Below are 144,179 nucleotides of genomic sequence, written 5' to 3'. Positions count from 1 at the left end.
GAGTTCAGGGGAAGGGGCCTCACAACAGACCGCGCGGGGCAGGCAGGAGGAGCAGTTGCAGCACAACAGACCAGGGAGGGCAGAAGGGTGTGGCAGTAAAATGGACCATGGAGGACAGGAGGAAGGGGATAGGGGCATGGCATGTGGACAGGCAGGGTGGAGGTGGCAGGGACAGGTTATAGTCATCTGACAATGCTAGGCAGTTGGGAGGGGAGTGGCAGCTCAACAGAACACTCAGAGTAGATAGGAGTGGCAGGTCCATGGAACATTGTGGGCAAAAAGGATGGAGCAGGGGCATGCACAAAGACATCGGAGGGCAGGGGGAAGGAGAATAGGGGCAGTAAGCTAAGCACAGAGGCTAAGCAGGAGGTCAATGATGGGCCATAGAATTGGGCAATGGAGGGCAGGAGGAGTGGACTGGTACATCATGCTAAATGGAGGGCAGTGGCAGCACATCAGACCATGCATGGCAGGAGGGAGGAGGCTAGTCCATGGATTCAGACACCAGAGGATAGGGAGGAGGTGGATGGGGCAGCAAGCTAACTGTTCAGAGAAGGTGGGTATTAGGAACTTTATTGTTTTCAAAATGTGTTTCTGTGCGAACTACTTAAAATATGAACAAGTATGCAGCATAATCTCACTTTTATTCAGGAAGAAGAGGACGTTTGTGACTGTGACTCCGGGATCACTTGGCAGAAACTCCCCCTGACCCTCCACCCCCATCGCAAAATGTAATGCCGTGAAAAGGGTAGGTGGACGCAGTGTTATATAGAACATAGTCCTGAGATCACAATTTAAAATGAAAACTAGATATAGTATATGGTATAAACTATGCACCAAAAAGAGTGATATAAGATGAACCGGGGCGTGAAATATAATATGCAATAAATTGTGCGCAATGACAGATTCATTAGAGAGCGCGAGATAGCACAGGCACTAGGGCGTGCTTTGCGATATGCGCCTTGGAGTGTAATATGCACAGGGCAGTGTTGTGTAACTTAACTAGTCTCTAAAGTTGTAATATAAAATATGTGCTGGGGAGTGTAATGTTGCATATGCACTGTGACAAAGATATGGATCCCAGATTGTAATATGTATGGCATAGCGCTGTGCGTTAAAACATAGGCATCGAGGAAGGCACGTTAGATGGGGCAATATAACCCGTGCGAAGGCAAGTGTGGCATGACATATTCACGGGGTGGTGTTACAGTGCACATGGGCTAGAGAGTGTCATATCATATGCACTAGCTGGTGCAATACAACACAGAGGTGTGTGGCACTCGGCGGGCACTGGTGGGTGTAACACAGCATTGGGCTCAGCCAGGAGCATGCTGTGACTCTCAAGTGAGATTTGTCTCCTTTCCAGAGAGTAAAATAAAAAGTATTGCACATCCGGCGGTGGATGTGTGTTTTATTAACCGTGAGGGGGGTTTCTTACATAGTTTGGTCGAATTTGTGTTGAATCCCCTTTGAATGGCTTGGTGTGCGTGTGTATTAAATGTGCCCGTTAATAGCTACCCATGTTTGTATAAATAAACAACAAGGGTGTCTATTTGGAGAGTACCCACCGGCGGGGGCGCCGGGATTAGGCACGGTAGGGCGTCAGACACGTCAGAGCTTCACTAGCGGTGTAAATACATTCCAAGTGGATACATTGTATGCATAGTCACCTTTTAATGAATATCACGCAAATCGTCATGGTGATAGGTACATACGGTTTGTCCAGCATGTCCTGGGTGTTTCTATCAATATATATATTTTTTAAATAATAAAAAACAAAGGCCGGCCCCGGGGGATGGGGTCCCCGGGGCCATAAGTGGCCTGAGGAGGGGGGCAATGCAGCCCCCTCCTAAAGAATTTTTTTTAAAAGGCCATGACCCAAGGGTTGGGGTCCCCGGGGCCGATTAAGGCCTTGGGAGGCGGGCCACGCAGCCCCCTTCCAAATTTATTTTTTTCAACAAAAAAAATTAGGGTGCAGGCCCTGGGGGATGGGGTCCCCAGGGCCAATAAATTAGAAAAAGAAGGGGGGCCACACAGCCTTCCTTCTTAAAAAAATTAAATAAATAAAAGACCGACATCGTGCCGGAGGCCATGCCCCCTCCTTGCAGCACTCTGCAAACGCGCCCCCTGGCCAGTTGTAAGTTGGGGAATTAATTCCCCTTCAATACTGAGGGTCCCTGAGGGCCAACTAGCCCAACAGGTATCTCCAGTATGCGCCAGGGTGCTGCATTGCAGACAGGTGTTCTGAGGCCACGCCCCTTTTTACACCTCTATGCAACGCAGCTCTGCGGCGCTTACTGGAGGTACCTAGTGGGCTAGTTTGACCCTAGGGACCCTTAGGATTCAAGGGGACTTAATCTCTCAACTTAGAACGGCCACAGGGCGCGTTTACACAGTGGTGAAGGGAGGGGACGGGGCCTGAGGTGATGTGTGCAAACACGCCCTGTGGCGCGTTTTAAGTTGGGGAAATAATTCCCTTTCAATCCTGAGGGACCCTGGGGGCCAACTAGCCCACCAGGTGCTTCCAGTAAGCGCCACTGCTCTGCGTTGCAGAGAGGGGGTGCAGGCCGTGCCCCTTTTTACACCTCTCTGCAATGGCGCTTACTGGACGTACCTAGTGGGCTATTTTGCCCCTAGGGACCCTCAGGATTCAAGGGGACTTAATCTCCCAACTTAAAACTGCCACAGGGCATGTTTACACAGTGGGGAAGGAAGGGGACGGGGCCTGAGGTGACGTGTGCAAACACGCCCTATGGCGCGTTTTAAGTTGGGGAAATAATTCCCCTTCAATCCTGAGGGCCCCTGGGGGCTAACTCGCCCACCAGGTGCTTCCAGTAAGCGCCACTGATCTGCGTTGCAGAGAGGTTGTCCAGGCCGTGCCACTTTTTACATCTCTCTGCAACGCAGCTCTGTGGCGCTTACTGGAGGTACCTAGTGGGCTAGTTGGACCCTAGGGACCCTCAGGATTCAAATGAACTTAATCTCCCAACTACAAACAGCCACAGGCCGTGTTACACAGTGGTGAACGGAGGGGACGGGGCCTGAGTTAACGTGTGCAAATACGCCCTGTGGCGCGTGTTAAGTTGGGGAAATAATTCCCCTTCAATCCTGAGGGACCCTGGGGGCCAACTAGCCCACCAGGTGCTTCCAGTAAACGCCACTGCTCTGCGTTGCAGAGAGGTGGTGCAGGCCGTGCCCCTTTTTACACCTCTCTGCAATGGCGCTTACTGGACGTACCTAGTGGGCTATTTTACCCCTAGGGACCCTCAGGATTCAAGGGGACTTAATCTCCCAACTTAAAACGACCACAGGCCGTGTTTACACAGTGGGGAAGGGAGGGGACGGGGCCTGAGGTGACGTGTGCAAACATGCCCTGTGGCACGTTTTAAGAGGTAGTTTTAATCCCCTGCCCTATTATATACTAGGGGCTTACAGCGGAGGTCATGCTAATCACAATGGGACCCCAAAGCATAGTGTTCCCTAGTGTATGTAGGTGTTTTCACTGTATTTTGAGTGTCTTTTAACATAGCACTGGCTCTAGGACTGGTTAGTCAGACTCAGTTACCACCAGTATCCGTCTGAAAAAGTTGAGGGTACAGGATGATTTTGCAACAAGGCTTCTTTCTGCTCTTCTGTTTGTTGTTTCTGCACGTTATCCTTCTTCCTGCACTTTTCTTCGTCTTTGAGGACTTCTGTTGCTTCTTTCTGCATTTCTTTTTTTCTTTGTGTGCGTTTTTTCTTCTTTCTTCACATGTCCTATCTCTGTAGGCATAGTTAGAAATTAGCATTTAAAAAACCTTTGAAATTTACTGAAAAAACCACATGTTTCAGGCATGTTATAGTTAGGAATTAGCATTTAAAAAACCTTAGAAATTCACTGAAGAAACCATAGGTTTCACGGGCGTTATAGTTAGCTGGACTTTTCACTCGTACAAAACCATTGAAATTCCCCCGTTATAGTCAGTTCAGCTAACTATAACTAGCGCGCCCGCAATGCACTGCTGATGTTGTCACATATTACATCACTCATGACATGGTCAGTGACATCACTCATGACATCACTGATGACATCTCAAATGACATCACTGATGACATCACTGATTACATCATCCTTGTGATAGAGTGGCAGACCTCCTCTCCCCCTAATATAACCTTTGATACACACATTCAAAAATAGAAACTAAAATTTTCAAAACAATGGACATACCAATACCAGTTACAACAACCTATTCGGTAATTATAAGATCCACATACACATCCACTCATTCACCAACAGTCCTATACAGTCACTCATACATGTACTCAATCATCATATGTACTCATACACCTATACATCCTGTTACACAAATCCACTCATCCATAGGGTTACTCACACACATAGTCACTTATGCTAATAAAGAATCAAACATCCATTTACTTGCATATACAGTTATACACACACCACCACACTTACTTCTACAGAAACTTACACATACTTAGTCTTTTAAACAATCACTTATAGAAACACATACTTATTCATACAGGAACTCTTCCAATCTCTCACTCTCACATATACTCACTTGTATACACCAATAGGCACATATACTAGTTTAAAACATATGTAGTTGCTCATAAAGACACTATTGAGACAGTCATTCACTCACTAACACACCCATGCACACACTCATCCACCCATACAGTCCTTAACAAATGCTGTCTTCGACACATACAAACAGTGAGTCACTCATTCATGCACCTATGCACTACGTAATATCCCCGACCAAACCATACAGACACTCAGACACTCATACTGATACTCAAAAAACCAACTAATAACCTACATAGACACTCATGTAGCTACTCACCAACCCATGCAGCCACTTATACACAAAGTGAGAGACTGACACAGATATTTACATATTTAAACATTACTCACTAAGCCATGTATTCACTAAGATACACTTAATCAGTCATTTATACAATCAATTTTTCAAAAACAAATCATCCATTTAGACACTTATGTACCCATTTATTCTTCCATCGACCTTGAGATATACATATATAAAACATATGTAATTTTCAGAAAAACACACATCCACTGGATGATGTCATCAGTGATGTCCTCAGTGATGTCATTTGAGATGTCATCAGTGATGTCATCAGTGATGTCACTGACCATGTCATGAGTGATGTAATATGTGACTTCATCAGCAGTGCATTGCAGGCGCGCAAGTTATAGTTAGCTGAACTAACTATAACGGGGGAATTTCAATGGTTTTATACTAGTGAAAAGTCCAGCTAACTATAAAGCCCCTGAAACCTATGGTTTCTTCAGTGAATTTTTAAGGTTTTTTAAATGCTAATTCCTAACTATAACGTGCCTGAAACCTTTGGTTTTTTCAGTGAATATATATATATACATATTATAGATCTATCTATCTATATAGATAGATATATTCACTGAAAACAGCAGAGGTTGCATAGTCATTATAGTTAGGATTTGGCATTTAAAAAACCTTAGAAGTTCACTAAAAAACAAAGATTACAGGGACGTTATAGTTAGGCTCAGATTTCACTTGTACAAAGCCAGTGAAATTCAGCAGTTATAGTTAGCTGAGATAACTATAAATCCCACCCCCACAATGCACTGCTTATGACTTCACATATTACATCACTCATGACATGGTAAGTGACATCACTGATTTTATTTATTTATTTATTTATCAAAGGTTTTATAAAGCGCTGGCCAGACCCAAGGGTATCAGAGCCCTTTACAGGTGTCTGAGGGGGAACTGAGATAAAAACATTTGCTCAGAGATATCATATTCAGAACCATGAGGACAAAAGGAACAAATTGAAATAACAAGGAGTAAATACATAGGGCTTTCACGGGTAATGCGTCATACGGGGTGGGGAAAAGACAGAGGAGGGGGAAAAGAGAAGGTAGAGGGAGACTGTGAAAGGGGATGGGTAAGAGTAGACTAGGGAAGAATATACATGGGCAGGGAGGGGAACTAAGAGGGAAGGGGAGTAGAAGCTTAAGGGAGCTAGTAGGTGGAGGAAGACTATGAGAGGGGAAGGGTAAGAGTAGGCCAGGGAAGAATAGGCAGAGGCAGGGGAGGGAAACAGAAGGGGAAGGGGGAGAGGCTTAAGGGAGCTAGGTAAAGAGGAGGATAGGTGAGGTGAGATGCAGGATGGTTTTGGAAGGGGACCTGACAGGGGTCAGCAGATTTGGGGTCAGCCTCCAAGGCAAGGATTATGGGCCCCAATAGTTAATAAGAAGGAGAAGTTTTAGATCTTTTTTGAAGCTGGAGTAGGAGGGGTTACAACGCAGGTCTTTGGGGAGGGTATTCCAGATGGTCGGAGCGGTTCCGGAGAAGGAGCGAGATTGCGTGGATTTTTTATTAAGCAGAGGAGGGACTAGAACGAGAGCGTTGGTGCTCCTCATCGGTCGAGAGCAGCTCACTTTGTGGAGTTTGTTTGAGAGGTAGGACGGGGTGTTTAGATGGAGGGCTTTGTGAGTGATGCACGCAATTTTGTAGGAGGATCTGCCTTCGACGGGCAGCCATTTGAGGGCTTTACGGGTGGGGGAGATGTGGTCAAAAAGTTTGCAGTCGGTGATGAGCCTAGCCGCTAGGTTGAGCACAGATTTGAGTGGAGCTAGGTGTACTTTAGGTGTTCCAGTGAGGATGACGTTACCGTAGTTGATTCTTGAGAGGACCAATGATTGGGCCACATATTTAAAGTCATCAGCGGGAATGAAGGGCTTAATTTTCTTGAGATGTGAAGAGTGCTCCTTAAGCTGAATTTTTTTATGTGGGGGATAGGAGTTTAGGCGAATGTCAATGGTGATACCGAGAGATTTTACTGAGTTGGATACAGTGAGCGAACTGCTGAGGGCATTGAGGCCGGAGATCCAGTATAGGATGGGGAGCGGGTTATTTTTAGGTGAGAATGGAATGATTTCATTTTTTTTAGGATTGAGTTTGAGATGATTGTGGTGGAACCAGGATTGGATCTTAGTCAGGGTGTCATTGAGGTGCAAAACATCGGAGCGGTATTTAATCTTATAGTAAAGTTGAGTGTCATCTGCATAGAGGTGGTAATTGATACCAGCTTGTTTTAGAATGAGGGTAAGGGGTTCCATGAAGAGGTTGAAGAGGGAGGGGGTGAGAGAATAGATCCTTGGGAGGCACCCAGGGAGATAGGTGTAGGATTAGAAAGGCAGTCGTAGATTTTGATTTGTTGGGTTCTATGTTAGAGAAAGGAGGTGAAACATTTGAGGACAGGACCGTTGAGGCCAAAGTGATTTTTAAGAGTGTTAAGTAAGGCAGAGCGGTTAACCAAATCAAATGCAGCTGAACGGTCTAGGAGAATGAGTAGGCAAGATTCACCTTTGTCGAGTGGGGTGGTGAATGTCATCAACTATGTTAAGCATGGCAGTTTCTGTACTGCAGCATCTTCTGAAGCCAGATTGCAAGGAGTCCAGAAAGTGGAAAGTGTTGATGTGTTTATCCAATTGGAGTAGAGCACATTTTTCAAGGGCTTTGGAGAGAAGGGGGAGGTTAGAGATAGGGCGGAGATTATTAGGGCTGTTAGGATCGGCATTGGGATTTTTGAGAATGGAGGTGATTTGTCCAAGTTAGAAGGAGACCGGGACACACCCCATGGCCAGGGAGGAATTGATGATGGTAGTCCAGTATGGAGCAATGATGTGCTTTTGGTCTTGGGCCTGTTTAGAAGGGAGCGGGTCATTGGTATGAGAAGATGGTTTCAGTTTAGCAATGATGTTAAAGACTTCATGTTCGGAAACGGGGTGGAAATTAAGCCAGGAGGCATTGTTTCTTTGCTGGGGGTTGGTGAGGTTGGATTCAGGAGGGAGTGTCACGTGAGGGTGGAGTGAAGAGTCAGTAGGAAGAATCGATTGGAGGGGAGAATTAGAGGGGATGACTCTCCAAAACGGGGGTTGGGTGGGAGCAGAGTTAAGAGGAAGGTTTGTTCAATTTTGGCGATCTCTCTGAGAAGAAGTTCGCTATTTCTTCGCATCTCTCAATTGAGGCCGTCAATTTTGGGGGGGGGGGCAGAGGATGATTGACTTTTTACAATGCTGAACAGTTCTCTGGGTCTATTTTTGGCCTGATCAAGTTGTGTACGGAAGAAGGAAGCCTTTTCATTTAGAATGTGTTTCTTGTAGTTGGATCTAGCAGATCTGAGGAGGGCTAGATGGGAGGGGGAAGGCTGTTGCCTCCAAGTTCTTTCGGCCAGTCTAAGAGAGTGTCTTTCTTTGTTGAGCTCTGCATTGAACCAAGATTTAGAAGGGATGTTTCTTTGGGTGGGGCAGTTTGGTCTAAGACATCATTGACAGACTTATTAAAATGTTCAGTGAGGTCGTTTGCGTTGCGTTTAGGTAAAGAGGGGTGCGCATAAGTTGAGCTTGGAGTTTAGATTCCAGTTCACAAGTGGGGATAAGTGTGAGGTTTCTGGTAAATTTCCTGTGTATGATGCTTTTAGTGGAAGGGTGTGGGACAGTGATCGCTCTCGTGAAGAGAATGAGGTGATGGTCGGACCAGTCAATGGGGATGATGTTGGAAAGGGAGGCCAAGTCATTGCTAGTGATGATAGCATCAAATGACATCATTGAGCGACATCATCCAGTGACTGTGAGCGCTTTTAAAAAGCTTAATAGTGTTAAATAATTAAATATATACCAAGGTGTATTGGTGAATCAGTGGGTGTATAAATGCCTGTTTGGATGATTCAGTGGGTGCATGACTGACTATATAGGTGAATTTGTATATAGGTGATTAGGTGTCCCAGTGAATGTATGGGTGAGTGACTGGTTGTGTGAATGTCTGTGTCTGTCTGTCAGTTGGTGTCAAAGTGGCACTATGGGTGTGTGAGTGGGTATGTGAGTTTCTGTATGGGTGAGTGATTGGTTGTCTGAGTACCTCTATAGGTTTCTGAGCATCTGTGTGGGTGGGTGAGAGTGTGTGGGACTGCCTGTATGGATGAGTGAGTGGGGGAGTCAGTGGCTGTATAGGTTAGTGAGTACATGTGTGAGGGGCTGTATGGGTGAGTGAGTGTGTGTATGGCTGTGTCGGTGAGAGAGTGCATGTGTCAGTGGCATATGGGAGAGTAACTGGGTATGTGAAAAGCAGCATAAGTGACTGATGGAGCTTGTGAGTGACTGTATGGGTGAGGAGTGAATGTGAGAGTGGCTGCATGGGTGAGTATGTGCCTGTGTCAGTGACTGTATAGGTCAGTGGTTCTCAAATGTTTTGGACCTGCGGCTCCCTTCTCCTTTTGGCAATAGTCCGTGGCTCCCCACTGTTACTTTTTTTGGTGGGTGGGGGGATGTAAGCCTGGCCTCTGGAGTACTGTATTTTTCTCCCTGAAAATAATTGGGATGAAGCTGATGAAGGTATTATAAACATATATGCAGGGTGTTTCGTATTACTAGGGTGGTGCCTCCAATAAAATATTCCTAGCTACACCTCTTTGCCCAGCCTTTTTTTAAAGTACCCTCTCAAACGTTTTATCCCACTTACAGCGCTAGATAGCACCCATCTGCATGTAGGCCCCATTTCCAAAGTGTCTCTGCGCTTGAAGAATATTTGCATGCACTTCCATTTCTACCCATGTCACACGTAACAACACACCTGTCTCAGCAGGGTGACTCACGATTTTTAAACTACATAAAGCTTTATTTTTGCTGTTTCCTCCCTAAAATTGCCTCCAAATCAATGCAAGTAAAATGAATTCATCAGATTTTTTGGAGGGGATTTTTTTTTTAAACGTCCCTCTTTCTTGCTTCCAAATGTTGACATTATGCCGTATATGGTGTTTTACTTCCTTGTGCTCAAGGAGAGAGCAGGCCTGTCTGGAAATGTGGGTGTGCTGAAAGAAATGTATACTGGAAGTACCTATGATTCAGGTACAAATGTCAATACCTAATAATACTTAGTGTGTTTAATAGACAGGACAACTGTACTTTCCTGGTAACTTGCATTGCTGTAAAATGCATTTGGAAAAAAACTAAATTGTTAACAAGTCTGACAAAGTGAATTAGGCATCTTCCACTTACTTTTGGAGTGTTGGAATGTGGGGATCCAGTAAAATATGGAGGTCATCTCCCATGCCATGCTATTAATTAAGCACAACATTTCCAGCTTTAGGCATGTCACTTACAAATCATCAACATCATGCATTTAAGTCTAATTAGTTTAACTGAAGCCAACAGACCCTTCAACATTAAACGCATTAAAGTGCTTGGTGTGTGGCTCCCCTGGCTAGCTTTGATAGCTCCCCAGGGAGCCACGGCGCACAGTTTGGGAACCACTGGTATAGGTGTTAGTATCTGTATAAGTAAGTGAATGAGTGTGTGTATGAGTAAGTGGCTGTGTGATTGACCGTATGGGTAAGTGAGTAGGTGTATGAGTAGCTCTATGGGTAAATGACTCAGTGTGTGAGTGGATGTATGAGTGGATATGTCAGTGACTGAATTAGTGAGTGGGTATATGAGTGTCTGTATGGGTGAGTGAGTGGAGGTGTGTGTTGATCTCTGAATCAGTGAGTGGCTGTGTAAGTACTAGTATGGGTATGTGAATGGGTTTGAGAATGGTAGAGGGGAAGTTGGAGTGGGTGTCTCCACCATTCATCAAACGTACCTCCTGGTGCACTACTAGTTGGGGGATGAAGTCCTCTTGACTCTTGAGGGTCCTTGGAGGCCAACTTCCCCTCCTGTTACCTCCAGTATGTCCCACACAGCTGGATTGTTAAGAGGTTATTAGAGACCAGGCACCCTTTCTCCACCACTCTGCAAATGTTTTTCCTCAGGAGTAAAGTGGAATTAATTCCCCAACCAGCAGCGAGCCGGGAGGTGAGTTTGCAGAGTGGTGGAGAAAGGGGCCATGGCTCCAAGTCCTCTCAGCAATCCTGCTGTCTTGGACTTATTGGAAGTAACAGAAGGGGTTCCTGAACCCCAAGGACCCTTAGAATCTAAGCGGACTTCATCCCCAACCACCACTGCACGGTGGTGAAGGGGGCATGGCGTCCGGTGACCTGCCTGAGGTTTTTTTATTTTTTACAAAATCTTAAAGGAGGGAGCCTGCATGGCCCCCTTCACAAGGCCATTTTCAGCCCTGTGGACCCCATTGGCCACGGCCAGGCCTTTTTCCAATGGTTGAGGGAGGCCACACTGTCTCCCTCCCAGGCCATTTTCAGCCCAGGGACCTCTTCCACCGGGGCCCAGCCTTTCTTTTTTTAATATTTATTTTTTATTAAAGCTAGACCGATTTCGGCCCTGGGGACCCCATCCCAAGGGGCCTGACTATTTCCTTATTTTATTTTTTCTATTTGTTAAAGAGGGGGAGGGCCCACCTCCCTGAGCCGAATTGGGCCCTGGGTCCCCCATCCCCCAGGGCCTGCCCATTTAAAGTGGGTGCCTCCAGGGCACCCTCTCAGCAATGGGTCTGTGGGGGGCACCTGAAGGCCCCCGCGATCTCTGACTGCTCCCCATGTTCTGCGGGGCCCAGCATTGATTTTGGACAGAGGGAGCAGCTCCACTGCAAACCATTTTCTGCTCTCGCTTACTAGAAGTGGAGCAGTGGTTGTAATGACTTGGTGGGAGTGGTGCACCCGCCAAGCTATAGCAAAGAGCAATGTCCCAGTCCCGTGTGTTGGCACCCTAGGACAGTGCAAGAGCCAGCCCTGGGGGGGGTGTTGTCCTCAGGGCCATCTATGGCTCTATGAGGGGGCTAATGCAGTTCCCCTTCTTTCTTAGAAGCTACCCTGGGGAGGTGGTGGTCCCTCAGGGCTAGAGGGGTCAGTGCGGCCTCCCCACTAATAATGGTTAAAGCCCCGGGGAGGTGACGGCCTATCCAGCATTTTTTTCATTTAATAGCCCGAAGGAGGTGGCAGCCCAGGGGCTGAGAGGGGGTCCAGGAGCCCTCCATTTTTTTAAAGAACCAAGCCCTGGAGATGTGATGGTCTACTGGGGCATGGGGGTGTCGTGCAGACGTAAAACAATAGGAAAACCCCGGGTGGTCCCCGGGGAGATGGTGGTCTCAGTGTATAATTAACCCCTAAGAGAGGAGCCCCATACGCCCGCCTTTATTTTTAGCATGCCCCCGGGATTTGGCCCACCCATGGGCTTTTTTTTAAAAGACACACAGGAGCCTGCACATCTTTTTTGTTTTATTTTTCTGCTGACTCTTGGATTCACCCGCGAGTCCACAGTGAAATACATTTAAAAAAAATCTTTTAAGTCCCTGTGGGACCCCCCCACCAAATCTGGGGACTCAGGGTACTCTTCCCCTTTTCTTTTTTTTTTACATTTATTTCTGGGACTCAAGTTCAGGCTGAGTCCCAAGAAGGCTGCCAACAATTCCTGGTCCCCACGTCCACAGAGATCTATATTTTTTAAAATAAATATCTCTAAAACTACTGAACAGATTTACACTAAATCACAAAAAGCACGCTTTCTGGACAAATATCTAGCTTTCTGACAAATTTGGTGTCATTCCGTTCAGCAGTTAGGGCTGTAGTTAATCTCAAAAAATAAAAATCCTGATAGATATATCATGGGGAAAACACGTTTTGAGACTCCCACTTTTTTCTCTGTCTCCACTTGACGGATGACCATGAAACTTTCTACACGCAGCTGGACTAACAAGGAGAGGTTTCGTCAAAATCTTGTGAATATCCGTCAAGTGGCGCCAAAGTTATTGGCAAAAGAAACCGCTTTTCCTATGGAAACTTTGGTCCTAACTAGAACTACCTATACATATATACATGTATATATATACATGTGTGTATATATATATATATATATATATATATTCACTGAAAAAACTATAGGTTTCAGGCACGTAATAGTTAGGAATTAGCATTTAAAAAATGTTAGAAATTCAATGAAAAAACCATGGGTTTCAGGGGCGTTATAGTTAGCTGGACTTTTCACTCGTACAAAACCATTGAAATTCCCCCGTTATAGTTAGTTCAGCTAACTATAACTCGCGCGCCCCCAATGCACTGCTGATGACGTTACATATTACATCACTCATGACATGGTCAGTGACATCACTCATGACATCGCTGATGACATCTCAAATGACATCACTGAGGACATCACTGAGGACATCATCCAGTAAATGTGTGTTTTTCTGAAAATTACATAAGTTTTATATATGTATATCTCAAGGTTGATGGAAGAATAAATGGGTATATAAGTGTCTAAATGGATAATTTGTTTTTGAAAAATTGATTGTATAACTGACTGATTAAGTGTATCTTAGCGAATACATGGCTTAGTGAGTAATGTTTAAATATGTAAATATCTGTATCAGTCTCTCACTTTGTATATAAGTGGCTGCATGGGTTGGTGAGTAGCTACATGAGTGTCTATATAGGTTATTAGTTGGTTTTTTGAGTATCAGTATGAGTGTCTGAGTGTCTGTACGGTTCGGAGGGGGGTATTACGTAGTGCATAGGTGCATGAATGAGTGACTCACTGTTTGTATGTGTTGAAGACAGCATGTATGCAGGACTGTATGGGTGGATGAGTGTGTGCATGGGTGTGTTAGTGAGTGAATGACTGTCTCAATAGTGTCTTTTTTAGTAACTACATATGTTTTAAACTAGTATATGTGACTATTGGTGTATATAAGTGAGTATATGTGAGAGTGAGAGATTGAAAGAGTTCCTGTATGAATAAATATGTGTTTCTATAAGTGATTGTTTAAAAGACTAAGTATGTGTAAGTTTCTGTAGAAGTAAGTGTGGTGGTGTGTGTATAACTGTATATGCAAGTAAATGGATGTTTGATTCTTTATTAGCATGAGTGACTATGTGTGTGAGTAACTCTACGGATGAGTGGCGTTGTGTAACAGGATGTATATGTGTATGAGTACATGATGAGTGAGTACATGTATGAGTGACTGTATAGGACTGTTCGTGAATGAGTGGATGTGTATGTGGATCTCAGAATTACTGAATAGGTTGTTGTAACTGGTATTGGTATGTCCATTGTTTTGAAAATTTTAGTTTCTATTTTTGAATGTGTGTATCAAAGGTTATATTAGGGGGAGAGGAGGTCTGCCACTCTATCACATGGATGATGTCACGAGTGATGTCATCAGTGATGTCATTTAAGATGTCATCAGTAATGTCATGAGTGATGTCACTGACCATGTCATGAGTGATGTAATATGTGACGTCATCAGCAGTGCATTGCGGTCACGCGAGTTATGGTTAGCTGAACTAACTATAACGGGGGAATTTCAATGTTTTTGTACGAGTGAAATGTCCAGCTAACTATAACGTCCCTGAAACCTATGGTTTCTTCAGTGTATTTCTAAGGTTTTTTAAATGCTAATTCCTAACTATAACGTGCCTGAAACCTATGGTTTTTTCAGTGAATTTCAAAGGTTTTTTAAATGCTAGATTCTAACTATGCCTACAGAGATAGGACATGTGCAGAAAGAAGAAAAAACGCACAGAAAGAAAAAAAAAATGCAGAAAGAAGCAACAGAAGTCCTCAAAGACGAAGAAAAGTGCAGGAAGAAGGATAATGTGCAGAAAGAACAAACAGAAGAGCAGAAAGAAGCCTTGTTGCAAAATCATCCTGTACCCTCAACTTTTTCAGACAGATACTGGTGGTAACTGAGTCTGACTAACCAGTCCTAGAGCCAGTGCTATGTTGAAAGACACTGAGAATACACCTACATACTCTAGGGAACACTATGCGTTGGGGTCCCCCTGTGATTAGCATGACCTCCTCTGTAAGCCCCTAGTATATAATAGGGCAGGGGATTAAAACTACCTCTTAACGCGCCACAGGGCGTGTTTGCACACGTCACCTCAGGCCCTGTCCCCTCCCTTCCCCACTGTGTACACACGCCCTGTGGCCATTTTAAGTTGGGAGATTAAGTCCCCTTGAATCCTGAGGGTCCCTAGGGTCCAACTAGACCACTAGTTAGCGCCACAGAGCTGCGTTGCAGAGAGATGTAAAAAGGGGCACAGCCTGCACCACCTCTCTGCAACGCAGAGCAGTGGCGCATACTGGAAGCACCTGGTGGGCTAGTTGGCCCCCAGGGTCCCTCAGGATTGAAACGGAATTATTTCCCCAACTTAAAACGCGCCACAGGGCGTGTTTGCACACGTCACCTCAGGCCCCGTCCCCTCTCTTCACCACTGTGTAAACGTGCCCTGTGGCCGTTCTAAGTTGAGAGATTAAGTCCCCTTGAATCCTAAGGTTCCCTAGTGTCAAACTAGCCCACTAGGTACCTCCAGTAAGCACCACAGAGCTGCGTTGTATTGAGTTGTAAAAAGGGGCATGGCTTCAGAACACCTGTCTGCAACGCAGCTCCCTGGCACATACTGGAGATACCTGTCGGGCTAGTTGGCCCTCAGGTCATGGCCTTTTTTGTTTTTTATTCTTTAGGAGGGGGGCTGCGTTGCCCCCCTCCTCAAGCCACTTATGGCCCCGGGGACCCCATCCCCCGGGGCCGGCCTTTGTATTTATTATTTAAAAAAAATATATATTTATAGAAACACCTAGGACATGCTGAACAAACCATATGTATACCTGACGTGTCTGACGGCCTACCGTGCCTAATCCCGGCGCCCCCGCCGGTGGGTACTCTCCAAGTAGACACCCTTGTCGTTTATTTATACAAACATGGGTAACTATTGACGGGCACATTTAATACACACGCACACCAAGCCATTCAAAGGGGATTGGACAATATTCGACCAAACTATGCAAGAAACCCCCCTCACGGTTAATAAAACACACATCCACCACCGGATGTGTAATACTTTTTATTTTACTCTCTGGAAAGGAGACGAACCTCACGTGAGAGTCATAGCGTGCTCCTGACTGAGCCCAATGCTGTGTTACACCCACCAGTGCATGCCGAGTGCCACACACCTCTGTGTTGTATTCCACCAGCTAGTGCATATGCTATGACACTCTCTAGCCCATGTGCACTGTAACACCACCCCGTGAATATGTCATGCCACACTTGCCTTCGCACGGGTTATATTGCCCCATCTAACATGCCTTCCTCGATGCCTATGTTATAACGCACAGCGCTATGCCATACATATTACAATCTGGTATCCATATCTTTGTCACAGTGCATATGCAACGTTACACTCCCCAGCACATATTTTATATTACAACTTTAGAGACTAGTTAGGTTACACAACACTGCCCTGTGCATATTACACTCCAAGGCACATATCGCATAGCACGCGCTAGTGCCTGTGCTATCTCGCGCTCTCCAATGAATCTGTCATTGCGCACAATGTATTGCATATTATATTTCATGCCCCGGTTCATCTTATATCACACTTTTTGGTGCATAGTTTATACCATATACTATATCTAGTTTTCATTTTCAATCGTGCTCTCAGGACTATGTTCTATATAACACTGAGTCCACCTACCCTTTTCACAGGCATTACATTTTGCGATGGGGTGTGGAGGGTCAGGGGGTGTTTCTGCTAAGTGAGCCCGGAGTCACAGTCACAAACATCCTATTCTTCCTGAATAAAAGTGAGATTATGCTGCATACTTGTTCATATTTTAAGTAGTTCACACAGACACACATTTTAAAAACAATAAAGTTCCTAATGCCCACCTTCTCTGAACAGTCAGCTTGCTGCCCCATCCACCTCCTCCCTATCCTCTGTTGTCTGAATCCACGGACTAGCCTCCTCCCTCCTGCCATGCATGGTCTGATGTGCTGCCACTGCCCTCCATTTAGCATGATGTACTAGTCCACTCCTCCTGCCCTCCATTGCCCAGGCAGCAAGTTTAAAGAATGTGGACTAATGAGCCCAGAGACCATAAGCATTTGACAAAGGCACACTAGCTGAAACGCGTCATGCTGCTCTTAAATAAATGAAGTCTTGGAAACCCCACTGTGTCCCCCAATCGGTTTCTTGAACAGAGAGACTTTAAGTGTGATGTAAAAAAAAAAAAATATATATATATATATATTCACTGAAAAAAACAAAGGTTTCAGGGGCGTTATAGTTAGGAATTGGCATTTAAAAAACCTTAGAAATTCACTGAAAAAAAATGACATCACTGATGACATCATCCAGTGACTGTGTGTTTCTGTAAAGTTTAAATATGTTTTATATATTTATAGTGAAAGACCTGTGGAAGAATAAGTGGGTGTACAATTGTGTGAATGGATGATTTTCTAGGTGCGTAACTGACTCTATAAGTGAGTCATTAAATGTATCTTACTGCACACTAGTGACTAAACTGTGTGAATGTCTGTATGTGTCTGTGTGTTGGTGTATAAGTGGCTGCATGGTTTTGTGAATAGCTATATGAGTGTCTATATGGGTTATTGATTGGTTGTCTGAGTATCTGTATGGGTGCCTGAGTGTTTGTGTGGGTAGGGTGTGTGTGACTCTGTGCATAGATGTGTGAGTGAGTGTTTCTATGGGTGCATGGTTTTAAGAGTGCAACTGTGATGGACTGTATGGTTGGGTGAGTGTATGTATGGATGTCTTAGTGATTGAATATATATCTCAGTTGTACATGTGTCAGTAACTATATATGTGAAACGCAGTGTATATGTGTGTAAGAGTATATAACTGTCTATATGTGAGAGTGTGTGATTGCGGGAGTGGCTGTATGGATGAGTGTGTGCTTGTATCAATAATTGTATAAGAGCGTCAGAATTTGTTAGTATTTTTATGAGTAAGTGAACTTGAGTGTGTTTAACTGTATAGGTGAGTAAATTGGACTGTGAATAATTATTAACAAGACTGACTAGGTGTGTCAGTACCTCAATGGATGATTGGCGGTGTGTGAGTGTCTATATAGGTGTATAAAGGCATATGATAGTCCTGTACGGAGTGACTTTAAATATAAGTGACTGTACAGGTGAGTGAGTGGAGATGTATGTAGACCTAAGAGTCAATGAGTGGGTATGTAGTTATTGGAGTATCTATGGTTTTCAAAATGGCCGTCTGAAATTTTGAGTCGGTGTATCAAAGGTTATATTAGGGTGTGAGAAGATGCACTAATTAATCACATGGATGACATCATCAGTGATGTCATCAGTGATGTCATTTGAGATGTCATCAGTGATGTCACTGACCATGTCATGAGTGATGTAATATGTGACGTCATCAGCAGTGCATTGCGGGGGCGCGAGTTATAGTTAGCTGAACTAACTATAACGGGGGAATTTCTAGGGTTTTGTACGAGGGAAATGTCCAGCTAACTATAACACCCCTGAAACCTATGGTTTTTTCAGTGAATTTCTAAGGGTTTTAAATGCCATTTCCTAACTATAACGCCCCTGAAACCTTTGGTTTTTTCAGTGACTTTCAAAGGTTTTTTAAATGCCAATTCCTAACTATAACGTGCATGAAACCTATGTTTTTTTCTGTCAATTTCAAAGGATTTTTAAATGCTAATTCCTATCTATACCTTATCTCTGAAGATATCATGTTTAATGATTTTGATTGGATTTGTATATTTTTCAAATTCAGTGTGTCAATTTTATTAATTATATTTTTTTTAAATACTTTTTTATCACCATTTTTTAAACTTATTTTTTCAATTAATTCTTTTAAAAATTAAAAAATATTATTTGAACTTAATGGGTTTTTCAAACATATTTTTTTATATTTTTCAAAATATTTTTTTAACTATATGTGCAAAACTTTATTTTATATATTTTGTTCAATGTTTTTGGATCCGCGCACCCTATGCGCACCATTCTCGATCCCTACGCATTAGCATCCGCGCATGGTAAGCGTTGGGTATGTGTTTAGTGCGCGATCGCAATGCGACCGGAACGCGACTTCCAGCCTATACGCGACACGTTCGATGTACGTAATGCGACGTTTACGCGCTTCCGCGATGCGTCATCTGCGTCTATGACGCGGTAGGTGCACGGATCCCGCAAAATATTTAACATTTAAAAAAACATATATATATGTATTTCATGTGAATAATAATTGAAGACAAACTCTAAACTAGTCTTAAAAGTAATATATTTTTACATCTAATCCTATAATTTTTTTTAATTCAATTTCGCGAATGCGCGCTGGGTGCCTGCTGCGTAAGCGCAGGGTGCGCGGATCCCATGTGACCTGCAAAAAAAGAGATTTTATTGGTTCATTACACTTCCTGTTCTAACTATTGAAAGACCCCACCCATTTCAATCATTCTTCTTTAAGCTTCTTTGGAGAACCATCTCTTTGGAGAGAAGAAGATTTTTTAGACTAAGTTTACACTTTTTTCAACCAAAAATGGCTTCAGGGCAGCAGGCATCACCTGCATCTCCTCAAATTTCTGAGGATGAATTTTTGGGGGAGGCACCACCCAAAGAACGTTTTTCTTCAGTGGTGTGGAAATTTTTTACTTTTCCCGAGGGGCAGAATAAGACCAATGCCACCTTGATCACGTGCAAGATTTGCAAAAGAGTCCTGTCGCGAGGGGATCCTAACAAGAAATACTCGTGCGGCACGGCAAGTATGATGAAGCACATGAGGACCCTTCATCCGAACAATCTTGCACGAGAAGAGTGCCGACGGATGAGAAACACTCCTGCTCCTGCGCCTTCCACCTCAATGCAGCCGAGCACATCAAGAGTGCATCCATCAGCCCAAACATTGGACATCCATCCTCAATTTCAATTTTTAAATGTGCTCTGCACTAGGTGCAATAAGATTTTGTGCTATGGTGAGCAGTCGATCGATCTGATCTGCCGCCGGCAAGAAAGTCACATTTGCTAGTTTTTTTTTGTTTTTTTTTTATTATTCCCTGAAGTTCATTGTTTGGTTTCTCCTGTTTTGCTTTTTGTTTTGTTTTTGCAGAAAAACCAAAAAAAATTAAAAATTGTTCAGAAAACCCCCAAAAAATTATAAAAGAAGAAAGAAGAATTCTTGTAAGAACTAACTTTCCTGGTATAAAAAAGAGCTAAATTTCTTTGTTAGTGTTACTTTAGATGAATGTATGTGTAGTACATCACACAGTAACCTCTTTAACTGCAGTGTGCTGTAGTACTTCCGAAGCACAGGGATGCAACATATGTACATAAATATGTTGCAAATCTATGCTTCTGTCTGCACGGCTGCTTAAACTGCAGCCATATGGTGATACAGGCACCCTTGCACAATAGTGCAAGGATATCTGCGTCATGTGCTGTTTGTTTTTCTACAGGAAGACACCTTCCCGCACAAAACAATGAGAACATGCATTTTTCTCCTTCAATGTATGCGGAACATTTCAGCATGCATTGAAGATATGAAAATGTGGAGAAATTAAAACAATTCTCCCTGTTGTGCTTTCCTACACCAATTTTAGAATGGTGCACCATTCACACACATATCGAGATTCATGATTTATGATAAATCTAGACATGTGTCTTGTTCTATGAGTATTCAGTGCAATCATGCACAACAACACTTATAGAACACCCTTTCAACACAAAGTGGTCTGCATGATGAGGTTGTATTTACATGGAGTATAAAAAGTGCACAGAGTGCCTTTTCCTCTCTTTGTAAATATGAAAGAGTATCTTACACAATAACTATGTTACAAAAAGTGACATATTTCCGTTTTTAAAATTCCTTGCGAATGATAAAAGGTAAGCACAGAGTTTTGTCTGTAAAGATGTTCAAAGAAGAAAGATTAAAATAATTGCGGTCCTTCAATAGCTAAAATAGCAAATATTATGAACCCCTCAAATCTCTTTTTTTGCAGGTCACATGATATCTGATTATGATCAGATTTCAAAACTACATAGGTATAAACAGATTGTTTTTTAGAAACATGTTTCAGCTTTGTAGCTTCTTGCAGACCTCCTCATTCTGCATATTGAGACTTAGTTAAACTTACCTTCACAGTAATAGGAATAAAAAATGGTACACATTTTTTTCACATTTTCATTCCAATGTAAATTCATAAAAATTGTTTATTTTAAAATTTAGATCTGTGAAAAAAAGGAAAAAAAAGTATAACATATAATAATACATTTTTTACAACACAGCAAAATTTCCACAAAGTAATTTTTTTGCCTTTTTTGCTGTTCTCAGAATATATTAAATTTCACTAAAAATAGCGATTTCAATCGTACTCATCACTTAACAGCGGGCAAAAAAAAAACTATCTCAAAGATTGTTGAAAAAAAACCAACATGCTATTCTCAAAAAAAAAAACAAGATACAAATCAAAGATATATAAAATGCATACAGCTAACAAAATTGTATACGTTTAACTTACAAAAACTGTAAATGTTGTCGCTTTAAAATATTCACCAAATCTAAAGATAAATTTTTGGAGGATGCACCATGGCCACAACATTTTCCTTCAGTGGTGTGGAAATTTTCTACTTTTCTCGAGGGGCAAACAAAGACCAATGCCACCTTCGTCACACGCAAGATTTGCAAAAGAGTTCTGTTACGAGGGGATCCTAACAAAAAATACTCGTGCGGCACAGCAAGTATGATGAAACACCTAAGGACCCTTCATCCAAACAATCTTGCACAAGAAGAGTGCAAACAGATGAGAAACACTCCAGTTCTGTATCTGTAAAAAAGAATCACAAATAAATGTATATTAATAACTTTCAAATTTATACTATACCATTACTGTACAAACACATTTTATATAAAAACTAAGAAACTATAGCCCTGAACCACAAGTGTGACGATCATTAAAACACTACATGCATAGTGCATACTACTTTGAAGCAGTTCATGCCCTAAAGCCTACCTCACTAAAACACTACATGCTAACTGACTAAATGATTACAGTACTATAAGGAGACACACTGGGTGAGTGACAGGGTTTTTGCTAGAAGTGTATGAATACTAACTAGGGAATTGAAGGTGTGAAAGACAACTGTGTAGGTGATTAGAGGACTGCATCCATACTGCATATGCATTTAAAGCAGTCCATGTGCTAAGGCCTGGCTCACTGAATGACTACTTGGGTTCTGACTGAATGATTAGAGTACAGCAAGGAGAGTGTCTAGGTGAATTCATAAGTGGTAGGCTTTTCGCACAGGGAATGGATTAGTACTTGGTACTGAATGGGTCACTAGAGGAGTGCAAAGGGAGTGACAGGATGTTTGCTGGACTGTATGGATACTGACTAGGGAATTGAAAGTGTGAAAGACAAGTGTCTAGGTGGTTAGAAGACTGCATACATAGTGGATAGGGGTTTGAAGCAGTCCATGTGCTAAGGCCTGGCTCAGTGCATGAATACTTAGGCACTGACTGAATGATTAGAGTACTGCAAAGATAGTATCTTGGTGAATTTATAAGTGTTTGAGTTTTGGCACAGTGAATGGATTAGTACATGATGCGGAATGGGTCACAAGTGTGACGATCGTTAAAACACTACATGCATAGTGCATACTACTTTGAAGCAGTTCATGCCCTAAAGCCTACCTCACTAAAACACTACATGCTAACTGACTAAATGATTACAGTACTATAAGGAGACACACTGGGTGAGTGACAGGGTTTTTACTAGAAGTGTATGAATACTAACTAGGGAATTGAAGGTGTGAAAGACAACTGTGTAGGTGATTAGAGGACTGCATCCATACTGCATAGGCATTTAAAGCAGTCCATGTGCTAAGGCCTGGCTCACTGCATGACTACTTGGGTTCTGACTGAATGATTAGAGTACAGCAAGGAGAGTGCCTAGGTGAATTTATAAGTGGTAGGCTTTTCGCACAGGGAATGGATTAGTACTTGGTACTGAATGGGTCACTAGAGGACTGCAAAGGGAGTTACAGGGTGTTTCCTGGAAGTGTATGGATACTGACTAGCGAATTGAAAATGTGAAAGACAAGTGTATAGTATGTTAGAAGACTGCATGCATACTGCATAGACATTTGAAACAATATATGTGGTAATATATGGTTCACAACATGAGTACTTGGAAACTGACTAAATCATCAGACTACTGCTAGGTTAGTCATCAACAATAAGGAGCTAAGGGGGTACATGGGCAGGTCGCCCCCACTCATTAACTTATTACAAAATAGGACCTGCACAAGAATGTATCAAGTGAAAACCTTTCATCAGTAGCCCTTACACATTCAAAACATCTTTGTTTCAAATAATCATAGGCGGCCAACCTTTATGCCGTCCATATGTAGGGTCTGGTGTCACTCAAATCATTAAAAAAATCCTCTTCAGGTCTGTGTGTAGTGCCTCCCCCACTTCCCCTCTACCTGGAATGTGTAAGAAGGAAAGAAAGAACCATGTGCAAACAATATCTACTGAAAAAGAATGGCAGTGCCTCACGGAAGTAACACCATGGAGGATACGCAGACAGGTACTCGCCTGCTACCTCACGTTCTCATCATTAGCAACTGCCACCCAGAAAATAATATCAAAAACCTATTGTAAATAAAAACACCATATAGTGCGGTGTGTAGGCACTGAGCTGTAGTATGTGTATCCGAGCTCAAAACAATGTCAACCCTTAAAGGAGAAATGGGGTCTGATCAGAACCCTCGTCAATCCAAGTTAAAACCGAGCCAAACAACACTAGCTATCTAATATTTATTCCGTGCTGTGTGTTTGCTCACTTAAAAACCAACATGTTTCATTGTCTCAGAAAGCTTGCGGCAATTTCATCAGGGCTAGGGTCGACTGGCCTCACTTCACCTCTTGTTTAGACCAATATACTTTTTGTCTGCACCTGAGGGAGACACAATTAACAACACACAATCAGCCATTTCCACCGCATTAACCCATATGTCGTTTAAAGAAATATTTCTTTTAAAAGAATGTGCTATTGAACTCTGGTGCCTGTAACAAAACAAGAATATTTACCACGTGGTCGCTCGCCTTTTGCATACCTGTACCCCTCTAACAGGTGGGTGTATGTTGTATGAGAGTGTACTCGTCCACTCTATTCCTGGTCGCCCAATGGCTGTGGGTATATAACTCTGAGGGGCGAAAACGTCCAAATATCACAACGTATACATCAATGTCACTGAGCACACAGTTTAACCAAAACCATCTCTGCTGCTTGTTGGGTATTACTGTGAGTATCCCGTCATACCCCACCCTAGGGTTTGCTACCGTTACTTCTGTCTTTAAGCAACCGGGAATAGCACGTATAAACATAGCGCTGTTCCCCTTCTCAGTCCATCTTGTTCAAGGAAAGTACAAGAAAGAGCCAACTTTCTCTTCTTCTCAATCATACACTCACCTTGTCAGCCTGCAACCACGGGTAGCGTTCAGCTTCGCAATGCGGCTGAATACCTTCGTTTTTTATGTACGCTGCGCGACGCCTTCGCGCATGCGCAGATGCTTATTGGCTTGTTGTGCTTTCGACTGAAGGACTCGGCGGCCATATTGTGTAAGTTATTATGTACGCACTGGGCTGGATACCTATTCTCCCATTAACTGATAATTACCAGAGTGATTTAAATTGAATCATTCAAATCGGTGTTTAAAAACAATCTGAATCACATTATTGTTATGAAAAAATTGCCAAATGACGTTTATAGGAAAATACCTATATTCAGGGCAAAGGTATGTATACCTCTATCTACCGATTGTTCCATAGGCTATTAAGGGACTGTATCTTTTCATATTCCCTATTTTCTTTAATTAAAACGGTCTATTGTCGTAAATACTAATGTACTAGAGACATTTGTTGTAGATTAGTGATGCATCCTGTCTCTTTCCTATTCACCTTTGTCACAATCGGGGATAGGCGTTGGGGCTCTACGCTGATATCTAAAAACTAACGGGCCACTACCTTATGCCATTCAATATAATCGTTCAACCCCTGTTGGTCCACCTTCTCCTGGTAGATCCAACGTGCTTCTTTCATGGTCAGTCTTGTCTCCATATTGTATTGGTCACCCATCAATCTTGCCAACACAACCTGCGGTGGGTTGTGTTGGAAAGATTGAGGATGTTTTACACACTTATTCCCCTTGCTTCTTCAGCCTCGCTTCTACCGAGGCAGAAAATGGCCGCCAACAGTTCCTGGTTTCGAATGTAGACAGACACTCGACAGTCAACTAGCATTCAGTTCACGATTGGTAGGGTGCGCGCTCGGTTCGGGGAGGGTGCGCTTACTGTGCGGGTAGGGTCCGCGGATCCTCCCCAGCCATAGATATTTATGTACTTTTAACTCTAATATTCTCAGGAACTACTGAACAGATTCACACCATTTAAGCAAAAGGCACGAGCCTGAACTAAGGACTACCTCTTTGCCAAATTTGGTGTCATTCCGTTCAGCGGTTCGGGCTGTAGCTGCAACAACATATCCTATGGGAAATTGCATGGGGAAAACGCGTTTTGGGACACCCTTTTTTCTTGGCCCTCGCTTGACGAATCACCACGAAACTTTCAGGGTAGGAGCGGAGCGGAGCTGGCCAAAAGTTTGGAAAATGTCGCGAGCATTCGTCAACCGGCGCCAGACTTATTGGGAATAGAATGTTGCGGATTTCCTATGGAAAATAGGTCCTAACTATAAGTATATATATATATATATATATATATATATATATATATATATATATATTCACTGAACCATAGGTTTTACAGACATTATAGTTAGGAAGTAGCATTCAAAAAACCTCAGAAATTCACTGAAAAAAACATAGGTTTCAGGGACGTTATAGTTAGTTGGACATTTGACTCATATAAAACCAGAGAAATTTGCCTGTTATATTTAGATAAGCTAACTATAGCTAGCGCGCCCGCAATGCACTGGTGATGACGTCACATATTACATCACTCATGACATGGTCAGTGACATCACTGATTACATCTCAAATGACATCACTGATGACATTACTGATGACATCATCCAGTGAATGTGTGTTTCTGTAAAGTTTAAATATTTTTCATAGATATCTATGCCAAGGTGTATTAAAGAAAGAGTGGATTTACAAGTGTCTGAATGGATTATTTAGTAGGTGCGTGACTGACTGAATAAGTGAGTGATTGAACATGTGTTACTGAATGTATGGGTTAGTGACTAAACTGTGTGAAAGTCTGTATTAGTGTCTCAGTTGGTGTATAATCAACTGCATGTGTTGGTGAGTAGCTATATGAGTGTCTATATGGGTTATTAATGGCTGCCCATATTGTGTTTGCTGTGGCCAAATTTCTGGGGGCTTTCTGGCATACAAGGAGACGGTACCTGAAAACGCTCACCTGATTCAATTTGTACTGGTTTAAACTGTATATGACTGTTGTAACGAGCGGCCTTATAGATGTCCTGGTGTTCTAAATGTTTTAAATATTTTAAACCACTTTTTAACTAATTCTATGCATGTTTTTAAATATTTTTATAATAGTATAATTCTATGCATCTTTTATGGAGATATTCTCCGAAATAAAGTTTATTTGACTTGACTTGGTTATTAATTTGTTGTCTGAGTATCTGTATGGGTGCCTGAGTGTCTGTATGGGTGGGTGCAGGGGGTGTGTGACTCTGTGCATACATGTGTGAGTGGGTGATTCACTGGTTGTATGGATTAAAAAGTGCATCTGGGAAGGGCTGTATGGGTGAGTTAGTGTGTGTATGGGTGAGTTGCTGAGTGAATGAATGTCTCACTGGTATATGTGTGAGTAACTACATATGTTTTAAGGCAGGAATTCAGTGCTGGAAGCGCATAGTAGCCACCAAAAATCTTTAAAAAATAGCATTCCCTACGGTGAACTATTACGCTTAAAAAGAAATTGTTCCCGTGAAATTGACTTCCAATATGAAGCATCTATTGCTATTGAAAGATTCAGAGTACGTGGGTATTGCCCTAACCTACTCACTAAAACTTTAAGTAAGGTTAATAAAATTTCCAGGCAATCTCTATTGGCTACTAATCGTGCAAGTGCTAAAGCAGAACTCGATACCTGTAGATTCATCACAACCTTTTCTAATGAGACGAACAGTTTGAGAAAGATTTTATGTCGGAATTGGCATATTTTGAAAACAGATGCAGTAATTGGTGACTCTTTACCATCTTACCCACAAATAACTTTCAGGAGGTGTAGATCTTTAAAAGACAAATTGGTACAAAGTCACTATGAACCCATTCCCTTTGTCCAACGTATCAGTAAAGTTACTGGCTTCTTTCCTTGTCTGAAATGCAAGGCGTGTAGGCATAGTAAAAAGGTATCATCGTACAACGTTCCTGGAACGAAGAAACCTAGACTTATTAACAAATTGTTAACTTGTAATACGCCATTTTGCGTTTATTGCCTTACATGTCCCTGCCCCAAGCAATATATCGGTAGCACGATCCACCCTACAAAAAAACGTATCCTAGAGCATGCAAGAGCTATCGAAAAACAAGATCCCTCATATCCGGTGGCGAGACATTTCGCCGAATACCACAATAGTGACAGAAACTTATTGTCATTCTTCTGTTTGGACCATGTCCCAGTTAGTGACCGTATGGGAAACCGGGAACTTAGACTGAGAAGATTAGAATCTCATTTCATCATTGACCTCCAAACCACTACTCCCTTTGGTCTAAATACAGAGGAAGAATTGTCATGTCATCTAGGACAGCGTTGAGATATTCTGGGTATCTTGGGACCTAGGTACAACCATGATTTTTGCCATACTGTGATGAATAGGCTAACTTTTATTGCTGCTAATATTATCATTTATTTCTATTATGATGCTAATGCTTAAAACTGCTCATATAGGGCTCTAACGGAATGTAGTTCCTAATATTTATTAGAGATAATCTTTAATCAAGTTAATGTTGCCTGCCCATACAGGGCTCAATTTTGTTTTAATTTAATCAGAAATCATTGTTGGGTGACTTGGCACATATAGAGTAAGAATTTCTCTGATAATGCCGGCCTGTCGATAAATTAATTCATTATTTATTATTATGTTTTCATTTCTAATTTTATTGATGAACTTTATAAAACAGAGTAAAAAACAAATGGACTACATTAAATATAAAATGTGTTATAAATATATCTTTTTCTCAATGTAAGTACAGATCGAGAACTAATGTGAGGTCTCTTTACTCTGTTTATGATTAAGTGAACCAGAACTAGAATTCATGAACCGGATATAGTACTGCTCGAACAAGCTGCACTTTGTAACTCAGTCGAAAAAGGCGCGAACGCCGAAACGCGTCCTGGTGTTACTGCTGTTTTTCTCGAATCATGGAATAAATTATATGCATCGAGAAACCTTGCTGTGTGCGGTCCCCTTCATTCACAGAGTGGAGTTTTCTGGAGCTGAATATATATATATATTCACTGAACCATAGGTTTTACAGACATTATAGTTAGGAAGTAGTATTAAAAAAACCTCAGAAATTCACTGAAAAAAACATAGGTTTCAGGGACGTTATAGTTAGTTGGACATTTGACTCATATAAAACCAGAGAAATTTGCCTGTTATATTTAGATAAGCTAACTATAGCTAGCGCGCCCGCAATGCACTGGTGATGACGTCACATATTACATCACTCATGACATGGTCAGTGACATCACTGATTACATCTCAAATGACATCAGTGTTGGCGTCTCTACAAGGGCAACCTTCTTGTGTACAGAATTAATTAGCGGCGCGCCTCGTCACGGAGATGCCCCGCTGCTGTATCCTAGCGGACCTTCGGCACTCGGACTTGGGGTGCCGGCAAGGTGATGGTAAATCCGGCTTATCTTGTGTTAAATATGCAGGTACTTTGGACATTTCTCCTCGTAACCCACTTGGGGAGTTCAGACTTTATTTTCAAGCACTCTGAGCGGCAATCACTGTGAAATATGAATGGACTTCCATACCCAGAAATCATTGCAAATTACGTAGTCCCACATGGACGGGGCGTATGGTTTTTAGTCCACATGGCCGCTGTGAATGCTGTGAAAATGCCAGTGAACAAGGGCATGGAGCTCGAAATGCATATGGCAGCCTTGGGGGAGAGTACTATGTGCCTGCAACCATGAATAAAGCAACGGAGTTACTTACCATCAGTGTTGGCGTCTCTACAAGGGCAACCTTCTTGTGTACAGAATACATATATATATATATATACATATACATTTTTTAGTTTTATATAGCGCGAACTAGACCCGAGACATCAGAGCACTTTACATGAGCACCAGTTTCATTACATGAGGACACATTCATTTTTGTTAGGCTCGGGGAGATTAAGTGATTTGCCCAGAATCACAGGATGTTGAGCGTCATTGCCGAGACTCGAACCCGGCTCCCCAGCTTCGAGGTCGACCGCTCTATATTCACACACACACATATCACTAAAACATCCCTAAAGTGTGCTTTGAAAGCTCATAGGGCAGGGTACCTAATATATATCTAATATATAAAATTTTATATGCTATATATATTTGACAACATGTGGCCACACAGTAACCAAATACCAAAAAACATTTTCCAGTATGTAGGTCCAACTATATTTTCCATTAGACAGGCCTAGGTGCCAATAAACTATTTATTACACACAGGGAACATACTGAACATCGACCCCGGTACGACGAGATCCAGAGTCGCGCAAGCCAAACAACGACTTGCCAGAATAACGACTTAGCCTGAACCACACTTGCGTGGTTCAGGCTGTCAGTCTGGTATTCGGGATGGGCGGAGTGTAGAGGAGCATTGGAGGAACAAGATAGGTAAGAGGGTTTCAGGGGTGAGGAGGGGGGTTGGTGTTGGTTTTTAGGGGGTGGCAGGGGTTCGGGGTAGATTTTAAGGGGTGAGTGTTTGTATACGTTTTTAGGGCGTGGTGGTCTTCATGTTAGTTTTTAGGGGTTGGGGGTTTGTGATCGTTTTTAGGGATGGGAGGGGTTTGTGTTAGTTTTTAGGGGGTGGGGGTTGGTATACATTTTTAGGGGTTGGGGTGGTTTGTGATCATTTTTAGGGGTGGGAGGGGTTCAAGTTAGTTTTAAGGGGGTGGGGGGATCGCAATAGTTTTTAGGTAGTAGGAGGGGGTTGTGTTAGTTTTTAGGAGGTCAGGGGTTTGTGTAAGTTTTTAGGGGGTGGGAGGGGGGATACAGGGTTGTTTTTAGGGAGTGGGATGGGTTCAGTTTAGTTTTTAGTGGGTGGGTTTACCATGCATTCCTTTACCATGGAAATGTGTGGTATAAGAATGCGTGGTAAACAAAATTGATGTTGAGACATTGTCGTACTGCTGAGGAACTCGTTGTTCCAACATACAACCATTACACACCTTTATGAACATGCAAGGGAAATCATTCAAAGCTATGTAGGTTTAAACATCTAATTTAATGGTCAAATCAGTTTATTGATAACTTTATAAAAAATTGACATAGTGCTGCCTGAGCCATATTGACCTACAACCATTTCTGCCACTCACCTAATATCTTGGCTGGAATTAACAACCTTGATCAACAGCTGACAATGGCTTGGCCTCTGAGCAGAGGAAGAAAGGGATGTTGGCAAGACCACGATAGGCTGGGAATTGACTGCCAATCTTTTACTGCAAGCATGTTTATGGTTAGTGAGAAATGGAATGAATAACTCACTGAATATACAAGAAAAGCTTGTTAGCGAGGGCCTTTGTTTGTTTTAAGACTATGTAGTTTGCAATGTGAAAATATTCAGCGAAAACATACAAGTAAGCATTTCTTTTTAAAAAGCATAAGAACAAGAAATTTAAAGAAGGGATTCAAGAAAAGCAGTGAAGGATTCCTTCTAATATAATCATTTGGAAGGCACACCCCTTAAATCTCAAACTTTGAAGTTGTGTACCACTTAAGGACTCTGTCAAAATGTTAACAATAATTACTAACATAATCAGACTAAGGCAAAGTTGGGAATGTTTCTCTTTAAATAATTGGGGGAGTTAAAGTTCAAAGGAAAAAATTCCTAAACTATTATGGAGCAGTCATATTTAATGTACTTATCCCCACTACCGTGACAGGAGGTTTGGATTCTATTAAAGACACGGAGGTGAAGATTATGACTGAACTTCTTTACTTATAGCTCCAGCAGAAAAGTGAAACATAACATGATATAGAAGAAAAAGCATAAGCAAAAATGTAAAGGAGGTCAGCTGTCTAGATCAGCTGTGACCTAATGTGCACTCGTCCAATCAGTGAACAGTCTCTGGTATAACTATCCATGTTGTGCAGCAACTGCCCTCTTCTTTACCATACCAGCAGAGCAATCCAAACAGTCCATTTTAGACATGCCCTGACTTGTAACATAAACGATAAACTTGAAACATTCTAAGCAGAAAGGTGTCCATCTGAAAAGGTCACCATCTATCACAACGTGGGAGCCGCATAGTGCATTCAGGCTGGAAGATCAAAGTCACGTTCACTATTCTGGAGGGTGGGGTGGGATAATCTTCTCCTTGATGTCTCTAATAGAATTCAAACCTTCCGCCACATTACAAGACCAGAGCCTCAATTAAGACAAGTTTAAAGCTGTGCAATAACATTAGAAGAAACACGATCAATTGGTTTAAAATAGAATGTTTGGAAAGTGGATTCTCGACCAATCTGCTGCTCTAAGGATATCTTGCAGACAGCCTGCTGAAATAAAGGCTTAAGAGGCCTTTGCTCCTCTGATTGAAAGGGCGCTGAACAAGGTAATGTCTATGCCCACCACTGCCATGATCCATCTAACCTACCTGGCCAAAGATGAAGGAGACACGGGGCATCAGGGTTTATTGAAATATGTCAGCAGTTGGGGTACTGCTGAAGGGCAAAAGCAGCAGTTTGGGATTCATAACAACAAAGGCAAGAGACCACACATAACTTCTTACATTAATGGAAAGCAGAGTAAACAAGCATTTTCAATGCAATAGGTCTCACCAATTGCGAGATTTTAAACTATTAGCATTATAAATGTTAAAGCCTTTTATTTATGTGTTTTTTTAAGCATTTCATATAAAAGGCATTGTCATTTCTAATGCTAAGAGCTTAAACTCACCCAAATGTGAGACTACTTCAATGGTGGTGGCGCTCTGTTCTTTAGAGGCTGTTTGCTGTATTCAGGTTACAGTGAGCGGTGTCTAAAGAAAAGGGTGTGGCCAACATTAAAGTGAAAGTGCCAATGGGCGCTTTTACACTAAGTGTAAAAATAAATAAATAAACAATGCTTTTGTAGCGCTGCCGCAAAAGTGAAAGAGGTTGAGCTGTAAATTAAATAAATAAGCGCGGACGCTATAGTTAAAGTGGACTGTGCTGGAAATTTAAAAATACACGACTAATAACAACATAAAAGGTGTCGGTGATCTGCAAAGTCGTGGGTGGAATAGGGAAGATCATTAAAGAAAATAGTGCTAACCGACTAGATAAAGCACACCGTGTAACACCTGATCAGAAGTATGAGGACAGTTCACGGTCAGTATTCGTGAGAGGCTATTGATCAGTAGTAAAGAGATGTCCCTCGATAAACAGGAATGGAAAAACTCTGCTAAATACCTCCCATATTTGGTATGAATGCCATTTGCTCCCTCCTAATGTGTGGTAGTCTTGATGTAGCTAGTAGACGACAGCAGTATGGAAGAAGGGTGCTACACCAAGGTGGCACAACACACTTGTGCTGTTCTCTTGACAGATCTAAGCCAGCCCTGGGGCAACGGAGTACCTCTTAAATATGTCAGTCCCGCTTCAGTTTGATGGCCAGGCACTGCAGGAACTTCTGACGTGTCTGCATGTAGGACCAGGCACATTTTGCAATTGCGCTGCATTCTCTACTTAACTGTAGTTGCTGCCTTTGCCACATTCCTCCATCTAATGAGCAACTTTCATATTTCAACAAAATGTGTTTTTAGTGTTGATTATATGGAGCAAAAGGTAGTACAACAAATTGGCACTAGGAGTAAAATGCAAGTCCCGGCTGTCTGCTTTAGCTAACAGCTTACCTTTCACCTCTTAACTAGTGACTGTATTGAGGTCATGTTCCTGCCCTGATTATATTGATAATATAACCGCTGGACTGGAAGAACCAGGTTTTGTATGCACCAGAAGCCAAGTCTCCACCGGCCTTATTTATGAGGCCTTGCGACAGTTTTGCGCTTCCGTTGCGTCACTTTTTGTGACGCCTCTGCGGCAAAAAACATGCCTCCTGTTGCGCCCTATTTACAAAGTGACGCATCTAAGCAGATCTACGAGATTTCACTGCGCCACTTCTAGGGTGCAAATGCAATAATATCTTACGCCTGCCTCACAGCAGGCGTAAGACTGACGCAGGCCCTTTCACATGGGGTAAGCCCCATGTGAAAGGACATATTGCTGGAGTTGCGTCACTTTTGTGACACACTCCAGCAATGCATCACTTTTGCGCCTACAGATACATCAGAAATACTGACGTATCTGAAACTCCTTGCGACATGATGTGCCATACAGTAAATATGACACATCCATCATGTCGCAAGGAGGGTGCAATGGAAAGTGACGCATCGCTGCTTTCACGCAGCGCTGCGTCACTTCTCATAAATGAGGCCAACATATTCAAATAGAATTCAAACTGCGCACAAAGGATGATTCTGCGTTTCTCACAAACACAGTGTGTTCATGGTCATCTCGGTCTTCAAGGCAGGATTTCTGAAGAGTTTCAAATGTTTTATATCTATTTTGAGGTTTGATGCCCTGAAATTTAAAGAGCTACTTACTTAGTAGAGTCCAATACTATAATTTTGGGTTAGCTTTTATTGAAAAAATAACCGGCAGGAATGCCATTAACACGCCCACAAAGTACACCCAAAAGAAATAGTTTTTAAACAAACAGTAAGATATGTGCCTTTTCACTGTACGAAGTGCTTAGAGGCAGACTTCCTTTCTGCATCCTGCCATGCAGTGTATGTTTTACACAATCCTTTACTGTGGAAGGTCCTTGAAATGGTCTCCCAGTGCTCCAGTGAAAGGCTGGTGAACAACATTCTGAAAAGGATTTACGGAAACTGTGTAGGTTTCTTCCTTATAAACCTATGTATTCACACAGCATCCGAATCCCTTTTGTATTAAGATTTCAAAGTAGCTGATTGGGTCATATAATTTGCCAAGATGTTTGTTTAAAGCATGGAGGCCACAGTCCTGATCTGTGTCCTTTCCTCTCGTGCACCGGTTTGTAAAGGAGACAGTAAGCAGTACTAACAAGCTATAAGGTATAGTAGGAGCTTGTCAATCAGCGTTACGAGGCAGCACCGGTATGGTACGGCTACCAAGGGGACGTCCTCGATCAGTAGTATTGATCAGAGGCTTGCAGACATTTTTGATCCCTATAGATGGCCCGCAAACCGGAGTCTAAGTGGTCTCTGTGAATCACCGGCACAGATTCACAGGGTCACTGTGAATCACCGGCACAGATTCACAGGGTCTCTGCAAATCACCGGCACAGATTGACAGAGTCACTGTGAATCACAGGCACAGATTCACAGGGTCTCTGCGAATCACCGGCACAGATTCACAGAGTCACTGTGAATCACATGCACAGATTCACAGGGTCACTGTGAATCACCGGCACAGATTCACAGGGTCACTGTGAATCACCGGCACAGATTCACAGGGTCTCTGTGAATCACCAGCACAGATTCACAGGGTCACTGTGAATCACCGGCACAGATTCACAGGGTCACTGTGAATCACTGGCACAGATTCACAGAGTCACTGTGAATCACAGGCACAGATTCACAGGGTCTCTGCGAATCACCGGCACAGATTCACAGTCACTGTGAATCACCGGCACAGATTCACAGGGTCACTGTGAATCACCAGCACAGATTCACAGGGTCTCTGTGAATCACCGGCACAGATTCACAGAGTCACTGTGAATCACCGGCACAGATTCACAGGGTCACACCGGCACATAAAGGGTTAGGATACATCTTCTAGTTATCATTTTCTAACCCAAACTGCCACATTTCCATGATCCTTGCGTGACTAGCTACTGCAGTCACAAGTCTTTTGACGTTCTTCCACTTGTAGTCACAGGTTTCTAATGTGATAAATAAGACTACAAGTTCCAGAATGCAAAGGAAAAGAAACAGTAGAGCAGCTAATCAGGCAGAAGCCTGGGAAACTTGGAAAGACTGGCTAGAGCAGTTACAGGTAACCTTAAGGGCCCTGGATGAGCACTGGGCGTGGCAAAACACCATTTACCTAACAAACTGTCAACTACTTTACTTGTCCTTTCAAAATATAAACCCAGCACAAGTTCAGACAGAAGTAGGATGTCAGAGTCTGGAGCCTCCTCAACAGAGGGTGCTCACCCAGTGGTAGGAATGAGTGCAGAGCATAGCTGCCAAGCTTTCAAATTGCCATGTGTGACATTTTCATAATTTCAGTGTAGTTATGAGTGACATTCAACGACTATAACTGATACTTTTACTGAGCAAAGTCAAGCAATGAAGACGAGGGAAATATATAAATATCAGAAACTACACCCATTTAAGCAGCGGGAAACTCATAGCTGCTGAGTCATCAGATTGAAATTCCCATACTATCACAGTACATATGATTGACTTTCTACGACCAAACGTGTGACACTTTTCGTCCTGCTAACTTAGGGCCTCATTTATGAGACTCCATGCGCCTCCGGAACGTCACTCTTTTTCCTGTTCCATGGCGCAGAAGCCTGCGTGATATTTATCAGGCAGCACTAAGCCCCTTCTTTGGGCTTAATACTGCCTGATAAATGTCAGTCCCTTTAACGCAGCATTCTGGGGCGTGCAATGGGTGTTGCTGGGGGCGTTCGAAGCAACATCCATGGCATTCTGACACTGCCCAAGATTTACGAGAAATCGCAAATCTTAGGCAGCGCCTAAAGCTTACGTTTCCCCAGGGGAGCCGTAAGGGAGGCACAATGAGGAGAAATATCTTTATTTCTCCTCATTTTTCCTCTTTCTATGCGTTCTGCATTTTGCAGCACTCATAGAAAGAGGAAGAACCTCTTGTGATTATGTTTCTTCAGAAAGGTTTCCCTTACTTTACAAAAATAATCATCTCCGCAACGCAGGCACCCTTGCACCATGGAGCAAAGGTGTCTGCGTTGGCGCACAGCAGCCCATTGTGTGCCAGGGCAGGGGAAAAGGACAGGAATGCACCGTATCTTATAGATATGGCGCGTATCTTATAGATACAGCACATATCTTATAGATACGGCGCATTTGTGCCCTTTTCTTTTGCCGTAGGGAAGCGCAGGAAGAAGGCCTGCGGCGCTGCCCCACGGCAAAACCTCGTAAACGAGGCCCTTAAGGTTCCCAGTGGACTGACCTGTGCCACTGTCTGGTGACCATCCAACAAAATAAAATGAAACTACGACGGAAAGGCTCCATCATCCAGGTGTAGCCAACTATCTATGCCAGGGTGTTTGCACATTCTTAAACCCCATGGCAAGCGTCCTAGTGCTAATAGTGCAGTAATTCAGCACAACGATGGCGCTAGAGGGATCCATGCCTGGATGTGTAATGGACTCCTTATAGCATAAATGACGCCTGGGTGGGGAATGTGATACTTGGGCAGGTGGGTGGGTAGCTGAATAGGTAGATGCATGTGAGAAGTGTTGGAAAAGTTAGGCATGTCTGCGTGTGTGTATGAGTAGATGAATGAATGGAGACATGGGGAGTTGGATAGATAGGTGTAGGGGCGAATGAATGGATAGACTGAAAAACGAATGGCTGCACATGTCAGCTTATAATTAAACATTGGGATGGAAGGATAGCTCGGTCAGGTGATGTGTCAATGGAACTGTGGTGGATTAAGGAATGGATGCGTGAAAGCAATCAATGAGTTGGTAAATGGATGGAGTGCATGGGTTTGGAGATGGTTTGAAAGATGATTCTGCTGAGGGACCCATGAGAAGACACAGAAGATGCTGGGTTGGCGCTGGGGGCATCCTTGAGTCGATGGATGCATGGGTGGAGGGCCCTCTAGTTAAAAGTGACAGAATATTTTAAATGGCTGGAGTGGCGGTTGGTGATTGTATGCCTGGTGGGTGAAAAGGTGGTTGTGTAGATGAAAGTATGAGAAGATGAGTGGAGTGGTGGTGGATGAATGGGGGAATGTCAGTCTGGGTTGATAACTGGGAGCTTCTGAATGGAAAGATGGAGAGGCAGGCGGTGGAGGGGTGGGTTGCAGAGATCTGGTGTTCAGGATGTTTAAATATCATTACCATCATTAACCTATAGCGTGAAATCAAATCCAGTGAAGAAGTAACTGCACTTTCAGGGGAGACACTGGCCCTCGCTTGTAGCACTCCCACATCTCATGGGAAAAGAACTAGATCATCGTGCCCAGGGAGGGAGACCTTATAGTCCTAGGTCACAGGGACATGAGGATTTAATTTGTAAGCATTACTTTCAACAGCAAATGCATTCTGAGGGCGAGAGTCTGGGTTTACTGCCAATTAGCTGACTATTAAAATGTAAGGGCATCATTTTTTGTAAATAGAAAAGCCAGATACAGAAAGTACGACCCCTTAGGTGGTATCAGGTCGCCCTGTTGCAGACACACAGAGCACACAAGCCCGCGCGAATGCCGAAGCTGCTCTGCGGGCCTTGGGGGCCCTTAGGCGCATGAACTCACAGCTTCCCATCCAGCAATGCCTGCCCACAAATCCATCCATCAATCCGTGCTCCAACCACTCCCAGTCAACTATCCATACATGCATTCATCCACCCACCCCTCCCCATCCATCTCCAACCCAGCATCCATCAATCCCCAATAACAGGTACAGTTGCTGCCGTGGGTCATTCCTTGGTGATATTCTGTCTGAGCAAGAAAGTATTTCACTTCCGCATGATCTTGCAGGGAGCTGATGAAAGTATCACGGTCCCTGTGATCAGCATGCTCCTAGTGCATGCACGATATAGAGCTGATGTCAGCAATCCTAGTCTCAGAAACTGCAATTTTCTTGGGGCCCGCTCTCTCAGGGTGTGAATGGAGCTACAGCATGTGTGTGTGAACTGCATGGCACTGACACCCACAAACAGAGGTCATGCTCTCTCAGGCCCGCAGGCCGTGTATGGAGCCCCAGCATGTGGGTGTGCAATGCAGGGCACTGACACCCACAAACAGAGGTCATGCTCTCTCAGGCCCGCAGGCCGTGTATGGAGCCCCAACATGCGGGTGTACAATGCAGGGCACTGACACACCATAAGCACAGACACCAGAGAAGAGAATGTGCTCTCTCACACCGAGAATGGAGCACAGCATGGGGCTGTGCAGTGCATGATACTCACGCACCACGATGAACACAGACACAAGGACAGTGGGCGTGCTCTCTCAGGTCCGCAGGCCGTGTATGGAGCCCCAACATGCGGGTGTGCAATGCAGAGCACTGACAACCACAAACAGAGGTCATGCTCTCTCAGTCCCACAGGCCTTGTATGGAGCCCCAACATGCGGGTGTGCAATGCAGAGCACTGACACCCATAAACAGAGGTCCTGCTCTCTCAGGTCCACAGGCCGTGTATGGAGCTCCAACATGCAGGTGTGCAATGCAGAGCACTGACACCCATAAACAGAGGTCCTGCTCTCTCAGGTCCGCAGGCCTTGTATGGAGCCCCAACATGCGGGTGTGCAATGCAGGGCACTGACACACCACAAGCACAGACACCAGGGAAGAGGATGTGCTCTCTCACACCGAGAATGGAGCACAGCGTGGGGCTGTGCAGTGCATGATACTTATGCACCACGATGAACACAGACACGAGGACAGTGGGCGTGCTCTCTCAGGTCCTGAATGGAACCTCAGAATGGGAGAGAGGGTACCGTGCACATCACCCCACACCACGAGCACTTGGTGAGACACGCGGACAGCCTGTATAGGGACGCTATGTTGTGGGGTGATGATTAATGTCGATGTTTATTCAGACACACACTAACCTCAGTGGCCAGTTCGAGTCTGCACCCGAGGCTGAGAGAGTGACTGAAACCCACAGCCACAACGAGGAATCTAAAGCAGCCTGGTCCAGTCACATGGCATCATGATGAGAGGCACAGGCAGGGGTGCGAGCAGCAACTGTTGTGTTTTACCTTGTGTGTCCCTGCGCGGACACCGTAATGTGTGCGCACACGTGTGTACTCTCCTGGCACCCGTACCGGCTGTGAGGTCACCAGCTGTCAACTGCCCGTTGACAGTTGACAGCTGATCACCCTGCCACCTGCACCTTGTTCCTCATCTAGGCTTTCCCCTGGAATCCGTGTTGGCATTTATTCAATAAAGTACTTCAGCACTTCACTCCGACTCGTGAGTTCTTTACAAAAGTGGCGACGAGGGCCAACACGGAAAACCCACGCGAATGACACAGTGATTTTGGAATAAAAGGATAAAAAAGCAATTTGAGAAAGAACTTACAAGCAAATCTACAGACTTTTTTAAGCATATATTCAACTGTGACATTTAGTAAGGAATGAAGATTCTGGGAAAAAAGATCGGTGCATCTCTTCGTGGCAAATTATAATATTTAAAAAGAGAAAAATATAAGAACAAAGGAATATATTGACATTCAAAAAAAATAAAGACGATCTACTCTACACATCATACGTGATGAAATGAAGACGGTGCAAATCTATGATAAACAACTGATAGAGCGCGTTTTCAGAAGACTATCACAGTAAAAAAACAAGGTAATCGTCGAATTATTCACGAGTGTCAAATTGAAGATATATGTGTAAAAAAATGTAAATGGATGTTTGAGTACAGTTGCACAACATAAACCTTGGTAAACGCATAAGATTTTCACTAAAGAACTTCACCTCAGACTTTTCAACGGAAAAAAAGAACTGTCAACTGCCGCGACGATCAGCTGAACAGCGCGTCATCTTGTCATACTACTGATGTATGCAACGTAATACTACACAGCGTAAGCGGCCATTTTAACTTAACATTTAGCGTTCCAGCCAGCGTGCATTTAAGGTGAGCGCCATTTTAAAACATGTAAACATAGTACGCGATCGCAGCAACGACGCGTTCATCTTAAACTCGAGTATCTCTTGCAATGATCTAATTCTAGTCACGGAGTGAATACAAGGTAAAAGAAAAATAATAAATAAACAATACTGTACTAAACGAATCTATTTCTAAATGTGCACATTGTATATATTGGGAAAAAATCAGTATGATCTGCAAGTTTCAAAAATACAGTTATTCCCTGTGGTTAAACATAACTCTTGCGCATTGGCTGCATCTAACACTACGCTCTGCTCAAACCTTACCAAGGTATATAGAAAAACTTTGGCTTATTAAAAATAAAGGAACCAATTTGTAAGTAAAAAAAACATACAAAGAAGGTTATTCAAATATTTACCTATTCCCTCTTGTTATTAAACATGCTGCACAGAAAATAAAATTAAACATAACCCCATAACTAAATAAAATATGGCTTCAGGATGCATTTGGAATCTTTCTCCTCCAGAAACCTTCCTACGCGGTAGGGGAGAACCAATTTTAAAATGGGAAGAATGGAGAGAGTATTTTTTGAACTATATCTCAACCTTAGAGGAGGATGAAGAAGTGAAACCAGAAAAAAAATACAAAATGCTAATGCATTGTCTTGGTGCAGGAGGGATAAAAGTATATAATTCAATTAACAAAAAAGTGAGAGCAGAAAATGAAGGTGATATATTTATGAATGCAATTGATGATTTAAACACATTCTACAAACCTACAGTTTGTGAGGGAGTGGATCGCTACAAATTTTTTCATCACAAACAGTGTAAAGAAGAATCTATTGACGACTATGTCTCTGCATTAAAAAACCTAGCAATAAATTGTAGATTCGGAGCACTCCACAATGAATTTATAAGGGACCAAATTGTAATGCAAGGGTCAAATGAAAATATCCAAGACAATTTATGGGCGAAAGGAGAGTACCCCCTACAGAATATAATTGACATAGCGCGCAAGGCGGAACTAACAGGACGGTGCGCAAAAGCAGTACTTACAGAGAATAAAGAAAAGAAAGAGAGTGAAAATATAAGCAAAGTATGTGACCGAAAATGTAATTCTAAACAAAATTGGAGACAGAAAGGATTCAAGCCACAGAACAGAAAATATGAAACACAAAAATGGGGACAGTGTTACAGATGTGGTAGTACTTCACATCTAGTCAACGATTTAAAATGCCCTGCTCGCGACGCAAGATGTACTAATTGCGGCATCAAGGGACATTTCTACAAGGCACGCAATAAAAGGAAGACTAAACAAATAAAGATAGTAGACGAAACCGAGTACGAACCTACAGAATAAGATGAAGAAAATATGAACATGTTTATCCTAAACATAGATGATGAACAAAACGTTAAAACTAAAGAAGTAAATGCAACAAAAACAAAAAAAACTATTTGTAACATGACTATCGGTGGAATTAAAATTAGTATTGTGGCAGACTCAGGTTCACCATATACGATATTAAATGAAAGAGTATGGTCGGATAAATTTAAAGACAGAATTGGTGGTCATTTAAAAAAAACAGATATAATCATAAAATCATTCACGGGCGAACCAATAGATGTCTGTGGATACAGAGATCTAAAATTTGAATTCAAAGGCAGAGAAACCGCTGGAAAATTATATGTTTCTAAGGTTGGTCCATCAGTCTTGGGGTGGATGGACCAAGCAAACTTAGGTATAGTTTTAGATCCTACAAAAAGTGACCCTGTAATGAGTATAACGGAACACGAAGACCAGGCAAGGTCCTTGCAAAAAAAGATTCATGAAGTATTTAGCGGTAAAGTAGGTGCATTGGTAGGAAACCAACACAGAATAAGACTCAAGCCAATACCTATCCCTGTAGTACACAAAGTGAGAAACATACCCTTCACTGTAAGAAAAGAAGTCAAAGACCAATTGGACAAACTCCTTGAGGAGGGTATAATCAAGAAAGTAGATGCATCAGAGTGGGTTGCACTCTTGGTGATTGCTAAACGGTCCAATGGCAAATTGAGACTTTGTGTGGACCTTCGAGATCTAAACAAAAGTATAGTGGTTGAGCAATACCCACTTCCAAAAATTAATGAAATGTTGGCAACCACTAAGGGAATACAGTGGTTTTCCACGATAGATTTGAAGTCGGCCTATCACCAAGTGCCACTTCATCGTGATAGCAAGAGACTGACGACTTTTATAACACAATTTGGATGCTACAGATTCACTTGTGTCCCTTTCGGTCTCGCATCAGCAGCTGCAATGTTCCAGAGACTCATGCACAATATATTTGAAGGCGTACCTGACATCCTAATATTTCAAGATGACATCCTAGTCATGGGGAGATCTAAGGAGGAACATGACAGAAGAGTACAACAAGTGCTCTGTATTCTGGAGGACAAGGGCTTGACAGCTGAGTACCAAAAGTGCAAGTTTGCATGTACATCAGTCAATTATCTTGGTCACTGCATTACAAGTGAAGGTGTCAGCCCAAAAAAGGAGCTTTTACAAGCAATAAAAGAATCACCCGTCCCCACCAACAAGGATGAACTAAGGTCACTCTTAGGAATGGTGGAGTTTTACTCAAAGTTTATCAAAAAATGTTCACAAAAGACACATGAACTAAGACAACTCATAAAATTGAGAAACAAATTTGAGTGGACAGTGGAATGTGAAGAAAAATTCAACAGTGTTAAGAAAGATTTGTGGACGGCTCTTCCCCTCCAAGGATTTGACACAACCTTAAACAATTTCATCACGACAGACGCAAGCAACAAGGGTTTGGGTGCAGTGCTCACCCAAAAGGACTCAAGAGGTAAGGAGTATGCTGTAGCCTTTGCTTCACGCTCGCTCACTCCTGCAGAGGAAAACTTTTCTGTCATAGAGCGAGAAGCCCTGGCTTGTGTTTGGGCTTTGGAACATTTCAGACATTTTATATGGGGAAGGAAGGTAACATTATGCACTGATCATAAACCCTTGACAAAAGTTTTAACGACGAAGGTTTTATACACAGCGTCTCCTAGATTGGCTAGACTATCTGTGCGTCTATTCGATTTTATGTATAAAATCGAATATGTCCCAGGAGTGAAAAATGTCGTAGCCGATTTTCTAAGCAGAATGCCAGTAGGAAAGACATGCGAAGAAGAAGAATCTAAAATGGAGGAGAATGCTGTTGCTATTGTTTTAGAGCAAACATGCGGAATAACCAAGGAGGAGTGGTTCAAAGAACAGGAGAGTGACAGTACAATAAACAAGGTTATACAAATGTTAAAGAATGGTTGGGCAGAAAAACAAAAACTGACAGATAATTACAAAGCATTTTGGGAAGTAAGGAATGAATTATCTAATGAAGATGGGTTTCTCCTAAGAAGCAGAAAATATGTCCCACCTTGCACAATAAGAAGCAGAATACTGAAACTATGTCATGAAGGACATTTAGGAATAGTAAAAACAAAAGGAAGAATAAAGAACATGTACTGGTGGCCAGGTATAAATCTGGAAATTGAAAGAACGGGTAGGGAATGTACCTTGTGCATGAACTCTGACAAAGCACAGGTGACGTACAGACCACCGCTACAGCCCTAACCTATCCCAGGCATGCCATGGAAAGAATAGGAATAGACATTATGGGTCCCATTCAAGATGGTCATGAAAAGTGGTATGTGATGGTCATGATCGATCATCTGACAAAATGGCCTGAGGTAAAATACACCAACGACCCTGTATCTAGGAACATCGTGAAGTTCATGGATGAGATTTTCACCCGCGAGGGTCTACCTAAACAGATCGTGAGCGATAATGGCACTCAGTTCACTTCCGAGTTATTCAAAAGTTACATAAAGAAAAATAGTATTGACCATAAAACTACATCAGTTTATCATCCTGCCGGTAATGGGGCAGTGGAAAGATTTAACAGAGTCATTAAAGGGGTTATTCAGATAGCCAACAGCAACAATCTTAATTGGAAACAAGAAACTCTAAAGACTGTTTGGGCGTACAGAATAACCCCGAGCGAATCTACCGGACTCAGTCCTTTTGTTATGATGCGGGGAAGGACCCCATTATCCAGAGACAATGTGGTTTGGATCAGAGCAGGAAAAAGAATTGACTGGTCGACTCCGCATGTTCTGGAAAAACTTAGGCAGTCTCAGTCAACGGCAAAAGAAAATTACGTCAGGAAACACGGAAGTAAGCCAGTAATTCTAAAGGAAGGAGACATGGTCAAAGTTAAGAGGAGTGGCCACATCGCCAAAGGACAGAATAAGTTTACATCTCCCTTAATAGTGCGAGAGGTTTACTGCAACTCTGCTCTCCTCAGTGATGGAAGGGTGTGGCATTTCTCCAATCTTGCGCCATTTAAGCACCAGAGTAATGACTCTACCACCGGCTCATCCCAGGTTGTCAACAGTGACAAAACAAATGTCAACAGACAGAAACGTCTTTGTTTTTCCGATGAGGATTCCGAATGTGAGTACAACACAGAGGACAGACAAATAGTAGTCAAGAAGTAGGAGATAACACCGGGATTGTTGACAGACAGTCTTTGCCCACTACCAAGAAAAGGGTCAGACGGAGGCTGCCACACTACCGGATCGAAGCAATGTTGAACCAGTTACAACCAGTAGGTCTGGTAGACTTTTAGGGCCACCTACTAGGTTTAGAGATTTCATTTGTGAGTAACATCTGCCTCCTTCCCTTTTCTTTCCATTTTCTTTTCCCCGCACCCCTTCCTTTCCCATAGGAGGAGGATGTGTTGTGTTTTACCTTGAGTGTTTGATTGGTTCTGATGCTCCGTCCATCACCACCCCCTTTTGTGCCGCTTTGTCCGCCATAAGTTGGCAGGGTATGCTCAGACGTGAGTCCCTTGCTCACTTTGCCACTGGATTCAAGCAAGCCTGGCTGAAGACGGCTGAAATGCCAGAAACCGGTCCTAGGAAGCTTGTTTTCGGTCCAGGGAAGGCATGGCTTGGCAGTTCGGGCTGGACTGTTCCCATGAGGCACAGGGTCAGACTGATTTGCATATGGCCATGTCTGAACTGGGGTGGCAGAGTGGGCTAAAGAAAGGTGATGGATCAAACCCAGATCTGTTGACTGGGTGTGAGTGTTTGATTGGTTCTGATGCTCCGTCCATCACCAGCCCCTTTTGTACTGATAATAAGAGGAGCAGGAAAACATTCTTTAATGGGTGCCGAAAGATGGCCCACAATTCTTGTCAATCTGTGTAGAGAATGTTTGTTTAGTTTTAGAACAGAACAAACCTCTGTTTTGATTATTTTGATCTTCTTCAAAGGAAGAAAGAGAGCTGATTTCCTAGAATCTATTAACAAACCTAAGAACTAAATTGTCTGAGATGGAATTAGAATTGATTTCTTTTGATTTATTACAAACACTAGATTGTGGAGAAGAGATACTGCCCACACTGTCTGTACTTGTAGTAATTTCCTAGAGTTGGCCAATATTAACATATCGTCCAGATATATAATCGTACTCCATGAAAAGTAACAAGGCTACCACTGGCATCAGGAGTTCGGAGATACAGTAGAGGGCTGAAGACAGGCCGTAAGGTAATGAGAGGAATTGGAACTTGTGGCCTTGCCAAATGAATTGTAGGAACGAGAATGTAAATGATGAATGAGAACTGATAGATGAGCATCCTTGAGATCTATTTTGATCATCCAATCATTATTCTGAAGAGAGGCAATGTATCCCCCCATCTTGAAAGGTCTGTACAAAAACAAAACCGTTCAGGGATCTGAGGTTTATTTCTGGTCAAAACCCTTTGTCTGCATTCTTTAATAGGAAGAGATTGCTGAGGAACCCCTGGTAGTGAGATGGGACGTCTTGTATTGCTCCCTTGGATAACAAATCTAGAACCTCCAGAGATATTAGATCGGTTTCTTGGGAAATGAACTTTATTGGAAGAGGAGGGACCAGTTGTATTGGAGTAGAATACAATTCTATCTGAAACCCCTTAATTGTTTGTAAAACCCACTGGTCTGAAGTAATGTGTTTCCAGTTGTTGAGAAAGAGAGTGAGTCTGCCACCCAGCTTTCTTGGTGAAAAAAAAAAGATTTAAAACAACATGACCTACCTGTGTTGGCATGGGATCTTCCTCTACCCCGTTGGAAACGGCCTCTGTAGTTGTTTCCTCTTTGCGGATAGTACGGAGCATTTACTGGTTTTTCACTAACTCGAGGTGTGTGCCCACATCTTGGCCGCAGAAAAGGACGGTCTGTATGAGCTCTTTTGAAAATTACCAGAGGAGCGAGATTTTGTTGTGTCTTGTCCACAGAGGTGAAGGTTTGTACATAGGCAGCTATGTCCTTGATGAAGTGATCACCAAAGAGATCACCTTAAGCTTCAAAGTCAAGTTCCTTCTGTGACATGTCTGCCAGCTTAGGGTCTATTCTCATGAGGATAGTTTTCCTCCTCTCTGCTGACAGAGCTGCATTGGCATTGCCCAAGAGGCAGATAGCCTGTTTGTTAAGTGCAGCATCTTCTGATATTTCTCAAATTTGAGCCAAAGCACCCAGGATATCTAATACTTTATCCTGGCAATGTCTAAGCACAGGAATTCCTTTTTTGGGATCTTTACCTTTTTTAGAAAGGAAGGCAACCATAGCTGGGTCAATGTCTGGAGTAGATGTCAATTTATGAAGAAGAGTAGATCTGGAATTCTCTGCAGGCAGTTTATTGGAATTACATTTTTCTCGAATCCAGTGAGCAAGGAATGCAGTGATAGGAGCAGAAGAGGTCCATTCACCTGACCTGGGATGAGCAATTATATCTGGTTCAAAATATGGGTCACCGCCGAATCCCGGAGGGCCTCAGATGGAGGTGAGGGAACATTGTCTGGGACCCGTGGCGGGGTTAGATCCCCTGCATTATCATCATCTGTATCATTTGGATTGGCAGAGTAAGAATCTGAGTGGTCATCTGTGGTGTGTATGGGGTCAGATAAAGACACCTTTCTCTTTTTTTTGAGGGAGTACAATCATAGAAAGACAAGCAAAGGGTATAGAAGATCCCTGCACTGAGGCGCCTCAGCCACTCGCTCTTTAGAAGGGGGATTTAGCTGTTTTGAAGATTGGGACACGCGTCCCTGAGGCTTTTGAGAGTCTTGTATTGGATAAGGTGGCAAATATTTTATTAGCTTTTGAAAGGAGGTGACAATTAACCGACTTAATACCTCCTTTTTTGACAGCATCGATGCCAAAACAGTGGACTGAATTACATTCAGCACCATAGAAAAAAATAAAACTGATAATTAACTAAATATGATCAATATTTAAAATTATTGGTGTAGAAAGGCTGAAATATATAGGGAAGAAATAATACATTCTTTGTGTTCTAAGGTGAAAGAATACAAAGAGAAAATGTGCTCTGAGGCAGGCTCACTGCCCACTTGCAAGAGAGGGTTAAATTCCTGTCACAGGTCCCAGACAATGTTCCCTCACCTCCATCTGAGGCCCCCCCTGGATTTGGGGGGCTCCCTATATTTTGGTCCAGTTCAGAAATGCAGATATCCCCAGGAAGAGAGAGTTCAAATGCAGGTCAGCACTTTCTTCCAGGCCTATGAGGCAGGCATTCACCAGAGCTGCCAGAAATACCTTATTTGTTTAACGGCAGCTGATTAATGTGTGTTTTCAGCACAACTGAAAACTAAGGAAGTAAAAGTCTGAATAAAACAGGCTGAATGAGGCAGACTGTCCCGAGCTGAAGACAGCTGAGAGAACCAGCTGAGGCACATGACACCTGCAGAGGGGCAAAGAGGGCACCTGAGGGCCCATGCTCGCACGCCAAGGATATTTATTCAAGAAGGAAAAAGCACACTTCAATCAGTGACAATTAAATTCAAGGTACATAACAATACAGTGTATTTCGACAGTAAATGGTCACATGTAATAAAATAGAAGTATACTTAGCTCTGCTAGAGCAGCAAATAAGAGGATAGTTGTTGCTCAGCAGGGATAATTATTCAGGAGACTGTTCACTGATTGGTGGATCGCACTTGAGGTAATGGATAATCTAGACAGCTGACCTCCTGCACACTTCTGCTTATAATCTTTCTTCCATCTTATGTTTTACTTTACTGCTAGCAGTGCTAGAGCTATACGCAAAGACGTTCAGTCATAATTGAGCCTCTGGGTTGTAATAGAATCAGCTAAGTAGGTAAATGTGCTCTAGTGGCAGTCATCTTTTCAGCGCTATTTAATATATCGAAATGACTCTAATGAAGCCTCTTAACAGGACATAGTTGATGTCCCCTGTGTGGTTTTGCGTTTGTTGGCCCTTGGTGTCCATTCACTATGGCGCCCAGTGAAGCACCTGCTGCTCTAGTAAAGAAGGGCACCAAGTTGGCTGCCCATGCTGCCCAATGCTATAGTAAAGATGGGCAGCAAGTTGGCTGCCCATGCTGCCCAATCCTATAGTAAAGAAGGGCAGCAAGTTGGTTGCCCATGCTGCCCAATGCTATAGTAAAGAAGGGCAGCAAGTTGGCTGCCCATGCTGCCCAATGCTATAGTAAAGAAGGGCAGCAAGTTGGTTGCCCATGCTGCCCATGCTGCCCATGCTGCCCAAGTAAAGTACTCGCTCTACCGCCAGCCACACCCCCATTTGAATATAGAAAAGTGTAATAAATGGTATGATTTAGCGAATGTAGATATTGGTGTAATAAGACGGTATCACCCTATCCAAACAGGTTATTCGTATGTCATAGCCAATCAAAACATTAGGTTTAAAGGTAGTTGTTGTTACAGGGAAGCAATTTTCCAGGCCACAAACGTGTCCCCAAAAATGATGCTTCACATTAGTGTGACAGTGTACTGTTCTCTTCTGTACACACAACAGATTGACAGCCTGCAGCGCCCACAAGAAAGGAAGCTAAGCGACTAAGAGGCTCTTTGAACCCTTTTTAGGTCTCGCCTGAGCTAGAGCTTTAGCGCTGCTCTCGCGAGAGCTTTTGTAAATGGGGGATCTGGAAGTGCAAACGAGCGCTTCCAGGCCTCCAAGTACAGTGCATGTGCGCCGGGCGAGCGCACCATTTGGCAGCCTGCACACCATTTGCTTTCACTTTTGCGGCCGCTTTGATGTTTGATCGCGATCGTGCGATCACTTTCACTTTCACGGCCGCTTGTTCTCATCTAACCCAGATTGCTTTCCGATTAAAAAACAAGCATTGGCATAGCCAATAGGTCTCGCTTTTGGGACCTCATAAGTGTTTAACTATGCAACAGTTGCATAACTAAATACTTATAAGGTCCCAAAAGCGAGACCTATTGGCTTTGCCAATGCTTTTTTTTACAGCCTCGCACATCTGTCTCGCCGCAGCAGACCGTGTGAGGTGAAAAGGGACAGTGAAAGAGCCTTACACAACGCATTCCTCGCAGCTGCATAGAAGAGCGAGAAAAGAGCCTCGCAGACTCCTTCCCTCACCAGGGACGTAGCTTGGCCAGTAAGATTAGAGGAGGGGTGAACTTCAGATTTCCCACCAATCAAGCAGGGCATGAGGGGGGACTTAAGGGACACTGAGTATTGTTAGACACAATGGGGCAGAGTTACAAGAAAGTGACACATCTGTAGAGATGCGTCACTTTCCCTGCGCCACCCTGACAAGCCCTTGCGCCACCATGGATGCGTCGTATTTACAATATGTTGCACCATTTCGCAAGGATTGACAGATGCATCAGAAATTCTGACTCATCTGTTGGGGCAAAAGTCATGCATTGATGGAGTTGTGACGCAAGCACAACGCAACTTCCTTACACCTGCTTCAAGCAACCGTAAGGTTTTGACGCAGTGGCGTCCTAGAAGTGACGCAGTGAAATCTTGTACATTTCACCGTCACTTTTGCAAGGCTTTCCTGCGTGAGAACGCCTACCCTGCATACATTATAACTGACACAGGTATAATGTGACACAGGGCTTTACAACGTGATGCATCTACCTAGATGCGTCATGTTGTAAATCGGCCGCATTTTTAACGCCACCGCTGCGTCACAAAAGTGACGCAACGGCGGAGCAAAAGTGTTCCAAGGGGCTTGTAAATCTGCCCCAATATTTTTCAAACTAATCAAAAAATGTAAGACCTTCAAAACAGATGGTGTGTTTTTTTTATATGTGTATTTAAATCCAGTAGACACCTCCCATACCGGAATTAAAGCACATATTCCCAACTATTATCAACAGACTACATTTTTTAGGGATGGGTGTAACACCCCAAACCCCCCTTCTGAAGCTACACTAGTCCATGTGTATGATGGTGGAGTTAGTGCAGCCGCACCTGGCGCTGACTTTGTGGGGGAGGAGGGGAGGGTGTTCACTGTATTTAAAAATAACGTATGGGTTTGAAAGCATCTGCTGCATAATTCCTTGTGTGTCCAGAAGTTTTATGGCAACAATAAAAATGTCAAGATAACTCTGGGAAATAAGGTTTCTGCTGGAAAGAGATTAGGGTTATGCCTCAGGCCAGTTTAACTCATCATAAAGTAGAGCAGAGAGTTAATGTGCCTGCTGCAAAGAATGTGTATTAAGAAGATCACAGAACTAAGTTTGAGTGAACTATGAGTAGCTTGATAAAACAAGCATTGGAAATACAATAGGTCTCGCATTTTTTAAGTTATAGTTATTGGCATTGTAAATGGTAATGTCTTTTATCTACCAAGGGAGGATGGAGGGAGCAGTAGAGAGACACTAAGGTAAGTGGTGTGTGCCTGGAAGGCAAGCAAGAAGAGTAGAGAAGATAGAGAGGAGTTGGGAGCAAGACAGTGGTAGAGAAAGAAGTGGGCGAAGCGCACCTACACAGAGCTCTAGCTTGTTGCACAAGATGGTCATTTCCTGCACTACTCAAGAGGGAATGTCGCTCATAGTTGCACACAGCTGATGAGAGGTGCTGTTGGAGGGTGGTAGAGAGGAAATATTTTGAAAAAGAGGTTGTTGGATGGGGGACATAAAAAAGATTGTTGCACCAGGCGCCACCAGTACTAAAGCCGGGCCTGCTCCTCACAGCAGTCCACATGAGAGGAAGAAGAGGGGGGAAGAGCTTCGTAGTGTCCTCTCTCCATACCACCAATACAAGCAAGTGCAGTGAGCTGGAAGCAGCACCAGCATTGCGTGAGGAGTGGTGTACATCTCCAGCATTCTGAAGCCACAAGCCAATATACAAGCCTCAGAAAAGGCTCCACTTCCTGCAACCATGATGTGAATGTGCCTCATATGCCACTCTGGAGCCAAGCAACAAGCTCTCTGGCCTGCAGTGAGAGTGCAAAAGACACACAATTGAAGGACGGCATGTAGAACAAATCAAAACATTCACCCCCAGTCAAAAGATCTTGGTTAAATCTTTTGCTTACCATGCCACTCGAGCTTTGAGCTGGCCATATGCAAATCAGTCTTGGCCTGGTGCCTCATGGGAACATTCCAGCCCAAACTGCGAAGCCTGGTCTTCCCTGGACCGGAAACAATCATCCTATGATCGATTTCAGGTTTTCACCCCTCATCAGCCAGGATAGCTTGAATCCAGTGGCACAGTGAACCCGGGACCCACGTCTGGGCATACCCGGTGCACTTAGGGTGAGGAAGCAAAAGACACACAATTGATGGACGGAATGCAGAACAAATCAAAACATTCACCCCCGTCCAGGGATCTGGGTTAAATCTATCATTCTTTTGCTCTCCATGCCACCCTAGCTAAGACCTGGCCATATGAAAATCAGTATTGACCTGTGCCTCATGGGAACAGTCCAGCCCGAGCTGCCAAGCATGGTCTTCCCTTGACTGGAAACAAGCCTCCTAGGACCGGTTTCAGGGTTTCATCCCTCATCAGCCAGGATAGCTTGAATCCAGTGGCACAGTGAGCCCAGGACCTTCGTCTGGGCATACCCAGTGCACTTAGGGCGAGGAAACAAAAGACACATAATTAATGGACAGAATGCAGAACAAATCAATACATTCACCCCCAGTCAAGAGATCTGGGTTACGCCCATCATTCTTTTGCTCTCCATGCCACCCCAGTTTAGGCCTGGCCTTATGCAAATCAGTCTTGACCCTGTGCCTCATGGGAACAGTCCAGCCCGAACTGCAAAGCCTTGTCTTCCCTAGAGCGGAAACAAGCATCCTAGGACCAATTTTGGGGGTTCACTTCTCATCAGCCAGAATAGTTTGAATCCAGTGGCACAGTGAGCCCGGGACCCATGTCTGTGCATACCTAGTACACTTAGGGCAGGGAAGCAAAAGACACACAATTGATAGACGGAATGCAGAACAAATTAGGGTAACATAGTGATCAGCTGGCAGCCAATAGTATGACGGCACCAGCACTGAAAAGGAGAGTGAAGAGGTTATAAATTGATGCTCACCTTTTTACCTGTCAGCATCAACACTTTTAGATGTCTGTAATAGGAGACTACCCTACCATCTCTGGCACTGATGTGAGCTACTTTTAACTTCGATGTGCGCATGTTCAAGAGAAGGATGCTGTCACTCACAGTTCAGTAAGCCAATGCCTTAAGCAGGCTGTTCCATTGCCCTATGTTGTAGTCTGTGGTTACAGTAAAATGTGAATGACACAACAGCACACTAATGGAGGATGAGAGATGGCTGAAGTCCATGTAAGTATATTATATATAATTTCACTAAGGCCAAAAACGTCTTGGCTAAAGTCATACATAATAAAGGTTGCCCTCAATATGAATGGCATAGGGTTCAGTGATGGTGCCCGTAGTGTCTGTGTCTCTTACTTAGCCTGGCCTGGCCCCTGCTGTAAGAACTTCATACCCCTGCAGTGATAGACACACTCCTTTCTGCACCGCACTTCCGCAAAGCAGCAAGAACAGCCAGCAATACCACAATGAAATCACGATTGCCACCTCTTATCGGCGCCTGGAGTTTCCTACAATACCTGGAAATCTTACACTGGAGAAGTGGAAGGATTGAGTTTAGCAATATCTGCCACCAAATCACTGGTCTGTACAAGAGCCTTACTGCTGCTGGAACAAGGGTACACGCCCACTCCAACCAATATCTGTTTTCAAAGCATGTCTGATTTTTTCCAAATAATACAATTCAATACAACTTAAAGAAACTCCTCTGAGATGCAATGTAAATGTTAAATCTAAAATCTCTAAAACACACAAACTCATAACCCTTATATAAACCTTAAAATTATGCTAGCATCCTAAAAACTACTAAATGCAACATTATCATCTTTCATGGCAGTCTATTAACTACTATAATCACATTTAAAAAATTGAAATAAAAAAATTGAAATGTGAGTTTTTTGTGTATGTAAAACAATCCTAATTTATCAAACCCTTCACCCTAAGCAAATATCCAGTTGTGTGAGCCTGCATTGCCCTCTTGTAGCCTAGAACAATCTACAAAGAAAAACGCCCAGAATCCTCTAGAATCTTTGAGAAAGATTGGAGGCCCCCCGTGAGCCAACGTCATTTTGTGTCCATTCACCATACACTGAATATGACATGGAGGACCCTCAAAATCAATCAATCAAATCTCACAAAAGGATCTGGTGAGACCTGCAAACAAACACAAAATACATTTTCAGCTAGCCCTAGTGCTAAAAATTGTCTTCAGTTTTGGACCCAGTGGGAATTCACAGTGAAGGCAGGCACCAATTCTTTTACTCTTTATTTCCTGGAGAGGCGAATATTGAGAAGAGCGAAGAGGGGGTTTACTACTCAGCTGTAAATTTGTTGACTTTGATATACTTAGACTCTCTCTAAGCTGCAATATAAGTGTTGATGGAGTCTCTGGTGTTTGGAATCCAGAGGTATTGGTGAGAAGCGCAGACCAGCACTGGGGGCCAAGATGGAGTAAGGAGTGACACATGAAATGCTTATGGGGAGAGGTGAGGGGTCCAGAAAGACTTTCAGGTAGATCACATGTTTGAGCAAATAGGACCCTTATGTCAACCACTGTCTTTTATCGATGGCTAGGTAAAGGTCGACTTTACGTAGAAGTTCTGCTTCGCCGTCAATCACTATTTCCTGGATGTTACTCTCACACATGCCAGGGTCTAACTTTGTTAATAGATGGTTTGAAAAGCTTAAATTAATTGGCCAGCATAAGAAAAAATGTGGTTGCCAAGACGGGATTTGGTGTGTGACTCACCAGTTTTCTCTAATAGTATGCAGGAATTTTTAGGATACAGAATGATTTATTTTTAAAGATCCGTAGAAGATCACCTCCACCATATGCGTGATTTCAAATGAAGAGGAACTGCTCCATGGAGCGGGTGCATGCTTGTCTCTATGTGAGGAAGATCTGCTGTGTTCCTCAATTTGTTTCCTAGTTTTTTCCTTGAAAGGTAGTGTGATCCTTTGTCATTGGTTGGAGCAGGAAGGTGTGAGAAGTTGGCCTGGTATATGCTGTCCACTACTTATAGTGGGCACCATGTACGAATCCAAACAACCCCTTATTGATTATAGGTTAAAGACAACCTTTATTGAAAGCTATCCTAGTGGTAGCTATGGAGAGCAGCCTTCAGGCTAAGTCTTGAAGGAATATAAAGCAGCTTGTTTTACCAGTCTATAATCTCTTGAATGACCAAATGAAAGGCAACCACACCAGGTATATATATATATAAAATATATGTATTTATTTCTAAACACACCCTACTAGTCTCTTTATGAGGCTATAGGTCTAAACACATAAGTTACACTTCAAATATAACAGTAAAATAGCACAAATACACGTCAGGCCCTAGGGGCGAGCCAAACCATATAGTGGTATAAGAACCACGACTTAACTAGACACAAGGCCTAGAGCCTGTAGAATCGCTGGGACCCCAAGGAACCACCCAAGGTAATGACACAGGGGACCCACGGGGGCCGTGTGCAGGTTGAGAACACAGCCGCGAGCTCCCGTTAGCTTCAATGGGGAAAGTCGCGGTTAGATTTTTAACGATTAGGGACACTTAGAAATGAGTCAGGACCAAACCCTTTGGGACTTAGGAAGTTCTAGGGTCAGCACCCACGGGAGCACCGGAGTACTCATGTTAACTCACACAGGGAAGCCGGGTGCATAGGTGTCAAAGGGTGTCGGGTTGCGTCGTCGATTTCAATGGGTGCTGGCAAAGAAGTGCTGCTGCCAGGAAGATGCGAAGTGTCCGAAGAGATCCGAGCCTGGATTGAAGTCGAGAAGATCCTGAAAGCAGAGGGGACAGAGTCTGGGTCACTAGCCAGTGACCAGGAGGATGATAGGCGAATGCCCACCGATGTCGGGTGATTTCAGGTGAAGAAGGTGAAGCTTGACTCTTCAGCCACGAGGACCAGGAGGCTTTGAGGATGACCAGGAGCTGGATTCGAGCTGTCCCACGAAGGATGTCAGGTGCTGCAGCGTTGGTGCCCGGATTGGACACAACACGCCTTGGCAACACTTGGTAGGGAGTCAGGGCACGTCTGGTGCAACCAGGGAAGCCCAAAGAAAATCAAAGTTACCTTCACAGGGACCCGCCAGTCGATGGACCAGGGATCGCGAAGGGACCCCAAGAGGAAACACAAAATGGCGGCCCACGGGTCACTCGGGAAGACTAGGGAAACAATCTTCAGTGGATTCTCTGCTCGAGGTGTGGGCTATAAGTAACCCCAAGTACAACTTCAAGAGACATTGAGAAGTCAATGCACTTGCAAAAGTGCACGGTGACCAGGAGTTCCGGTTCCACTCTACTCACGAGGGCTGTAGGTCTCAGCTTTGCTGGGCACTCGGGTCGGCCTCTGAGATGTCTGGAAATCCTCTTCCTGGGCTGAAAATACTTCAGAGTCCAGCGGGAGCTTCGGAGATGCAGACCGGCAAAATGCTTTGTTGGATGAGTAGGTTGGGACTGCAAAGGGTATGGGCTGACCCGCTGATTATTTGCAAATCTGACCTTAATGTCCTGAAATCCTGCTATTGTTCATACTTCCAGGGGGGTTACGCTAACAACAAGTCAACTGGTTCCTTGACTATTTGCTTTTTAGATATGAAGCCCTTTCTATGTCTTGAGGAATTTTTAGATTCTGTTTCTCCATCTTTAGCGAAAAGCTTGTATATTCGTTTTCACTTTGGCATTCTCCCTTTGAGATCTTTTACTATTAAATGAAATAAAGACCCAGTCTCTAGCATTTACCTGGCCTGTGTCTTGGAAAGTGAAGAGGAGATACCTATGTTTTTTTGTTCAGGGTATCTTGGGTCTCGGAGGAAATGGATTGGCCCATTAAGTCAGAACTTGGGTTTGACTAGATATCTAATGGCATATAGAACTTTAGTGATACCTCGGCTGTAATTGCCTTTGCTATTAGTAAACTTTTACAGGCGGTTTGATACAAGTGTAACAAAATTGCAGTAAGGGTAGCCTAGCGAACAAGATATATTTTGAATATCAATTAATTTTAATTCATACATATTTTCAGTTTTTAAATTCCTATGAGATTTGTGATAAAAATCTGTGGTTCTCTTTTTTGCTTCTGTGTATATAGCTCAAGTATATCTTTGCACCACTTGTATATAGGAATGGGTTTGAAGTAGTATTGATTTTATTGTATGAATGCAATACCTTTCGTTTTGAACTGTATTCTTAATATTATATATGTGTTATTATATTGTGCATGCAAACTTCGATGGTGCATGGATACCGAATAAAATATTACTACTGCTACTGCATTGCACTGCGAGTATAATATTGAACCCATCTCCTGAACAAATAATTAAGACCATTACAATTACTCATCAAGGTTTCCCTGGCTGCGGACCTCCAAGCTGCCTGCATGGATTATTAGAGCTGTACTACATCCCCAACCAATACTTACACAACCAGACAATGTCAGAGGTGTCGCCCAGAATTCATCAGCATTTGTGGTAACTTCAGAATGTGAAATATATGATCAGAACATAAGATAAATACAGAAAGAGTGTGAGAAATTATCCAATCACAGAACATAGGAAATATTCATTGTTTTTCCATGTTTTTCTAGGAAGCGCCCTGTCCTGTCTGCAGTGCATCAACATCAATGGTTCTTCTTGCACAGGGTCTAAGAAGGCCTGCCCCTCCGCAGCAGATCATTGCATTTCTACACTCTCCCAGACCACCGTACCTGGTAAGTTAAAGTCAAAAGTGCCCAAAGAGTAAGCTGCTTGGCTAGTAAACACCCCCCTCTCTAAGGATTCACTTCTCTTTGATTACACTGCAGTCCCTTGAAACTCTTAAAGAAAGATCTTTCAAAGATGAAATGGCACTACACAAGCCCCTGCACCTCTCAGCATGGAGGCCAGACCCTACCACCTTTCTTCCTTTCCTACATTCAGGATGCCCCTCGCAAACCTCCTCAATTCGCTCTATATGTTGGCACCAGAGGGCAATACTTTAAGAGAGGCATGGATCTGCAGACTTCTAACATAGAGGACCAAACTTGCTGCTAAGTGTTAGTGATATCAGAGCGATCTAACAACTGCACCAGGAACAGTCGCTTTAATCTTCAGGTAGAGCACCTTGGACCCTTTGGAAGAGGACGAGCCACAGGTGCCCATGGTTATAAAGTTTGAACATCTCAGACTAATTAATTTACAGGGCTCTTAAGCTGATTATGTGGCTCCTGAAAGGGGCTAATACTGAAGCATAGGTTACTAGAGAAATTGGTTCAGAAGATTTGCCCCATCATTATCCGAGAAGCTGATTCCATATCACCTTAAAAAGGGGACTTCTAGGTCACATAAAAGAAACAAATCATGAATTTCGCTAACCATGGTATTTGGAACCCAGCTAGAAAGAGTGAATTAAGTAGAGAAAGTCGGATTGAATAAAGACAAAATGCAATCGGGGACAGCTAGAGAGATTATAGATTGACAGCAAGCAGACATTCATTCTTGCACCCTCCTAAAGTGAATCTGGTGCCATTCTGGAACAGAAAGGATTCCCTTCTGCTCCACAAGGCTCTAAGAAGGACTACTGGGCGATACTGGGTGGCTACGTAGCAGCGGGATCCATCGTCCAGTCACACCCTGGGCCTTGTATTGGTTGTCTGGAGGAAATGCCCGTTCCTCTGTCCCCTCTTCTATCTCCATTAATAGATATTGGGGGCCCGATTCACAGAACAAACTTAAGACTAAATCCTAAACTTAGTACCATTCTGGTATTCACAGAATGCACCTAGTACTTCTGGTATTCACAGAATGAACTTACTACTTTTGCGATTCACAAAATGAACTTAGGACTTTTGCTATTCACAGAATCCATTTACGACCACTAAACTTACGTCCGCACCCGGGCCGGATTTTCCGCAACCGGAGCGGAGTTTCCGGGCCCGGAGCGGGAAGCCCGCATGCGGGCCGGAAACTCCGCTTTAAGGGCGGATTAGCCGCCCTCGGGCCGGAAACTCTGCTCTCGGGCCGGAAACTCCGCTCTCGGGCCGGAAATTCCGCTCTCGGGCCGGAAATTCCGCTCTCGGGCCGGAACATCAGAATTGGGACCAGACTACATCACTGTTGCCATTGATCATTTGAGCCAAGGGGAAACACCTGTTCAAGTCCCTACCATCCCCCACCATGCATCAGCTGACGCACTCCAGCCAATCCTAGCTCGGCACCACGTATAACTGCAGAGCAGACACACACAAACCCTTTCAACATGTCACTGAATGTGTTTGTTGCACTGCCCCTTGCCATGCACCAAAACCACTTGAGGAGGAGGAGGAGGATGAGAGCCAGAGCAGAGAGGATCTTCAGACAGAGGATCAACTTATTTGGAATGTCCAGTCAAGATATAAGGGCCAGGTACCGTTTCCCTCCAGAAATCATCTTGGAAATGGTATGTGAGTGGGAGCAGGAACTTGACTCCGTGACCTGCTGCTCACATGCAATACCAGCATACCTCAAGATCCTATCAGCGCTCCATTTCTTCGCCACTGGCTCATTCCAAAGGGTCTCCAGTGACCATGTGGGCATATCCCAGGCAAGCCAGTCGCGGTGCCTGCATCAGGTACTGCGATGCATCACTGCAAGATCCCACCTCCACATACATATGCCACCGACACTGGCCCTGAGACAAAGGGCAGTACGAGATTTCTTTCGCATTGCACAATTTCCACGTGTGCTGGGTGCAATTGACTGTACCCATGTGGCCCTGCAGCCACCCCGCCACATTGCACACATCTTCTGCAATAGACACAGATGGCATTCCATCAACGTGCAAGCTGTCTGTGATTCCAGAGGGAGGTTCATTGATGTGCATGCGGTGTTCCCCGGCAGTACCCATGACAGCTTCATATTCCGCATGTCACCTCTTGCCCGGCGGATAGCTGCGGGAGAATTTGGCAACATGTGGCTACTGGGTAAGTACCAAGCGTTAGAAAGGAGGTTTATGTGTTTTTGAAATGTCTGAATGCCCCCCACAATTAACCATAGTACTTTAAGATTCATAAAGCTAGATACACGGCCCACCTGACAATGCATGTAATACAGTATAGATCATGTCCTGTGCAAGTCAAAGAGGGAAATCTAACCAACTGCCCTTTCCCCTCTACTTAGGTGACGCTGGGTATGCACTTACCCCACATCTCCTCACCCCTTACAGGCGTGCAGACACTGTACCACAGCGTAGGTACAATAGGGCACACATACGGACTCGAGCCATCATAGAGCGCACTTTTGGTCTGTTGAAGTCGCGATTCAGATGTCTCGACCGTACAGGGGGGGTGCTGCAGTACTCCCCAGAAGTAGTGTGCAAGATCATACTAGCCTGTTGTGTCTTGCACAACATTGCCTTAACGCATGGCTTACAGATACCACTGGAACCTCGGCTACCTATGAATCTGGGAAACCGGGCCATGGCACATAACCGAGGTCAGGGCATGCAAGTCCGTGAGCAGCTTGTTGCCACGTTCTTCACATGAGCAACCTGTAGTGGAATGGACCAAATGTGGATTGCTGTCTGTTGCCAATGATGAAACTTGGATATACACGACTGTGTCAATAAATTCCTTCCTGAGGCTACTTTGCAAGCCACACTAACTGCATGTTAATCACAGCTCTTGACAGTAGTCAAAACGTTGAGCCTGCATCAGCACATGTGCCCATGTCAGCGATCAGTGTAGTGGATGTCCCGAAAGAATCTATAGCCACAGATGCATGACACAGCCGGACCTCATGAGGATGGGTCTCTTAATCAGAAAAGGCCATAACCATAGCATTGTCGGCCCTGTGCCATCAACAGATGTTACTCCCCCACAAATGATGCGCCCACGACGTGAGTGATGCAATGGGTCAATCAGACGCCATGGGGCAGATTAATGTGGGCTTTGCGGCCCTTTCACGCTGCCGTTGCGTCACTTTTGTGACGCTGCGGTGGTGCAAAGCCAGCCCCATGCTGCGGGGAATGTACTATATGAAGCATCTGGGAGATGCGTCACGTTGTAAAGGCCTGCGCCACATGTAGGCGTTCTGGTGCAGGGGGGGGGGGCCTTCCGTGCGCAGAAACGCCTCCTAAAAATCTAGAATATTTCACTCAGTCACTTTTAAGGCCATGCTGCGTCAAAACCCTGCGCCTGCTTGAAGCAGGCGTAAGGATTGACGCAGCATCATAGGGATAGGGCACCCCCGAGCCTTGCTGGAGCTGCGTTGTGCATGCGACGCAACTCCAGCAATGCGCCGCCTTTCCAACGGGGGATGCGTACGCATCTGCACATCCGAGCTGCACGGTGCACCGAAATTTCAATGCCGCGCATCTGTGTTGGCGCACGGGTGGGCAGATGCATCGCAACTCTTCTGACGCATCTCTGCTGATTAGCAGAGATGCGTCCGTAGCCGTAACTCTGCCCCCCTGTGTTAGTGATATATCCACACTTCTCAAACACAATGTTCTGGAACACATCACACAACTCTGCAAATGAGCACCTAATATGGACTACATGTACCATAATGCAAAGCATGAGAAACTGAAACAGAAACTGCAGACATGTCTTGAAATGGTCACTTCACCCTCTTGTCACATTTAATTAATTCTCACATGCACTGTCTTTACTTTTTTATCCAGAACAGAACAGCAGGATGGCAGTAGATGTGATCCCAGATTGTGGATGGATCTGGATGACTACAAAATGGCAGGCAACTACTTCCTGTGATGTATTTGCTGCCTCCCACTCCCTGTAAAACATTTCCTGTATGGAAAAATATGTTTCGGGTCATTTTCGGAATTTGCGGCCAAAAAGCGGAAGCTCCGATTACGGAGCGTACGGCCCGTGTGCGGAAACGCCGATCACGCGGCGTACGGCCCGTGTGCGGACCTCCCGCTCCGGAACCGGAAACTGCGTTTACGGGCCGTAAACTCCGAAAATGACCCGGAACACATAATTTCATTCAGGAAATGTTTTACAGGAAGTGGGAGGCAGGAAATACATCACAGGAAATAGTTTGCTGCCATTTTGTGTTCATTCTGAGTCATCCTCTATCACAGACAGATCCTCTGACATCCTGCTGCTCTCATCCTTCTTATTATCCCCATAATGGCTGAGGGTTACGAAGAGAAGGCACCCCCTTTCACTGAAAGTGAGTTGGACATCTTGGCTGAGGGGGTGCTGGCCAAATTTTCTCAGCTATATGGGGACCCTGAACACCAGCTGAGCAATGCAGCCCGGGCCAGGCTGTGGGCCAACATCGCCGAACGCTGCAGTGCAGTGGGAGTCCACACCAGGCGTGCGAGGGCATGCCGCAAGCGCTGGGAGGACCTAAAACGGTGGGCCCGGCACAAGGCTGAGGAGCTGGTGGGCCAGTCTTCCCAGCACCATGTGCATCGTCCTCGCCTATCCCCACTGTACAGGAGGGTCCTGCGATCAGCTTGGCCGACCCTCCATGCTCAGCTGGAGGAGCAGGAGCAGCAGGGACATGGTAAGTGCATCATATGCTAAATGTGTCTGGGAGTATGATGTGAGTGAAACAGTGCTGTACCATTGTGTGTCCGATGCCTCCATTCACAGATTCCGTGTCCATGCAGCAGTAACCAAGCTTAAAAAGGCACACTGTGGCATATGGACTGTACAGGGCAGAGTGCATTTTGGGAGTTGGAGTCTCGCCATGACAACTGGCTAAATGAGCCATATTTGTGCATTTGGACTGAAATCAGCTCTTCCCGCACCACTACAATTGGCACTAGGAAATCATGTGTGCATTGGATGAGCAATGGTACAGACACTGTCCTGTGTGCGCATGGCAGGCCAAAGGGTATTGGATGCTATGACTTGCATAGCATTTTTAGAGTGTGGGTTCCAATTGTGACAAAACATCATGTGGCATGGAGTCAAGACAGACTTTGACATCCTTTCATCACTCTTAAGCGCTTCTAAATTTACAAGGGGTGTTCACTGACAGACGTCTCAGCCTCAGTGGCCTGTTTCACATGTACAGGTAGCTATCACTAAATTCCCCCAGTGTTCAGCGGTGTACAGCATTACCATATCAGTCACCAAAGCCAATATGTGCCACTGGATTGTCAGTACATGTGTGGGGACAGCCAAAGGCTAGACTCACAATTTAGCTACAGAAATAGGCCAGAGCCTCAGTGCATGTGTGACCCACATTCGCCACTTGTTGTGTCCCATACAATGCTACAAAGCAGATGACACTTGTCCAGACCTTAAATAGCTGCGACTCCCTATGAATGGCCATAATCTGAGATTCTGGACTTCATGTTCTCCATTGGTGGACTGCTTTTGGAACCTACACATGTAGCTGTGGCAGGACACACAGATCCCTAGAATGCCAGGTTGAGGGTTGGCCAATACAGTCGTGTAAGCCACACACATCCACGTGAGATGGCCATGTCAGACTCAATCCAGGACCTGACGGTGAACATACACGTAATGTCAGCTCATAGACACTGACAACTATTGAGTGTGATCAGAGGAAAATAAGTCTGACCTTGGATCCTATGAATGTGTCTCGTCCTGCATGACACAAACATAACATTCGGATTTTGCTTACATTTCAGCAGGCACAGCTGGCGGAACAGAAGGGCAGCAGGACCTGGTCCGGAGCAAGAGGCCACCAGTTCGGCGGCGGCTACACCCACTTTCCACCAGCGAGGAAGAGGAGGATGAGGAGGGACCCTCAACATCAAGAGGCAAGGGGATTGCGCCCACCCAGACTGACAAGGGACACCCTGATGCTGGTGCCACATCCCAGGTGGAGGCTGCAGACATTGATTGGGGGGGGGGTGAACACGACACCTCGGACCATGAGGTGTTGGAGAGCAACTCTCCTCAGGATTCTTCACCTGTGGTCCCTGAAAAGGTGTCCTCGGGGCAGGCCAACAAACAATCTGGGCCTGCCATCAGCCCCTCCCTACCTCTAGAGTTCCCCATTCCATCGGGGGACCCAGCTGCATCCCCTGCAACCAGTCCCCCTCATCGTAGCCGCCAGCTCCCCAACATCATTGGCTCCGGACCTCAGGCACCACATCCCTCCTCTTCCCCCCAGGCCCCTCCCGGTGTTGTTCCTCCTGTGGCTGTGCCAGTGGACCTGATGTGGATGTGTGAGGGTCAGCCAGACATGTCCGCTCGCATCGCGCTACAAGTGTGTATGGAGGTACGCATGATGCGAGAGGACATGCTCCGATGTATGGCCACCCTCACCACCGCCATCAATTCACTGCCCGCAGCCATGTCGTCTGTTGTCTCCCCAATCCCTTCCCATACCACTGTCAATGTCTCCCCCTGTCCATTGCCCCACACTGTTTCCCCCCGTACTCCTCGTGTGGCACGAACCCAAGTGGTGCCTGTTCCTGCACCCGCCAGACGTGTGCCTGCATCGGACTCTGAGGATCTGGACATTGTGGTCCTAGAGGATGACCAGAAGGACACTTGACTTTAGACGTGAACAACTATTTCATTTTCCCCTTGTAAATAGACTGTTTTCCCTGACGCTCCCTGACGTGTTATATTTTTTTTGCCCCACCCCAATCCAGGTTCACATCTCCCTCTGCTTTAAGATCTTCATTTGTTTTCCTTTCTCCCTTCCAAACGGACGGTTGTTCTTATGTACCTTCTCAAAATACAATTTGGAATACTCATAACTTCCACTTGTTTAACTTCATTCTGAATGTCTGGTTCTGAATATGGACACATATTTGATGGGTCATCTGCTATGCACATAATGGCTGGTTGCAACGATGGGTCACACTTGTAACTGTGTCACACACACACATACCTTCTCACATCTCCAGGCCACCTGCAACGTTACACAGGACATGATACACAACAGATGATTAGTTTTGGTAGGTGTTTATTTGGTGCACACACAAACACGTGATCACATTGTCCCGGGTTCCTGTCACTGGTGAGTGCGACGCCGCAATTTGGGGGGGGATGACCGCTCCGAGTGCTCAGGTCTGGCTCGCCGCCTACGTGGAGGTGGGTACTGTCCAAGGGACTGTCCAGGGTCATCCACATGTGCTGTGGCAGATGGTGTTTGCACACTTGATGGCTGTACAGGTGGTGGTGGTGGTTGTGCAGGTGGCGGGTGTGACAGTACAGGTGGTGGTGGTGGTGGTTGTGCAGGTGGCGGGTGTGACTGTACAGGTGGTGGTGGTGGTGGTTGTGCAGGTGGCGGGTGTGACAGTACAGGTGGTGTTGGTGGTGGTTGTGCAGGTGGCGGGTGTGACTGTACAGGGGGTGGTGGTGGTGGTTGTGCAGGTGGCGGGTGTGACAGTACAGGTGGTGGTGGTGGTGGTTGTGCAGGTGGCGGGTGTGACTGTACAGGTGGTGGTGTTGGTGGTGGTTGTGCAGGTGGCGGGAGTGACTGTACAGGTGGGGATGGTTGTGCAGGTGGCGGGAGTGACTGTACAGGGGGTGGTGTTGGGAGTGCCAGTTCAGCCCGCTGGTGTGGATGTCTCCCTTCGCTGTGTTGGTGTGCAGTTGGTACAGGTGTGGGGATGTGCTGTCCTGTGGGCAGATATGATGGCTCCCCTCCCTGCGTTGACCGTGAAGGGAAAGGTTGGCTCACTCTCAAAATGCCCTCCATCATCTTCATGGCCAAGGCATGGTGTCTTGCACTCTCGTCCCTCTGGATGGATAGCATGTCTCGCATATTTCTGGACATGTCCTGCCAAGTCCTATCCATCCTATCCAACACTTGGCTCAGCCTCTCCACCGCCTGAGGGAAGTGGACCATGTCCTGCAGGGAGTCCGACATGGTGGACAGGGTAGCCCCTATGGCACTAATGTCCTGCCTCACATCGCTCTGCTGTTGGAAGAAGTCCTGCTCCCACTGGTCATCACAGCCAGGTGCAGGCCCTCTCTGCAGCTGTCTGCCATGGATGGGATGTGCAGGTCCTACGGCAGGGGGTGGGGTGGGAGGTGTCAGCCTGTGGGCAGGTGAATGGTGCCCAGGGGATTCCAGCAGCACAACAGGGCTGGTACTACCCCCAGATGGTGGAGAGGCTGGCAGGGATACACTGTCTAGGGAAGAGTGGGTAGGGGAACCACCATGTTGGTCCTGGACGTGAGGACTGTGAGGGAGTGATGTCTGTGTTGTGATGCGTGTGTGCTGTGGCTGGTTTGCTCGAGTCTGGGGACAGGCCATGGTATGCCTGGGAGGAGGCGGAGGGACGTTGCTTGGCAGAGGAGTTGATGCCCTGACCGATTTAGCCAGTCTGGCACGATATCGCGCATTGCCATCTTCATCGTCAGACATGTAGTCCTCATCATCCACCAAGCAGAGGTCCTCAGGATATTCTTCCTCCTCCTCCTGAGCAGTGCTTGCAGCCGACATGACAGCTTGGAGGATCAGGGGATTCTCCCCTCTGATTCCACGTCGGCCCGCACTGGTCATAGGCCTGTCATCCTCGTCATCAGCATCCCCTGGAACAGAGGTTGCAACCGTATTAGGGATTGACCTTGTATGACATGTGGTGCAAAACAAGGGTTTGTATCAACTGTACTTTGCATCAACAGATGAGGATCATGTGACCTGTGTAGGGTACCACCACAAATGACAGCTCACACCATAGCACTGAGGGGTTACACAGATACAGGCAAACTCACCAGCTCCAGCCACAACTCTCTGTCCCTTGGTGTTCCCCCCTAGTGTCACCTGCTGGACCTGTCTCCTCACGGGCCTAGCTGTCCCTGAACCAGCAGCTGTAGAGGGAAGTGACAACATTCTCAATTATCTGCATCACCAATTGTCAGACAGGCACATGACACTCCTGATTTGTATTTCACTTTGTACACAACTGCTGATTACATGCAGAGGGGAATCAGGATCTCTGTCATGGCTTTGGAGTCGAAGCCAGTGACACACCTCATGCTAGAATTACCTGGAGGACGGCTGCGCGAGGGTTGGATGTCATACAGTCCCCGGGATGGTGCACGCTGCTGGGGTGTAATCCGGTCAGCATCTGTGATAAGACATACAGGTCTATATTTTGCAAGAAGAGATGGTAGCTCTGAGCCAACATGTCATTCTCAATGACCATTTGTGGGTAATCCAGAACGATGTGCAGCATGTTTAGCTCCTGAACTTTACATTTAGGCACCTGCTCACATGCAGCAGTTGCCAGCCGTTCCCTCCACACAGCAGTGACATCAATCAGATGACACATCAACAGACACCTCATGCTAGAATTACCTGAGGGACGGCTGCGCGAGGGGTGAACAGCTGCAGCCAGGATGTCATTGAGTGCCCGGGATGGTGCACGCTGCTGGGGTGTAATCCGGTCAGCATCTGTGATAAGACATACAGGTCTATATTTTTCAAGAAGAGATGGTAGCTCTGAGCCAACATGTCATTCTCAATGACCATTTGTGGGTAATCCAGAACGATGTGCAGCATGTTTAGCTCCTGAACTTTACATTTGGGCACCTGCTCACATGCAGCAGTTGCCAGCCGTTCCCTCCACACAGCAGTGACATCAATCAGATGACACATCAACAGACACCTCATGCTAGAATTACCTGGAGGACGGCTGCGCGAGGGTTGGATGTCATACAGTCCCCGGGATGGTGCATGCTGCTGGGGTGGAATCCGGTCAGCAGCTGTGATAAGACATACAGGTCTATATTTTGCAACAAGAGATGGTAGCTCTGAGCCAACATGTCATTCTCAATGACCATTTGTGGGTAATCCAGAACGATGTGCAGCATGTTTAGCTCCTGAACTTTACATTTAGGCACCTGCTCACATGCAGCAGTTGCCAGCCGTTCCCTCCACACAGCAGTGACATCAATCAGATGACACATCAACAGACACACATGTATGAGAAGATGACTGATAGGAAGGGATAAATGACCCGGATTCCTCCCCATTACACTGCTATCACCTTTGCCATTCAGACTTACATATTTCCAGAGTCTCATGTTGTTTGTTGTCAAGTCAGAAAGGGTTTCATGTGTGAGATTTACAATTGTCAGGGACATGATGTTGCTCATTTGTGCTTCCCCACGCATGAAGTCACACATATTTGTATGAGAGAACACAGATGTCTTATGTCCATCCTTTGAGTGTCCTCTCATTGCGTACTCTATTTCCCAGATCATGGTACTACTTAGCTGACGACGATTGGTGTCTTGTACAGCAGACATCCAAACCTCTTTTGTCAAACACTCACCTATACATGTGAATACAGTAGGAGAGGAGGCAAGCAGAATGCAACATTGCGGATAGGCTGAGAGGCTTTGATGCCTTCTGCCTGCACTGGATTAGCGTGTTGCTCTTCAGCCTAGTCATTTAGCAGGTGTAACTACATGAAGATTCACCTTAGCAGCCCCTACATTCATCTCAAAGGTACACTACTGGCATCAGTGTTGGCCTCAGCCATGCTATTTTCATCATGGTGTTTCCTATCATTGAATTGCAAGCCGGTTGTGTTTTGGTCACTTCATATGACTCATGGTACTATTGAATGTCCATTCTGCACTCACTTGGCATACATTTTGTGTCATCCTTTCATTAGCCACCAGGGTCTGATCTTGCATGGGTTCAAATGCCATATGTGAGCATATTGTGATGCAGGACAACAGTGTTGTAATACACATGCAACATACGGCGGACGTGAAAGGCACATTTCTTGAGCAGTCAGCCTGATATATTCTTGGGTTCCCCTCCCTTGGCCCAGCACCGGAACAGTGTGTGGGCCCTGAACAGATGTCACAGCCAACCTTGTAGCAGAAGTCAGTGTGTGTCTTTGATTCTGGGAGGACCTCGTTGTACCTACAATGATAAGTGTGTTTTGCTACTTAACATTCCGGCAGCCACATGTGATGCACTAGATTTCTGGCACAAAGGATGAGCACAAGCAGTTGTGGGCACCAGCGTAGCATTAGTGTGTTATACGTAATATCATGATTGCTCCCACATTACTTCGAATGGGCCCACTACCTGGATGCAACCAATATCACAATGACATGTCTACGGATCATGATGTGAGGTCCACTATCGTGTTTTGTTGATGGCCAACACAGAAGCCAGACAATGTAAGTGGTACATGACCAGCTGTGTGGACTGGGCATTTGATCTATATTGGAAACATTCAAAGTTGGACAGTGTATGCATTGTCAATACTGATGACCCTGGGATCTCACTTGCTCATCATTGCCATATTTCAGTCAATTACTTTGATTGATTACGTCTACAGACACCATTACAACATAGTGGGAACACCCTTTTGAGTAGTTGTGGCACTCGATGACAGGATTGGATTCCCAGGTCTGGGCCTGTTGCTGTAAAACATGTCATGTTCAGCAATTACGAAGGTTTGATGAGCCAAGACATGTAATATATTGTCTTCAGCTGTTCACAATTATAATTATCTAAAGGTGGATGTCCATTGACAACTCCAATAGTAATGCAGCGATTTGTACTTCTCTGGTTGACTTTCATATGTGGGCACTACATGTCCCTCTGTCACTCCTGGCAATGCATGCATTTTGACCATCTCCTGGCCACTTTGACTTACCAGTCGGTGAGGGTGTACGGTGGCGATGCCTCCCAGTAGATGCAGGGACCTCCGCTACGGCAGTTGTCTGTGCTCTGGCTGAATGTGTCAATGGGTGAGAAGAGAGAAAACTAAACATCTGGAATATGTGCTGGTGGAACATTTCTGTGATTTCCCCATTTCTTCTGCATGCTAACAGTGTTTTGCAGTACTGCTGCTGACTGGGCAGGTAGGAGCAGTGGTGCATTGGGGTCGTAGTGGCGTGGCAGGGTGGGAAATTTACAACAGAATAGGTGTCTGACTTTTGGACCAGATGGTTCTCTCACCTTCTGCTTTGTGCTTTCAGCTTGCACGGGGTGATTTACTTCATAGAGATTTAGTGGCATGTTTCCACGCCCCTTGTAATACATTAACACCGCAGTTGCGTCACTTCTGTGTCACAGCGGTGGGGTAATACAGGTGACACATTTGGACGTATTCCCAATTTTTTTTAATTTTTTTTTATTTATTTATTTTTTTTAAATTTTTATTGAGGATTCATGTTACACTATAGCAATACAATATGAATACATTTTGACTAAATAAGAAAGCTGAATGAGGTATAAGCAAATTACAAAAATAGCCAAAACAAAATAAATAAAAAAACAAATATGGATGAAGCAAGAACAAGGCATGTAGAAGTCGGTTGACGAATTACATTTCTAGTGTCTAATTGAGATTGGAGGTTGTAAATCATAGAATGATGTGGCGTCGATGTTGATCTAGAAGTTAAGATACATATAGTAAAACAAAGAGCCATCTGCCACAATCAGAGGAAGAAAGAGAGCGAGAAGGAACGTATAGCTAATGAAGATATAAATATTAGAAGCCAGACGTAGCTATATTCTGAAAATCAGTAAGATTATGACAATCTACTAGTGCGCCAGGCAGCCACTGGTGCCCAAATCTTCAACCCCAATTCTCTTGATTTTTTCCCCTTAAGTTGATACAGAGCCGCCTCCACATTATGTATACCTAGAAATCTGGATAACCACATTTGAAATGTTGGGGCCTGTGTATCTTTCCAAGCTGCTGAGATTAAGGTTCTGAGTACAGCAGTAGAGATGAAAATTAGGGCTTCAGACTTATTCCCAATGTTATGCATCTATGTTGATGCCTCACGGTGTGCGGGCCTGCGCAACATTAAACATGCATCAGCTGTGATTTTGCAGGGTGTGTGTTTATTTGGTGATGCCTCGTACAAGTGATGCATTGTAATTGACGGCATTTCACGTAGTCACTTTTCATAGGGTGTTGCCATGCAAACTTAAACCAGCTTGACGCACCTGTAATGAGTTGCCCTGAGCGTTAGGTGTAGGCGGTCCATGGACATAGTTGGAGTTGCGTCACACTTGCGACACTACTCCAGCAGAGCATCCCCCTGATGCCATCAGTTGCGACACCCATCTGACTATCCCAGCGCCACAGTGCACCGCATTGTCAATGTGACGCATCCGCGGTTGCACAAGAGTTGGATTGGGTGTGGCATTGTTACTGGGGCATCTCTGCTGTAATTTGTCAATTGCTACTTAGCATGCTGGTGTATTAATGCAACTGGACAGTGGCCATGTTTTCAGGAGTGGAGGAGGGATTTGCCATTTTCATCCCTAAGGATTGTGGGACTTGTAGTGCTACATACAGAGGGTGACACAGGAGTCTGTGACTTACGGATTAATTAATACACTTTGGACTACTTCCTTATTCACACTGACAGTGCAACACAGACCTTCTATTCATGCACTTTCACTTTTCATCCCACTTACCTGGTACCACGTAGCGGACGTCACTGACAGGCAGCCCATGGACCAAGTGGGGGTGTATGGTCGTCAGGATGTCCTCCTCCTGTGTGGTGAGGCGGATGCGTGGTCCAGATTGTGCGGCTGGGAGGATCTGTTGTAATTCCATCCTGGCGTATTTATCCTTTACCCTCAGCCGCTCATCCTGCCATTTCTTTTTGACGTCCTGCACAGTGCGCCTGTCCTCCCCCAATGCTGTGACAGCAGTGGCTAATTGCTGCCACAGGGCTGCCTTCTGGCTCCCACTGGTGCAGTAGGGTGTGAGTCCATAGAGGCGTTTATGGTGCCTCACAATGAACTCCACAAGCATGGTGGTCTCCTCTGCTGTGAAGTTCCGCTTTCTCTTCATGAGCTCCATTTTCTTGGCCGGTCTCTGCTTGGAAATCCAAACTGCGTGTGACCAAACCGGTGCCTTCACTGTGTGCTGCTTTTAAATGTTTTTTGCTGCTGGTCAATCTGTGTTAATTGGCTTCAGCTGGATCATGGTGGGGGATGGTAGGCACTAGCAACATGATGGCTAACTGGAGCTGTTGGCTGGGATTGGCTGGAGTGCGTCAGCTGATGCATGGTGGGGGATGGTAGGGACTTGAACAGGTGTTTCCCCTTGGCTCAAATGATCAATGGCAACAGTGATGTAGTCTGGCCCCAATTCTGATGTTCCGGCCGGAGAGCGGAATTTCCGGCCCGAGAGCGGAATTTCCGGCCCGAGAGCGGAGTTCCCGGCCAGAGAGCGGCTATTCCGCCCTTAAAGCGGAGTTTCCGGCCCGCATGCGGACTTCCCGCTCCGGGCCCGGAAACTCCGCTCCGGTGGCGGAAAATCCGGCCCGGGTGCGGACGTAAGTTTAGTGGTCGTAAATGGATTCTGTGAATAGCAAAAGTCCTAAGTTCATTTTGTGAATCGCAAAAGTAGTAAGTTCATTCTGTGAATACCAGAAGTACTAGGTGCATTCTGTGAATACCAGAATGGTACTAAGTTTAGGATTTAGTCTTAAGTTTGTTCTGTGAATCGGGCCCTGGGTGTCCAGAGTTGGCTTCAGAGCCAAAGCTGCAAAGTGCAATTTATTAAGTCTTCTGTTCGGCTCTGTTAGGGTCAGGTCGGCTTTGGTTCATAGGCAAGAGTCCTAGCCCTGATGGCTCTGCTGATGATTCATCCGATCTTTTAAAATGGTGTCATCCTGTAATACAGAAAGGGGGCCCAATGGCGTTACATAGAGGATGGGGATAATGTGATCAGATTTCTTGTGACCCTTAAAGATGGGGGCTGCAGTGAGGTAGCAAATGCCCTTCCAGGAATACATTCCGGGGTAATGGACACAGGCCTTGACCCAAAACCTTAGCCTGTGTCTGGTACCCATGATATGAATACCCCCAAGATCTTGGTTTGTGCCTGGTATCCAAGCTGTCAATAGTCCCAAGCCCTTGGCCTGTGCCTGGTACCCATGTTGTCAATAGCCCCAAGACCTTGACCTGTGCCTGGTACCCATTCTGTCTATAGCCCCTAGACCTTTGCTTTGCCTGGTACCCATGCTGTCTATAGCCCCTAGACCTTAGCCTGTGCCTGGTACCCATAATATTGAACTCTCAGGATCTTGGTCTGTGCCTGGTATCCATGCTGTCAATAGCCTTTAGACCTTGGCCTTTGCCTGGTACCCATGATAATAATACCCCCAAGATCTTGGTCTGTGCCTGGTATCCATGCTGTTAATAGCCCCTAGACCTTGGCCGTGCCTGGTACCCATGAAATTAATACCCCAAGATATTGGTCTGTGCTTGGTATCCATGCTGTCAATAGCCCCAAGACCTTTGCCTGTGTCTGGTACCCATGCTATCAATAGCCCCTAGACCTTTTCCTATGCCTGGTGCCCATGCTGCCAATAGGCCCAAGACCTTATGCTGTGCCCGGTACCCATGCTATCACCAGCCCCTAGACCTTTGCCTCTGCTGTCAATAGTCCAAGACCTTGGCCTGTGCCTGGTACCCATGCTGTTAATAGCCCAAGGATCTTGGCCTGTGCCTGGGACCCGTGCTATCAATAGCCCTAGACCTTGGCCTGTGCCTGGTACCCATGCTGTCAATATCCCCAATACCTTTGCCTCTGCTTGGCACCCATGCGGTCAATAGCTCCAAAACATTTGCATCTGCCTGGTACCCATGTTGTAAATAGCTCCAAGTCCTAGCCTGTGCCTGGTACCCATAATATGGAACTCTCAGGATCTTGGTCTGTGCCTGGTATCCATGCTGTCAATAGCCTCTCGACCTTGGCCTTTGCCTGGTACCCATGATAATAATACCCCCAACATCTTGGTCTGTGCCTGGTATCCATGCTGTTAATAGCCCCTAGACCTTGGCCGTGCCTGGTACCCATGATATTAATACCCCAAGATATTGGTCTGTGCTTGGTATCCATGCTGTCAATAGCCCCAAGACCTTTGCCTGTGTCTGGTACCCATGCTATCAATAGCCCCTAGACCTTTTCCTATGCCTGGTGCCCATGCTGCCAATAGCCCCAAGACCTTATGCTGTGCCCGGTACCCATGCTATCACCAGCCCCTAGATCTTTGCCTCTGCTGTCAATAGAATCAAACAACAAGAGAGAGAGGGTCAAGAAACACACTCTTCGTCCCCCTGAGATACTAATAATAAACAACAAAAGAGTATGGGACAATTATTACTGAAAGAAAAAGGGGAAAGAACCTATATTACCACAAAGCAATCAAAATTTGTTAAAAGAGTCCTCACTCACCAACCTAGTTGGTGACATGCTTCATCATTGGACTCCCACCAGGGAGGTCTAGCACCTCCCCGGTGTGCTACAACGCCTGATTACAGCGGAGCGGGTGATTGATGTGTCAAGTGTGATAGTGCAGGTGATGTGCAAGGTGAGTGTAAAAAATGTCAGGTTACAACCAAAAACCTTTATTGTGGCAAACCTGGCATTAGTTAAAAAGGGTATAATAACTAAATACCAAATTTTTGGTTAGTTAACCCTAATAGTGAGGGGAATAAAATCTGGTCAACATGTTTCTGCCATAGATAGTTGTTTCACCAGGCATTCGTCAGGACCGTGCTGCCCCGGTGGTATGCACACGCTAAGGTGCACCCAACCGTTGGCAGCGTTGTTACTTAAAAACTCACGGTTCTTGTTACCGGAGGATCTTCAGCATTTCTGAAGAGAAGGAGGTGTCTGTGAAAATAAACAGAGACAGCATACAATGTAAAAAGAGCATTGCTTCGTGGATTTAGGAAGGATTTACATGTTTTCATTCGCAAGGAAACCCCTTTCATTTAGTAAAACCTTATTTGGTACACACGGAATTTCATTGAGAAATAATCAGGAACTACTGTTGTGTGCAGAAAAGCTATCAATCTTTAACAGTGTGCGTTACATTCGTTCCATTTCTGAACGGAATTCGCAACTATTACACTTTCTCTTATTCAGAAATGTATTTATTGGCCAGAAAGGCCGGTTTCTCATAAACAAAGAACTCCAATATAGCCGAACCTCTCAGTGCACCAGTGGGAATCAACAGAGGACAAACAAGTTCTTCTAAGGCTTTGTCATAATCATGTCTTAGATCAGCACTCATTCACACAAAAGACTTACTAATGGCTAAAATCAGCCTCACACCATGGACCCAGGGAGGGGGATGCGCGCTTGTAGTCACACACTGCAAGAGACAATGATCAAAACGTTACCATCCGGTAACATGCGAAGGTTTTTGGGGTAGATTGTGCAATTGCAAGAGACCACCTACTTCATCAAAGCGCCGCACCCACCGGAACACCTAGCGTTCCCTCCAATTTGGATCCCGCAGGTATCGCAACTGGTCAAGGTGAAAGTTTAAATACCCCCGACATCCAATCAGTGAAAAACACAGAGCGGGTATTGCTCGTTTTCCAAAGGCAGAAGCCTCTCAATGCGTGTTACGTCATGGTACGTCTTCCTCACCAATCAGGGAAAAGGGGGCTGAGACAGTCGCTAAAAGACTAGAGCGTGAAGCAATTCAGCCATCAACACGAACCAATCGAACAGAATACAAAAGGGTGTCGCCACAACACAGCGCTACACCCCGTGAGTGTAAACAAACCCAAATGCCATAATTCTTCATTGGGAATTTGAAGAAAAATAATAGATCTTGAATAAAGAAAAAAGAAAGAAGGTCGGGTTGGGGGAACCACTCTTTTTTAATTCAAAGCGTTTTTTTGTAAAATCAAGAACTTTATTAAATGGCACTCGTGGACATTCCGGGTAAAGTTACATAGCGTAATAACCCCTTTTGTCTCTTGGGGTGACCATAATAGTCTACCAAAGTCAGATTTAGAGATTCAGTGCTGCATTACACTATTCCAGGGAATATTATCGTTAAGGCCTGATGTATGAGTGGCCAGACGATAAACCCATCGTTGTTCTTTCTCAAATAGTCTCTGAGTTATGTTATTCCCACCTTGTAGATGTTCAATGATGGTCCACATTAAGTCATCAATTGTGTGGTTAAAACAGAGAAAATGTTCAGTGAGTTTGGTAGTATTGCGCTTGCACCGTATATTGCTCCGGTGTTCACACATACGTTGCTTGATTTTTCTGGTGGTCATTCCTATATATCTTAGTCCGCACGGGCAGGTAATAAGGTAGACCACGTTGTTGGTGTTGCAATTAGTGTGTTGTCTTTGTGTCCAGATTTTATCGCTTTCGAGGAGCAAGGTTTTACTTGTTTTTGTTAGGTGACAAACACTACACGACCCACAAGGGTAGTGTCCCGTGATTCTAGGCAGGCCCCAAGCATTACAGAGGGTGTTTTCGCCTTGCATGTTCGTATTCTTGGGACGAGTATGTACTAAAGCATCTTTAATGCTTCTTGCCTTCTTAAAAGAAAACAGGGGTTTCTCCCAGTTCCTGTTGTTACTGACCAAAATGCGCCAATGTTTGCGTATAGAGTTAGTAACAGCATTGGAAGCCGTGCTATAGGTTGTTACACACGTCAAGGGGATACCTATATCTGTCTTTACTGTCTCTTCAAGGAGAACTTCCCTTGGTTGATTACGGGCTCTTTTGCAGCTTTTTGTAAGTAATCTTTTGGGATAGCCTCTATTCCTCAATTTTTGGGTCAACTCCTCTGATTGTTTCCGAAAATCAGCCACCTCACTGCAATTGCGTCTCAGACGCAAAAACTGGCCATACGGTAGATTTTCACGTAGAGTACGTGGATGGAAACTCGAAAACTCCAATAAATTGTTCTTGGCTGTGGGCTTGTAATGGGTACGTGTTATTAATGACCCATTAGATTTTGTTATCACCAAGTCAAGAAAGATCATCTCTGTATGGTGGTAAGTGTACGTAAACTTGAGGTGCCTGTCGCAGGTATTGATCCAATTGAAAAAATCAAGAAGGCGACTTTCAGTGCCCTGCCAGATGATGAACACATCATCAATGTATCTGCGCCACAAGGACAGGTGCTGTCCAAAGGGATTGCTGTCATGTAAGATGTATTTACTCTCAAAGTCAAAGACATATAAACCCGCTACACTAGGGGCAAAAACGCTGCCCATAGATGTACCTGTGGTTTGTAAGAACAAATCTCCTTGGTATTCAAAAAAGTTCTTTTTTAATTCTAAAGTGGCGCATTCAATTACAAAAGACCTTGGCGTGTTGTGGTCCCATTGTGCTGTGTCTAAAACCTCAGTGAGGACCCTGATCGTTTCATCTTGGGGTATACTCGTGTAAAGGCTCTCTATATCCAGAGAGACCAAAATGGAGTTGTCATTGTCCACATTCAATGTCTGTATGAGGGCCAAAAGGTTTTTGGTATCCTTCAAATATGTGGAAGTAGCTTGTACCAAGGGTTTCAAGAATTCGTCGCAGTACCTGGAGAGAGGTTCCAAAAGTGAACCAATCCCGGACACTATAGGACGTCCAGGAGGCGGAGTCCTGTTTTTATGGGTTTTTGGCAGAGTGTAAAAGTATGGTACCACCCCTGCACTGGTGGTTATAAATTGTGCCTCCTGTTTGGAAATGTGCTCATTACATTCTGCTGTGTGAACCAGGTTACATATAACCTCTTTCAGGTCCATGGATGGATCCTTGGTTAGACGAGTATAACTGACAGAATCATTCAGGAGTCGTCTACATTCCTTATTGTAGTCATCAGCATCCTGTATGACCACCCCACCACCCTTATCTGCAGGTTTAATTACAATTGCAGTGTTATTTTGTAGCGACTGTAATGCCTGGAACTCTGTTGTGGTCATATTTTTGAAGACCTCTCTGTCCTCCAAAGCTTCCACATCCAGAAAAACTGCACGTTCAAAGGCAATTATTTCAGCTGGTACTGTGTGGGGAGGGGGATTGAAGGTAGACTTAATCCTAAGGTCAGTATCACTGGTATTTTCAGGTGTCGCAGCAGGTTCCGTATTTTCAAAAAACGCTTTTAATTTGAGTTTTCTAAAAAAGTTTGCCAGCTCGCAATGTAATCGAAATTTATCCAAACGTGCCATGGGCACGAAACCCAACCCTTTCTCCAAGACTGAGAGTTCACTAGGCGACAAGGTAATACTTGAAAGGTTGGTGACTAGACTCGCGTGTTGCTGACACCCGCTTGCAGACTCTGTGTCTTGCTCCGGGTGTTGTTCCCTACTGTCTCCTCCACACCCCAATGGACTTGACCTCTTCGTCTGCCCCGTCCTCTTCTGCCCCTGTCTAAAAAAGGGGGGCGATATGTATTTGGGGTAAAAGGGTGCGGGGGCATGAATGCAGGGTTCCAACCCATCATTGGAAAGTTAGGTTGTTGGAATTGATTATGATAGTTCATACCTCCGGCCATAGGAAAGGGCGGCCAGGAATCCTGCTGATGGTAATGTCTACTCCAGCCCCTCCCTCTTCCTCTTTGTTTTTGTCGGGTACTACCCCCACTAGAACCACTAGTAGTGGATCCATCATCTTCTGAGGCATCTGAATTGTAGGTATCTTTGGTAGGAGGGAGATAATCGGGATCAGCATAGGGATAGACTTTCAAGAACGAGAACTTTTTAAGATCTTTTTGGAACTTCTGAGCCTTAGACTGTGTCAGATTGTCCTTGTACTCATTGATTTCTTTGTTGAGTTCGTCTAATTTCTTTTTATAGCCTGTCAGTGTTGTCCTAAAGTGAGTTTCGGCTAGTTGTATCTCAACCATTATGGCCTCAGAAAGTCTCAATGCTGTTTTAATAATCAGAACCAGCCAGTCGCGGGTACATCGCCACGCTATCTGGGCCCATTCTTTCCTAAATAACGCATCGTCAAGAAAGATGCGTGGAGCATTGGTCACTAATAGCCCTCTTGGTGCTATATTATTCCTCAAATATTCGGTAAGGATAGTACCGTGTAAAATGGTGCGTATCCTATTGCGTTTCTGTTCTGATAAGTTGTCCCATTCACTAGTCTGGGAAATTGTTTGTGAGATGGAGACATCCGCAAAAAGAGAGGGACCTGCCAAAAGGGCGTCCACTTCCTCATTGGAATAAGCTAAGCCCAGGTTGTCCATTGTGACACCCAACCCAGAACAAGGTGAGATTCTGAAATGGAGTTCAAAAGGAATATGTAACCTGGTTCACACAGCAGAATGTAATGAGCACATTTCCAAACAGGAGGCACAATTTTTAACCACCAGTGCAGGGGTGGTACCATACTTTTACACTCTGCCAAAAACCCATAAAAACAGGACTCCGCCTCCTGGACGTCCTATAGTGTCCGGGATTGGTTCACTTTTGGAACCTCTCTCCAGGTACTGCGACGAATTCTTGAAACCCTTGGTACAAGCTACTTCCACATATTTGAAGGATACCAAAAACCTTTTGGCCCTCATACAGACATTGAATGTGGACAATGACAACTCCATTTTGGTCTCTCTGGATATAGAGAGCCTTTACACGAGTATACCCCAAGATGAAACGATCAGGGTCCTCACTGAGGTTTTAGACACAGCACAATGGGACCACAACACGCCAAGGTCTTTTGTAATTGAATGCGCCACTTTAGCATTAAAAAAGAACTTTTTTGAATACCAAGGAGATTTGTTCTTACAAACCACAGGTACATCTATGGGCAGCGTTTTTGCCCCTAGTGTAGCGGGTTTATATGTCTTTGACTTTGAGAGTAAATACATCTTACATGACAGCAATCCCTTTGGACAGCACCTGTCCTTGTGGCGCAGATACATTGATGATGTGTTCATCATCTGGCAGGGCACTGAAAGTCGCCTTCTTGATTTTTTCAATTGGATCAATACCTGCGACAGGCACCTCAAGTTTACGTACACTTACCACCATACAGAGATGATCTTTCTTGACTTGGTGATAACAAAATCTAATGGGTCATTAATAACACGTACCCATTACAAGCCCACAGCCAAGAACAATTTATTGGAGTTTTCGAGTTTCCATCCACGTACTCTACGTGAAAATCTACCGTATGGCCAGTTTTTGCGTCTGAGACGCAATTGCAGTGAGGTGGCTGATTTTCGGAAACAATCAGAGGAGTTGACCCAAAAATTGAGGAATAGAGGCTATCCCAAAAGATTACTTACAAAAAGCTGCAAAAGAGCCCGTAATCAACCAAGGGAAGTTCTCCTTGAAGAGACAGTAAAGACAGATATAGGTATCCCCTTGACGTGTGTAACAACCTATAGCACGGCTTCCAATGCTGTTACTAACTCTATACGCAAACATTGGCGCATTTTGGTCAGTAACAACAGGAACTGGGAGAAACCCCTGTTTTCTTTTAAGAAGGCAAGAAGCATTAAAGATGCTTTAGTACATACTCGTCCCAAGAATACGAACATGCAAGGCGAAAACACCCTCTGTAATGCTTGGGGCCTGCCTAGAATCACGGGACACTACCCTTGTGGGTCGTGTAGTGTTTGTCACCTAACAAAAACAAGTAAAACCTTGCTCCTCGAAAGCAATAAAATCTGGACACAAAGACAACACACTAATTGCAACACCAACAACGTGGTCTACCTTATTACCTGCCCGTGCGGACTAAGATATATAGGAATGACCACCAGAAAAATCAAGCAACGTATGTGTGAACACCGGAGCAATATACGGTGCAAGCGCAATACTACCAAACTCACTGAACATTTTCTCTGTTTTAACCACACAATTGATGACTTAATGTGGACCATCATTGAACATCTACAAGGTGGGAATAACATAACTCAGAGACTATTTGAGAAAGAACAACGATGGGTTTATCGTCTGGCCACTCATACATCAGGCCTTAACGATAATATTCCCTGGAATAGTGTAATGCAGCACTGAATCTCTAAATCTGACTTTGGTAGACTATTATGGTCACCCCAAGAGACAAAAGGGGTTATTACGCTATGAAACTTTACCCGGAATGTCCACGAGTGCCATTTAATAAAGTTCTTGATTTTACAAAAAAACGCTTTGAATTAAAAAAGAGAGGTTCCCCCAACCCGACCTTCTTTCTTTTTTCTTTATTCAAGATCTATTATTTTTCTTCAAATTCCCAATGAAGAATTATGGCATTTGGGTTTGTTTACACTCACGGGGTGTAGCGCTGTGTTGTGGCGACACCCTTTTGTATTCTGTTCGATTGGTTCGTGTTGATGGCTGAATTGCTTCACGCTCTAGTCTTTTAGCGACTGTCTCAGCCCCCTTTTCCCTGATTGGTGAGGAAGACGTACCATGACGTAACACGCATTGAGAGGCTTCTGCCTTTGGAAAACGAGCAATACCCGCTCTGTGTTTTTCACTGATTGGATGTCGGGGGTATTTAAACTTTCACCTTGACCAGTTGCGATACCTGCGGGATCCAAATTGGAGGGAACGCTAGGTGTTCCGGTGGGTGCGGCGCTTTGATGAAGTAGGTGGTCTCTTGCAATTGCACAATCTACCCCAAAAACCTTCGCATGTTACCGGATGGTAACGTTTTGATCATTGTCTCTTGCAGTGTGTGACTACAAGCGCGCATCCCCCTCCCTGGGTCCATGGTGTGAGGCTGATTTTAGCCATTAGTAAGTCTTTTGTGTGAATGAGTGCTGATCTAAGACATGATTATGACAAAGCCTTAGAAGAACTTGTTTGTCCTCTGTTGATTCCCACTGGTGCACTGAGAGGTTCGGCTATATTGGAGTTCTTTGTTTATGAGAAACCGGCCTTTCTGGCCAATAAATACATTTCTGAATAAGAGAAAGTGTAATAGTTGCGAATTCCGTTCAGAAATGGAACGAATGTAACGCACACTGTTAAAGATTGATAGCTTTTCTGCACACAACAGTAGTTCCTGATTATTTCTCAATGAAATTCCGTGTGTACCAAATAAGGTTTTACTAAATGAAAGGGGTTTCCTTGCGAATGAAAACATGTAAATCCTTCCTAAATCCACGAAGCAATGCTCTTTTTACGTTGTATGCTGTCTCTGTTTATTTTCACAGACACCTCCTTCTCTTCAGAAATGCTGAAGATCCTCCGGTAACAAGAACCGTGAGTTTTTAAGTAACAACGCTGCCAACGGTTGGGTGCACCTTAGCGTGTGCATACCACCGGGGCAGCACGGTCCTGACGAATGCCTGGTGAAACAACTATCTATGGCAGAAACATGTTGACCAGATTTTATTCCCCTCACTATTAGGGTTAACTAACCAAAAATTTGGTATTTAGTTAATATACCCTTTTTAACTAATGCCAGGTTTGCCACAATAAAGGTTTTTGGTTGTAACCTGACATTTTTTACACTCACCTTGCACATCACCTGCACTATCACACTTGACACATCAATCACCCGCTCCGCTGTAATCAGGCGTTGTAGCACACCGGGGAGGTGCTAGACCTCCCTGGTGGGAGTCCAATGATGAAGCATGTCACCAACTAGGTTGGTGAGTGAGGACTCTTTTAACAAATTTTGATTGCTTTGTGGTAATATAGGTTCTTTCTGCTGTCAATAGCCCAAGACCTTGGCCTGTGCCTGGTACCCATGCTGTTAATAGCCCAAGGATCTTGGCCTGTGCCTGGTACCCGTGCTATCAATAGCCCTAGACCTTGGCCTGTGCCTGGTACCCATGCTGTCAATATCCCCAATACCTTTGCCTCTGCTTGGCACCCATGCGGTCAATAGCTCCAAAACATTTGCATCTGCCTGGTACCCATGTTGTAAATAGCTCCAAGTCCTATGCCTGTGCCTGGTACCCATGCTTTTAATAACCCCAAGATCTTGGCCTGTTTCTGGTACCCATGCTTTCAATAACCCAAGGCCTTGGCCTATGCCTGGTACCCATGCTATGAATAGCCCCAAGACCTTTGAGTGTACCTGGTACCCATACTGTCAATATCCCCAAGACCTTGGCCTGGTTACTATTCTGTCAATAGCCCCTAGATCGTTGCCTGTACCAGGTAACCATGCTGTCAATAGCCCCTAGACCTTTGCCTGTTTCTGGTACCCATGCAGCCAATGTCACCAAGACCTCTGCCCATGCCTAGTGCTGATGCTGTCAATAGCCCCAAGATATTGGCCTGTGCCTGGTACCCATCCTATCAATAGCCCCTAAACCTTGGCCTGTGCTTGTACCCATGCTGTCAATAGCCCTAAGACCTTTGCCTCTGCCTGGTACCCATGTTGTCAATAGCCCCAAGATCCTGGCCTGTGCCTGGTATCCATGCTGTCAATAGCCCTAAGACCTTGGCCTGCGCATGGTACCCACATTTTATATAGCCCCAAGTCCTTTGCCTGTACCTGGTACCCATGCTGTCTATAGCCCCTAGACATTTGCCTGTGCCTAGTACCCATGCTGTTAAAAGCTCCAACTCCTTTGCCTGTGCCTGATGCCCATGCTGTCAATAGCCCCAAGACTTTGGCGTGTGCCTGGTAACCATGCCGTCAATATCTCCAAAACCTTGGCCTGTGACCTGGTACCTATACTGTTAGTAGCTCGAAGACCTTTGCCTCTGACTCGTACCCATGCTGTCAATAGCTCCTAGACCTTGGCCTATGCCTGGTAACCATGCCGTCAATAGCTCCAAGACCTTGGCCTGTACCTGGTACCTATACTGTTAGTAGCCCCAAGACATTGGCCTATGCCTGGTACCCATGCTGTCAATAGCCCCTAGACCTTTGCCTGGTACCCATGCTGGCAATAGCCCCAATACCTTGGCCTGAGCCTGGTACCCATGTTATCAATAGTCCCAAGATCTTTGCCTGTGCCTGGTACCCTAGCTGTCAATAGCCCCAACTCCTTTGCCTGTGCCCAGTACCCATTTTGTCAATAGGCCCTAGACCTTGGCCTGTGCCTGGTACCCATGCTGTCAATAGCCCCTAGACCTTGGCCTGTGCCTGGTACCCATGCTATCAATAGCTCCAAGACCTTGGCCTTTGCGAGGTACGCATGCTATTAATATCCCCAAGACCTTGGCCTGTGAGTGATTCCCATGCTGTCAATAGCCCCAACACATTGGCCTGTGTGTGGCACCCATGCTGTCAATAGCCCCAAGAACTTGGCCTGTGCCTGGTATCCATGCTGCCAGCCCCAAAACCTTTGCCTGTGCCTGGTACCCATGCTGTCAATAGCTCTAATACCTTTGCCTCTACCTGGTACCCATGCTATCAATAGCTCCAAGACTTTGGCCTTTGCGAGGTACCCATGCTATCAATATCCCCAAGACCTTGGCCTGTGAGTGATATCCATGCTGTCAATAGTATCAAAACCTTGGCCTGTGCCTGGTACCCATGCTGTCAATAGCCTCAACACCTTGGCCTGTGTGTAGCACCCATGCTGTCAATAGCCCCAAGAACTTGGCCTGTGCTTGGTATCAATGCTGCCAGCCCCAAAACCTTTGCCTGTGCCTGGTACCCATGCTGTCAATAGCTCTAATACCTGTGCCTCTACCTGGTACCCATGCTATCAATAGCGCCAAGACTTTGGCCTTTGTGAGGTACCCATGCTATCAATATCCCCAAGACCTTGGCCTGTGAGTGATACCCATGCTGTCAATAGTATCAAAACCTTGGCCTGTGCCTGGTACCCATGCTGTCAATAGCCTCAACACCTTGGCCTGTGTGTGGCACCCATGCTGTTAATAGCCCAAGACCTTAGCCTGTGCCTGGTATCCATGCTGTCAATAGCCCCAAGACCTTTGCCTGTGCCTGGTAACCATGCTGTCAATAGCTCCAATACTTTTGCCTCTACCTGGTACCCATGCTATCAATAGCTCCAAGACCTTGGCCTTTGCAAGGTACCCATGCTATCAATATCCCCTTGACCTGTGAGTGATACCCATGCTGTCAATAGCTCCAAGACCTTGGCCTGTGAATGGTACCCATGTTGTCAATAGCCCCAAGACCTCTACCCATGCCGAGTGCCTATGCAGTCAACAGCCCCAAGACCTTGGCCTGTGCCTGATACCCACGCTGTCAATAACCCCTAGACCTTTGCCTGGTACCCAGGCAGTCAATAGCCCCAAGACCTCTGCCCATGCCTAGTGCCTATGCAGTCAATAGCCCTAAGACCTTGCCTGTGCTTTTTTTTGTTTTACGGAGTTTTATATAGCATGAACTTGACCCGAAAGTATCGGGTATCAGAGCGCTTTACACGAGCACCAGTTGCATTACATGAGGACACCTTCATATTTGTTAGGCACGGGGTAATTAAGTGATTTGCCCAGAATCACAGGATGTTGCACGTCCTTGCCGAGACTCGAACCCGGTTCCCCAGATTTGAGGTTGACCGCCATAGCCGTTAGGCTAATTCCTTTCCCCTAGTACCCATGTTGTCAATAACCCCAAGACCTTGGCCTGTGGCAGGTGCTCATGCTGTCAATAGCCCCTAGACCTGTGCCTGGTTCCCATGATATCAATAGCCCCAAGACCTCTGTCTGTGGCTAGTGCCCACGCTGTCAATCGCCCCAAGACTTTGGCCTGCGCCTGGTACCCATGCTGTCAGTAGCCCCTAGACCTTGGCCTGTGCCCGGTACCCATGCTGTCAATAGTCACAAGTTATTGCCTCATCTCTTTAGAGTTTGCTTTGTTCTGTAATTCAAGGAGTAAACACTTCATAGAAGCCGAGGAACAGGTCAGGTCCCTTTCAAGGAAATAGAGTAGTTTTAGCTCCCAGCGACAAGTACCGTCCGGGCTAGCCTGGGAGTGGGCCACAAATCCGACTGAAAGAGAACAGTGGGGGTTGAGGCCAGGCCATCTCAATGGAAAGCGACCTCTGGTGCATTTTAATATGTCTTTAGATAGAATGGAATGTTGAGAGCTCCTGCGAAGACAATAGAGTTGCTCCGGGCTTATAATGACATGTATAAGCCGTCCAATATTCCAATGTGTGGTTTTCTTAGAACATTCTACCCTTAGTGGTTGGAATGTTCTAATAGCCTCATAGCCATTCTCCAGTTGTAAAAGGTCCACACCCTCGTTATAGGCTCTCACCTGTGGCTTGGACCTATAACTTGAGTTCAGGGCCATTAACAACTGGTATAGCCCTTTGCAGCGGGCTATAAGGCTAAATTAATGCTCCCTTTTACTGAATTGTTTTTGAAACATACTTTATGACTCTAATTCTTTTCCCTCTAGATGTCTCACACACTAATGTTTTTGTACGAACGTGTGGAACCTCCAAAGACTGCAACAAGGTGGCCAGCCTGACTAACCCGAAGATAACTATAAAATTAAGCTCAACCTGCTGCACGTCTGATGACTGCACTCCCACGCAGCCAATATGTACGTGAGTCTTTATGCATGTGTGATGTAAGCCAGACCAGGTAGGAATATATTGCCTTCTATGTGCCATGAGGCTGCAGGTGACACCACTTGTGTTCTCAGTATCAGATTAACAGCTCATCTCTCTCAATATTGTCAATGAATCAGTTGACCCTCCTCTGCATCATACATGGGAGGTCTAATCTGGCTGAGAAGACGTCTCCCCTGCGCCAAACTAACCAATCAGTGACCAGGGTTTAAACGGCACCTTAGCCATTATTTCCGCAGGGGGCACAGATTCATGTAACTGATCCGCAACTTCATTATCATACCTCAGCACCGACTTAGGGGCCGATTCTGATTTTGGTCGGAATCGGAATGTGTCGGCTGGATTCCTTTCTGACCGAGCCATTCTAATGGGCTCGGTCGGAAAGGAAGCCGACTCGGATTTCCGGATTGCGGACGACAGGCTCAGAGAGCCTGTCCGCCGTCCGGAAATCCCTCAGTACTCCCCCGGCCGCCTCTTTGCGACCGAGGGAGTACGATGGCAGCTTTTCACTGCCTTTTCGTGCCGGTCTTCCCGGCACGAAAAGGTAGTCGGAAACTGTCTTTGAGGGCCTCCAGTGGGGCCCCCATGGGTGTGAGGCTACCGAATGGTGGCCTGGGGGCACCTATGGTGCCCCTCTGTAGATCCCTGCACCCGGTGGCAGACACCTTGGAGTGCCGGCCACAGGGTTCAGGGATGAACTGCACCCCTGCTATTCGCACTGCAGGCATGCATTCCGCTCGGAATGCATGCCTGCATTGTGAGGTATACAAATGCGACGGAACCCTGTTCGGCAGCATCATACTAGCAGGGCCGTAACCAACTACAGCAGGTCGGTTGGTTACGGCTCCTGCCCGATGTCAGACGGACCTGAGTCCGTCCGACATCGGAATCAGCCCCTAAGCGTGTTCCACCCAGATTGGGACTGAGACAAAAAATAGGCCCGGGCACCAAAATAATAACGGTCTTAAACATTGATCATAAAGACATTGTACCACTAGGTGTAGAGTTCCTAATATTAGCTACAAACTTCCAACATTTTGTAAATGATATTCAGAAAAGAACATAGTGTCAGACATTATTCTGAGAACAATACTCCGGTCCCAAACCAGGAGAGCACATGTAGAGTCCGCATGCTCCGCAAGATCTACAGATGGATCCCAACAGATACAAGAAAGACAGTCACCCAGGCCCTGATCAGCAGCAGACTCGACTACGGAAACGCCCTCTACGCGAGAGCCCTGACCAAGCTCATCAAACGACTACAACGCATCCAAAAACGCCTTGGCACGACTGATCCTTGGCATACCATGCCACAGCCACATCAGCCCCCACCTGAGAAACCTGCACTGGCTCCCCGTCAACGAGAGGATATCCTTCAAGCTCCTCGTCCACGCACACAAGGCACTCCACAAGACCGGCCCTGCCTACCTCAACAGACGTCTCTCCTACATCCCCAACCTCCAGCTACGCTCCGCCGACCTCTCACTAGCCACCGTCCCACGCATCCAAAGAACTACCACCGGCGGGAGATCCTTCTCCCACCTCGCTGCCAAAACATGGAACGCCCTCCCACTGAGCCTACAACAGACCCAAGACCTGCTGACCTTCAGGAGAACACTCAAGACCTGGCTGTTCGATCAGTAGCGGCCTCCCCTCCCCCCAGCACCTTGAGACCCTCGCGGGTATGTAGTGTGCTTTACAAAAGACTGATTGATTGATGGGTCCACAGGCATTGTCAGTGCATGGAACACAGTTGCAAGCAGGCCATCTGGAAGCCTGGGCGCCATTTGCATAATTTCCTTTGTAGGAATTATGAGTTATTCCTGGAAAATTATCCAAAATTACAAAAAATGATGAACCACCTTTGTGCACTACGTTTATAACACAGTGTGCATCCTCACGTCTATTTTGTATTTTGCACTTCAAAAAAGCAAACTTCCATGTGATGTGAACAAGAATCACCCCATGATCTTTGTCCACGTTGTTGCAGTGCACCAGCAATATGGTTATTACCCATCCTAAATTTCAGTCACGTAACGTGGCTTAATCTCAGGCATTTGGAGTAACATTTGTAATCCAAAATGCCGGAAATTATGCTAGTTTACACTGGTGTAAATTAAATTTCACCTAGGCCTATCCATTTGATAAGCAGGCCGGGGACACAGGCAGTACAGTATAGACCACCACTTTGACATTAACAGAACAGGTGAACACTGTATCCATGAATTGACTGTTACAAATAGTGCAGGAGATTTAGAGCCATATGTACATAACTTTTTTGGGGTTGTATACGGGCCGTTTTGCAGAATCAGCCCATTTTCAGTGGCGTAGCAAGAGGGGAGGTGTGGGGGGGTTCAGAGCGTTCGTTAGCACCCCGCTCCTAAATGTGGGTGCCGCGGGGCGGCAAACGCAGGGACTAAGGTCAAGCTACTCCTCTGCCCATTGGCGACTGCAAAAAAAGCATTTATCAATGTGCAAATCTCAAATTGTGGTTCAGTAACTTGTAAGGGAATTGCAATTTGGCTCAGCGATTCAGTATTTGAAAGTATCGTGTTTAGGACACTCCTTCCAAATACCGAATTGCAGTGCTATGTGTGAATGTTTTGTGACCAAATTACGGTCGCAAAAAATTTATTTTTTATAAACACCCCAAAGGAGGTGCTAACCATTCGCAAATAGGAGGGGATCCCCATGGGACCTCTTCCCCTTTGAGAACGTTCAACAAAATATTGTTTAAGAGCAGGCAGTGGACCCACAGACCACTGCCTACAGCTAAAAAACAAGCATTTTCAATGCAATAGGTCTCGCATTTTTTAGAGTTAGAGCTGTTGACATTGTAAACGGTAATGTTTTATACGTATGTGTTTTTGTTTTTAGTGTAGTGTATGTACGTGTGGTGTAGTGGAAATATGTTAATTTTGTATTTGTTAGTTGTGCATTTGTGTGTGGTGTGGATTATATTTGTGTAGTGTAATTAATTATGTGGTATGTTGTTTATTGGTCAAGCATTATGGTACTAAGTGGTACTTAAAGAAAGTATAAATCGGTAAAGTAAAGTAAGAGTTAACATAAGGAAAGTGTAGCTAGATCTATCAAGTTTGTGTTGTTGAGAGGTTGTGAGAAAACCTGGAAGTAAGTACCCCTGGAAAAGAAAGTGGTTCTTAAATGCATGTGTGTTGAGCACCTGAGAAAGAGCCAGTCATTTTAAATAGATAATAGGTGAAGGCAGTTTGTACTTTAGAGAGGAAGAGAGCATGCGGTTTGTGTAAAAAGAATATAAAATGTTTGAAATTGCTGTTCTGAGCATTGGAAATGAACAATAGGCTTGTTGATAGAGACAGGGTACTTGTGTTTTAGAGAAAGAGACAGGAGGAAAGAGAGAGAGAAATATGCATGTGTATGTGAAAAGAAAAGAGAGAAATAACCTGGGAGTGCAGTTTGTACCGAATGAAGATTACAAAGAGAGTATGTGTGTGTGTGAGAGACAGAGAGAGAAACAAAGAGATAAGTGTGTGTGAGATTGCTTCAGAGTATAGTGGAGTGGTGCAGGGTAGAGTACAGTGGTGCAGGGTAGAGCGCAGTGGCATAGAGTAGAATGGAGAAGAGTAAAGTGCCACTGGTTTTGAGTACAGTAGTGTAGAGTGCATTGGAGTAGAGTGCAGTGGCATTGAGACTGTTGTCGGTGGTTAACAGTTGTGCAGAGTTTCAGCGTCCCGGATGCCTAAGAACAAGCCAGGTCCTGACTCCAATGTGTCCTTTCATTGCCCCACTGGGGGCACACCTTAACAGCAGCGGGGGGAATCCATCAAAACTCTACAGAGATCATAGAGAAGAGAACTATAGTGACCTTTTGTTAAATTCAATCTAAGTGTTATATTTACGTGATTTCACAGAATTAGAAAAGGCTTGTTTCACCGAAATCATCGTTAAGAGTTAAGGGTTATAACTAGAGGATTGTAGTCACACACCCGTGGCACTTCAAAACTTAGTATCTCTGAAAGGGCCTTCAGCTGCATCTCCCTAAACTCCTACGTGGAATTACTTCACCACTCTAGACAGTTACAGAGGTCTCCATGAGGCTCCAGCTCCGTGGGTTTGCACGCGCTCATTGTTTCTTCTGAGATAGCTGCAATCTATATTTGTTGTGACAGAAGTTTGTGAATAGTACAGTGATTGTTAACAGGAGGTTTGGGTGCTACAAATTCTGTGGAGATTTTCATTTTTCATGCTTTTTTTTTTACTGTATTGATTTTAATATGTTACCTGGACATACAGGGCCCGATTCACAGAACTAACTTAAAACAAAATCCTAAAGTTACTACCATTTTCGTATTCACACTCACAGAAGGCACTTACTAATTTTGGTATTCACAGAAGGCACTTACTCATTTCGGTATTCACAGAAGTTAGGAGTCCTAACTTTAAGACTCCTAACTTTACTACTACTAAACTGAGAAAAATCCTAATTTTAAGGCTTTCGGGATTCACAGAAGGCATCTAGGAGTCCTAAAGTTAGGACTCCTAACTTCTGTGAATACCAAAATGAGTAAGTGCCTTCTGTGAATACCAAAATGGTAGTAAGTTTAGGATTTTGTCCTAAATTAGTTCTGTGAATTGGGCCCTCTATCTTTATTGTGGCTGCAGTTATGTTACAGCATAACTTATCGCAAACATCACACACCATCCCACGACCTAGGCCTCTACTGCTCAACAAAGTAAACTCTGAGTTAAAGGATCCTTTGGAGGTTTAGCTTTCGGTCATAAGATCTACTCAGTACGGAGTACATGCAGCCTCATCTTTGATAGTCGTAGCCAGTGCCTAAAGCTTCACGGATTCAGGTAAAGACCTGCCATGACAATTAACTGTGAAATCCCCCTCTATGGAGTGGTGAAGGAGAAAGAGGAGCTTTCTTGTGGAATAAAATCTCAAAATCCAAATCTATGCAGCAGTCCTGGGTCCCAATGTTCCAAGCACTCAAAGTACCCCAAGGCCCACAGTGGCCCAGAAAAGCCAAATCCTAACTAGTGGATTTAAGGATATGCACTTGTTTGACTATCTGGAGCTTCTGACCGAGAGGTACCAGATATCGAAAACACAGCTGGCTACCAGAAAAGACCTTTGACCAAAATGTGTCAAAATACCACCCTCTTTTGCGTTTTAGTAGTCCTAACCTATAAAGGCAGCTCACTGGAGACTTTGATGGATCAATAAGCAGAAGAAAAACATACAAGTTACAGAAATAAGACTATTAACGATGAAAGAAAGCTTTCAGACCCACAAGTGCTGTTTATTTGAAAAGACAGCTGCTTACGCAAACCCCATCCACAACCCCAATAGATCACTGTAGATTTCCAACAAACTGTATTTCGCCCAGTGACACATTCACAGACTTGTCTAACCCTCTGCTTACGTCTAGGAACATTTTGTGCTACATTTAGGCAACAGTGTTGTATCTGGTTGCAACACTGCCCAATCGATTTTGATGAAGAAGTGAAATGCTATGCATAGATTGTGGGGCAAAGTGTTTCTCAGACCTTGCAAAGCCCGCCGTGGCTCCCACTTTTGCTAAATAACTTTATGCTATGGAAAAACGTCTGGAGTTAAAACCTGTGAGCCACGTGTTCTAACGACGTTTATTTTTTCACAGTAGATATTCATTTCAACATTTATTGATTGTAGTAATTAATTATTAAACATTAGATTTTATCTGGTACCAATGTTCTCACCAACACCTGTGAGGAAGCCTTGACTGCTTACCTACAATTACCACTGAAAAGCTTAAATGAGTCCAATAGAATCCTAAGAAGCAAAATCCAGGCCTAGGAGGCAGATCATAATGTGTCATCTGCGACAACACACAATGCTCACTTGCAAAAAGTAACAGGATGTGGAGAAAACGTCTGGCAATGAATCTGTGGAGAAGTGTTACACAAATAGCCACGTTTCTAAGGTCAGGCTATTTCCTTCAGAAACTTGACTACAAAGTAGGAGCGGCACGTGCCACATAACTGAGCTAATTCTCAATCTCATGACCAGCACCGACAGTTTGCTCATCACGTTTCATACACTCCAGAACTTCCTAATCAAAATAGTGCTTACTTGTGAAGTAGCGCCAGCGCTGTCTTCAGGGCTCTGCAAACATGTGCCAGTGGTGTCCTCCTCATGAGACAAAAGCACTAAGGGGCATATTATCAACAACAGCCGGCCATAATTATCGCTCAGCGCTCTTAGCGTGAGGATAATTATCGCCGGCTAGCGTGAATTTTTATCGCTGAAATAGCGTGCTATTAGCAACGCTTATCTCAATAGCGATAAAAATCTACACGCTAACAGGCTAACGTGAGATTATCGCTGGAAACCCAGCGATAATCACACGTTACCTTGTTGATAGGGACAGGCAAACTTAGCCATGATATCCTCCTTCCATAGGATATCATGGCTAAGTCTGAAAATTAGCAGACGTAAAAAAGCAGCGTTAAACGCGGTTAGCGCTGCTTTTTTTGTCTCTAACAGGGTTAGCGACATTCTTGATAATAGGAGAAATGTCGCCTAGCGACATTTCTCCTATTATTTTACTCTGGAACGCCCCCTTTGCATCTCATTAGAGATGCAAGGGGAAGCGTAGAGTAAAAGGGTGCTAACATGCAAATTTGCGTGTTAGCACCCTGTTGTTGATAGGGTGCTAGTTTTATCTCTGCTTTTTTGGCTTTTAAAGCCAAAAAAGCAGAGATAAAGCCCTTGTTGATATGCCCCCAGACACCTTACTGAAGGCGACAGAGGGCAGATCAAACACGGCTTCCACCAACGCTGAACAAAAGCTCTCCCCCCCCCCCCAACAACTACTCTTGCCGCACAAGACACAATCATCAGAAAAATACATGCAAGTGGCAAAGCGCACGTCGTTGGGTCAGTAGGTGGGGTCGTAGAAGATAAGCCACAATTTAAGAGGAATACTTTAAGATGCGACTCCCAAAAGAGACCAAATTATTTTACATTTGAGTTTCTTTCCCTAAAACACATTTTAAGTTAAGGTGTGAGGGTGCCGTGACCTATGTTAAGCTATGGTACTCCTATTGCAGTTAGTTAAGTGGAATGGGCTTGTCTTCAGAGAATTTCAACTGGCCGCTAAAAGGAAGAGATTATTTTTTTGTGGTGCCTGCTGACCCAAGACACTTAACCACTCTGACCCTTAAAACAAAGCAAAAGTCAATATGTTGCGATGAGGGCTTCCAGCACTCCGAGTTTGTGAATAAAGGGGCATATTATCAAGCACAGCGTTAAAACTATCGCCGCTTTAGCGGCAGAAAACTGCAGCTAAAGCGGCGATAATGGGCTTGATAATGTGCCACAGAGAAGTCCCATAGAAGCCCATGTGGACACCAGAACATGGGCTTCTATGGGAATTCTCAAGGGCATATTATCAAGCCCATTATCGCCGCTTTAGCAGCAGTTTTCTGCCGCTAAAGCGGGGATAATTTTAACGCTGTTTCTTGATAATATGCCCCAAAGTGCGTACGTTTTGGACTTGCTTATTCACTAATATGTCATGCTTCTGATTACCATGGTACATCAAAGGCGATAGCAATCATCCTCTTACACACGCGAAGAGTCCGACATTATCTACGACAGAATAATGCAGACATGCATTAACACCAGTCATGTCTTTGAAGTACAGCCTGCAAATAAAACATGTGTTGCAATCAAATCTCTTGGAGAAGCACTGATCTTTCACCAGTGCGCCGACGGCCCATTCAACAAGCATTTACAATGCAACGGTCTCGGCATTGTTAAAGTTAGAGCTATTGGCATTGCTCATGACAATGCCGTTTCTTTAAATGTTTTAAAAACAAAAAACATAAACAAAAATAATGTCATGAGCAATGCCAATAGCTCTAACTTTACCAATGCCGAGACCATTGCATTGTAAATGCTTGTTAAGAGAAGAAATGGGTTAGATGAGTCTTGATGGACAGCAAGTATCAGACCTACAGGCCTGGAATTTCGGAGACACCAGGAGGGAAGCAGGGGACGGGTCCAGCCCTCCCCGAAATCAGCAGGAGATGCAGCCCAGTTCAATGCCGGGATCCAACGTGGCAGTAGGCTCAGGGACCAGGGCCAGCATGTAGTTCTTCCCAGTTATTTATGTTAAGTAGCTGAGCCAGTCCTTCTCGGATCTGCACCACGAAGGGTGGGTCGGACGGTGTCCTTCCTTGACCTCCTCAGAGGGTGGGTCCTGTACTTCACCGGACTCTGAGGGGCAGCCGGATGTCCCGCGTGGGGCACTCTGAGGTTACAGAGATTGCCACGAAAGCCGGCCTTGGGCACCACTTGCGAGAAGCCCAAAGTTCTGGACACAGCCGTGCGTGTGTGCTTGGCTGGAGCCGAGGCTGCAGTGTGAGGTGAAGTGACGGGAAGCTCTTTCTCCTTTATAACAGCGCTGTGCTTGAGGAGGGCGGGGAAGGAGGGGCCCTGGGACGGCTCCATCACTGGCCGCAGCACACCAGGGTGATTTTTTTTCCTTAATAGTTGGAAAAACACCAATAAAATATGAATCCAAGAGTTCGTGCAGAGAAGGGAGAGGCGGAGCTGAGCTGCTGATGTCCCGGAGACCCGAGGGAGAGATGAAGGCAGGGCGTGCAGAGACAGCCACGCAGCACAGAGAAGACAAGACAGAGACGAGATAAAGGCATCTAGTAAGGAGTGCGTAGACAAGAGACAGCCGCACTGCAGAGAGAACAGAGTAAAGAGGCAGTAATAACACAGAGACCTAGTGACAGAGAGAGAGTCATAGAGCGCAAAGGGCAGAGACATGCGACAATTACACAGGAGGAAGAACGGAAACAATAGACAGCGAAGAGATACGAGAAGGTCACACAGCAAGTAAAGCAGACATCTATAGCGCAGGTAACAAAGGCAAGTCACCAACAGGACAGCAGCATGGACAAGTGGGAGGCAGCATGGTCTACGTGCACAAACACGGAGCCACAATCGTGCACACACCAAGCCCCCCCCAAAAAAATCACATAGGAAAGGAGACATCCTACTAACAAACACACCACTGCCTTTATCCGAGGCAGAGCAGAAATGCCTCGGAGAAACGCAGTGGCGGTTTCGGATTCGGGGGCGTGTTTTGCTTTTATCTCCTCTTGCCATTGGCTGGAGGAGATAATTAGACTTTCTGAAAAAAACACGCCCCCCGATCCGAAAAGGACGGGGCCTAATCGGAATGACGGACCTCTTCTCCAATGGCTGGCCAGCATTCAAGAGGCCAGCCAATGGAGAACAGGGGAGAAGAGGGGCGGGTTCAAGCCTCTCTTCTCCAAGTCATTGAATCTCGGATCGAGACTGCGCAAGCGCAGCCTTCGAGCCGAGACCTAAAAAGGACAAAAGCACAGAGCAAAGCCGGAATGGTGGGAAATGTGGAAGCCATGTTTGTAATGTCAAATAATGTGCAGGCACAAAGAAAGCCACACGAGCTGGACTTACCTCATGTGTCAAATACGAAACTCAGCAGATTGCAAAGCTCATACAAGGTCCAGGAGGACAGTATAATACGGTTATGCTTCTGAAATGTAATGCAAAAACCGATTTCAGTTGTATAAAAAGGTTTCATATTGCTTTTCCGATACACTCTATATCTGTCAAATATTTAGCACATTGGTTTCTATGTTGCTGCTATACAATGTAAGGATTCTACATTATATGCAATTTCAATACACAAATAAAGTCTTTAATACACACGCACCAAACTGGCTTTCTTCATGCTTTCTAGGAAGAGGCTAACTTCCAAAAGCAGACCAAGACCCAAAAGGAAAATGTAATTATGCTTCTTTAAGTGAGCAGTACATCACTGATCTGGTTCTATCCACCTTGGAAAAACGCCTGTCTGAGGCCCGTCGGAGGTGTAAGAAACTGAAGGCATGTACGAGAGTAAACACGATGTAGAGGACGGTTGTTTAAACCTCAGACGTCATACAAATACCAAAATGATTGACATGGAAAGAGGACGTGATTGTATCGGCTGTCAATGTTGGCCATATTGTGATTGGCTGCATTTATACATGTATAGAGATGTGGCCCAACTAAGAGACCTGCCGACTTTGGGCGTAGGAAAGGGTGTTCGAGTCCCGCCGGCACTATTTTAAAAATGGAGTCGGTAACAATTAAATTTAAAGACATCTCGGATCGGTGAACAAACATTCTGGAGCAAAAGAAAACAAGGGGGAGGGGGCAATGCATGGAGCAGGCGCCCTCAAACCGCTCTGTTCAAAGACATGCAAATGCTGCTCAAAAGCCAAAGCGGGGGGGTGAAGTGCAGGGATGCACGGAAAAAGCCCTGGAACCACGTTAGATTAGAAACACCCTCTGACCAAGTCTGATTAGCAGGACACCCAGAAATGCAAATGCTGTGTGTGTGAGCTCAAAAGGTGAAAAGTCAACCAAAAAAAGAGTGCCCTCAAGGTACGGTAAATAGGATGAAAGCGTAACAGTACATGTAAGAGGGCCAGTAGGCATGGGAGGTTACAAAATAGAAAAAGGCGGGACTAGTGACTATATAAACCAATGGAAAGCAGCCGTTTCTAAAGGACAGTGAAAGGAGCCAATAAGAAAGATGGGTGTTGCCATTCACCCATATACTGAATACAGCATATCTCGAAGAGACAGCGCAAGCGCTGCCTATGCGAGACCTAACGAAAGCAAAATGTTTTCTTTTCTTTTTTTAAACACATCCCATTTTCATTTAACAAAACAGGCTGCATTTAAAACAAATGCTTTATTTAAAAGCAATCACAGACATGATGTTCTGCTGACCCCAGTAGGCCACCATCGCTGTGATGGCTATCATTCCTAATGGGTAGTGAACTGCGACCTACCTCATAATTAATCATGAGGTAATTCGATTTGCAACCCACCAGGAATCACTATTTAAAAGATGTAAGTTTTATTACAACAGGAATTGCTGTTTCCTAAATGCAATTCAGTAAACATTGCAATTAGGAAATCGCAGTTCTAGATTTTTGTACATATGACCCTTACTTTATTTTATTGCTAATGGGACAAGATGCTCATTTGTGCCCGTGGCACAGCCTTCTGAAGAAAGCTCAGGTGGCGACTTAGCCATAGGTGTGACTTTGCGCTCAGCCTCATTCTCCACGCACAATTGATGGATGGGAGTGGTGTTCATCCCAGTAGTTTTTTGGTGCTCCTTGCTGGACCTGTCTCTCTTTAAAGCACTCTAAATGGCAGTTCAATTTAGATACTTTGGGCCCGATTCACAAAACTAACTTAAGACAAAATCCTAAACGTACTACCATTTTGGTATTCACAGAAGGCACTTACTCATTTCGGTATTCACAGAAGTTAGGAGTCCTAACTTTAGGACTCCTAAACGCCTTCTGTGAATACCGAAAGTCTTAAAGTTAGGATTTTTCTCAGTTTAGGAGTAGTAAAGTTAGGACTCGTAGCTTTAGGATTCCTAAATGCCTTCTGTGAATACCGAAAGTCTTAAAGTTAGGATGCTTCTCAGTTTAGGAGTAGTAAAGTTAGGACTCCTAACTTTAGGACTCCTAAATGCCTTCTGTGAATACCGAAAGTCTTAAAGTTAGGATTTTTCTCAGTTTAGGTGTCCTAAAGTTAGGAGTCCTAACTTTACTACTCCCAAACTGAGAAAAATCCTAACTTTAAGACTTTCGGTATTCACAGAAGGCATTTAGGAGTCCTAAAGTTAGGACTCCTAACTTCTGTGAATACCTAAATGAGTAAGTGCCTTCTGTGAGTACCAAAATGAGTAAGTGCCTTCCGTGAATACCAAAATGGTAGTAAGTTTAGGATTTTGTCTTAAGTTAGTTCTGTGAATCGGGCCCATAGAACCCATTTGGTCCTAGAAGAATGACAGACTAGGAAAGTTTTGCCCTAAATGTTAGTTTTCAGCTTTTTTTTTTTCGGTGTGGCTGTGTCTTCTTGTTCAGAATAGTTTGTTAAATTTTAAATTAACAAACAGACAATACAAAAACTAGTACAATGAAAGTATCCAATGAGAATATATGGAGATTATCAACATCAATTAAATTTTAACAGGTACATCATAATATAATATAGTGCTAGAGAAAAGTGAAAAAGGAGGGAGAAGAAACAATTATACATATGTTATTAATAATCATTAAAATAGAACTACTATCAAATAGAAACCATGCAATAATATCGATAAATAATTAACTTATAGAAAAATACATTTTAAGAAGACAAATAATTATCAATATGTTTCCAAAATAAATGATAAGAATTACAATTATGATTAACACCATTCAAGGATAAATGGGCTCCTCTTCTAGTAAAAATTACCCATGACCACCAAAAATGAACAGATAATAATGAAACGTCTTTCCAACATGAGATAATGTATTTTAAAGCTGCTGATAACAGGAAATTAAAAAGTTTACCTTCTAAGTCAATTAATTTTTGATAAAGAACGACAGATTTACAAATTAGCAAATTAAATGATAAATCATTAATGAATATTAACTTTTTTTTTCATAACATCCCAAACTTCGGTCCAAAATTTTAATATGGAATCACATTCAAAATGCATATGTTTTAATGAACCAGTATGTAAATTACAGTGCCAACACTTTGAAGTCGGAAGGAGTTTAGCTTGAAACAATCTCACTGGAGAACATAGACAATTATATAAAATATATGAGTTTGTTTGATAAAACGAAACAGGTAACCATCCTGAAATATTATTACGCCAAACAGTTTTTCATGTTTCGCGAGATAATGGAGGTGAAAGCTCATTATTCTAAAATGACGAAAGCACATTAATGTTGTTACCTTTAAAAGTAATCATCTTTTTATACAATATTGAAACATCATGAGACAAAGTAGAGAGAGTTTGAATATAAATTTATAAATCTGATTTAGCACTAGAAGGTATCAAATGAGGAAATGAATCTGAAATAGAATTGCATCAAAATTAATATTTGAGGAAATCAGCGGAAGGTAAATCATTTTTTTTCCATAGAATATCAAAAGAGATAAAAGCATTGTTATAATAGATTTACTTGAGGCAAAAAAATACCAGCTTTAATCCATGAATGCCAAAATCTAACATTTTTAGTAAGTTTTATGCGTGGATTATACCATAACGACATATCTTCAGTAATGGACATGGATGATTGAAAAATTAAATCGAAATCATGTCATATTAACTTAGTGGATTTTAAAATAACAGATTTATTAAAAAATATTGATTCATTGGACATAGTTAACAAAGAAGGTAAAGGAAACAGATCTATTAAACTCTTTTCTATAGATAGCCATGTAGGGGGATTAATCAAATGAGAATGATTAAAAAAAGAGAACTTTGCTTAATATAAAAGCTTTATGATAACAAATATTATATATGGTACACCAAAACCTCCATTACATTTAGGCAATTTTAGGTTTTGTATAACTAATACGAGGTATTTCATTGCTGCAAAGAAATTTAGAAAGGAGTAGATCTACATCTTTATAAAACTTCATAGGAGACTGGGTAGCAATCATGGCTAGGGAATAAAAATAAATTGGGGCTATAGTCATTTTTATGGAGTCCATTTTTCCCCACCATGAAAGATGAAGTGAAGACCATTTAGATATTTTATCCTTAACCCCTTTGGAGCTGCGCGGGAGAATTAATAAGTGGGCGGGATTCGGAGGGACCCTGGATGTCCTTAGCACACGCCCACCGTGACGTCAGATGGTCAGGGGCCGTCCTGAGCACCAAAGAGGTTAATGGAACTTAAAATAGAATAACAATTTAATGATATTGTAGTTTTCATAGAAGATGAAAATAAAATGCCTATATATTTAAATTTTTCTCTTTGCCAAATGATATCCTTCATGGGTAACATATCTGGGTTACAATGAATATTTATAGGAAAAAATTCTGTTTTATTAGTATCTAACTTATAACCAGAAAGCTTGGAATAAAATGAAATAATCTCATATAAAGGAGTGAGTGAGGAGATAGGATTGCTAATAAATAAAAGTACATCACCTGCATATGCTGATGTTTTAACAGTAAACTCCTAAGTATTAATACCAGTAATATCATTACATTTCCTAATGGAAACAAGCAAAGGTTCAATAACAAGAAGAAATAGGTACGGGGAGAAGGGACAATCCTGTCTGGTACCTCAGAAAATAGCAAATCAGCAGTTGGACCATAGACATTAAGTAAAAACATAACAGAATCACAAATTTTACTTTTAGCTATGACATGTCTACCTTCTAAATCCAATGATTTACTTAAAATTTGACAATGTAGTCTTTTAGCAAAAAGAATAGCAACACCATGTTTCCTACCCTGTGCAGGAGAAGAGATAATAGTATCAACCCACTGTTTTTCATATAATCTAATATTTTATCTTCAATATGCATTTCCCGTATGAAACAAATATCTACTTTACAACTTCCTAAATATTCTAAAATCTTTGTACTTTTTACAGGATGTCCCAAACCCTTGACATTTAAAGAGATTATTTTAACATTATGAACATTAGCCATAATAAAATGGAGAGTAAAAAGAAATTAGATTCAGGAAGAGAAGAAAAAGTTGAAGAAAAATATGGAAAATAGTAGTTCTGGTACAGTGTATAAGGAAAAGGAGAGAAAAGAGAAAAGATAAGCAAACATAAAAAAGATGACCTCAAATAAACATTATTAAAAGATTTGAAACGCACACATGCTTTACAAGCATGACCGACCCGTTGGACCCCAGTTTGGAGAGAACAATAAAATTAGTCAGAAATACATGTTAAAGCAATATTCAAGTAGCAGAATCATGCGTATCCATAGAATGCTGTGAATGTTGTTCCAGGAATAATTTTAAATCCTCCGGATGTTAGAAGGACTTTGAAAAATTGTCTTTCCAAATTCGCATTGTTGAAGGATCTAAAAAGGCCACATTTTAATTCAAGACTTCTCAATTGAGGATGAATGTAAGTGAATTCTTTAGGAATCCTAACACTCTCTTTAGCGAAATCTTGGTAAATATAAATTTTATTACCATTAACCATTAAGGATGGAATTTTCCCGTGCTGCTTTCCTTATCAAGACCAAATGATGATGACGTAGAACCTTAAAAATCATTTGTCTTGGCTTAGTGTGATGAGGATTGCGATGAGATGGAATCCTAAGCACTTTATCGATTTCAAATTTCTCCGAACATTTAGGGGCCGATTCCGATCCGTTAAAAAAAATTCCCGTACGACTCGTATCCGTATTTTTTTACGTACGAATCGTACAAGTCCCGTACAAACTGCGAAGTATGATTCGTACGTAAAAAAGACATACGAGTCGTATCGGGAAAATGTCTCCGAGACATACCCGGACAGTTTTACCTACGATTCGTAAAACTGAAGTCCGAGCGAGCAAGTCCGATCCGTACCGGCGTTCCGACTACTGAAGTGTATGGAGAACGTCCCGTACGACTCGTATGCCAGGTAGGCTTGTGCCCGGGTACGTGCCGTCCCCCCACCTATGTACGCACCATACACTCCCCGAATGTACGCGCCGTACACCCCCCGTATGTACGCGCCGTACCCCAAGCGTATCCCAACCCTCGTGCATGTACGGCCCGTACATATGCGATTGTTGGGGTATGCTTGGGGTACGGCACGTACATACGGGGAGTGTACAGCGCGTACATTCGGGGGTGTACGGCGCATACATTGGTGGGGGTACGGCGCGGACATAGGTGGGGGTGTACGGCGTGGACAGAGGTGGGGGACAGCGCGTACATTGGTGGGGGGACGGCACGTACATTGGTGGGGGGACGGCGCGGACAGAGGTGGGGGGGATGGCGCGGACCCCCTTATCGTCTTGCATCGCTGCGTACTTGGCTTTTCCGGCAGTTTTTGGCTCATGTAAAAAATGAGCCGTACGGACTGCTGTGGGTACGAATCGTACTTGCCGGTCCGTACTACACTGCCTGAATCCGTACGGACGTCGCGTTCGCGCTGTCCCGGATCAGATTTGTACGTGTTTTTTAGCCGTACGGTCTTTTCTACGATTCGTACGGAAACAGGATTTCCGTACGAAACGTACTTGCTAGTTTGTACGGGTTATTTAATGGGGACGAGTCGTACCCGGTTTTTACAGGATCAGAATCGGCACCTTAATGTTTAAAAGACCAGGTTTCAAATTCTCCAAGTATAGTCTGCAATTAGAACCTTCACCATCCTCTCATAAATTAAAAATACGCAAATTGTATTGCCTATTACGATTTTTCCATGTCCAGAAGAAGAGCAGACATAGGAGAAATTTTTGCCACAAGTGGTGTGAAAGCATCAATTTTAACCTTGCTGTATTGTATTTTAATTGAATTATCTGAAACTTTCATTGACATACTAGCCATATCTTTGTGCAGGCTTTTAATCTCTGAAGTTATGGTATCAGTGTTGGCATGAAGTACTTGAAGCTCTTCAAGAATTAATGCCAAGGAAGGCTCAATAGTTTTCACTACTTTAGATTTTAATGGAGGAGGAGAAATCTGTTGTTTCCTCTTATTATGAGGATTTTGCGCATTTTTATTCCCCATTTTCCTATTATAAAAATGAAAGGAGTAAATAAAGGCAAAGTGCAGTAAACGGAGATAAATGCAGAAAAAATGCTTCAAAGAAAAATCTGTTGCAGCAGCTAACACAGACTGTGGGAGTGGTTATGCCAAACCCAGGGCCTTTCCTGAGTACATTATAGTTACTCGACATTTTGCACTGTTGCATCTTCAGTTACACATGCATTAAAAGTAAAGCAGATCATTTTCCTTTTTTTAGTACTAGAAAGTTTCTATACTGATACTCAAGGGAGATTCGGGACTCTTCCGACTAACAGCTTTGTTGCACGCTGGAAAGGGCCAATCACAACACCTTCACCCTGCCCGGGATGTGCTTATCACAATGAGTCGACGGCTCATCTTTTGTTTGCCTGCCCGGCGTATAGGCTCCCTAGAAAGAGGTGGCTAAAACGGGTCTGCAAACTACTGGGCCCAATGTGTCATCGTAACGCTCTCTGCATCCTCTGTACAGATACCTCTTCCCTTACCCTGATATGTGGGGTGGCCAAATTTTTGGGATCTGCCTGGCTTATCAGAAGTAATATACTGGCTAGGAAGCCTCCCTGCCCAACCTGTGTAGACACTGACTGTGACCAGTATCCACTTAGTTAAGGTTTAAGGATGGAATCTTTTTCATATGCAGGGTTCTAGTTTACATATTTTAGATTTTAGACTTCTCTAGGTCTTTTTAATATAAAAACCAAACTATGAATTAACACTTGTATTGGAAAATGTATGTATAAGCTCTGTTTGTTGACGATTTAATACCCTTTTAAATATTTTTATCTGTGTAAATAATGTGTTTGCTTGGAATTGTACAGCTTTTATGATATTTTTATATCGAATAAAGCTTATACTACTACTACATTCATGTGTATTTGACCTGTTTAGTGCTTAATTTCCTGAAAAACAGGGTAAGTGTTACTCAGTAGGGCCCTGCTGCTTGCACCACCCAATGCCCATACCAACGCTGCCAAATACCAGTAGCAATATAACTACTAAACACCAAACTCCTAACAATTTCGACTATTCCAGGCCAGCTAAAGCTGTAAGAAAGGCCTGAATATGCTGGCATTATTATTTTTTATGTATGTTGAATTCTCAATGTTGCTGATTTGCTCACCTCAGAAATAGCCAAACACTGCCACCATGTGGTGTACATAAGTAAGTGCGGATGTTGAGGATTTAGTGCCCATGAAGAGAACCAGCAAACACCAGCTCAAGTTATGCACTGGACCCTTTCCTTGATAGCACAAATCCTTCAAACGTTGCCAGAAAATATAATACACTAATGAATTATTTTTTTTGTTTTGTTTCAGTGCCCACCCCGAAAACTTCTAAAACCAATGTGACCTGCCACTCATGCCTTGATATAAGTTCCACTTCCTGTTACTCCAAGGACACCATAATGTGCACCGGGGATGAGACAAAGTGCATCCGGTTCTCTGTAACAACGACTACAAGTGAGTCAGATGCAGCGTCATGAATTACTTTAGACGAGATACAGATATTTCATTTAGCAGTTTGTTTATTGGCTGATGTCTCTCTCACTTTAGCCCAAACTAGATTATTTCGTGTTAGCTGCAAACTTGTCACAAGTAATTATTCTCCTATTTCGAGTACAATTCCAATCCCTAAACCCCCAAAGAAATCGAACTACTATTTGTATGTTTGCATACTGGTTCCAAATAAAGAAGAGATCCCATAAATGGATAAGACTATTCCATCTTTAGTCCAACTTTCAAACGACATCATTGAACTCTCATTTTCCACAGACTCATGAACCGCCTCGAGCTTAATGTATTTTGGGATGTTGGTTCATCCCTTCATCAGGAGGTCAAACCTGTTTAAACAATGAGAGCAAGATTTCAATATTTGCTTCAAAACAAAACACCATTCCATACTCCACAGCATCATAATGTAATAAGAGTACTCATAGCAGACAACACTCCTTTCACATGTTAACTCTTTCCTCGCCTTTCACCCTGGACAGTGAACCCCCTTCTTTCGGCTAAGTTTCTATTTTATAACATAACATGTGTATTTGTAAAGTGCACGTTAACTGTGATGGGTATCTTGGCGCTGAATAACAGATGTCTATTGTTAGGCAACTCAATGTTACTCATTTTAACAACCTCAGAAGGATGAAAGGCTGAGTGGACTCGCTGTGATTTGAATCTGTGTCCATGAGGTCAAACACAGGCCTCTACGGTGGATGCATTAGTCCACTAAGCTACTAGACCCGGCGATCATATTATACAAGATTTACCATTATATGTATTATTATAAATGGGAAACATCCTTTACCACGCAACCATTACAACGCGGTATGGTTACATCGTGGTTTTGACAACGCAAGTCGTTACACCGACTTGCACTGGCGGGCGCTCTAGACTAAGGAATAGTGTGAATTACTATTCCAACACCTTCCCTACTGTACGTAGACTGGAGTTGGAATAGTAATTCACACTATTCCTAAATCCAGCGCCCTCCAACGCAAGTCAATGTAATGACTTGCGTTGTCAAGACCGCGATATAACATACCGCGTTGTGATGGTACGCGTTGTATCATCATACATCCATTATAAATACCAGAGGCCTACATTCAAATGGGAGGAGCCCTAAATCTCATGGTTCTAGAGGCTCACACATAGTCAAGGGTTGATTGAGCTTCTGACTGTTCTGCACCAGTCGCTCACAAGCATGGGTGCTCACAAGTACAAGCTTGCAATTATGGCAAGAGATGATAGGTTGATGGGACAAGGCGACTTATCTGCTGTAACAGTTGTTCGATTACTCAAGTGGCAAAGCAGGCTTGCAATGAGCTAAATTGCAAGCAGGCAGATTCCCCCAGCTGCCCCCACCTGCTTGTCTGTCTGAATTACAAAAAAGGCTCAAGTAGTTTCCCTTAGATAAATCTGGAAAAATGGGAGAGGTTTTTCTGAACACAAATTTAAAAAAAAATGTGCAGTTAGAACAATTGTGGTCAGTGGCGTAGCAAAGATGCCATGAGCCCTAATGCAATGAAGGAAAGTGCTCCCCACCATTGCCTGGTTTGGTGTCAATAACAGCCCCAAGGGAGAGTGGAGTGGGCCACCTCACTCTCCTGGGCCATGCTGCACTATTGATAGCTAAGGTCCTGATTTGGGTGTACAACATGACATGGCCTCTTATCTTTTTTCAAAATGTATTCAGCATTTTCTTCACTTCTATATTTTATGGTCTTTCATTTCGCCATGTTGCCCCAAAAGAGATTCTCAGTGATTTAATTTTTCCTAAAAAATTGGAAATTAAGAGCCAGATTAATCAAACTTTCACCCAATGCACTGCAGCACAGCAATGAGCCTGGCTCTGCTGTGTGAACGTTTAGGGAAAAGAGCAGGAATGCTCCATATTTATCATTATTTGGTGCACTTTCATAATGCTGAAGCACTTTTGGCTGCTTAGCAGCTATGCAGGCACCCTTGCGTCATGATGCATGGGAACCCGTGTTGTAGACAGGATTGCTTTCGTGCAGGAAGAGACACCTTTCTCCACAAAAACAATCCTGAGAGACATTTTCCTTTCTACCTATTCTGCAGAATGCAGGACATGTAGAAAGAGTAAAAAAATAGGAGAAATAAACTATTTCTCGTCGTTTTACCTTACTTGACGAGGTATAGCATTCTGACACATTCCCTGGTCTACCACTAATGGTAAAACTGTGAATGCTCCAAAATCCATGGGTGGATGCGTGGGAACACCCACTCTCCACCCATGGAACACCTCCCCAATGCGGAGGAATGCATGGCAGCAATTTGTTCTCCCTTGCATTACTCTAGATTTATCAAGCCATGCAGTGCCAGGCAATGCAGATTTGCATGGCTAGATAAATCTCACTTTGGTTTTGCATTGTCCTTGCGCCCACTTTTGGGGCTCAAGGGTGATTCAACACCTTGGTAAATCAGGCCTACTATGTTTCAGTGATCTCACCCATCTTAGTAGAGCTATCACTGAAGTCAGCAAGACCTTACAGTCTCTGGATCTAGAGCTATCACTACAGATCAAGAGCCCAGACAAATCTCTTGGGTCTCACTGATCTTACAGACTAGAGCCTCAAACCACATCAACAATGAAAATATCATGTGAGCTGCCAATATAGGTGAGAGCCTGAAGAGAAGGTGCTTCCTGACCAACAAGACCAGTCTTTCGGTGATTTCATATCACATAAAGGACCTGGTCAAATGTGTCCTGTTTCATTTGAGGCTACTTCAACATATCAAATTGTTCCCAAATGATAAAAGTGCTCTTACTAAGTACCGACAAGGTGCAGTGTATGACTCGCAGTGTGGTTGGGACTATTACACTTGCGTAAAGCCCAAAGTGTTCATGGTATCGGTCAGGTCTGGGGTTTGTTTTATCACTACACTGTCTATCCACAAGTTTAAATCTCTCATAATAACGGTTTCCTAGGTTTTAAGGTATAAAAGCAATTTCGGTTAACTGTATAGTCTGGGATTAAACCATAAAGCACCACCAGTCAACCCCTTTGCCTAATTTTATTGATGCATTTTTATCCAGGAAGAATAACTACCTGCCTGTGATAAATGAGTGGCCCTTGTACCAGGTATTCATTAAACTAGGAAATGGTAAACAGACCACAACAAATAGCCATGTCTTACAAGGGCATGTTTAGCAGCTAAAAGTGGATAAATTAAGTCCTATATTTATACTTGGATGTGAACCCTGAACAGATAGGTCAAGTTGGCAATATTTTGAGGACAAACACACAAAAGGTGATGGGAAAATGCTTGCCAGTTGCCTAAATCTCTGCCATTTGCTATGGATAACATTCTAAAATTCAGTGTATTCCCCCGCTGTGCGACTCCAGTGAGAGGCCCACCTTATGCAAATCAGTACCGAACATTCTCCTCAGTTCAGAACTGTCCATAATGAACTGTCAGATGAGACCCCTCTAGAATTGATCACAAGAAACCCATACCAGTTTCGGCCTTTTTAGTCCTTGTCTGGGAGCTATAGCTTAAATCCTGTGGCGCAGCAAGCAAGCGACTACATCTGGGCATACCCCTGGGCATACCCCTGGCCACCCGTTTTATCAAACACACAAATGATGATGGGAGGAATGCTTGCCCTGAGTTGCATTCCAATCCATCTTTTTTTTAGCATTCATCAGGGTGACATCCAAAGTGTGACGGGTATGGCCAGACATGTGCCCTGTGCTCACTATGCCACTTCAGCCAAGCTAAACAATACTGACAATTCCCTCATAGACCAAAACTGATATGAAGTTGCTTGTGTTCTGGTTCAGAGGGATGTTGGCCCAGTAGAGCAGGTAAGATTGTTCCTACTGGAGGAGACCAAGGTCCTGTCTGAGATGACATGGTAAGCAAAAATGAGGTTGACTATGATGTGCCCTGAGCAAATACCAGCGACTAAGATTACTTCTAAAATGACACCCATCAATATTTTGTAATTTTGTATTCCCCAACATCTTGGGATATATATATATATATAGATATAGATATATATATATATATATATATATATATATATATATATGCACACAGAAACTTCTAATAGAAGGACTCGCACTCGGAAGGATAAACTCGAAGTTTAATTAACACTCGTAACGCGTTTCGTCAGTGAAACTGACTTGAAACTGACTTGATCACACCGGCGTTACGAGTGTTAATTAAAATTCGAGTTTATCCTTCCGAGTGCGAGTCCTTCTATTAGAAGTTTCTGTGTGCATATTGACTGCCGGTAGACCTGCTCGGTATTGACTCGCCACCTGCCTACGGGACACGGATTTCAGGAATCTGGGTCATTTGTGTGAAAGATATATATATATATATATATATAGATATATATAGATATATATATAAAAACATATATATATATATATATATATATATATATATATATATATACATTTGTACACACACACACACAGAAATTATTAATTTTCTTTCTCATGCAAGCTTTGCATTTTGCGTCAGTGTTTAACATTGACACAAAACACTGCAATGTGTTGCATAAATTCCCTGTCTCATAATTTTTGCAATAATGTTATAATCATTTTAATTTTATGATAATTTTGTCATAATTTTCATTCCTCAGAATTTGCCTTTCTGCTTGAATGAGTAAAATGTGTTCCCAGTACTGCTGCTGTTTATACCAGCAGGGTAAAATTAAATGCTTATGGCCTACTCTGTGGCTCTTCAGGGCTTAAAAATAATTGTGGTGTCAACCTCGCAGAAACGATATTCAAATAAATAACCTATAGAGCAAGTACAGACGTTATGAAAGAGATGGAGCATTCTCTTTTTATGCATACTCGAAATTGGACACATTTTCTTTGCACATTCATACATTTTTCGTCCTCCTCCATGCAACTTTATGCCCCACCCCAAGCGAAGAATTCTGGGGCCGCGCCCAACTAACCCTTACTTATCAAAAATGCCCCGTTTGGCGAGACCCTGCAACCTGGAGAAGGGATTTCAGTCAGTCCCATTCTTAGTTTGAGTTATCAGAGTAAACATAGACAATGCTGGCTAAAGGCGTCTCCAAATAACATGTGGTCACTTTGGCAACTATGACTTGGCGACAGAATGGATTCCCCTGTTGCCCGTCAGTGAGAGGAGGGATCTCAATGTATTTCCCCAAAAGCACCAGGTCACTGAACAAATGAATGTGTGGTGTCTAATAGGGCGCCTGGTATTCCCCGCACCCATGGTAACGAAGGACAGATGAGTTGCACCATACAAGGTTTTAAATAACAGAATTGGCCGCTTTGTTGCTCTTACATCAAGGGTGGTAAAAAGAATAGACGACGCTGACTCTCCACAACAGACTACCACTTCCTCTACTATGTACTCTTGCAAACCTCGCTCCCCCAGTTTCCAAAAAGGCTTCAATACAAGCCACCGCTGGCTCCTTCTGAGGTTTTTGAACTCATGGTGACGTGCCGTGAGATCAGCCAATGGCAGGAAGAGTTTGCATTTCTTCTCGCACGTGCATGAGAAGATGGAGGCGGCACCTAGGCGAGGGCAAGCTCAGGAAGGCCGAAGAAGATAGCCGTCAAAATGTATACCCTTTCAAAAACTTGCCCAGGAAGGGTTAGAGGGCGGGGCCAGTGGCAAGAACAGCGAACCGAGCATAGCAGTTGGCCTGAGGGAGAAATACAAATAACTAACATGTCTAAGATCGGTGCACAGAAGGCAATGTGGAAATAATGAAAACAAGAAGATATCGGCACGGGGGGCGTGGCTGGCAGCCAAGCATGGCGGTCGTCTTTTAGGCGAGCTCCGGACCTGGGCGCATAACATCCTGAATCGCACCCGCTAACCGCTGCAGGGCAGCCTCCTAAGAGCGGAAAAGGCTGCGGTGGTGAGTGGGAGGACTCGGTGCAGCCGGCATACCGGAAGAGCCGGGATCGGCGGTGGATACATCCCCGGAGGCCGGGCGGAGCAAAGGGCAGCGCGGAGCAGAGGGCTGAGTCGGGACACCAGCCTGCAACTGGAAGAGCTGCTGCGCTTCGCTGCAACTGGCGCGAGACTGCGCAGCCCCGAGCGGCTTTGCTGTGGGACGAATCCGAGGAGAGCGGAGGCGGTAGACACCGCGATCATGGAACTGGGCAAGAGCCGGAGCCAGGCAAGCGGGGCCAGAAGCTACGCAAGCTCGGGGATGCGGGCGGCCTGCTGCCTCGCGGCGCAGCGAGAAACAAAGCGACGAGCCTTGTTAGGTCACGACCAGACGGGACACTGAGCTCTACCGGGTGAATGCGGGAGATGCCGGCCCGGAGGTGGTGTTCTGGGAGTGAATTGGTGCAGCAAGAAAGTACTGGGCAATGCTTTGAAAATTGCAGTGCCCGAGGCTCTTGCAGAGAAGGGAGAGAGCCTGTGAGACCACAAAGGGTGGAATAGAATGTACATGGCCCGTGGCGGTGAAGAGGGCAGCTAATATCACCCGGTGAAGATTCCCGGCTGAAACGAGACGACACCACGGACCCAACTACGTCGACGCGACGAGATTGCAAGAGGTTGACGTGCAACAGATCGGAAGGAGGCTGTATGACGAGAGGCCCCCCGAATGTTTTGGGCGACAGCTTAATTCTCAACAACCATGGTCGATGTAACGCGAGGCCGCTGAATTGGTACTTTGTGTGGACTAACGCAAGGATTACGGCGCCTACTACTGCCACGTGGCTAAGAACGAACACATCGGGGCCCCGCCCGGCTGAGGGGGCGACAGCATTGCATGCAGGATATATGCGGGCGTAGGGGACAAGTGTAAGCAGCCAGCCTGAACGAAGTGAACCGGTGCCGGACCTATATAGAAGCAGCGATGCTGTAGTGGAAACGCTGAGAAGGACGCTATGGAGAGTGCGAGTGACGCAGGAGAAGCACGCGAAAACGCGGGAACGTGGGCATTTAAGCTACCTGTTGCTGAATCGGTCTGCAGGATGGGGCGTAAGGGAGTAAGGCAAAATGACCAGGGAGGACAGGACTATGTCCCGGGTACGGCGGAACCTACCGGTAACAAGGCCGGACCTGAGTGCGCGGTGTCGTCTGCGATGTCTGCCCCTGTGGATAAACTGTATCTCATTCTACAAGAAGTACGAGACTCCAGAAAGGCGAGAGAGCTACAAATAGGGACACTGTCTACTGGCCTTGGCTTGCTCCGGGCAGACCATACTAAACTGGCAGACAAGGTGAAGGTAAATACTGCGACGCTGGAGGATGTCGCCCCGAGACAAGCACAGACTGAAACTAAGGTTGCGCAGCTGCAAGAACAAGTAGCCACCCTGTTGGATCGAGTGGAGGATGCCGAAGGAAGAGCCCGGAGGAACAACATACGAGTCATTGGCCTACCAGAAAAAAGTGAAGGGAATGACGCGTCAACATATATGGAACAGTGGTTCCGAGATCATGTCACCAACGAAGGGCTCTCCACGCAATATTGTATAGAGCGTGCACACAGGATACCTATGGGTCGCCCAAAACCGGGAGCTCCACCTAGACCGTTAATAGTGAAATTGTTGAACTTTCGAGACAGGGACCTTTTACTGCAGTAAGCCCGTGAATCATCTCCGATAAATTTTGAAAACACGAAAATCTCACTATACCCAGACTACACAATGATGGTTCAGAGACAGCGTTCCTCCTTCCTGGCAGTCAAGAAGAAGCTTAGAGACCTGGGTCTGAAATATGCCCTGCTTTTCCCAGCACGGTTAAAAATCCTACATGAACAAAAATCCTATTTTTTTGAAAGCCCAGGAGATGTGGACTACTGGTTGGAAGTGATGGAACTAACGAACGCTGCACCGACCGGCTGACAGATCTCGGCGAAAAGCAGGAACAACACGGCGACCTCACCTGAGAAAAGACGGCGAAGAGTGAACAGGACTCCTGCGAGGCAGTATATCACGAAACAGCAGATGGAACAGACCAAAGCGAAGGCACTAGTAGCCGCGGCCGCCCTCACGGACACCCTGGAGGTGTCGGCTCGGCCCTCCTCAGAAGAAGAAGCCACGCATGAATCAGACTCTGAAAGCAGCGTTGCACTGTTCCCATCTGCGACCCCGCAAGTCATCAAAGACTTATATGGCTGATTGTACCCGCAAGTATATCTTCTGTAACTGTAGAATGGTTTTCTGTAACATGTCCACGATATTGGCGGGTCTACTCACATCATCCTTTATTAAGTTGGCCCAGGTTCCGTAGTAAGCTTAACAGTATTGCAGTACGGGAGTACGCCACATGTGGAGCGCTAGCGATGTCCCCCATATGGCAAAGCCACTATGCATGACCACTGAGTTTTTTTTCTTGTTTCAGTTAAGTTGTATGGTCCGGTAGAGTTAGGCGACCAGACCAAGTATTGGGTTGCTAGGGGGGGGCGGGACGTTCTCACGGTACGGAAAAAGTTGGGTGGGCTATTGCACCTGCGAGTCGCGTTAATCCTCCCACAGACACAAAGGTATAGAAATGACATTGCAGGGTAATTACACCATAATAACGTGGAATATACGGGGCATTGGAACAATGCAGAAGAGGCATAGGATACATGCGCAGCTACAATGCCGCAAAGCACAAATAGTATATCTGCAAGAATCCTATATGATGGAAAGCGAAGCGGTGAAGCTGCGCAAAAAATGGAGAGGACAAATCTTCACCTCCTACTCCAGCTATGCCAGGGGAACCACAATTTGGGTGAGGCATGGAGTACCATTTCAAGCTACGGAACAGAGGGTGGATAAGCTCGGCAGATACATATTTGTGAAAGGCGCACTAGAAGGTCAATCTGTGGTGCTTGGCACGGTGTACGCTCCGAATTTGGAACAAGATAAGTACTGGGATGTGGTGAGCGGGGCGCTGGCAGGATGGGAATCACAGCCATGGATATTGGGAGGGGACTGCAATGCAGTGATGGATGTGGCACTAGATAGGTCACTAGATAGGTCACACCCGCCGCTGCATGGAGCAGGTGTGTTTAGGTAAGCTGAGGCGCTGGATAGATGGGCAAAGGGCTGGGAACTGTGCAATGTATGGAGGATGAGACACCCCACACACCGAGAATATTCCTATTACTCCGCAGTGCCTGACCTACACACAAGAATAGACAGGATATACTGCTCCACCAGAATAGCACTGCAGACGCTCCACGCCAATTTCCCAAAACTTTCTCAGACCATAACCCACTAGAGGTCATTGTGGCCTGGGGGAGGGTACCCACGCCAGTCCCCACATGGCAGCTATGGCCACAGATGCTGGAAGACCCAGTGTTCCGCAGTGACCTTTCCGGGACCATTGACCATTACTTTGCAACAAACAGCAATACGGCAACAAGCAGACTGATAGAATGGGATGCTTTTAAAACAGTGATAAGGGGGAAAGCAATCAGTACGACAGTGGGTGTCAGGCAGGAAATACATAAGAAATTAAAGGAGATAGAAGATGAAATGGGAAAGCTAGAGCAGGAAGCAGTCACACGCGCTGACTGTAAGGGCCCGTTGCAGGAAGCCAGAAAAAAACATGCAGAACCACTAGAGACGCTGCGGGTCATTGACTATCAAGCATACACGAAGAGAGCCCACGCGGAAGCGGACAGGTCTGGCGCTTTGCTTGCCAAGTTGATCTGGGATGCTCCCCCTACAGTGGTTATACATGAGATTATGACATTGGAAGGAGATAAGGTACATACCCAAGCAGATATTAATGCAGCTTTCTGCCATTATTATGCCACATTATACAGTGCCACAGAGCACGATATGGAGTCCCAAACAACAGACTTCCTTTCTAATTTTACATACCCAAGGCTTACAGCGGAGGCGCAGAAAGGCCTTACCGGGCCCATTACACAATCTGAGATACGAACTGCTATAAGGAGCCTCCCACGAAATAAAACCCCTGGCATGGACGGGCTCCCAATAGAATTTTATAGTACATACGCGGATTTACTAGTCCCTCACCTGGAAATGTTATACAAAACTGTGTGGAAGGAGGGAACCCTACCGCCCACAACAGCGCAAGCGTTAGTTATATCACTCCCGAAGACGGGCAGAGACTCTACTGATATGGCCAACTACCGGCCGTTGTCCCTACTAAACACGGAATACAAGATCCTAAGTAAAGTGCTGGCTAACAGTTATTGCCCTCCCTGTCTAAGCTCATACATATTGATCAAACCGGGTTTTTACCATCACGCAGCACGTCCTTGAATATCAGGAAATTGCACCATCTGATGTCGGAAGCCCCAAGCCAATACCCACACGCGGGCTGTCTCTCGCTTGACCTAAGACAAACTTTTGACTCCATAAATTGGGAATACATGTTTCAAGCCCTGGGGAAATTTGGGATAGCGGAGGGATATATCGCGTGGCTACGTCTACTATATAAGGCCCCTGTAGCTAGAGCCCGCACGGGTAACCACATCTCAAAAGAATACACAATACATAAAGGGACTAGGCAGCGCTGCCCCTGTCACCTCTTATATTTATACTGGCTTTGGAACCACTGGCTATAACTCTGCGGAAAGAGTTCCCGACGCGGGGCATATTACTGGGACACACACACCACTTTTTTTCGGCATACGCAGACGACATTCTTTTATATCTGCACGACCTCAACATGCCTCTAGCTGCAATACACGACACGTTCCGTCGATTCGCCACGGTGTCAGGATTAGCCATTAACATAAGGAAATCACATGCTTTCTTTTTTACAGAGCATTCAGGGACTGCACACATTGACTTTGGAGACACACACATAGAGATGGCCCCGGACACCTTTAAATACCTAGGTATATAAATTTACAGGACACATGCAAATATGATAGATGGTAACTTACACAAAGCAATCCGCACCCTGCATTCCAGCGTTGTGTTCTGGATGGCACTGCCACTGTCTGTGATGGGAAGGGCGGCCCTTGCAAAAATGGTGGTCCTGCCGAGACTTTTATATTACTTTACTAATTTACCATTAATGGTACCGCACACCACAATCAAATTATTGAACACGATGCTCATTGACCTAGTCTGGGGTAGTATCAGCCTTAAAAAGCTGCAAGTAGGTACACGTATGGGTGGACTGGGAATCCCAGACTTACGAGCATACTATTATGTCTGTCAATTGCAGTGGCTATCTTACTGGACGGCGGGCCGCAACTTGCAGGAAATAGGGTTCACAGAGGCAGACATAGATAATGGTAAACTACATACACTGCTGCTGCCAGGTGGTAGACCCCCGAGAGACCCCCCCCCCCGCTACTAGCCACGGCGCTTCAATGTTGGAAGGCGGCGCTGCAGTATACACAACCGACCAAGGCATACGCGGGTAACATCTCTTTAGTGGGGATCCCCCTGGTGAGTGGCAGACTTACGAAGCGCAAATTGATGCCATGGCCAAATGCGGGAATTACCACGACATCGGATTTGTTCGGGGGTGGGATACTACTTGATCATGACACATTTGTTAACGAAACTGGGGCCCTGGCACAGTTGTATCTTGTGCACGCTGCACTGACACACTATGTTAAAACACATTGGGCCCCGTGCAGGCAGGAGCCCCCCACTAATGACCTGGTTAAAATGGTACATTATATGGGAAGGGGTTGGCACCTTATCAGATGGCTATATATTGGCATCAGCACACATACTGCAGCCCCTTTGGACACGCTGAAAGCTGTATGGGAGGGGGATATAGGCAGGAACTTCACAGATAAGGAATGGATAAGGGTATTAGAACACCCAAGGAAGACATCAAGGAACACGAAATTCAAATTTATACAGACTATGGTACTACACAGGGCCTACCTTACTCCACACAGACTAGACAGAATGTTCCCTCAAACACAGCATCACTGTCCGAAATGTTTGTTAGAAAGCGCAGACCTAATTCATATGTTATGGGCCTGTCCAAGATTACCGGTATACTGGGACACCATAAGGCATAGAATAGGAGAAGCGGCAAACCGTGAAGTGCAGGACATGGTGGAGGAGTGCATTTTAGGGCTACATAAACAAACGTCCAAATATAAAGTGCAATACCGCTTTATGGATCTAGCACTTATACTAGCTATACGAAACATTACAATGAGATGGAAGTCACGGAAACCCCCGATGTATTGACATGGCACACGGAACTAATGCGCTGGGGCACTGCAGAGAGTGCAACACTACGTAGGGAAGGGCTCAAAGGGTTAAGAAAAGTACCAATAGCATTGGAGTGGGATGCTCTGCTAGAAGCCACAAAGTCCATAACCGAAGTTTAAGTCCCGCTATGAGTGTCATTACCTAGTGCACAGAAGGATATCCATGCCCTGCCGACGAAACATACATAGGATGTATTAAGATACATGTAAGCGACCAGGTAACAAGCCTAAACTGATTCTTATGCATGCATGGCAGGAAAGAGAAGTACGCGTGAGACCGGGGAGGGTGGGGAGAAGGGAGTTGGGGACAGTTAGAAATAATACAGTGGAACTATGATTGTCGCAAATGATCAATCTCTTGTAGTTCATTCACAGACTGTTAAATAGCTGCTTTAAGATATTATATGTACCTGGGTTGTAGTGGAGAACTGCAGCCGACATATGTAACCATGATTGGATGTAAAAGACGGTGCAAGCTGTACACATTGTTGTGATGCAAATGGTAAAGAAATTAAATAAAGTATATTTTAAAAAAAAATAATATATAGGCACGGAGGCAGCATGTGCGCAGCTACTCACTCCCTAGGCTATACTCCATGGGAGTTAACTTTTAAAAAAGGTGGGACATGCAGCAACCTTTAGCCATTAGGAGGCTACGATTTTTAAATGACTCAGACAAAAGCCAATCCAAAGTGGTGGGAGGAATCAGACTCCACAAAGTATATACAACAGTTCATCCTGCAGAGCAAGTGCTGCAGGCTCAACCTAAAAAGATGTACCGTGCAACAACCAAAGTAAAAGGGCCAGTCATTGGGGCGGCCTCATACCGTAAGACTACTCAGGTGGCTTGACAGGCTCAATGTTTTGTTTGTGGTGTGTTTAAAACTAATAAAAACTTGTTTATCAAAAAAAAGGGTCAGTCATCATGGGATATTATCATTGAAGATAAGGCGGTACTAAGGAGGGACTAACCAGCCAATTACAAATCAGAAGCCAGCATTTATGAAGGACAATTACACAAGCCAATGACAAAGATGGGAAGAAAGTGGGCGGGGCTTTTATTCCATACTCAAATACAGCATGCTGCAGAGCAGTGCATGCACTGCCCAGGCTCGATCTAAAAATAATAATACTGCCTTTTAGATGAACCAAGGAAGGGGTGGCCTCACCTGCCTGCAGACAGGCCTGCCCCACGTTGCTCTTCGAGCGTGTTGATGTGGGCGCCCCGCCCCCTTCGTTAGCCATTGCGGCGCCTATGGGTGGATTGTAGGGCTGATGGTCCAGTTTCTAGGGGACTGGCGATGCCTTAGGGAGGTTACAGCTCCCTCAGATGCAGCAGGATACAAAGCCAGGCCTATTTGAAGTCCTTTACCAAGGCAGGGGATGCCTTGATAACCGGGTCACCACAGAAATTGTATTAAAGAGGGGCTTTACTTACATGAAACACAAGTGCGATCCTTCTACATGGGTTACAGCAAGACGCAGTGAAGTCTATGACGACCAGCTTTCAGTGGGACCTTGTCAGTATATCGTCAAACTCCGCCTGGAAAAAATTTGCACAAATTAAAATAGATTGCGGAAAATGAACAATCACTGAGAAGTTCGGAAAACGTCCCCAGGTTACCTTTCTTAGCTGATTTGGGCTATACCAGCCATGACAGATGCCCACCTCTCACCCTACATAGAGCCCTCACTAGCTAACTTTCATCTTTGAAATTGTAAACAAGTGATGTCAGGAAATAACCCTTGATTGTTTTTACATACTACTTTTACCCCAAGACATAGATTGTCACCCGCTAGTTATAACAACAACTTACACTATCTAGTTAGGATAGAAACTAGGCGCTGGTGAGATTCTCAAAATAACGCTCTAATCTTTCACAAATTCACTTAGCACTAAATGATGGCATTCCACCATGTGGCGCAATTACACTTGCGTCTGCAGCAAGATTTTAGCTTTTGAACAGGAATAAATAGAAATTGAGTTTTTGTTTGCAGCATTTGGTTTTTAGCACTATGTATGGAGATGTATTTCAAGTTAAAATAAAGTTGAAGTGCCAATTTTACATTTTTACGTGCCTTGAAGATTTTCACGTAATCATGCAAAAGCAAATTAGGGGGATAGTTATCAAGCACGGCGTTAAAATTATCGCCGCTTTAGCGGCAGAAAACTGCTGCTAAAGCAGCGATAATGGGCTTGGTAACATGCCGCAGAGAATTCCAATAGAAGCCCATGTCGACACCAGAACATGGGCTTCTATGGGAATTCTCAAGCGCATATTATCAAGCCCATTATCGCCGCTTTAGCGGCAGTTTTTTGCCACTAAAGTGGCGATAATTTTGACGCCGTTTCTTGATAATTTGCCCCTAGGTGAGTTTTACACTGCCCTATGTTTGGAACCTCGGTTACATTGAGACTACTCTACATGCCACAATCCCAATCCTCGGATTACTCCTGACATGAATGTGCAAGAACCATGGACATACACACCTCGTTCTACACCGAGCGTCCGATATCTGTAGGGTGCTGTTTTTTATTGTCTTAACGGGCTCTTCTTTAGAGAACCAGACATTAGAGACTGCCTTAGCTACACTGATCTGACAAGCGTAGAAGCCACACTTGTCACGTATCTTATCAGTACTTTTCCATGGATGGTCATGATGGCAAACTTGTGTTGACCAAGGAGCAAGGCCAGACCAACTTAACACAAAGCGCCTAACAGCAGAGGGGGAAATCAAAAAGAGAAACATGTCAAATTGGCCATTGACCGTCAAAATACCGCATAAACTATTAGCTACACAGAACTATTAAAACAATTACATTAACTTTCAACTTCCTGCGGAGACTTCAAACTATCGCCCCATTTAAGCCCACTGTGCCTGAAACTAGAGTGTCACAAAATACGGATACGAACATGAAGATTTGCTTTATTACGTGCTTTCCGAATTTCTATATTTGATTGAATGCCAACAATTGTAAATGAACTATTTAGTGTACTGCACACACGTGTTCAAATACTGAGTGATCGAGAGACGCTCCGTGGCCCACGTCCATGCCCAATACCTTTATTTATTTTATTTTAAAAGTTTTATATAGCGCTGGCTAGACCCGGAGGTCTCAGAGCGTTTTACATAAGGTTCCATAGATATTATAAAATTACTTCAATTAAACGTTACATCAGTTACTACAAAAACATTTCAAGAGTGTAGAAGACTAAATAAATGGAGTTTAGAAGGGTAAGGGGGTGGGGTAATGGGGGAGGAGTTAGATAGAATGGAGAGACGGTGGGGTCTGCCCAAAGTCCGGCTGGGTAGGTGACGAACGAGGGGGAAGTCCACACTCCATCACCTCTTTAGCTATCAGGTAGCTCCACCGGGCATCAGACAAACAGCAGGAAAACAATAAAAGAGCAAAAGCAGGGTTGGGGAAGAAACGAGACAAATGTCAGAAGTCCGGCTGGGTAGGTGACGGCCATGGCAGTGTGCCGGAGCCAGTCTCCCCTATAGCTGTCGGTGCAGCTCCACCGGGAATCAGCCATGTATGCGTTTCGGGTTCCACCAGAATAGAGAGAGGAACAGGAGGTGATCCAAAGTCAAGACTCGAGAGGGGTAGGGGGTCGGGAGAAAGGGGAGGAGAGAAATCAGTCCTGGTGTTACTGGGGAGAGCCTTCAGCTACGTTCTCCAACTGGCCACTGGGACAAAGATGGTGAGAGGAGTGGTGATAAGTCCACAACCCATCTCCTCTTTATCTAAACAGGTAGCTCCACGTGGCATCGGTCAGCTAGCTAGGTCTCAACGGTCAGGAGGAAGATCCAATAATTTATGTCATTATGTCAGTTGTTTAGACCATTTGTGTGGTGTGGGCACTACACCGAAGGGGAATCTCCTGGGAGACTGTTGCACAAAGAACTTTTCCTTGGGGCTTGTACATTCCTTGTTTAGTACAACAACAACAAAAAACACACAAAACCTGGTAGGGGAAAATAAGCAGGTAAATTCATTTTAATAGAGTCTTACAAGCTTTTAATTACAATTATCAATGGCCGTACTCGATTATTTTGGAAATAACGAAAACAAGAAGATATAGTCAAGCAAGCAGCATGCATACAGCTGCTCGCTCCTGAGGCAATACTCCATGGGAGTTAACTTTAAAACAAAGTTGGAACATGCACCACCCTTAAGCCATTTGGAGGCTACGATTTTTAAATGACACAGACAAAATCCAATCCAAAGTGGTGGGAGAAGTCAGACTCCACAAAGTAAATACAAGAGATCATCCTGCAGCGCAAGCACTGTAGGCTCGACCTAAAAAGGGATGAGACAATCATCACTAATCTATCCATCTTACAGAATGCAAGATATGATACATGTCCACCTCAAAAAATTCACCTTGTATGACCCCCTTCCCAGTTTATGCCCCCCCTGACAAAATGCTACTTCCTAAATTGCGAAGCATAAATGTAAATACAAACATGCCTTGCGATGGTAGGACCTCTAAGTGGGGTATTTTTCCCCCATTATCCAGTGCAGGAGGGTGTGATTCTTAAGTCTCGGAACTCCCAAGAAGTCCATAGTAAGAGATTGAATTGTGTGTATTTGACAAACCTCCCAAAATTGGCTAAGGCACTGAGGGAGGATGAGGATTCATTTTCTAACAAATGCATCCACTATACAGGAGCAATATGGAATTGCTATTCACTAATACTGGAAGACATTCTATCCATCAAGAGATTCAATTACTCCTTATTGAAAGAGGAGCACTTTCACTATATTGAAATCTGGCTTATGGACCCCAAAATGGTTGAAGGCCTTGTGGGCGCCCAAATGCAATTTATACATAGACCACCTGAACGAGTCCCTCCAGTATCTGTCTCAGAAAACAGAGACAGGGATAACGATTCACGGCTCTCAAGGGTGGACTGACTGGAAGAGAGGAGTATTTCTAGAATAGGAATAAATATGGAATCTTGTAAGGGCGTAGATCTTGTACAGTATATAAACACCTCTAGAAATCCCAAACTTCTTATAGCATCTTCTCTGAGGAAAACAGAGGCGTCCATAACACCTATTCAAATTCAGAAGCTGGCCAATATAACAATCTTGTCGTGGAACATGGCTGATCTATGCTCCAAGCTTGGTGACGCTGACTGGGGTCAGTTTATTGACCAGTTTGATATTTGCTTGTTTCAGGAGACTTAGGCTCTGGAACCTGTATATAGAGCTCACTTTTTAGATTTATTTGTACCTGCAACCTCTAATGGAAGGGGACATCCCTATGGTGGCCTCTTGATATGGATACCCACCTCTCTAAACATAACTCGTGTTCTTTATAGATAGCATGCATAGATATACAAGTGATTAAAAGCATTGGGCAGGATAAAGATTAGATATATGTGTATAAGGTTAATAATAGGGGGATCAGAGGGGGTAGGGAAACACTAGTTTTCAAACAACTGAGTGCCCATAGGGAACAGTGCAAACTGCATGATTTAGTAATAATCGCTGCTGATTTTAATACTGTATTTGATCAACTATGGCCACTCCCTAACTGAGGTGGAAGATGAGGAATGGGGGGTCCCCTTCCTCGAGATTCCACCTGTGAAAAGATGAACAGATGTAGCATAACAGATGCTCTCATTAACGCTAGCCAGTGGATTGAGGGCTTGTAATGGGAGGACAAAATCTGATCGACATGCCTTACATACATACAATTGAATTAACCACACTAGCAAGATAGATTACATTTTATTATCTCTCCCATTGTGGAAATTTGTTGATGATAGTATGGTAATTGCTAGATCTAATCGTGACCACAATCCTGCTGTTGCTGGGATTCTGCACATGCACAGAACTATACACAGGAAAACAGGACCTCAGTGTATAGAGGTTGCACCTTCCTACCACCTTAGTGCCCAAAATCCCAAAACCGACTAGCTATAGTGTCTCATTTGTTCTCCTACATAATCACAAAGCTACAAATGATTAGACAACCCAGAACACAAAACTCCTGACTCTCACAGGAATCGTGGTAGCAAGACATACCCTTTCGCTCACTCACTCGTACTTGTCCACAATAAGGATGGTCAGAGTCACTGTATAGCTCAAAATGTTTATTTTAACTATTGTGCTCTATAATGCAGTATACAGGCCACTACCAGCAGTAAAATGCATAAACCTAACCCAGTTAGCATTGTTACAATACCATAGAATATGAAGGGGGATGCCATTCTATAGAGACAATGGAAAAAGGACTATAAGGCCTAACCACCCTCCCCTTGGTAAGTTGAAGTTTATTTTATAAAGGAAGACCTCTGGGCTTTGTCAGCAGACCCCATTCTTTAGAGCCTAAATGAAAGCTTTACATCATAGGAACAGCATAGCTCTTCTCTAAGGAAAGGTTTATCTCCAAGTGTGTGTGAACAACATGCAACTGTGTTATATCAAAGTACGAGCTCTCCAGCAGTGCAGCTGTGTGTAGCATGTTTTGTCTAGGTAATAGGGACGGACCAGAACAGAATAACAAGGGGCATGTTTTTCAACATGCACATCGTGTTCAGACTAAATTCCAGGAGCAGCAGAGAACACAGAAAGCAGACAGTTCTCATGTGAAAGACACAAACAGAGTCTTGCAAAATTGAGTCATGTAGTAACATGCGCAAAAGCAGCATCATGGCAGCAGAGCTCATGCTAACTTAGCAATGTACAGAATGACCCTAAGGGCCATTTAACACTGTCACCTCTGAATAGTCAGGAAACTTGATTGCACAGAATGGAACATACTACAATATCCCGGTCAATAAACCTAAAGCCATCAAATGATAAATGTAGGCTTAAATGGGCTGATTTGGTATCTAGGCCCGAATCAGTAGTGGTCATATGTCGGACATTGCAGGAGGCTACAGAGAGTCTAGAAAAAACTGACACTTTGCAGCTTCCACCTATGGAAGCTGAGGTAATTCATGCAAAGCTTTTCAAAATCCTGGTGGACTGCTTAACACAGAGCCAACAGAAAACAATAAAATAAAAAGGGGGGAAGCCTCCACTGGAGAGTATAATAAGACTGTAAATTAGCCAAATGACAGCCGTGCCTGGCTCTTAAGGGCAGGGGCCCAACACAAATAAGGAACCTGTACAAATGGGCACAGGTTAAAGCTTGTGCGAGCTGGGAAAATAGTATCTGGGATGAGTTATATGAAGCTGGAACCTCTAGGGATTGTAAGAAATGTTGGTCCATGGTAGCTAACAGAAGTAAGAATCTCAAGGACCATTTAGCTAATAATATCCAACCAGAGGCATGGTATAATCACTTTTCCGAGCTTTTTGAACCCCTATGGGGCTTAACCACAGAGGGGTGTGTCTCTGAAGTAGTTGGATTAGCCCTATGTCCACCATGTCTACCATATCTACAATCACACCTATCACCTCTATTGACATTAACTTTAACATATGATGAAACCTTAGCAGCAATTAAGTGTCTCGCTGTGGGAAAAGCGGCATGTCCGGACAAAGTCCCTGGTGGCATATTTTGTTGGGACCCAGAGAATTGGGCAATGAATATCAACACTCTGTCAAATGCTATACTTGAAGGGGCCAAAATACCTGGCAGCTGGAAGGGTGCCAAGATAGTTCCAATATATATAAAAAGGGTGATAGGATCTTGTCCCTAAATTATAGGCACAGTTCATCGACGGCATCTCTGACATTGTGAACACGTACGCTCTGGCATCCACAGACTATATCCTCCTCGGAGACCTAAATTTCCACCTCGAGAACACCGACGACAGCAACTCTGTCGCTCTGCTCGATAACCTTGGCAACCTTGGACTCAAACAGCTCGTCACGAACCCCACCCACACCGCCGGACACACGCTCGACCCCATCCTCTCCGCCAGCAACCACGTCACCTTCAGCCACACCATCGAACTCCACTGGAGCGACCACCGATGCGTCCACTTCACCTTCAAAAAACCAGCCACACATCACCACCCGCAACGGATCCCCTACCGCAGCTGGAACAAGGTCACCGAAGACCAGCTCATCATCGCCCTCACCCGAGACCCACCAACAGACACCACCGACACAGCCGCCAGCAACCTCAGGCAATGGGTCGACGGCTGCACCAACACTCTCGCCCCAATCAGAAAACCCTCAAACAGACACACAGACAGGAAGCCACACCCACACCCACCGACCACGCACGCAACCTGGGGTTCATCCTGGCCTCATCGCTCTCAATGACCCAGCAAGTTAACGCAGTCTCCTCCTCCTGCTTCAACACCCTCTGCATGCTCCCCAAGATCTACAGATGGATCCCCATCAGAACCAGAAGGACGGTGACAGAGGCCCTCGTCAGCATCAGACTGGACTACGGTAACACCCTCTACGCAGGAACCACGGCCAAACTCCAAAAGAGACTCCAATGCATACAAAACGCCTCCGCACGCCTCATCCTCGACATACCCCACCACACCCACATCTCTGCCCACCTGAAAGACCTGCACTGGCTCCCAGTCAACGAGAGGATCACTTACAAGCTCCTCACCCATGCCCACAAAGCACTCCTCAATGCTGGACCAGCATACCTCAACAAACGTCTCATCTTCTACAACCCAAACCGCCAGCTTCGCTCCGCTGACCTCGCCTTTGCCACCGTCCCACGCATCCACAGGGCCTCCACCGGCGGCAGATCCTTCTCCTACCTTGCCGCCAACACACGGAAAACCTTCCCCACACAGCTGCGACAGACCCAGGACCTGCTGACCTTCAGGAGATTTCTCAAGACCTGGCTGTTCGAGCAGTAACTGCACCCCTCTCCCCTCAGCGCCTTGAGACCTTCACGGGTGAGTAGTGCTCTCTACAAATGATTGATTGATTGATGCTACACAAAAAGTTTTTAGTAGACAAATTTTATTGAGACTTCAAAAGTGGTTTTATGAGACCGAGGCCAAGTCAAACCTGCAAACAGGATTTTGTAGTGGTATTAGTACCATAGATCAGGCCTTCAGACTATCGGCGATTTATTGGAAAATGGTTGTCCTCCAAAAGTCCCAACTCTACATGGTGTTTGTGGACTTATTTGATTTGGTCCCTATGAGTGGTGCTACAACAGAATGGGTCCCTGCCGAGCTATTGAATGTTATAGTGAGACTGCATCAACACACATATTCACAGGTCAGATGGAGCTCCCAGGGAGAGCTAACAAATCAAATATCAACTCCTAGAGGTGTCCGTCAAGGTGGTATACTTGCCCCAACTTTATTCTCCTTATACCTTAATAATGTTGTGTTCCATCTGTAAAATCTTGACAGTGATGCTCCAAGGATTGCAGGGAAGAAAATCCCCATGCTGTTGTTCGCAGATGATACTCTGCTGGTGTCTAATGACCCCAATGGGTCTACAGATGCTGGTAGATAGTTTTGTAAAGTTTTGTGCAGAAATAGGGTTAATTATAAATCACTCGAAACTAAATTCCTGACCATTAATTGACACAAGACATTTAGAGGTACCATTACGTTAGAGGGTACAAAACTTGAAAGAGTCCCAGAATTTGACTATTTTGGCATTCGTTTTACCCATAACATTCTTTGGTCTTCCCAGAGGACGAAAAGTAGTATGAATGTATGTCATCATATATCAGGGATACAGAGACTGTATTGGGAGTCTAAAACCAGGCCAATCCTACCCGCTCTGGAAGACTATAATGTGAAGGCGGAAGGCAGTGCCCTTTTTGGAACAGAGCTGTGGGGTTTTTCAGGTCTATACAGTCAGGGAAAAGTCGAGAATAACTTTCTAAAATCTTTGATTGAGCTTCAGAAGAACATGCCCCTGTTGCCCCTACGTTGGGATCCGGGTGTAAAACAGATTATCCACAAAGCACAGTTAAGACCAGTCACATTTTGGATAAGGCACAAGTCATTATCTGCCCTAGTGGAATCCTATAATGTCTTACAAGAGATAGTTGAACTTGATAAGAACCATAGGATCTACTGGATTTTGGTTGATTAGAGAAATACTCTCCCAAATTGGCTTTGAGAAACTCTGTACTGATTACGATTGTCTCCCGCTCCCTTCCATGGAAGCACTCAAAGAAGCTTTTTGGGCTCATAAATGGACACTTGAGATGAGCAATAGCAGACAAGGAGCTTTAAGAGTTCACTTTTTAGATCTAAAATCCCATAGCATGTGCAAAAATATTTAAAATTATATTAAGGCCACCTTGGCTAGGCAACTGTATGTCAGATTTAGACATGGCACACTTCCTTTGCAGTCTTTCTGTGCAAAATGGAAATCTAAGTCAGATGTCCTGGATTCTCCCTATCTGCAAACAATTGAGGGCTAGGCAATTTCTAATGGTGCTAAGGATCTTGCGAGACAAAAGAACCAACTGTCTGGGTAGTAGTGAAATATATCCAGTGGAGCTGGAGCATAAGGGCAAAGTTGCTAAAGCATTCTGAGCCATTTGGTGTAGATGCACCGTAGAACTATACTTAGATGAAATCAAAAATAGACTGTGGGAAGACTAGGACTTTGAGGTGTACAAATGCTAAATCATATTTCATGTATAGTGAAATAGACAATATAAGAACTGGTTTTAGCCTGGTACAAGAAAGACATGTTTGCTATATAATGTCGATCTTTGCATTTTTAAATGGTTTGATCTCTGGTGTTTTATGTATACTATTTATTGGTTTTAACCTATTGATTGTTCTACTTTTAGGGTTTATGCACCGAATAAAGTTGATTGATTGATTGATTGATTGAAAACAACATTACATTTAGGAAATAAAGAAAAAAAACTATTCCAAAACCAATTTACTTAAAAAGAATAAACTTTAATGATTAACGTGACACAGAAAGGAGGATAACTAATCTGGAGTTCAGGAGTTATTCAAATGATGTGGACAACATTTTAAGTTAGAAGCAATGGGCTAGTTGTGATTGGCATGATGAACAATCAGAGTCAGTAGTGAATTCATTTGTACCATTGAAACAAAGCAGTGCTCCCCAGAAAAAGTTTTTTTTATAGGGGAATAGTTTATGGTAAAATATTATCCTTTACAAACTTACTACAGTGTTAGACCTAACAGTCTTAGGGTGCTCTTCCTCACACTGTTTGCCTCAGCATTTTGCTGATTTTTTTTGTTGGCCTTATGACTCTGAGCACTTTACCACTGCCAACCAGTGTTTAAGTGCACATGCTTCTCCCCTAAAACATGGTTTGATTGACTATCCACAATTTGCATATTTAATTTATCTATAAGTCCCTAGTAGAGTGTACTACATGTGCTCAGGGCCATAAATTAACTGCTACTAGTGAGCCTGCAGCACTGATTGTGCCACCCACACAAGTAGCACTTTAAACATGTCTCACGCCTCCCACTGCAGAGCCTGTGTGTGCAGTATTACTACAATGTCACACGGACATGTAAAAGCCATTGCCAAGCCTTAAAGTCCCCTTTTGTTATATTTAAGTTGCCCCCTATGGTAGTCCCCAGGTAGCCCATAAAGCAGGGTGCTGTGTCATGAAAAGGCAGAACACGTATTGATAAATGTGCATGTCCTGGTAGTGAAAAACACCAAAATTAGTTTTTCATTACTGTGAGGCCTACCCTTCTCCTGGGTTAACATTCAGAATTCCTTATTACACTTATAAGCTGTAATTCCTGATTGAGAAGGAGTAGCTCTATCATGCTACATATCATTGGAATAGGAATGATAGATCCTCTTTGCTGGCAAAGTTGAATTTATTATCACTATTTTAGAAATGCCATTTTTATAAAGATAAATAGATAATGCCAGCTAAGCGTGCACTCTGGGTAATCCTGTGAACAAACTAAACCACTTATGTCACTGTGTGAACTAGCTTGATGTGCAATGCCTGGGGTGGTTCTACCCTGCCACCTAATCTATTGAAGAAATACAAACTAGAGCAAAATGTTCTAGTGAGGCTATGCACAACCTGTGACACTCGAGAATGAGTGTGTGTTATCAATTTATCGAATTGTATAATAGAGTAACAGAAAGAACAAAACAATGATTATACATAAGCGTCACAGGATTAATCTGTTTCATGTATTCAAAACATGATGCTGTGAACAAATCTGAAGTCCTTGTTGAAGATGTGCTTCTCTTTTATTCTCTCTTCTGGTGAAAATCCAATTACAGATTGAGGTCCTACAGTCCATCTGGTAAATTAAAGCCAGTAAAGATACAATTCGTAACTAATCCCAATGCATTTCGGGTGATATTGGCACCCTTCTTCAGGGGTAATCTATCAATAAAATGTACAGAGAAGTTTATCGCAATGAGGAATTAACTGAAATGAAAGATATTAGGTTGTATTCTTCAAAAAGAATGAAAAAAGGCCCTTCATTATCGAGGAGGGTAAAGAGCTACAACGTTGTTTAATTAGAGTGAGTTGTTGGACGTACGGTGAGGTTACTGTGCCAAATAACAAGATTGAAGCCCACAAGAGACTGAGAAAGATATCAACACACCCGGTGAATGACTCGTGTGCAATCAATGAGCTGTGGGCGTGTAATGAACTAAATATAGCTGTTGGCTTTCATAATAATAATCCAAGCATGTGTCCTGAACTTCAATAAAAACGAGTTGCTGGCAAGCTGTAAGACCAAAACTAATGTCAGCTACATATGTCAGAGTGATGTAAGATTTACACCTGGGGGAAAATTAATGAGACTCACCAAACGTGAGCGAAGTCGGGACTATGCAGCTTATGGTGCTTTAGCAGGTCGAAAATAAACCTTCAGGGGTCGTGTTGCCAGAAGGCAAATGAAGACTCAGCTTAATTTGTGCTTGGGCACCCTTGGTGCATGTGAAAGTATCTGTAAAGTATTGCATGGTCAGTAAAGGCGTAATGAGAATTACAAACGACCAGATTATTAAACATTCACTACGTGTACAATGGCTTAAAATTACTTACATTGCCGGTCTCCAAGAAACATTGTGCTTCCTAAAATGCCAAAGTCAAACCGTGCAATGAATCATGTGGGTTGGACTATCTATTTTGTCACTTTTTGCGTCATTGTGGTAAAAATAGAGAGCGGACTGCAAGTATCAAATCTTACTTAAAAAAATGTCAGCCATTTTGTAGCGTGTAAATCTATGAACTGACTGTGGATCATGAAGGTAGGTGAACCAAAATGTGAAAAAAGTCCAATCACCAGAAAAAGAAAAAGAAGAAAAATGAAAAACTGAATGTAGATAGAGATTGTAGACCTCGTGTATGTGAATTCTAAGCTGAAATACTGAGAAAGTGACCCGTTCGCGCCATAACAGGACACCATTGATGTCCAAGTTAGTTGTGCGTTGTGTGAAGAAACCTATACAGCTTCTATAAGGGTGAATGATAACAATCATGATGGTATTAATTGTTTCCACAATATATGCTGCCTGTGTAAATTACTATGTCCAGCATGCCCAGAAAACCCCATAGGAGCTTATTGCTTCTAAGCGCTATTTTTTAATTTTAATCTTTATAAATATATATCTCGACTTCTACTCATTGAGTTTCAGTCATTTTAGTCTTGTTTTTTTATAAAATCATAATCCATTTTTTTAAACTGATGTGGAGTCTTTTTGTGATGCTTTCACTGTGTTACTGTTTGAAATGTTGCAAAAATACATTGACTCTTAAGCAAAGCTTGTCTGCTCTGTGCCAAGCTACCAGAGGGTGAGCACAGGTTAATTTATGGTGTGTATCTGACTTACCCTGAGTAGGACTGGGGTTCCTACATGGACAGGGTACAAACGTCTGCCAAATAGAAACCCAATTTCTAACAAGCAGCAAATGTGCTGGTGTATAAAGTAGACAATGGTACACAATGTCCAGACGTGTAAGTTTAGTTTTGAAATATTTCCCAAGGTGTTTCAAAAGTCTCCTCCATATTTCCAGGGAATGCTTCTAGGGCACCAGATCATGGGTTCAAGTGTTAAAAAGGACATTTACACAGGGGGATTTACCTTTGCTGCCAGTTCGACGTGGGAATTACAGCGTGACTCCTTTGTGCCCTTGTCAGCGCCAGCAACTCGCCGGACCCTCTGCGCGGGTCCCGCAGCGCCCTCTCAACACCTTAAGGGTGGTCTGGAACAGGGTTGAACCAAGCGGGGTGAGCGGTAGCAAACAGGGCTGCGAGCTGCAGGGGACTCCATTGTCCAGGAGTCCCTGCGTGCCCAATTGCTTCCACCTGGGCTGCTCTCCCTGTTCGACACGCCCCCCTGCATAGCAGCTTGATTAAAACAGAGCCAAAACCTTGTTTGCCTGGGATTGACCTTTGCTGCCAGTTCGACGTGGGAATTACAGCGAGACTCCTTTGTGCCCTTGTCAGCGCCAGCAACTCGCTGGACCCGCTGCGCGGGTCCCGCAGCGCCCTCTCAACACCGTAAGGGTGGTCTGGAACAGGGTTGAACCAAGCGGGGTGAGTGGTAGCAAACAGGGCTGCGAGCTGCAGGGGACTCCATTGTCCAGGAGTCCCTGCGTGCCCAATTGCTTCCACCTGGGCTGCTCTCCCTGTCCGACACGCCCCCCTGCATAGCAGCTTGATTAAAACAGAGCCAAAACCTTGTTTGCCTGGGATTTACCTTTGCTGCCAGTTCGACGTGGGAATTACAGCGTGACTCCTTTGTGCCCTTGTCAGCGCCAGCAACTCGCCGGACCCGCTGCGCGGGTCCCGCAGCGCCCTCTCAACACTGTAAGGGTGGTTTGGAACAGGGTTGAACCAAGCGGGGTGAGCGGTAGCAAACAGGGCTGCGAGCTGCAGGGAACTCCATTGTCCAGGAGTCCCTGCGTGCCCAATTGCTTCCACCTGGGCTGCCCTCCCTGTTCGACACGCCCCCCTGCATAGCAGCTTGATTAAAACTGAGCCAAAACCTTGTTTGCCTGGGATTTACCTTTGCTGCCAGTTCGACGTGGGAATTACAGCGTGACTCCTTTGTGCCCTTGTCAGCGCCAGCAACTCGCCGGACCCGCTGTGCGGGTCCTGCAGCGCCCTCTCAACACCGTAAGGGTGGTCTGGAACAGGGTTGAACCAAGCGGGGTGAGCGGTAGCAAACAGGGCTGCGAGCTGCAGGGGACTCCATTGTCCAGGAGTCCCTGCGTGCCCAATTGCTTCCACCTGGGCTGACACGCCCCCGTACCTATACCCCCCTCCTATTTAAGGAAGTTCATTCCAGCGACGCGGGAGCGACGCGGGAGCGCGCGGGAGCGCCCGGGGCTAAGCCCGGGCAAAGGTCTGAGGCCGTCAGAGAACGGAAGAGACCGGACCGGGCCCCGTCCCTAACAACGAGATTGTCTGTGAACCGCTCCTTCCGAACTCCACCGATCACCAAGTCATTCTTTGTGTATGAGAGTCCTGTATAGCCTGGTTTAATATTTTTAATATTATTATTAGTTGGCGAATAACTGTATTGGGTGATTGTGGATATGGTTCTTACGAGAGGAAGTAAAACCAAAGTAAAGGGAGGTGGGGGAAAATGCCTAGGTCCTATGGATGACTTTATTGCCAAGGCAAATCATTTTATTGACCAAAGCATTAGTCTAATAGAAGGCAGGGTGTCTTTAGATCTTGCACTGGCAAAGAGGTCGTCCATGGGAAATTTGAAAAACGCAAAAACCCCCGAGGTCCAGCAAATTAGGGGGTGTGGGACGACTCCCATGGGTAAGAGAAGTCTCCCAAATAACGTAGATCTATCGGCCTCACATCTTTCTGATTTTCAATTAAGCCTGGACCTAGAAAGGACCCCAGAATTAATTCCCGAAATAACTCCAGACGAAACAAGGATTATCAGAGGGAGGAGAGAGGGAGCGATTAGGAAAAGAAGGATAAACCCTAAAAATCCGATTCATCATGATTCTAGTATCCAACATGAAGTAAAACTAACAACACCTCTACAAGACAATCTCCCTTCTGACAACTCAGCTATTAATAAGTCCATATATGACAATTCAGACTCTCTTAGCGTAGTAAACCCTATTCATTCCCCACCTAGTAATACGCAAAGGGACAATGTAAACCCACTTTCAATAAACAACATAGCAGAGGTCTTATAAATCGCCATTGCACCACTTGAATTAAGATTGTCCCAGATGGAGCAACAATTACAGCTTCTCGTTAACATTATGAAACCTAAACAAGTACTAGGGGATAAAAAAAAGAGAGGAACCAAACCACCCCCTCAAAAGGTGCCACATATGCATAATAATAAACACAAAACTGCCCCAACAGACTCCCCCTTTAAACTACAACCCCCCGAAGTACTTATCAGAGAGAGTGCAGAAGAACCTATTGTTAACTCCAATATAAATTCTCTCCAGGTTAATATCCCGGGAGTACCAACTATACGTTCTAAAATTCCCTCCCTTAGGGAAAAAAAAACATTGCACCAAACAAACACTTCGATCCTAAACAAGCAGGCTCCCAAAATAGCAACAACTGTTTCCAGCACAGCCGATACGAAGGGCCCTAAAAGTAGATTGGCGGTAGACTTGCCACCAGAAGCAAGTCCATACGTTGTAGTTATGGTTGGTGTACCCGAGCTAGAAGATCATGTTGTGGAATCTACTTGGTCGCTGAAAAACAAGGTTCAGTTCTGGTTAAACAATAATCGCCCCATCACTGAACCCGGGTCATCTAGGATTCTGATGGTCCGTAGAACCCCTTGGGTGGGAAATAGTAGGAAAACAATACCGGGAGTCTGTACCCCAGGGTGGCGGATTATATATGCTCTTGGGAGTTTCCAAACACCTGTGGTGAAATAGGAACTAGGCGACTCTCCTTTTTCTATCCCTCGAGGTTCTTTAGGGAGGTTCCTACCATCAATGCTCCTCCCTGGGTAACAACAGCCCCAGCTCACGACAATTATCCTAACCAATGGAAAACAGTGGGCTCTCGTTCCCGTGAGCATGGTGATTATCGGCACATACCAGGGCCTCGATTTTGGGGCGGAGGAAGAGATGAATGGGGCGTCCACCAACAGCGGATGTCCAATAGAGAGCCAACGCAAAGGGAAACCTGGTTTGGGATCCCAACGGACAATAGATTCAGTATCCTTGAGATGGTTGACTGACTATCAATTCCATCTAAAGTCACCAACCACAGTTCATCCCACTCAATATCCAATGCCACAATGGACTGCTCAATTCAAGAAATAGTGACTAACGTAGAATCGCATCCGTTATCTATTCTTTTTTGGAACATAGCGGGGCTTCGTTCCAAAATCGAAGATGGCTCGATAGCATATTTCCTGGAACTGGGGAAAATTATATGTCTACAGGAGACCTGGTCTCTAACGGAGCTTCACATCCATGGGTTTCAAACGTATTTTACGTCAGCTTTGGGAGGAGGTATTGGCAGACCAAAGGGGGGGCTGACCACATATATTGCCAACACAGTAACTGATCTTAAAACATCGTTGGTTGCGTCGGACACAAACTTCCAACTATTAAAGCTCCTTCTCAATAAAACCGAGCCCATCCTCTTGCTTAATTTGTATAACAATCTCGAGGATGTTCAATTTTTGTCTCTTATTAGCAAAATCAAGGAGAAATTGAGAAATAATTCTATAATTGGTAAAGGGCCAGTTCACTTCATATGTGACGGAGATTTAAACATACATCCATGTCCGCATGTCGGGAAAAATAGATGTGGAATTGTGGACGAAGATAACGCTCCTATTATGCACTTTACTCATAGTAAAGTGGGGACTGCTATGAATAATATGTTATTGGATTTAAAACTTGAAATAGTAAACGAACCAATTCCAGGGTCAAACCTCCTACAACCAACGTACGTGGGCAGGGGCCATAGTACGACAGTAGACTATATCCTCCTCTCGTCAGGATTGTCTCCTCGAGTGGGGTCCTGTGAGGTGTTGTTAAACACTGTTAGTGACCATTCTACTCTCAGATCAGAAATACAACGAATAAAGGGACAACCTGAAATGGGCGCAATAGCGACAACTCTCGCACAAAATAAATTGGAGCTAGGCAGGACAAACGGGTACGCATTGAAGTGGGAGACGATCAATCCAGAGGTAATTATGGGGAAATTGGTAAAAGAGGCATACATAAATATAATCAATTGCCTCGATCTAGCGCTATCTGACGAAGAAGTTTTAACTAATTTTATACAAATATTAGAGAAGATCAAGGAACTTCTCACCACAACATCAAGGAGGCCACCCTCAACTAATAAAGGCTGGTTTAACCATTCCTGCACTATGGCCCTAGCTAATTTAAAAAAGGAATTAAAAAAAACAGTTAGAGTCCCAGAAACGATCCAATTGCTAAGGCGCCAATATCTTTCTGCACGAAAGCAAAGAATCATTGAATTAAAAAAGAAATTATGGGATGATTTACACTCCAGTGCTGTATCAAAGAATAGTTTGGCTTTTTGGCGCACTGTCAAAACACCATATCTTTTGGATTCAGACAGCCCTAAGATAGAAGTGGCCATTGATGAAGTTACGTGGGTGGCACACTTCTCTAAAATTTTTAAAAACACAGTAACTGTTAGCAAAGGATCAGAACATTTTCTCCCAAATGTTGATTAGCCCATTTCCCTATTTTTCAATATCACCGAAGTTTTAGCGGCCTTGAATGCAAGTAAGAGTGGGAAAGCCCCAGGCCCTGATGGGGTCCCAGTAGACCTGTTTAAATTTAATCCGGACCTCTGGACCCCCATCATAACAAGAGTATGCACTGCAGCGGCAAAAGTGGGCCTGATTGATTCTTGGACAAAGTCAATTATGGTCCCAATTTTTAAAAAAGGAGACCGCCAGGATGTTAACTGTTATCGTCCCATTTCCCTTTTGGACTCGCTAGGTAAAGTGGTTGGTAGAGTTGTCTTCGAACGACTCTGGCAGTGGGCTGAGGAGGGAAACATTATTTCAGATCTACAATTTGGATTTCGGGAGGGGTTTGGAACGGTGGAGCAGGCCCTTAATCTTAGTTTGATCCTGGGAAAATATTGCCAAGCAAAAAAAGAAACAGTTTATATGGTGTATGTAGATTTATCTGCCGCCTTTGACTGTGTCTCACATATAAAACTCTGGAACATCCTGACACATATGGGTGTGGACCCCCCTCTCGTAGATTTTATGAGAGAGTTATATTCTGGGGCCTCTGCAAGGGTGCGTTTTGGTACGAAGGGTGAATTGACCGCGCCTTTCGGAGTGGAGCGAGGAGTCAGGCAGGGGTGTGTCCTCGCCCCCTTCCTCTTCTCCTTGTATACAAATGGTTTGGAGGTGGAGATGATGAGGGGGGCTTTGGACCTACCTCGGGTAAAACGGCGTTTGATCCCTGCCTTGCTCTACTCGGACGACGTGGTCATTTTGGCCCGCACCCCATGCGAACTGCAGATTTCCCTAAATAGATATGTCGAGTTTATGGGTGGTCTGGACTTACAAGTCAATGTCAAAAAAACATTTGTTATGGTAGCCGGGCGAAAAAAGAAGCGAGTAAAGAACATCTTTCTCAAAGATCAAAAATTGGAGGTGACTACGAAGTATTGCTACCTGGGGATAATGATTGACGACGGGCTCAACTGGAGAGCAGCAGTAGAGGCCAGATGTCATCTGTTTAAGAGAGCTATAATGTCCCTGATAAGTTTCTCACAGAGACTAGGGAAAAGGCCCCCAGTGGAGCTTTTAAAAATCTACTTAGCTAAATGCCAGGCGATTGCCCTCTACGGAGCCGGAGTGTGGGGATCCGTAGAGGTCAGCGCCCTTCAGGTTGCTGAAAATAATTTCCTGAGATTTCTTTTAGCCGTACCAACGAGCACCTCAGTATACGCTCTCCATTTGGAGCTTGGAATTCTCTATCTCGAGGATCTGATAAGAATTCAGCCCCTATTGCTCTGGAGACGTATTTGGACGTCCGATAATAATGTCCTTTCGCAGGAAATTTTGATGGACTCAATGACCATAGATCATTCTGTAAAAATAAAATGGTTATGCTATGTAAGAAATTTCCTCAAGGACCTTGGCTTGGAGAAATATTATTCCGACCCTAAAAAAATTATTGAAATCCCTAAGAGAGTGCTGAAAAAATTGGCGTTAATGCATTTGGAGTCCTTGAGGTTGACCTCTGTGGCAACAAAACCATCGGCCATTCATGCCAATCTGATTCAGATCACTTACTCCATTCAACCATATCTGACAATACAGTTTAGCACCTATCATAGAATGTTGCTGACAAAATTCAGATTAGATTCTTTATTCAGATTAGTTTCTTTCCCCGATAGAAATAGTTGGGATTCGATTCCCACTCTTTGTCCTTGTGATGAAGTATCAACACAGTCAAATTTACATACTATTCTGTTTTGTAAATTTTATCATTCACATAGGAAGGTCTGGTTACTACCTGTATTAAAGCGATGGGGATTAAGACAATGTCGCCCGGCGATGCTACGTCTTCAAATGTTAGACTCTGAATTGATCTGTTATCATGTCCTCAACTTTCTAAGATGTATTGTGAAACATAGGAATAACCTCTAATTTGGAGTCTGATTTTAGTCTATGTTGACGAAACGAAACTATGTAAATCCTTGGTTTAAAGCTATATGATATGATATTTGATTAGTTTTAACCATCTTTTTTTAAGATTAGTATGTTTTGTTTATTCTGTATTGTATCATCTAAACAATTGTTCTTTTATGGTTTTTAAAATTGTAAAAAAACGAATAAAGAAGATATTATTATTATTAAACATTTACATCCATTGAGAAAGAAGCTCCACAGCAGGCAGGCTCCTTTTAGACCCAACTGGACCCTCTTATCCCTTTAAATTAGCAATGGGCCAGCTCCCCTCGAAGCAAGGGTTCATCTCCCCTAGACCTCTTGGAAGCATTTTTATTTGCAGAAATTTAGGACAAAGCTGTAGTCAGTCTCTCCACCATTCTATCAGGGGGTACAGGGGAATTTATAAGACAGACCTATCTGTGATTGGAGAGTTTTCCCAAATGGGTCCAGCTAAAATTGTGACACACATCCATACTATCCTGCAGTAAAGTTATCCGCCGCCCTTCTCACCCATGTAGTTGATGGCAAAAGCAGCCCCATAATGTGTTATTCTTCAGTTTTACAAAATAAAGGACTGTGTTTGGTCCAAGATTCCTTCTCTCCAAAATCCTCCCAAAGCTAAACTTCTTTGACCACTTTAGAATCAAGCAGAACACCACTCTTTATAGGTCTGTGTGCTTCCACTGGATCCTTCTTCACAATTAATTCCCTTCAAAGCAAGCAACATTCAGGAACTTCTGGTGGCATGAAGGATTCTCAGGGAAAGGGCCTGGAGATCAGGAAGGTTATTAAATATAGAAAGCTTTGTCAGATGCCAGAGGGAGTAGGTGTGAAGGGTCCCTGTGAGCCTGAGGGGTCTCAACTGCATGAAATAGAATATGTGCACCAACACAGGTGGGTTGCTTAAAAACAGAAAATATGACAGCTTATGAAATGTACCAGTGCAGTATATGTAATAAAGTGCCCATGCTGCACGAATGATTTTTCTACTCATCTCCTAATAAGAGATATGCAGACATAGGTTTTTGAAACTGCAAGTTTAAATGCATGCAGCTGACTTCAGCCTCACTTTTTTAAAATGCAAGGGTCAGATTTACAAGAAAATGACGCATCTCTGCATTATAGCAGAGATGTGTCAGTTTACTTGCGTCACGCAAAATAACGCTCGCGCCACCAAGAATGCGTCGCATTTACAATGCAGCTCACCGTGTCATAAGGATTGACAGATACATCACACATCTGTTGGCGTACAGGTAACGCATTGCTGGAGTCATGTCGCAAGCACGACTCAACTCCAGCACTGCTCAGGAATGCCTATTTCTATTGTGCTGCGTCACTCCTTACGCCTGCTTGAGGCATAAGGTTTTGACGCAGTGGCGTCGTAGAAGTGACGCAGTGAAATCTTGCAGATTTCACAGCGTCACTTTAACAAGGCTTTCTGACATATGTTGCTAGGCCCTGCTTTGAGGGCTAGAATTTCCTTGGGGTCAAGAACACCATTAACATCTATCTATCTATCTATCTGTCTATCTATCTGTCTATCTATCTGTCTGTCTGTCTGTCTGTCTGTCTGTCTGTCTGTCTGTCTGTCTGTCTGTCTGTCTGTCTGTCTGTCTGTCTGTCTGTCTGTCTATCTATCTATCTATCTATCTATCTATCTCTTTATCCATCCATCCATCCATCCATCCATCCATCTATAGATATATAGATATTGATACACATATATGTACAGATGTGCACAGACTGTAGAGATTGAAGATCACTGGCTTTGGGTTGAGAAACTGCTTAGTTCAACCTGACTGTCAAAGTTGAAATCTCTTATGGCAAAAGCTGCATCCAAGAGTAAAGTTTATGGCAAATATTCATGTAGCCATATTGGGGGACAACTTGCTCTCATTTCAAAACTGATGGCACAGTGGGCACTAAATGAGTTAAACGCCCTAGCTCACTCAAGAGTACATTGGAAATCCTGTCCTGTAAAAGTTTGCTGTGCTGTCTAGGGTTAGATGTATGACCATCTGGGAAATTGCAATTTTTAGTGACTCGCAATTTCCAGTCACAAAACCTGATGTACAACAGCTTATGAGACACTGTTTGTGATTTCCAAATGGGTCTCAAGGAACCTGCCTCATTAATATTCATAAGGGAGGTCACATTTTGCAACCCATTGGGATTGGCCGGCACTCACAGGGATGGTGGCCTGCTGGTGTCAGCAGACCACTATGTCTGTGGCTGCTTTTTAAAAAAAGAATTAAGTTTTCTTTTATTTTTTTCAGAATGTGCAGTGGTTCGTGGGACCACTACCTGCTCTGAAAAAATGTTGGCGCCCCCATTCACAAAGGGGACTGGTTCCCTTGGGGACCCCAACCCATTTGCGAATAGCTTACCACCAATTTGAAATTGGTGGTAAACTGCAAATGTTTTGCAACCACATTCATTGTTGCAAAACATTTCTACATACCAGTGCAACTCACTATTAGGAAGCGATGCCCTTGGCATGCCCCTTCCTAGTAACGTCGCGCCAACCCTATTTTTCGAGTCGGTAATAGGTAACTGACTTGCAAAATAGAGTTGGTACATTTGAATCAAGGATTTTACCGGTCGCAAATGGCCCAATGGGCCATTTATGACTGGTAAAAGGCATCATACATCTGGCCCTAGATGCTGAAATATTTCTAAATATGTCTGGCACTCAGGCCATGTAACTCCGCCTTACACTGGTAATAGTAAAGTGGGATGGATACTATTGTGCGTGGTGGCCAATGTCTGCATCCCAATGTTAACATCCTGTCATGGGAGCGCATTTGAGGGCTTATATGCAAGAGGGATGAGCAGCCAGAGTTTCAAATTTTTTGATGTTCCGGTGGCGCAGGCCTCACAATCATATCTATGAGGTGACGCAAAGCCACCCTGCTTGGCTGTGCATGTTCTCGTAGATATGGAGTAAGGCAAGGCAGCACAAAGCGCTTCCTTGCCTAACCCTGTATCAAAGAGGCATTCCAAGGGCATTGCAGTGGGTTTTCTCATGCAACATCCATGGATTTTGTCACTGCCCCAGATATACAAAATTACATAAACTTGGGGCAGTGCCAAAAACGTATGCCTCCCCAGAGCAGGAGTAACGAGGGGAAATGTTTTTCTTTTTCCTCGTTTTTTCCCCTTTCCATATGTGCTGCACTTTGCAGCACACATAGAACGAGGAAAATGCCTCTCCTGAAAAGGAGGCACCCTTGCACAATGGTATAAGGGGCGCCTGTGTTGGTGATCTGCATCAAATTGTGCGCCGATGCAGGCTAAAAAACCAGGAATGTAATACAGTGCATTTGCACAGCAAAAAGGCTTGTGGTGCTGCCCTATGCCAATTCATTGTAAAGGAGGGCCTTGGTGTTTTTCCATCACAGGTCAGGGTTCCAGTAGAGATGGCCATCCCAGCGGGATTCAGGTTGATTAGCAAGAGCTGATGAAGCCATCATGCTCTACCTAGTGGAAGCGCATAGGTGATGGCTTGCACGAAGCAGACTATGCTCAAGGAAACTGGGCACAGCAGCATGAGTCCTACTTCATCAGCAGATTTGGCATTTGGTGGTAGGGTCCACATTGGATGGGAGGTGCTGCGCTGAAGTGTACTTGTGGATAACCCCCATGGTTGCTTGCTGTCTGGCTGTAGCACTCAGAGATCCACCTGCCACGGAAATTGCAAGAACAAGGTTGATGGGTGCCTGGCAGTGGGGCTTCTAAGTTTAGTGAAGGATAGTCCATGAGGAGCTCTGCGAGACAGCTTATCCCCTCAACCATCATACCCAAGGGAACCTTTGGGGTGCAGATGGGACAGCCAGATGGGCTGCAGGTGGCCGACACAGACTGAGCGCAGGTGAAGGATCAGACGGGAGACCCTGTTGAGGACCGGTGGAAGGGTTAGTTTGGGTACAGGTTGATCAAACAGGTGGGGTGCAGCCGGAAGGAATGGATGGAGTACACATCACAACACTTAGGTGAGAGTCAAGATCCAATGACGAGCTGTAGACATGAGCACATGATAATGGAGCAGATATTTAAAATCCACCATGCTTTCTGATGAAGCCTTCTGTTTTCTCTCTGCAGGGTCCTTGACTACCAAGGTTGCTACCCGTGGTTGTGCCACGCCCAGTTTCTGCACCTTCAATAGTACATCAGAGTCAATTGGAAATTCATCTATAGTGACTGACCTGGCCTGCACTAATGGAAGCATCTGCCTTCACAAGAGTGTCTTTCTGCTAGCCCTTAGCGGGCTCCTTACACTGAGACTGTTCTTCTAACCTTCTTGCGGACCACTGGTGCTCATCGGTTGCCACACTGGTTTGCAGTGAAACATGAGGCAGATGTCTTCACAGGCCCATGGCTCTCTGGAGTTCTTCCTGCAGGCACCTTATTTTGTTTGCCTTTAGATGTCTTCCTAAAATGTTTCAATACTTTGTATTTCACTTGAATTTCATCATAATCCCTTCTTTACTTCCCATGTTAATACTTTCTGTCTTAAATTTCAATGACTTTGAAATGAAATCTTTCCCACAGCTCCTGAGCTTTACTGAAGGATCCAAAACAAAGACCACTTGATTCAAGAAGAACCCCTCTCAGGCTCTTCCAACAGAGGTCTCTGCCCACTGCTAATGTGAAGTCAAGGGACTGCCTCACTGCTGTGGGAACAAGGTTTGGATCATTAGAACAATGGTCGGCCCATCATTTTTATGAGTAATTCGAGGTCCGCACACCGGCCACTCACAACCACCCACCTTGTTTCACACTCATTAGACTATTAGAAAAACAAGTATCTCATTTAAGGATATGAGGAGGTTGTGAGGCACAATACGGGGGGCAGTTTTGTACTTATGTGTGTGTTGAGGAATATGTGAACAATTGTGTTACCCAATTGTCAGTTGAGTACAATGGATGTAATCTCCGAAACAATGGGCATGTATGTAAGACCTGTTCAATGGTGATTTATTTTTTGTATACACAATACTGCCCATATCATCATGGGGGAGGTCGACACGTCATCACTTGGCTATACAAAGCGATTAGGGAACACATAGGTAGTCCTCTGGGTCGCCTTCGATGCCACAGAGAGGAGGACTTAACAAAACCTCTTCAGGGCACCGAGAGGTCTAGAGCCCTGGAGCACCCCTAAGACTCTTTTGATGAATGCTTGTTTTAAAAACATCATTCATTGGGCATATCTTACACTCTCTTAAGTAAATCATATGTTCCTACCAGCCAATTTCACTTGCCCCAGATGTCTCATCCAGGCCGCCGATCTTCAGCATATGCTCTGGTCCTGCCACAGCATAGTAAACTTTTGCACGCAGTACATGCTTTATTAACCACGGCCACAAACTCACCACATTAAATTCATGGGAGGCTATCGCTTTAGGTATTTTCCCCAGACAAAGAAAAATACACGGTACGAGTACGCTTTGCTAACCTTGCCCTGCTGCCGGTCAAGCGCCTACTAAGTATGCCATGGAAGACCCAACACCCCTGCCATGGAAGACCCAACACCCCTGCCGGCTCTTTTGTAATGCATGTGGCACTACTCATATGGGGTGAGGCAGAGAGCTCTGCATTGGGAGGAGGCCAGCCGTATATGCCGACAACCTATAGCTGTAGCCGAGGATACCATGCTCATACAGTACAAGAAACAGGCTGAAGAGGGTCCACCTCCTTCGCCATCCCAAATTTAAAGGCCATTGGTCCCCGGCTACCCTCCCCCATTACGATATGTGACAATTCAGACCCGCTCTACAAACCCCCTAATTCTGTTCCACATGATTACACCATTTTCAGTCGCGCTCTCCCTGGTTTCTTCTTCCAAATTCTGTAACCCGCCCCCCATTATTCATTGGGTTCCCCTTTCCTTCTAATAACCACATGGGGAGACGGGACAACACAAAATTGAAAGATTCCGCCATTTTTGTAATATTATGAGGCAGTGTATTCCATTCCTAGCCTGCGAAGCGTTGCGTAAGCTGAAATTCACACTCTATTAATGCTTTCCATTTCTTTTACATGTTATTTGCGCTGGTGCTGAAACACCCTGGGGCAGATTTATGAGGCCCTTGCGCCTCATAGACGCCGCCGTTGCGTCACTTTTGTGACGCAGCGGCGGCGCAAATCCTGCGCCATGCTGCGGGGTATTTAAAACGTGACGCATCGGGGAGATGCGTCACGTTGTAAAGCCCTGCGCCAGCAGTATGCGTACCTGTGCAGGGGGGGGGGCGTTCCGGCGCAGGAACGCCTCCTAAAAGTGGCTGAGGGAAATCTACAAGATTTCACTCAGTCACTTTTGAGCCCATGCTGCGTCAAAACCCTGCGCCTGCTTGAAGCAGGCGTAAGGATTGACGCAGCATTGTGAAGATAGGGCCCCCCAGAGCATTGCTGGAGCTGCGTCGCGCTTGCGATGCAACTCCAGCAATGCGCCACTTTTACGGCACAGATGTGTCACGCATCTGTGCCGTTTTTGCCCCATGGTGCGCCGCATTGTAAATGCGGCGCATCCACGGTGGCGGAGCTGTGGCGCACAATAACTGGCGCATCCCTGCTGATATGCAGGGATGCGCCAGTTATTATAAATCTGCCCCCCTGTTTTTTTCATGTACCAAAATAGAAAAGAAACATACCTGAAGATTGCTGCCCGTTTTATTGCTACTCCTGCTATAAATGATAATGTCTGTAGTTGATAAAACCCAATAAAAGCTGCTGTTTAACAATGACTACCTACATCATGTCAATTAAGATACAATAAGGAAGTTGGACTTTATATGGTGTCCTAACAATGTATGCGTTTATATTTTATATAGGGGACTTGTAAATGACTACTAACCTCCTGAAGGTGACCTCAGACAGTATAAGGTCTTGGTAGACACAAGCAGTAGCAGTAAATAGCATTGAAGTCCAAGTGCTGGAGCTGGTGATTGGGTACCTGTCAATCATGTAACACCTATCGATAGTGTCAGGAGATAATCCGCCATCAAACATAAACCCAGTTAGGGGACAGAGGGCATGATGTACAAAGTATGTTTTTGGTTACAAAACATCTGTTTCAGTGTTTGCAACAGCAAAAGTATGAGAGTCCGTACCTGTTTTCTAACTCCTAAAATGGAGCTAGAAGTGGATTATTGATAAAAAAGTTGGAAGGGGGCATATTGGAGGTATCCCTTCCAAATAACCATTCCCATCCATATGTATCGGTGAAGTGTAGGTATCGGTGAGGCCCACTCCAGTCAGGGCATAGTGCGAAAATGTAATCAGGTGCATAGTTACAACTAATATTGCATTTGTTAGGGCTTGACTGATGAAGGCATGGTCAAGGCGTGAGTATGAGTGATGGGAGTGTGAAAAGAAGGTGCAATCATGGGTTGTGGGGTGAACAGTTCTCCAGGCCTCCACTAGCCCCAAGGAGTAGAACTCCTATTTTGACGCTTCCGGAAAACTCCCGGGGGGTGTTCTATGGGGCTGGGTCCCAGAGTCCCAGGTGAGGTTAAAGTCTCCCAATAGGACAATTTCCTGTCCCGCAAAGCTGCACAGTGATAACAGAAGTGTATCTAGAAACAAGGCCTGGTCAGTATTGGGGCGTAAATTGATGCAAAAGTTCACATCTTAACAGCAATGCGCCCCTTCACCAGTTCCACCCTACCTTACTTGTCAGTTTTACACGCTTCAGGTTGAAATTTCAGCGAGGAGTGGAAGAGGATCGCCACCCCCATTGTGCTTGGTAGAGGCAGATGGTTTGTACATCAAAGGGTATGCTCAGTGTCTCAACCTATGGCCCTTGCTATGCTTGAGGTGGGTCTCCTGTATGGCTACTATATCATGGCACTGATCCTAAATAATTTTCAGAGCTTATGATGGGGAGTTAAGCCCCTTAATGTTCCATGTTAGAGTAGTGAGCACCATGGCTTTCCCATAACCACCCTCTCCGCTAGTGACTCACCAACTGTCTTGTCATCTATCTCCACCCCTCTTACGATCCCTACCAGCAAGGACTGAAGCAGACACCTGAAGTTTGTCTCCCACTCCTGCCTCCTGTCTGCC

The 144,179-nt window shown here is 44.5% G+C and overlaps 3 protein-coding genes across 3 annotated transcripts; 2 read left to right on the top strand and 1 right to left on the bottom strand.

The window, feature by feature from the left end:
• Window positions 1-46,611: 46,611 nt before the first annotated feature.
• LOC146808873 (phospholipase A2 inhibitor and Ly6/PLAUR domain-containing protein-like) lies at window positions 46,612-140,407 on the top strand. Its single transcript, XM_085614795.1, has 5 exons — window positions 46,612-46,675; window positions 56,805-56,927; window positions 85,151-85,297; window positions 103,243-103,386; window positions 140,214-140,407. The coding sequence occupies exons 1-5, from the start codon at window positions 46,612-46,614 to the stop codon at window positions 140,405-140,407; spliced, it is 672 nt and encodes a 223-aa protein (XP_085470921.1).
• LOC146808875 (uncharacterized) lies at window positions 61,180-63,739 on the top strand. Its single transcript, XM_085615687.1, has 2 exons — window positions 61,180-61,707; window positions 62,807-63,739. The coding sequence occupies exons 1-2, from the start codon at window positions 61,326-61,328 to the stop codon at window positions 63,679-63,681; spliced, it is 1,257 nt and encodes a 418-aa protein (XP_085471813.1). The 5' UTR covers window positions 61,180-61,325; the 3' UTR covers window positions 63,682-63,739.
• On the bottom strand, window positions 63,784-65,922 carry LOC146808874 (uncharacterized). Its single transcript, XM_085620360.1, has 3 exons — window positions 65,859-65,922; window positions 64,343-65,675; window positions 63,784-63,829 (listed from the first exon to the last, which is right to left on the bottom strand). The coding sequence occupies exons 2-3, from the start codon at window positions 65,644-65,646 to the stop codon at window positions 63,784-63,786; spliced, it is 1,350 nt and encodes a 449-aa protein (XP_085476486.1). The 5' UTR covers window positions 65,647-65,675; window positions 65,859-65,922.
• Window positions 140,408-144,179: the final 3,772 nt, after the last annotated feature.

This window comes from Triturus cristatus, chromosome 7 (assembly GCF_964204655.1).
Source record: "Triturus cristatus chromosome 7, aTriCri1.1, whole genome shotgun sequence".
Taxonomy (NCBI): domain Eukaryota; kingdom Metazoa; phylum Chordata; class Amphibia; order Caudata; family Salamandridae; genus Triturus; species Triturus cristatus.
This window is presented reverse-complemented; position numbering and strand designations above follow the sequence as displayed.

Excerpts from the sequence above, each read along its gene's own strand:
- LOC146808873 (XM_085614795.1), top strand. The coding sequence starts at position 46,612 with ATGAGCAATTATATCTGGTTCAAAATATGGGTCACCGCCGAATCCCGG. Across the intron at positions 56,928-85,150 it reads CTCCCAGACCACCGTACCTG|ATGTCTCACACACTAATGTT; the intron begins GTAAGTTAAAGT and ends TTTTCCCTCTAG. Across the intron at positions 103,387-140,213 it reads CTCTGTAACAACGACTACAA|GGTCCTTGACTACCAAGGTT; the intron begins GTGAGTCAGATG and ends TTCTCTCTGCAG.
- LOC146808875 (XM_085615687.1), top strand. The coding sequence starts at position 61,326 with ATGGCTGAGGGTTACGAAGAGAAGGCACCCCCTTTCACTGAAAGTGAG. Across the intron at positions 61,708-62,806 it reads GCAGGAGCAGCAGGGACATG|CAGGCACAGCTGGCGGAACA; the intron begins GTAAGTGCATCA and ends CTTACATTTCAG.
- LOC146808874 (XM_085620360.1), bottom strand. The coding sequence starts at position 65,646 with ATGACCAGTGCGGGCCGACGTGGAATCAGAGGGGAGAATCCCCTGATC. Across the intron at positions 63,830-64,342 it reads CCACCACCACCACCTGTACT|GGAGAAAGGAAAACAAATGA; the intron begins GTCACACCCGCC and ends TCCGTTTGGAAG.